This window comes from Sorex fumeus, unplaced genomic scaffold (genome assembly GCF_029834395.1).
Source record: "Sorex fumeus unplaced genomic scaffold, SorFum_2.1 ptg000094l, whole genome shotgun sequence".
Taxonomy (NCBI): Eukaryota; Metazoa; Chordata; class Mammalia; order Eulipotyphla; family Soricidae; genus Sorex; species Sorex fumeus.
Window position 1 is genome coordinate 1,126,755 of NW_026606151.1, and position 142,382 is coordinate 1,269,136.

At 58.3% G+C, this 142,382-nt stretch overlaps 1 protein-coding gene across 3 annotated transcripts; it reads right to left on the bottom strand.

Annotated features, from left to right (window-relative positions):
* Positions 1-6,753: 6,753 nt before the first annotated feature.
* GRM4 (glutamate metabotropic receptor 4) lies at positions 6,754-91,808 on the bottom strand. 3 transcript variants are annotated; one of them, XM_056132115.1, is made up of 11 exons: positions 91,014-91,808; positions 62,763-62,979; positions 39,693-39,828; positions 37,657-37,811; positions 35,563-35,703; positions 21,383-21,583; positions 21,146-21,282; positions 17,519-18,454; positions 12,125-12,157; positions 11,911-12,046; positions 6,754-6,843 (listed from the first exon to the last, which is right to left on the bottom strand). In XM_056132115.1, exons 1-11 carry the CDS (start codon positions 91,530-91,532, stop codon positions 6,794-6,796), a joined length of 2,661 nt encoding a protein of 886 aa, XP_055988090.1. In that variant the 5' UTR covers positions 91,533-91,808; the 3' UTR covers positions 6,754-6,793. The 3 variants fall into 3 exon arrangements, with proteins under 3 accessions (XP_055988090.1, XP_055988091.1, XP_055988089.1); XM_056132116.1 differs by lacking the exon at positions 12,125-12,157; XM_056132114.1 differs by having other exon boundaries at positions 11,911-12,157.
* Between the last annotated feature and the right edge of the window lie 50,574 nt (positions 91,809-142,382).

Here is a 142,382-nt window from a genome sequence, read left to right on the forward strand (position 1 = left end):
ACGTCGACCTCCGAGTCGCAGCTTCGCAGCATCGATCTCGCGCTCGCTCGCGCGCCGCGTTCCTCCCTCGCAGGTTGGCAGACGCGCCTCGGCCCGCGATCCGGGGACCCACACTCCGCCGCTCGCGACGGCAGACGGGCACCACGACGGGCGAGCGGCCGGGGCCCCAGGACCCCCAGCCCGCGTGAGGGAAGCCGGGGCGTGCCACGATGCTCCCACCCAGGCGCAAGGGAGTCTGGGACGCGGGCGGGGTCACCGAGTGGGCCCCGACGCAAAGGCGTCTGGGACGTGGGTGGGGTCACGGCTCTGACCCGGAAGCAAAAGAGGCTGGGTCATGGGGTTGCACCCGGTGCCCCCTCCCCCCCGCCCCCCCGCACGTGAGGAGGCCGGGCCGTGGAGGGGGCATGTGGCAAAGCAGTGGCATCACTCTCAACAGACGAGAAGCCCTGGGAGGGAAGCCAGGCCAGGCCTGGAGCCGCGGGGTGGGGCCTCACAGCTGCGCCCCGGAGGAGGCGAGAGGGCTCAGTCCCGGGCCCCTCCACGCAATGTGCGACGCGTCCACGCAGCGGGAGTCCGGAAGAGTCAGGCCCCGGCAGTGTGAAAACCGTCCTGGAAGCTGTATTATCTCTGTCACAGAGGCACAGATATCCTGGGCGTTGGGTGCCTTAGTCAGACCCAGCAACGATCAGAGCCAGGGTTCGAGGCCAGCCCCCACGCCCAGCAACTGAGAGCAAAGTCCCTCCGTGCAGTGAGGACACCCACGTGGTCTTTCCCTCCTCTGTGCAGTGAGGACACCCACGTGGTCCTTCGAATGAAGATTGGACACCCACGTGGTCCGGCCCACCTCCGTGCGGTGTGATTGGATGCCCACATGGTCCTTCCCACCTCCGCTTGGTGATTGGACGCCCATGTGGTCCTTCCCTCCAGGCTCCGCCCCTGCTGCCCAGCGCAAACATAGAAGAACCTTGTGTGCACTTTTGCCCCGGAGGGGAGCAACACCCCCAAAACCTTTCTAGGTTGATGGGGTGGTGTGAGGAAGGGGCACACGGGTGACTTCCTGGGGTTTATCAAGTCTTTACAAGCCTTTTGATTTTCTGCAGTTCAGTTTTCTCTGCTGCTGGCGGCCTGTTAGACACGGGCTATGGCTGGGCCTTGGGTTCATTCCCAGCTTAGACATCCAGTCTCAGGCTTGCTGGATCAGCAAGGCCCACACATGGCTGTGTGCTCTGCTGGTGGGCTCGCCCTGGAGTGACCCCTGTTCTCCATCTTCTTCCACTGACTCCAACAATGACAGTCTATTCCGATCACAGACAACCGAGGAGGCTGGGAACCAAGGAAGAGGCTGCTTTGCATTCTCAGCCCCTCCCTGACACTGAGAGTATGCAGTTGCCCTAGCAACTGGCCCCCAGACTTTTTTGCAGTCACCTCCCCTTCTGTAATGCTGGAGAGTTGGCTGCTTACCCAACCTCTGAGGGCTCAGAGTTCAGTCCCCCAGTTTGTGGATGAGGAAATGAAGACTCAGAGAAAGCAAGATACTTAGGACACACAGCAAGTTCACCTTACTTAGACTCTAGGTCTTCCTGTTCCAACTCCAAAGTGCTGGGGGCATGTGGAGGGTATTAAAGGTGGGGAGGAGGGGGAGGACCAGTTTCCTACCCAAATTGCATTCCACATCCATGGTCTCCGGGGTCCTTTGTGGAGGACCCTCGAGGAACAATGAAGAAATGACCTATTAGACTTGTGTCAGGGCCTGGTTGTGAGAAGGGTGGGCAAGAGCTAAAAGCACTGGGTACAGCTCTCTCGCAATTCCTCTGTTGGACAAACATTTATTATATGCCTGCTGTGTGCCAGCTACTGGTCTAGGCCCCGGGGATTCCACTGTGATGAATGAGAGAAAGGTCGGCCCTGGTGGGACAATGAAGCTGAAGAGCAAACCAGGGCTGGAGCGATAGCACAGCTGGTAGGGCGCTTGCCTTACATGTGGCCGACCCAGGTTCGATCCCTGGTAGCATCCCTTATGATCCTCCAAGCACTGCCAGGAGTAATTCCTGAGTGCAGAGCCAGGAGTAACCCCTGAGCATCGCTTGGTTTAATCCAAAAAGGAAAAAAAAAAAAAGCAAACCAGCAGGAGCATGCAGGGTCTGCGGCCATGTGAAGAGACTGGGACACAGACCACTTGCTGCCTGCATTAAGAAAGTTCTTTCAAACTCAGACCTTTCCAAACTTACCGTTCCCCCATCCCTGGCCTCAGAGCAGCTGGCATTAGACCCCCTGAATCCAGCAGAGGTGCCAGATTACCAAGGATGTTTTGGGAAGAAACTGCCTAGGGCCAAAAACCTGAGGCTTTAGCTACCAAAGTTGAGATAGCCTAGGTGGCCACTGCGGAGGTGCTCAGGAGCTGGGGGCATCCCTGAATCCACGTGTGCCATAGCCCTGCCCATTCCCAGCATGCTCCGGGCGCCAAGCATCTGATTTTCAGACGGCCAGGAGGGGTCACTCACCACTGGCTAAAACCTTGACTGAATGGCAGTTTCGGGGCACAAAGCCAGTCCTTCATCTCCTAGTTAGAAAGACAACCCGCACCTTGTAGAACAGACAATGGGTGCCACTGGCAAACTTAGACCTGTGGGCATGGAGTTTTATTTAAAATTTTATGATGGTGATTTTCAAACACATGAAGCTGACTATGAGGTGGAATTCCCAGGTGCTCTTTGGCAAGTTCAAGAATTCGTCTCGCCTCCTGGTTACTTAGCCGTTTGCCTCAAAAGACTTCGAAGCTGAAGTGCAGGTGGGATGCCAGTGGTCTAAGTGCAGAAATTGCTCAGGCCCCTCCCGTCCAAGCCTGGGAGAAGCCTTGGAAGTAGGGACCCGGAAGCCAGTGACGGAGGCCTTGGGCAGGAAGTTCGAAGGGTGTACCCTGAAATGAGGTGAGCCCCGGCAGGGGGAAACTGCACCAGAAGGGGGGACCCGGTTCAGTTGGTGGAGGATGAGGAGCTAGGCCCCATTTCCTGCCTCAACTCCACCTCTCTTTGTTTTCCTTCCCTCCTCTTCTCCCCCACCCCAACTCTCAATAAAAACATAATTATGGGCTTTATAAAAAAAAAAAGGCAAATTATGGTGACATGCTTTAATTATCTGCCAAGCAATGGCGGGCTGAATTACAGAGGCAGGGCCTCGGGGGTTACCTAAAAATAAAGCAAGAAGCCTCATTAGATGCTAATTGCCACTTTTGCCAACTGAAGTGAGATTTTGGCATCGTGTGCCATTTGGTGCCCGCTTGTCAGTGGGGAGGCCCAGGCTTCTGGAGGCTGAGTGCCAGGACCAAGCCCTGCAGGGCATCAGGGACCAGGCCGAGCTCCAGGTACCCAGGGGAACGTCTCGTCTCTCCTCTTGGGTGGGGGGAGGCTGGAGATCAGAGCCGGGCCTCCCCTCCTCGGGAGGGCGTCGAGAAGAGGCCCAGGGCCTGGTCTCCGGCCGAAGCAGCTCACAGTCCCCTGGAAGCCCCACCTGTGTCTTGGGCTCCTGAGGGCCCCTCCCCAGGCCTGGGGGCTGAGGCGGTGAGCAGGGTGCACTCGGCGGCCACTCTGTGTTCACTGGCCACTCTACATTCATCAGCCACTTCGCATTCACTGGACTCTCGGCCCTCACCAGTCCCTGTGCACTCACCGGTCATTCTGCATCCACTGGTCATTCTGCCCTCACCGGCCACTTTTGTGCTCATCAGTCACTCTCATTCTCTAGGCCTGTAAAAGTCAAGCTGGGAGGAAAGGGCCCAGGGACATTTAAACTTAGAACCAGCCCATCTAAGCCAAAGGGACCCTGGCTTGCCTAGCGCTGCCGCAAGTGAGGCTCTGGATGGGGCCCGAGCAATCGTACAGCAGGTAAGGCGCTTGCCTTGCACACGCTCAACTAGGATGCGATCCCCAGCATCCCATATGGTCCCCTGAGTACCATCAGGAGTAACTTCTGAGTAAGGCAGGAGTAATCCTTGAGCATCACTAGGCGTGACACACACACACACACACACACACACACACACTCACACACACACAAACCATGAAGCCCCAGGAGCCTCAGAGTCCTGCTAAGGCGTCTGGGAGCTGGCTGAGCTCCCCACAGGGCGGGCAGCTGCCCAGTACCGGCTCTGGGGTCACACAAGTTCTGGAGTCTGCACTAAGTCTTACTTACTGTGTTTTCTTGTGTGTGTGTCACAGCTGGGCTCACTCCTGGCTCTGTGCTCAGAGAGCACTCCTACTTCCAGGCTCAGGGGATACTGCAGTGCCAGGGACCAACCCCTGGTCAGCTGCATGCAAGACAGGTCTATTGCCTCTGTGTCTCTGGCCCTGCATTATACCCCCTTGGCTGGAGGAAGCGCAGGTTCCTGTGTTCCACCCCCTCTCACACTCATCACTGCACCCCTTCGCCCTTCATGGATGCTAACACCTGTTCAGGGTAAGGAGAGCCCTTACTCAGTGAGGGGTCTTTGTTGGTTGTTTCTTTGGTTTTATTTTGTTTTGGTGGTCCACCCAGTGGCACTCAGGTCTTACTTCTGGCTCTACACTCAGGAATCACTCCTGATGGGCTCCGATGGGCTCTAGAGACCATGTGTGGTGCCAGGATGGAAGGCTAGCACCCTCCCACCATGCTCGCTCGCTCGCTCTCTCTCTCTCTCTCTCTCTCTCTCTCTCTCTCTCTCTCTCTCTCCCCTCCCAGAGACTGGGGTTTTGTCCCTCTTCCTGTACTCTGTGGCGCGGACTCCATCCTGCTCTGTCCTGGGCCCTCCTGTCATATCAGCTCCTTTTTGTCAGGGCTTCTCGGACTTGCATCCTGGTGACTGGAAGAGCCTGTGCAAGGGCCAGCAGGCCCCAGCCTGACCAGAGGGGGCCGTGGAATTGAGGTGGACCCATCACCTGCTTTTGTCACAAGTTTCCAGCGATGAGGGCCCCATTTCAGGAATCGCTCCTAGGCCAGGAAGATGGCTCAAAGGGGCAGAGTGCACCCCCCCCCACGTGCTTGAGGCTCCCGGTTCTATCCCCAGCACCACATTCCCCTGTAAGCACCTCTGGGTGACTGATGGCCCCCCAGCACCTTTCTGAGAACCAAACTGTAAGAACCAAACATCTCCAGGCCACGTATGGCTGTACATGGCCCTCAGGACACCTGGGCACTACTAGGGAGAACCCCCCACAAAATGAGAAGGAGGAGAAGGAAGAGGAAGGAGGGAGAAGAAAGGAAGGAGGAGGGGGAGGAGGGAGAGGAAGAGGAGGAGGAGGAGGAGGAATGTGGATTCCAGATGTAGAGCTGGGCTGTACCTCGGGAGGTCTGGGGTCTGCAACCCACATACAGAAGGGACTTCTCACCACTGGGTGTAACCCCCAAATCATAAAAACAAAAAGCAGGGGTCTCTGCCCCTGGCCCACCGCACATAGGGCCCCCGAGTTTGAGTACCCTGGCCTGCCCTGACCTCAGCACACGCAGCCCCTGAAGCAGTCCCAGGAGGAAGGGTGGGCGCCTGAAAGGTCTGGAACTTTCGGTGGAGTGTTGGGTGTCAGCTCCTCTCGCCCAGAAACCAGGCCTGTGTGTCTCGTGGGGGGGGTAGGGGGGCTGGGGGCAGAGAGCACCAAGTCTGGAAGACCCCATCCTCCCTGAGAGAGAGGTCTAGGGGAGCCGGGTTCTCAAGAGGAGTTTCCCAGCTGTGCGGAAGAGAAGGTCAAGTTATGGACCCGGGGTGTGTGGAGGAACCTCAGAGCAGAGGGGAGCCAGATAAGAGGGGCAGCAGAAACGGCACCTCCTTAGGGGGTGATTCTGGAACCCTCCACACCGTGCCAGACCCTCCCTGCCTGAGCCCACTCCACACCAGCATGGGGGTGGGGGAGGGCGGCTTCTGTCACCGCGATTCCTGGGTCTCCATCCCCTGTTTCCCGCTGCCCGCTGACCCCAGGCCCTCCCAGTCGGTCCAGTCCGGGGTCCCGGCAGGGCCCGCAGCGGATGTGGAGCCGGGGTGCAAAACCATTTTTATTAGAAATGTTCTTGGTATAAAAACAATCATGCGCTACACATTGTCATCAAGAACCGTCACCAAACACCCAGGCACTGAACTCCGAGTCGTCGGCAGGAGGGAGGGGCAGGCTGGCAGGCGGGCAGGCAGGCAGGGCTGCGGGCCGCGGGGACACACACAGACCACCGGGAGGACGCGGCACTTCGCAACACACTTAAGATTTGTTTGTTTGAGCTTTTTGTGGGGAGTTTGATTTTTTTTTCTTTTTCTTTTTCTTTTTTCCTCGTTTGCAACATGTGAGGTTCAGTGAATGAGCAGAGACTGGCAGAGAGGGGAGCGCCCAGGCCGGGTGTCCCGGAGGGTGAGAACTGGGCAGAAGACAGGAAAGAAAAATGCACCAGAGGCAGGACCCAGGGGGCCCCAGGAGGAAATGCCCGAGGAACAGAGACAGAAATGATGATCCGAAGAACAAAGACAAAAGCAAGACAAGGATGGAAACAGACTGGCAGGGCAACCAGGGGACAGGCAGGGACAGAGGGACAGTGAGAGGAAGCCAGCCCGGGCCCCAGAGTCAGCCCGTGTGATTTGGGGCCGGAAGGGGCAGGGGTCCAAGACGCAGGCCCTTGGGGAATCTGAAGCAGCCTGGCCCTTCCTCCTCCTGCCTGCCCACAGGGACCGCCTGGGGCTTCGCATTTCAGCACCAAGCCAGTGGCGGGCACCTGGGCAGCAGATCAGCAGCTGGCCTCTGGAGGTGTGCCCCCATCCGATGCACCGTCCAGGCTCCGCCTCTTCTGGCTAGATTGCATGGTTGGTGTAGGTGACGTAGGTCTGTTTGGTGGCCAGCGCTGAAAGAGAGAGCAGGGGACCCGGCTCAGGGGCTGCTGCTGCCCGGGCACTGACACCCCTGGGGCGCGAATCCACACCCCCAAAACAGGCACCATCCATCCAGTTGCCCCCCCACCTGAACCCACCGTCTCCTGTGCATCCTCCCCACGCTCACACCTCCGCTGTGGGGTGAGGGGCTCTGTGCCCAGGCAGCCTCCCTTCCTTATTGCTCTGAAGGGCAGACCCCATCCCCGGGAGGCATCCTGTTCCCTCCAGATCCCACCACGGTTTGTGGTTTTAACTGGGAAGCCCTGGGATACCCTGAATGTGCCCCTAGGGAGTTTTTCTGTGTTCTAGAAGGCACATGTGCGCAGTGGCGTCAGCACATGGGGTGGGTGTGGGGCAGCCAGGGCAGCGAGGGCAGAGGTGGTCGGTGGAAGTCAATTCCAGACTTGCAGACCCAAAGAAGGGCCTGGGAGCGGAGGCAGGAGCCTCTCCAGCCCTCACCAAGGGGCCCAGGATGTTCCACGAAGGCCCAGCTCCCTTCTGGGTGTCCCCACTCCACCCGTACCTCCCGCATCTGTACTCATCATGCTGGTCATCACTCAGCCTCCAATGGGTCCCCCACCCTACTTGATGACAGGATCCGCTCTACCACTGCCCCCCTACCTCTGCCTGCTGGGGTCAGATCTCACAGCCCCCTAACACGGAGGCTGGAAAGTGCGACACCCTCCACCCCCCATGAAGAGTGAGGGGCCGGCCAAGGTGGGAGATTGCAGAGTCTGGTCAGCCTGGGTTCTTCCAAGCGCTGTGCAGGTGACCACCGGTGGCCCCAGGCCACAGCTGGGTGGAGAGCAGAAGTCAAGACCAAGGCTGCTGGGGAGGGCGGTAGGGGCCCCTGTGGTCTGCAGGTGGAGGGAGGGTGTTAGGTGGCAGGTGTCGTGGTGTCCTCTATTATCAAACTTCTCTGCGCCTTGTCAGGGGACAGCAGGCCCCCCAAAGGAGCTGCAGGCACCAGGCTCGGGGTGCCTGCACTGAAGAGAACACCCAGGAATGGGCTTCAGGATTTCCTCCCTAATCCTCTATTTCCCTGGCCTCAAGCCTGCCAGGTAAGGACTACATTTCCCAGGGTCCTTTGCTGCTAAGAGTGGTCCTGTGGGACAATATTCCCCTAAGAATGTGTGCAGGGAAGGGCCTGTGCATTTGGTAAAGCAGATTGTGTCATGTGATGAAAACAGATGGTTGCCCTCCTCTTCCTCTGCCCCTCTACTGGAAGGACAGGCATGGAGGGCGACCAGCTGCAAGGAGTCAGTGCCGCAACAAGTCGGGAGGAACCAGGCAGGCTCCCGGGAGCTGACTGGCACACACCTGGAAGTGTCTGACAGGGGCGGGGAGACCGTGTCCAGCAGTGGGGTCCACAGGGTGGGAGGCAGTGTCCTGGAGGGATGCAGTGAGCACAGAGATGGACAGGGGAGGCAGGGGGTCAGGAATGCCTCTGAGCCACAGAAAACACTCTCCCTTAGCGGGGAGCTGAGCTCTCTGCTGGCAGAAACACCCACAGCGGAACAACAACCCCTGGCTGGGTAATGGTGGGGAAACGCCCTGGACATCCAAGAGGCAGTAACACAGTCAGGCACTGTGTCATGGGTAGAGAATCTTCACCTTCCTTTCCTTTTTTGGGGGTGGGGGTCATTTGGGGTATACTGGGTAGTGCTAAGGGTTAACTCCAGCCTGATGCTTCGGGCAGAGCCTGGGGGATCCTGCGATGCTGGGGCTGAGCGGGGGTCCTTCTGCACGCAAAGTGGAACCCCAGCGGCTGTGTCTCCGGTCCCCCTGGCCCCCTCCCCCTCAGCCACATCTCTCCCAGGAGCTGGGTGACCAGAAGGAAGGAGCAGAAAAGGGGCTTGGGCTTAGCCCACTGGGGAAAGGCGGTGAGTAGAGGGCAGCACCCAGAAACACAGGTGCTGAGGCCAGACCCAAACTACAATGGGGAGGGCGCTTGCCTTACACGCGGCTGACTCAGGTTCGATCTCAGGCATCCCCTAGGGTCCCTGAGCCCCACCAGGAGTGATCCCTGAGCACCACTGGGTGTGGCCCCCCAAAACAAAACAACAAAAACCGGGTGCTGTAAGAGACCCAACAGAGCCACCTCGCTCCTCTGCTCCACGCCTCACCCAAGCCTCAGGGTCCCCATCTGGAACACATGCAGGTGGCCACCTCCCCCTGCAGCCCCTCTCCCCCACTATGAGAAAGTGAACCCTATGCTGCAGCCCCATCGCCTGGGGGGAAACTGATCTGAGTCTCCAAACCTGGAAACCATTGGCAACTCGGCTCAGCGGCCCGCGCTGTGCCTTTCAGCAAGTCCAGCCCACAGGGTGCAGGACCTGGAAGCACACCCACTGCCATTAGGAACCCCAACACTGCCCCTGGAAAGGGGGAGCAATGAGTCTGCGAGCGGGAGGGGGGAGGGGAACCACAGCCTGGGGTCAGCAAGAATCAGCATCGCCCAGCGGCCCCTCCAACAAAGTTCCCCTCAACTCCCTCATCTGCAGAAGGGGGTGACATATGACCATAACCCCCGGCTGACTCCCTCCACGGGGTGGAAGAAAACGCTCTTGAAAGGGGCAGCTGGGCGCACAGCTGCTGCCAGAGTGCTGGGGGCCGCCTCCCCCGGGGCGCGAGGAGACGTGTGGGCAGACGGGCTCTCCACACTGACACCCGGCCCTGAGTTCTCAGTCTCTGCCACCTCTGATCACAATTAGCCCAGCCGTGGCCGGCAGATGACAGTCCCCATTTGTCGCCCCCGTGTCTCAGTGCCCAATCCGCCTGCAATCAGGACCCTGAATTATTCCTCCTGTTGTTTGTTTAAAGATACGTGGCCTGCCGGTGACAGAGTGAAAAATGCCCCTGCTCCGAGGACTGACGCCTCCCCGCACCGTCCACGACACCCCCCCGCGTCTGGCTGGCCCCAGAATTAATCACCTGACTCCCACCCGCAACCCGCGTGGCCTCTGCTGTCACCGAGCTGAGAGACAGCGGGGGACCTGGAGGGACACGGCAGTGGGGGGGGAGCAGCTCCCACCTCTCCCTGGGCAGGCTAGATCTCCCTCCTTATCTGCACCCCTCCTTATCGGGAGGGGAAGGGGGGGGGACAACACAGGGACTGTCAGCAAACACAGAAGCGACAAAGCAATTAGATGTCCATGGAGCTCTCCTGGGCCAGCTCTGGCCAGTCATGGCCACCATGCCAGAGGCCTTTGGTGCCAGGTCCCATGGGTACCTTGTGTGATTAAAGGGGGTTCTGGGGATGGGGTTGCAAGTCTGGGGTGCAGGCGGTGAGCAGGGACCCTTGCTCGGGACAGTGGGGTCAGGTTTTGTGCTGTGACTGAGGCTTCTGACTATTGGGTGAGCACCAAAGGCCCGAGGAAGGGGTGTCCTACAAGATCGGAGGGTGGGGGTCACCCACGCGCCAGAGGTGGCAACCAGGGGCTGGAACAATAACACAGCAGGTAGGGCGTTTGCCTTGCACGTGGCCAACCCGGGTTCAATTCCCAGCATCCCATATGGTCCCCCAAGCACTGCCAGGGGTAATTCCTGAGTGAAGAGCCAGGAGTAACCCCTGTGCATCGCCAGATAACCCAAAAACCAAAAAAAAAAAAAAAAACCAGAGGTGGCAACCAAAGGAGGAGCCCTGTCAGAGCCAGGCCAATGGCTAGCCCCCAGAAGAGGGAGGACACAGCTAGTGAGGATCAGTCAGCGATGGCCTTGCGGTGTGACCTCAGGACAGTTACTCACCCTCTCTTGGCCTCAGCGGGGAGTAAGCCTCCAGTGCTACTCGGCCCTCACTGCACTGCCGTGGGGGTCCCACAACAGGAGGGTGGGGAAGAAGTTCTGTGTGACTGTGGGAAGGGGCTATGCTGGCCCCAGGCGACCTTCCCTAACTCGCCTCCTCACATCCCAGGGGAGGCACCCCGAGTACTCTGGCAGCAGCTGTGCTCCCAGCTGCCCCTTTCAAGAGCATCCTGTGGAGGGAGTCAGCCCGGGGTTATGATCAGATGGTCACACTCTCCTGAAGATGAGGGAGTTGAGATGGACTTTGTGGGGTCACTGGGCGGTGCTGATTCTCGCTGACCCCGCCTCTGGGCTCTGTCATGGACTCCGCCTGACCCTTCCCTAAAATGCTGCAGTGTCCTGGCAGATGGCAAGAGCCCCCATGGGCACCTGCTGGCACCTTCGATACGGTCCCCATATCCCTCCTGCAGCCATTGGAACTGTCCCTCACTATCAGAGGGCAGGAGGGAGCACGGATGGCCGGGGAGCACCCCCTCCCTGCACAGGGAGGTCCCACAAGATTTCCAGAGTGGGGACAGGCAGGAGAAAGCCCTGATATGGGCCTGCTATGGAGTGGGGCTGGCACCACAGACCCTCCAGTCCACCCTCCTGGTGCAGCTGGGAGCGAGCCAAGGCCGTGGGCAGCTCGGCAGAGGGCAGGTCCCGCCCGCCGCCTCCGCTGCGGGCCCTTGGGACACCCCTGCCTGGCCGTGTGAACCCACACACACTGCATTACTCATGCTGCCGTGAGCACGGAGACTCACAGTCAGGGCTCAACAAACTTCACCACGGCCCTGCCCCCAAGGGGTCGGCTGCCAGCACTCTCTCCTCCCAGGGGGCCGCCTTAAGGGGAAGCGGTGAGGTGGGCAGAGCGAGAGCTGCACCCCACCCCACATCCTAGAGGCCCAGGTCCCAAACCCCCATCTCGGGGCCCTGGGTGAGAACCCCTGTGCGGAGATCCTGGGGGAGCAAGGCTCGGGAGTGGGGTGTGACCCAGACTTCCAGGCAGAGGGGTGAGAGGGCGGGACCGGGGGCGGGGCCAGGGCCCACAACACTGAGGGCGGGGTCTGGGCAGATACTGGGCGGGGCCTAAGCGCCAAAAGCTGGCGGGTTGGGACAAGGCGGAACCTGGGCGGGGGAATGGCAGGGATATGGGCGGGGCCTGGGCAGATACTGGGCGGGGCCTGCACTGCCGCAGCTGGTGGGCGGGGCCTGGGCTCCGGGTTGCTAGCTGGGTTGAGGTGGCACACACCTACCTGGTGGCTCAAGATTCTCGCAGAGCTCTGACTTGGCCTCCCCGTTGGGCCGGAAGCTGCCCTTCTGCGTGAACTTGTTGGACATGGTGGCGGCGGTGACGACGGCTTTGAGGCTGCGCTTGCGCTTGGGCACGTTCTGCTCCGGATGGAAGAGGATGATGTAGACCTTGGGCATGTAGAGCATCCCCAGGGACACCGAGGCGCTCAGACTCACCGAGACCGTCAGCGTCGTTGTCTGGATGTACAGCTGGGGGCGGGCCGGGGGCGGCGTCAGGGTGGGCTCCCCAGGCCTTGCAGATCCCCAATCCCCGCTACCAGCCAAACGGGGACAGACCTGGGGACCCCACCCTGTGTCCTAGGGCTTTGGGACTCGTGGCCTGGGACCTCAGTGCGGAAGGCCTGGGCTCGGAGCCCGGCTGCAGCAGAGGGGGCAGAGTCGGGACCAGAGCCCTCTGCACGTCTGGCGGGAAGTGGGCGGGAGAGCAGGGCCCTTGTATGGGGTGGCAGGGTGCATGGTCCCGCGTGGAGAACAGCGTCCACTGGCGTTTTCCACCCTTGTGTGCCAGCTGGGGGAGAACCCCTGCGGTGCCCATGGGTCCCACCACCTGCGCGGTACAGGGCTGGGGGCAGAGGAGCACCCGCGCAGAGCAGGGCGGCCCGGGAGCCGCAGCACAATCTGCGGTGGCAGCACAGTCAGAGCTCATTTCACGCTCACGCGCCAGCACTAACGGTGACAGATGTTTAGCAAAATGAAGGGCCATTAATCTGGGTGCTGGATGATCCGTTCTTCAATAGTGGGGCCTTCCAGGCAGCCTCTGACAAGTCCCACGCCCGCTTGGAATGCCACTTGCCTCTCCCACCAGCATAGAGCCCAGATCTTGGAGAAAGGCAGGGCCTCTGTTTCCTAGATTAGCTTATTAGCTTTTTCATCCAGTTCGCGTGCCACCTCCTCCAGAAAGCCTTCCCTGAATCCCCTCCCAGGACTCCCCCATTCCTACACCCAGTCCAGTGGAGCCGTTTCTGGACAAGCTCTGGACAAGCTTTGGTATAGGGTGGTCCCAAGGTTTGGGTCTTCCATTGTCCCCCAGAAGGCTCTAGGACCAAACCCTGAAGACCCCCCCAGCAGCCCGCCTTGGGCTTGCCTGCTTTTGTGGGAGGGTGTGAGAGCAGAGAGGCTCGTGGTGCTGGAGAAGAAGTTGTAGCGATCTCTGGCCTCAGTTTCCTCATCAGTGCAATGGAATAAATGAGAGGGGAAATCCTAGGCCTCGGAAAAATGCTCTCAGGGAGGCTTCCTGTGCCACCACCACTCAGGAAAATGTCACAGGGTCACCCTGGGCACAGCCTGCCAGTCTGAAGCCTGCAGAGGGTCCTGAGGGCCGGGACAGGTGCCAGGACTGTGCCGGGTCTCCTGGTCACTAGCGTTCCCAGAACCCTGTGCCCTCCTTACACTGGGGCTCCCCGTGCCGGGGGCTTGCTTCACCTCGGGTCAGCGACACTCTTTGAGGGCCCTCTGTCCTGCCTTAGTGCAGTGGGCACAGGGACCAGCGGGGGCCCATGTAGAGTGGGTGTGGCTGAGATGGAGGCCCCTCTCTCTGGACAGAGTGGGCCCTGCTGTGGACACAGCCTGTGTTGGGGGACAGGCCTGGGGTCCAGACACCATCCTGCCCTGACCCATGTGCAAAGCCCCCACATCAGCCTAGTGCACCGGGGTGACCTTCAGTCCTGCTTCCCGACAGAGAATGAGGGACTCCCTGAGCACTTTGCAGAGAACCCTGGAGAGTGGGGCGCCTGCCCTGTGCACAGTGGCAGGGTCACAGCCCTGGGGCCACTCTGTTGGGGTCTGTCTCTTCCTTTCTGCAAAGCACAAGGTCCAATCAGCCAAGTGGCCCTGGGGGCTCCTCCTGCCACCTGCAGACCGGGGGGTGGCCTGCCCTGTGCCCGGCAGAAATGGGGCTTCCCCCCAATCCCCTAAGCCCGTAGGTGGTCACAGGCCCTTCTGGGAGGTCAGAGCAGCTGAGATGCTCAAAGAAGCCACGTTCCTCTAGAACCCCCAGCCCCCAGCTGCAACCCTGCAGGAGGGGGGCCCAGGCACCCTCACAGGCTCCAGGCAGCACTCTGGGGGGCCTTGGGGCTGGGATCTCACCACCTCTCCTGGCCCAGAGGAGTCTGGCCCCCCATCACCCACACTTCCTGCTGGCTAGGCCTTGCCGCCCTCCCGTGCACTGCACCCTGCTGCTCCAGAGCAAAGGAGGTTCTCCTGGGAGAGGGCAGAGGTCATCCTCTGCCCTCTGGCAAAGGGCACTGCTAGGGAATGGATAAGGAACTTCCTGGGGCTGCACCCAAGGAGTGGGGCAGACAGAGAAACGGGTTGGTGCTGCCTCTCTGTGCTTGTGCCTGGCTGGACCAGGCCACCCCGAGCCCCTGCTGCCTGTCCAAAGCTGACAAATGAGCTCCCCGCCTGGGGGCCTCTGTGGCCTCGTGCCCCCAAAGCCTGCTGAGCTGCCACCCCGCACGGGGTGAGGGCGGTCCCCGCGGCTCAGGGTAATGCCACCCACGGCAGTGTTAAGCCCTGGAAATCCGGGCTAACGCCAGGAAATCCATCCCCCTGCTCGCCCAAGCGGCACAGACAGCTCCAGCCCAGGGGACAGGCGCAGCTGGGCACAAGCGTTCGAGGGGCACACAACTGCGCTCAGGCGCACCCGCAACTCCACCGCATAGACCTGGACGCCCCACTGAGCCTGGCACACACCCAGGCAATGCCCAGATGCACCCAACTGCTCACACACCAGCACACACACAGCTCTCACACACACAACACACCCACTCGTACCGGCACGCACACACACACACATACACACAGCTCTCACACACAACACACCACCACCATGCACGCACACACACACCACACACAGAGCTCTCACACAAATACACCCACTCGTACCAGCACACACACCAACCCACCGACCAGCAGCCTCAGCCAACCCCTGCGTACACCACATACCCACATACTCACCCCCTCGGTCTCACATGGGCACGCACAGGCATACACAGGTGTTTGCACGTTGCCCATCGGTCGCTGAATATGCATGTGCACAAAAACACAATCACATACACTGATACACTCACATGTACTCACACACCGGCACACACAGACTCACACAGTGGCACAGATGCTCATACACACACACACACTCGCACACACAGATGAGCATACACATGCTCACACACCTACAGTGAAACACTCTTTACAACTGCATGTACTCTGAGACACAACAGCACACACTCAGACTCACACACACCCTCACAGTGGGATACACGCTCACACCTGCATGCACATGCTCAGACACACACAGTGGGACACATATTCACACCTGACTGTACACATGCACACACAGTGGCACACGCTCATATCTGCACACCCATCACAGTGGCACATACACTCACACCCATACACTCATGCACACACAGTGGCACACGCTTATGCCCACCCCCGTACCCACACACACACAAAGGCACACACTCATACCCACTCACACCCACTCACCCCTGCATATACACAGTGACACACTCTCATACATACTCCCACACTCCCAATAACACTCTTATACCCACTCACACATACACAGTCGCATTCACACAGTGACACTCACACACAGTAACATACCCACTTGTGCGCACACACAGTGACATTCTCTCAAGGAGCCTTCAGCTTCTGACAGTCTGAAGCGGCAGCTCTTCAGGGCTGTGTCCCAGAGCCCCCTCACTCGGCAGCCTGAGGGGGGTCTGGCTGCAGGGGTGAGGTGCTGCTATCACATGCCCCCCAGCAGCTCCTCAGGAGTCTCCCAAGCCCTGAGCACTGACAGGAGTGTCCCCAAAACAACAAAGAGAAGTCAGTGTGGCCTGTCCCGTATGCAGAGTGGGTCCCAGGGTAGCACAGAGCCGTGAGGCCATCTGCGACATGCACCTCGGACCCTGGCAGCATCAGTGTGAGGGGAGCACCCCAAAAGGCAGATCAGAGGCACGTGAGATGGAAGGAGGCAGGAGGGCACCTGCGTGGGGGGCAGGAGGGACAGAGGGGACGTGAGGGGGCCTGAAGAGGGGCTCATCTAGGAAGGGTCCCCTGGGTGCCCTGGGGTCACTCTCAGGCCACCAGCTTTCCAGAGGGAGGACTGCTGGCCCCAGGGAGGTGGGCCCTAGCCAGCACCTGCCCTCAGGGGCCTCCAGCAGGTCTGGGGACACGGATGACCTGGTTCACAGGGCCACCTGACCTGGTGTCTGCTTGGGCCCCATACACAGGTGGTCTGATAGCATGGACCCTACAGGGGGTAGTGCAGGTAGTCTGATAGTGTGAACCCCTGTGCAGATGGTCTGATGACATGGGCCCCATGTGCAGGTGGTCTGATGACATGGGCTCCATGTGCAGGTAGTCTGATGGTGTGGGTCCCTGTACAGGTGGTCTGATGGTGTGGGCCCTATGCACGGCGTGGTCTGGAGGCATGAACCATCTGTGGGGGCTGCAGTACAGCCTCACAAACATTCCTGGAACCCACAGCTGGGCTCACAGATTTCTCAGGATGGTGCTCAGGAGTCTCTCCCTGCAGTACCCCCCGCCAAACTGGGGCCAGCCACAAGCAAAGCAAGCACCTCAACCCCAGCACTAGCCCCTGGGCTCACACTTTAGTGCTGGCCAGCAGCTGAGCCCCATGTCCAGGCTGGTCTGTTAACCCTGGCCTAAGTACCAAGCTTGTACACCCCGAGGACTCCGGGCAACCCCCCCCCCAGCTCCTCCCAGTGCACCCACCAACATCCCCATGGTCCCTGACGCATGTATCAACCCTGCTCACCTTCAACCTAAATCAGCCACAGTGAGTCTCCCCCCTACTGACTAGCACAGCCTTGGTATACCCTTAGTCTTCCAGAGGGGGATGCCCTCACCAGTGGCCAGCCTTCCTGCAGGCCCTGCGTCCCCCATCTTCAGCCATCCGCCACCTGTGACCTCCGCTCCACCAACTCCCAGTGGGAAGCAGCCTTGCCACGTGCCCCAAGGTCATTGACGTCACATACCTACAGGGCAAGGGTGGTGACCCCAGGCTCTGATGCAGAAACTGAGGCCACAAGCCAGCTAGTCCAGCCCAGACCTGACTCTGAGCAGGGTCCTCCATCCCCCAGGGTCCCCCTGGTGGTTGGACATCTGCAGTTTCCAATCCCTCAAGAACGCCCTAAACCCAGGCAGGCCTGGTGGGGAGGGGACCAATCCATCTCCCGCTTCCGGGACCCCTGGGCTCCTGTGAGGGTACAGCTGGACAAAGGAAGGCAGAGCAGCCAGTAGGGAGGGAACATCTTGGCCAGACTGGCTGTCCGAGGAAGAAGAGAGGAAGGAAGGGACCAAGGAAAGGGAAGCAGGAAGGAAGGAGAGGAGGGAGAAAGACAAGGCACAAGAATAGGAAGAAGAGAAGAGAGAGCCAGAACCTGGAGAAAACGCTCCTGGAAGAGAGAGAAGACCCCGGGCAAGGGCTTAGAAGGAGAAGCTTCTGGAACAGGTGCTGGAGCCGCCCTCCCGCCACCCCACCCAACCCAGGCCCTCTGCTGGCCCCCAACCCCCACTCACTTTGTCCGCCGACTGTGAGGTGCCAAAGAAGATGGGGATGAAGGCAAGCCAGACGATGCAGGTGGTGTACATGGTGAAGCCGATGGGCTTGGCCTCGTTGAAGGTCTCGGGCACGCCGCGCGTCTTGATGGCGTACACGGTGCACGTGACCATGAGCAACATGCTGTAGCCCAGCAGGCAGATGAGCGACAGGTCCGAGATGTCGCACTTGAGCACCCCCCGGGCGAAGCGCGGGTCGAGCGTCCGCTGGTCCTGGAAGTCCACCACCGAGTGGGACGGGTCCACCACGAACCACACGCAGATGCCCAGCAGCTGCAGCGAGATGAGGCTGAAGGTGATGGCCAGCTGCGAGGCGGGGCTGATGAAGCGCGGGGCGCTCACCGAGCGCTTGCCCTGCTCGAAGATGCGGTAGATGCGGTTGGTCTTGGTGAGCAGCGCCGCGTAGCTGATGCTCATGCCCAGCCCCAGGAAGATGCGGCGCAGCGAGCAGGTGCCCAGGTCGGGCTCGGCGATCATGAGGAAGGTGGTGGCGTAGCACAAGAAGATGCCGGCCAGCAGCACGTAGCTCAGCTCGCGGCCCGAGGCCTTGACGATGGGCGTGTCGTTGTAGCGCACGAAGGTGACCACCACGAAGAGGGTGGCGGCGATGCCCACCACGGCCAGGAAGAGGGGCAGCACGGCCCAGGGCGAGCCCCACTCCAGCTTGATGATGGGGATGGGCCGGCAGCCCGTGCGGTTCTCGGTGGGCCGCATGTCGTAGGGGCACGTCTTGCAGGTGTAGCGGTCGGCCTGGTACTGGTAGCCGGTGCAGGGCTCGCAGTGCCAGCAGCAGGACATGCCCTTCACGGTCTTCTTCCGCTCGCCCGGCTGGCAGGGCAGGCTGCAGATGGAGCGGGGTAGCTGCTGCCCGCTCCCCGGCCAGCGCATCCGCTCCATCTGGCAAGGACAGCACGCCAGGACGGCCCTCAGGACACGCCCGTGGTCCCCCACGGGTCCACCGGGCAGCTGTCCCCAGGCCCCCCACCATCCCAAACCCAGCCCAAGAACCTGTGGGCTCCAGCAGCGTCACACCCACTCCCCACACAGATCTCAGGGGGTTCCTGATGCAACTTCCTGGGTCCTGTGCGGAGACGGAGCCTACCCACCCCCAACCCAGCAGACGCAGCTGGAGATGCAGGGCAGAGTGCCGGGCCTGACGGCCAGGCCTCGTGGCTCAGGGGCTCCCCCGCGCAACAGCAGAAGTCGCGCCCAGAAAAATGGAAAATGTTGCCAACCCCCTCAACTCAGAATGAACCAGAGCCCCCCAGTCCAGGGAGGGGGCTGCGTGTGGTCCTTCACTGCCTCCTGGGGGGGACACTGGGGCGCTGTTTCTTTGCATTTTGCTCTGAATTTGTGGGAGTCACAGCTTGCGCGGATACACAGTGCTCTGGGCCCAGAGGTGTCGCTCATGCTGCTGATGTGTCAGGTTCTGGGAACTAAGACTCCCCCCTCTCCCCGACTGAAGCTCCAGTGTTCAGGCACAGAACTGACCCCTCGGGAGCCACAGGCAAACACCTGTTCCATGCATTTGGCTCACAGGGGCCCTTTTTCTGTTTTGTTTTGTGGGTGGCTGGACAGGGCAACTCACTGCTCTGTGCTCGGGGGTCGCTCCTCATGGTGCTCAGAGAACTAGGCAGTGCGGGGGCTAAAACTGGGAGAGACCACATGCAAGGCAAGCGCCTTGGCCCCTGTCCTAGGGCTCTGACCCCTCGTAGAGAATCTATTCTTAGACAGTGATGGGCAGGGCCGACCTTGGTCCTTGGTGCTCCCTCCTGGAGGGGGGTTCCAAGCTGAGAGGAGGGTCCCAGAACTGAGTAAAAGTACTTCGGGTTGGGGGAGGAGAGAGCCTAACACATCCATGGGTGCAGGGCAGGAAGAGAACCAGGGAAGGTGAGGCGTGACCCCTGTGTCTCCGGGTGTCACAGGCCATCAGCCCACACCCACGGAATGTTCTGCGGGAATGACACTGCCGTGAGCAGGGAAAGAACAGGGATGGGGCCAAATCTCAGGTCAGAGTTGCTGCGAGCTGGCCGTGTGCCCCGGAGCAAAAGCCTCGACCTGTCGGGGTCTAGTGTCCCCACTTATCTAACGAGCAGACCAGAAGTCGCATGGCCCTTGGGAAGTCAGACCTTGGATGAAGGGGCTTGGTTGCCTCCCAGCACAGGGGCAGCCCACTGTGATCTGGGGGTGCTCAGGAGAAGTAGTGGGGGGCCTCACATGCAGGTCCTGGAGAACAGTGGACAGGCAGGAGGAGGCCTCTGGGTTGTTGTGGTTGTGGTTTTTGTTTTGTTTTGTTTTGTTGCACCAGCTGTGCTCAGGGCTTACTCTGGGCTCTGTGCTCAGGGCTCGGGGGGACCCTCTGGGATGCTGAGGGTTGAAGTCTGGTCAACCATGTGCAAGACAAGTGTCCTCCCTGCTATACTGTTGCTTCAGCCCTAGTAGGGGGTCTCTTTCTTGACGCCCCCACATGCCTTGCCTGCACTGTGCTGCCCACAGCTCAGCCAAAGCCAAGCCACTCAAAGACAAAACCAGGGTCCAGTGGAGTGGGAGTCCCATCCCTTGCCTCCTTTGCCCCCCAACTCCATTCTGAGAGAGTGGACTGAAAAACACCGAGGGAAGCTTCAAAGTTTACTGCCACCCCTGTACCCCCATACCCAGCTTTCTGCTGCCACCGCTGGAGAGTGGGGTGACAGGAGTGACTGCCCCCCGGGATGGTCTCCCGCAGGACAGGGCAGGGTCAGCTGCTGCTGCTACACAGGCCTGTGTCACCGCCCGCCCCCTGGTGCCGCCCCACCCACTAGGGGGCCACCATGCCCAGGGCTCCCCTGCCCCTACGGTCTGTCCAGTGAGCTCTGAGCCCCCAGGCCATGCGACGGTCAGCCTCAGGCTGGGTCTCCCTGGGGTTGGGTGGTACCGGGGCATGCGCTCTGCAGAGCACGGAGACTTATCACAGGAAGAGGATGGTAGTGACATGGGGTTACTCTCGCAGGGCCTGGAGTGGGCTGGCAGAGGACTGGATGGACTGGGTACCTCTGGTCTACCCAGGTGCCCTCTGGGCTGACTGCACCCCAACGCAGGGACCACGTCCCCAGGGATGAAGCATAGGTCCACGATCTCCTCACACACGTCACTGCTGGGGACATCACTGCCTCAGGCCCACCGGTGCTTCTCCAAGTGAGCCCAGGATCTGGGGAGGACCCAGGAGAAGAACCCCTCCACACACTGGGACACTCAGAAAAACGATGGCTACTCAGTGGGGTCTGACAGCCTGGGCAGACCTCTGAGATGCCCAAGCGCTGGGCTACCAAGCCCACACACTGGGAGTGGCCTGAGCCCTGAGCACTGCTGGGGAGTCCAGCCCAGCCCAGAAAGGATGTTTGGGTGCAGCCCTCCAGCTCCCGAATCTCTTGGGTATCCCCAAGCCTGTGCCCCAGCCCGCCCAGTCAGAGGCCTCTGGGCAGAGGGTGGTGGGCAGGAAGGCGAGGAAGAGGACAGGGCCAGGCAGAGGGGACAGCACAGTCTGGAAGGGGCCGGACGGAACCCCAACTCAGCAGGGCCCCTGGGGGCGGGGCGCCAGAGGCTGCTCACCCGGAGGTGCAGCTGGTCTGTCCAGGAGCCGATGACCTTGTACTCAGCAGAGCCGTTGCGCAGCTGGTACTGGTAAATGTCGTAGCGCCCGGGCGCATCTCCGTTCTCATTGAAGGTCACAGGGTTCCCGGCGATGCCTGGGGGCAGGGGTGGGGGGGTCACACACACACACCAGTGACGTGGCCGAGCCTGTCCTGGAAGCCCCGTACCCAGCCCGGAGGCCTGGCCCGTGCCCACCTGAGAAGTTGACGCTGCGGATGTACTTGAGCAGCTGTGTGCCATCCACAGGGTCCATGCGTGGGCACAGCCCCACACGGCCGGGGCACAGGTCACGGTGCATGGCGTGCAGCGCGTGGCCCATGGCGTACACGGCGTCGATCACGAACTGCACCTTCCCCTCCTGCTCGTAGGACGAGTCCTGGCCGATGCGCTCCCGGTCTGCAAGTAAGAGGGGGCGGGGCGTGGGTGGGGCATGCTTGGGTGAGGGGGCTGCACAGATGGAGGGTGGCAGGGTGGGCAGTCCCCAGGCCCATCCTCACATGCCCAGTCTCCTGGCCAGGCTTGACCCGACTCCCCAGGAGAGGGCCTTGTGGAGGCACCTGGGGGCAGCCCCAGGAGCAGAGGATAAGACAATCCCCAACCTCACTCAACGGGTCCCTGGGTCCCAAGATCCCAGAATGGCACGGGAGGTCTCTGGCTACCATCACCCGGGAAGGCAGTGGTCAGTCTCTCCCTGGGACCTGGGACCTGCCTGCCCTGACCCGGGGATGGGGGGCGGCTGCTTCCAGCAGGTAGAGGTGTGGCCCCCGGCACAAGACACTGCCAGGGAAACAAGAGCACATAGGGGTGAGGTTCCGGATTCCTCCAGTGGTCTCTGGAAGCCCAGACCCCCGAAGTGACTGTCACTCACAAACACTCCCCACCAGCCAGGAAGAGCGGCTTTCCCTTCTATTCCCACTTCCAAAAACACGGGTGCTATGAGGACTTGGCCCGGAGGAGCCTAACCCACATGGCAACTGGGCAGAGTGGTTGGAATAGGGGGGGTCTGAGGAGATGCCAGAGGTCCCCGGGCTGGAGGAAGCCTGGAAGGCTTTCTGGAAGAGGTGGTACACCTGGCTGGGAACCATGGGAATGGCATCAGAAAGCTGCTGCTAACTCAGTTACTATGAGCACCCCTGGGAGCCGGGCTCTGACCAAAGCCCCTTAATGGGTCGATTCACTGAACCATCAGAGTAATGCAAGAAAGTGAGTGGCAAGCCCCACGAAGATGAGGAAACTGAGGCACAGGGGAGCTCAGGGAGGCTCTAGGCACTGGCTTTCCCGGCCTAGACAGAAGCTTTGCTGAGGGCTATGAGGGTTGGAGTAGAGGACGGGAGCAGGAGGGTGAGGAGAAGCAGGGTCTGGGGGCGAGGGATGGAGCTGGAGGGGTCTGAGGGGGGTGGGCTGAAAAGGTCTGAGGGGGGATCTGGTGGGGTCTGGGTTGCTGGCAAGGTCTAAGGGGGAAGCTAGTGGGGTCTGAGGGGGTCTGAGGGGGATCTGGAGGGGTCTGGGAGGGGCTGGGAGGGTCTGTGGGGGGAGCTAGTGGGGTCTGAGGGGGGCTGGTGGGGTCTGAAGGGGGTGTCTAAGTGGGGAGCTGGTGGGGTCTGAGGGGGTCTGAGGGGATCTGGAGGGGTCTGGGAGGGGCTGGTAGGGTCTGTGGGGGGAGCTAGTGGGGTCTGAGGGGTCTGGTGGGGTCTGAAGGGGGTGTCTAAGGGGGAGCTGGTGGGGTCTGAGGGGGGCTAGTAGGGTCTGAGGGGGGCTGGTGGGGTCTGAGGGGGGCTGGTGGGGTCTGAGGGAGGCAGGCTGGCAAGGTCCAGAAGGGAGAGGAGGAGCCAAAGAGATAGCACAGCAGGTCGGGTGTTCGCATTGCGCATGACTGACTGAGGTTTGATCCCTGGCATCCCATATGGTCCCCGGAGCACCGCCGGGTGTGATTCCTAAGTGCAGAGCCAGGAGCAGCACCCTGAGCATCACCGAGTGTGACCCAAAAGCAAAAAAACAAAACAAAAGGTAGAAAGAGGAGCTGTAGAGCCCCCTCAGGCCTGGAAGCAGCACCTGCACCCCTCAGGCCAGACAAGCACACAGGGCCTCGTAAGCCCCCTCCACCCTGTATGTTGGGGGCTCCCGGGCACACTGGGCCACCACAGCCCAGATCACCACCTGTTCCCCGGCCCCCTCAAAGGCAGGCAAGTCTAGACCCAGGCCATGCTGCCCTGCTGGCTGTTCCACACTCTAGTCCCCTCACCCCCGGGTGTGGGGTGACCCGGCTGTGGCCTCTGTCATCCCTCAACTGTCCAGGCCATTCAGGTGACCCGGCAGCCCTCACCCCGGGCAGCCCAGGGAAAACTGCTGGGGGCTGGGGCGGGGGCCGTTAATCACAGGTCCACACTGTCAGGGACTGCAGGATCTCACCATATCTGTTGCTTTACAGATGAGAAAACAGGACCAAGAGGTAAGGCCCAGGACACAGGCCAGTGGGTCAGGTCCCATGTGAGAGAATAAGTGCTCCCAGCTCCCTCTGTTACCCCTCTGTCCCCCATGGCATGGACCTCAGAACTCCAAATTCCCCAGTTTACCTACTGGGTTGGGAAGTTCACATCTGGCGGTGCTCAAGGATCCCTCCTGTTGGTGCTCAGGGAATGATACGGGACGCCGGGGATCAAACCCAGGTCGGTCATGTGCAAGGCAAGCACCCAACCCGCTGTACTATTGCTCCAGTCTCCCGGTTTCTGTGTTTTTTAAGTCTATGGATAGGCACTGCCCCCTGTTTCCTTGTGCTGGGGGCACATCCTATACCTGCCTCAGCCTCCAAGACCCTAAGGCAAGGTACCAGTACTAGTTTCCTCCACCTCAGATCATAGGTCAAAGGTCACCGGCCAAAGATCAAAGGGGCAGAGGCTAGTGGGGTCACACCAAGCCCGAGGTGTCTTGGGTATGACTTCCGGGTGGAGACAGGTGAGTTTCTAGGTGCCTAGGTCCGCGGAACCCTGGCTGCCTACTGCCCTGATGCTGATTCGGGGCTGGCACCCAGTTCCCCTGCTCTCTAAGCTGCGACCTTGGGCCCCGTTTCCGCTCGATTGGAGGAAGTAATGACGGTACTTACCGCCTGGCGTCCGGAGAGCTCCCTGTGGGGATAAATGGCTCATGGGCCCAGCAGGGCACAGAGGCCAAGCCAGCGCTAAGTGCCTTGTGAGTGAGATGCCCGTGGGAGCAGCCTTGACTGCCTGCGGTGCCAACGGGCAGCACCACTGCTGGGCACAGCGCCCGCCGGGACAGCAAAGGGACGTGGTTCCCTGGCCTCAGCCCCTCTTGCTCCAACCCTCCGGCCCGGGCCCCACCCCACAGCTGCCCTCTGCCGTCCAGGAATGCAGAAGGGACTCACTGTCCCGCTGCCGCTCCTGTCATGGCGGGGTGGAGGATGGGGGGAGCCGATTATTAGCAGGCACGGGGACAAGGATGCGCCCCAGCTCCTGGATCCTCGTGCAGCCCCTGCTGAGCTGGCCCTCGGCCTCCCTCCTGACCCCAGGGAGTAAACACAGGAGCGCCCTCACCACACAGCACCCCTCGGCCCGGCTCTGGGATCCGTGGGCACTTGGCCAGCCTTGAGAGCTGCCTCCCAAATCTCCTCCCCGAGCAGTCCCGGTGCCAGCCAGGACATCTGGAGGATGCTCAGCAAACGTGTCCTTGATTTGTCTAGTCTGGGCCTGACACAGAAACAGCGTCGGTGAGGGGACCTGAGAAAGGGCTCCACACATTACCACACACCAGACGCACATGCACACCACACATACCATACCACACAAGCCACACACACACATCAAACCACACACCACACACACAGCACACACACCATACCACACACACCACATACACACACCACACATACCATACCACACACCCTGCACATACCGTACCATACACACACTGCACACACACCATACCACACACACATGTACACACACCATACCTCATACACACTGCACTGCATACATACCATATCACACATACTGCACACATACCATACCACACACAATACAACACATACCATGCTACATCACACATGACATAGCACATACACACCACACAACACACATTATTCCATACCACATACATACCATACACACATATGACACCATACACACCACACGCACAACATAGCACATACCACACATATCACATCTTATACATACATGATGCTACAAATAGACATATTACACATAAATAGCACACACCACTCCCTATGCATGACACAGCACATATACCAAACACTGTACCTAACAGCAACATACACATATCACACCATACATATGACATAGCATATACATGACAACACATAACACATGACACAACACAAATGCACACATTACACAGCACAAACACAACACACACAACAGACATATCAAATACAGCACACACACGTCACACAGAATTATGCAAATACCATACACACCAAACACCCATATCATACATACCACATACACTACACCATACACACCACACTACACACACATCACATCATACGCGCATAGCACACACATAGATACCACACACCACTTTCATACACAGCACATACAAATACCACACATACGCCCATACACACATATCACATACATATATAATACACCACACACATCACACATATATCTATCATACCATGCACATATACCACACATAACACATTACACATACATACACAGCACACACCACACACATATACCACTTAACACCATGCATACAGACAGACCACACACAACACATACAAATATACTGCACACACAACACACACGCACCCTCCCCTCAGAGTGCTTATGACGGTAGAGTTCAGATGCACTTAGAACAGGGTCAGCAGGACCCCAGGCCCCCCACAGGACAGGAAGCCGGCTGAGCGGGGAGGGTGCCCTCAAACAGCCCGGCCCAGCAGCACCTGCAGGCACCTGGTCCCAGGCTAGGCAGAGGCGCTGACTGGCCCCCTTCCAGAGCTGGCTGGGTTGCAGCCGTCTCGTGAGACACCCGACTTAGTCTCACCGGACCCTGGTGCCCAGCCGTGTCAGATCCCTGGGGGTGGCCTTACTTGACAGCAACAGGGCTGGGATTCGAACCCACCAGAGCCCAGCCCCTCTCCCCTCCCATCGGGGCCCTTCTCACCTCCAGCTGTGTGGGCCACCTCCCAAGTCTCCTCCCCGAGCAGTCCCAGTGCCAGCAGGGACCCAGAGGGGTCCCAGTGTGCGGGGCCGAGGACGCTGTGTCCTCAGAGCAAAAGGGGGTTGCATGGACCCTCTGGGGGTGGGGCCATCGGCCCAGGCAGGGGCGCTGTGCTGCTGAGAGGTACGGCCGTTTCTGAGCACCCGGGCAGGAGATACATTCCAGGCACATGGCGGCAGTGACAGCAGAGCAGGCCGAGGATGTCCTAATTGTGTCCCGGAGCACAGCGCGCCCGCAGACACACGTGTGGGCTCCGCCAAGGGTGACAGCCAGCCGGGAAGCTGCCAGGGAGAGGACTTTCTCCGCCAAAGCCCTGCACCGTGGTTACTACGGAGACTGCAGTCTTTGTCTGCAGGTTGTAAATTGTAATTGGAATGAGTTTTCAAGGTTGGAATAATCAGAGTTACTCCCCGGTTCCCCCTCCCCCGCACCCCCACTGTCCCCTCTTCCGCCCCAGCCGGCCCAGAAGCGATACACCAAGTGCTAATGCTTGCGTGCGCGCGCGCACACACACACACACACACACACCTTCCACAAGGCACACACTCAGTCACACACACTGCTGCAGCCACACAGCAGAGCAGCCACACACTAGGCTGCACGTGTTACTCACAGCTCCACACAACACAACACCAGAGCACGCGTGTGTGCACACACGGAGCCAGGCCCGCTTCTGAGCATGTGACCGCGTGGCCACAGCCAGGCAGGGAGCATCACGGGAGCTCCTCATAAGGATTGTGGGCCCCGCCTGAGAGATAGCACAGCGGGTAGGGTGTTTGCCTTGCATGCGGCTGACCCGGGTTCAATCCCTGGCATCTCATATGGTCCCCTGAGCGCTGCCAGGAGTGATTCCTGAGTGCAGGGCCAGGAGTAGTCCCTGAGCACCACCAGGTGTGGCCAAAACATCAAGACAAAAACAGAAAAAAAGAAAACCAGGACTGTGGGCAGGTGTTTCCTTTGTGGGGTTGATGCCTGGCCACAGGTAGAGAAACGAGATGGAAAATTCCGGGCAAGGGGCTCAATGCCCTGGGAGCTCCGGGAGGCGACTGAGCCTACACTTTTTCTGGCCCACTGGAGGGGAGAAAGCCCTGCTCTGCTGGGAACGTGGGTTCTGACAGACCAAGGAGAAGGGCAGGATGGGCGACTTATGGGGCCTGCCAATCCAGAATGCCAGGGCCAAGGGGGAGCACTGCCCTGCAGGCATCCTGGAACTGCTTTCTCTCTACTCCTTCTCCCAGAATGTCCCCTTGAGATGAGCCCATTATAAAGATGTTTGTCCCTGTAGACTGAGGCCCTCAGTTGTGTAAATATTTAACTCAGACAGATTAAGTTAGTCATTTCAGATTAAGATATTCATTTGACCAAAGAAAATTGTTCTTCTGATATTTTGAGCAATAAATAGTGTATGTGGAGGACAGTTGGGGCTTTCAGGTTGTGAGACCGAGAATCCCCTGACCCCACACTTTTTCTCTTTTCTCTCTCTCTGTCTCTATCTCTCTCTTTCTCTCAGCCCTTGACCCCACACTTTTTATTCTTTCTCTTCTCTTTCTTCTCCTCTCTCCCTCTCTCTCCCTACCTTCCTCCCTGTCTCTCTCTCCCTGTCTTTCTCTTCCTTTCTCTGTCTCTCTCATCACCCCTGCACCCCTGGAAGTGCTCAGGATTTACTCCTGGCTCTGCTGAGGAGTAACTCAGGTCCCCTGTCGACCCTCGGGGACCATTTGGGATGCTGGGGATAGCACCCATGTCAGCTTTGTGCAAGGCAAACGTCCTCCCAGCTGGACTGTCACTCCGGCCCCACTATGTGTTTTCTTAATCCCTCACCTCCCACTGCTCCAGGTCTGTTTACCCAGGACTGGTCCCCGGCCCTGCTCCTGCCTCACCCACCACTTACTGGCACAGCAGGGTGTGGGTCTTAGGTGCAGGGGAGCCCCCCACCCAGCCCGTGCACGCACCTGCCTCACACACCCGCTCACACAGTGACATGCAAAATGTAAACACACACACACACACACACACACACACACACACACCAGCATTCGTTATTCAGGCAACATTCTAGAAGAGCACCAGGTCCCCCAGGTGATGCAAGTACTGCAGCAGAAGGAGCAAAACACACCAGCCGGCAACCCCAGCTCAGCCCCAGGCTCTGAGCTCTCAGAGCCTCAGTTTCCTCAGATGAAACTCAGGATGAAGGGTTGCCAGGAGGGTGCAGGGGTGCAGCTGGCAGTCACGGGGCATTGTACCCTGTCTGGAATCCTCCTGGGCCCAGGGAGGCAGATGGGATATGCTTCAGTTGGTGCTGACTGATTGAGTTTTGTTTGATTTGGGCAGGGACCACTCCTAGTTCAGTGCTCAAGAAGTTGCTCCCAGTGGTGCTCAAAGGACCATGCAGCGCTGGGGACGAATCCCAGGCCTCCTGCACACAGAATGGGTGCCACAGCCCTGTGAGCATCTCCCTGACCCAAGCCTCAGGTTTTCTCTCCTCCAGCGCTGCCCAAGGCCTGCCCTGTGCTCAGGGTGCAGCCTGACCTGGGCTGGCTCTCCCTCCCCCTAGGAGATTAGCACGAGGTGCTCATCCCATAGACCAGGCTCCAGGCCGCTCCTCACACAGAGGTAGGAGGGAGCAGCCTCCCCGCTCCCTGAGTCCCTCCCCTCTTTCCTGATCTCGACCCCCCTGCTGGAATCACTTTCCCTGTCCCTGCCCTTCCCATCCCTGAGACATCACAGCTTTTTGGAGGTGGCAAGGGTGCCCCAGCACTGTGGCACATCCTCGGGTCCTTGTGCTGAACCGCTGAACAGGTTGGTCAAGAGCCGCCAGTGAGCTTCCTGGACCTCCTGAGCACCCTTCAGGGGTTCTCTCACCCACCCACACCCCAGAAAAGATGGGGACCAAACGATAGCACAGCGGGGAAGGTGCTTGCCTTGCAGGCGCCCGTCCTGGTATTAATTCCCAGCACCCCCTATGCCTCCTCCCCAAGCCCTGCCAGAGGTGGTCCCTAAGCACTGAGCCAGGAGTCAGCCCTGAACACTGCAGCTGAGGCCCAAAAACAACAACAGAATAGTCCTGAACCCTGCGAGCCCACCCTCAGACTCAAATGCTCCCCAGTTTGAGAAATGGAATCAGACGGGAGCAGCAGGAAGGTCCTCCCAGCTTCCACTCCCAGCACTGGGATGCCCCACGGGCCCGCCTGGCTCAGATCCTCGGCCCCACCTGCTTCTCTCCCCCGGCCCGACGCCCAGCTCCAAGCACGGCTGAGAGTCCCCGGGGCGCTTCCTGGGTCTCTCCCCAAACTCTGCTGCAAGTCTGATGAGCCTCACCAGCACACAACCCCCACTGCAGTCCTGGCCTGCGGCCCCTCTCCCGGCCCCAGGCCAACAGAGCGAGTCTGTGGGAACAGAAATGGGGCCGCACGTTCTCTTCCGAGCCCTGAATGCACGCAAGATAGAACTGGGCGGGGAGAGCAGTTGCCTTGCACGCGGCCAACCTGGGTTCGATCCCCGGCATCCCATATGGTCCCCCAAACACCACCGGGAGTAATTCCTGAGTGCAGAGCCAGGAGTACCCCTGAGCATCTCTGGGTGTGACCCAAAAAGGAAAAAAAAAGAGAAAATCGGACCAAGCTGCCCCATGCCCTCCACCCGCCTCTGCCTCCTGCGGCCTGACGCTCTCGGCTTCAACCCCCCAGGGTCCCCACTCCGGATTGCAAGGCGCCTCTGGTGGCCCCCTGTGCCATCTCCACCACCAGGGGTCCTGCAGCAGGTTAAGTCCCCAGCACAGGGCCCTGCAAACAAGCGGAAGCACACTCGGGGTTCCCCACACCCGGACACAGTTCGTTGTGCAAGGCAAGGCTCGTTGTCCTAAGGTTCCCCTTCCTGCTTGTCCCCCAGAAGGAGCCTTCCTCAGACCCCCAAGACAGGTGGAGGATCGAAAGCTCCTTCAAGGCCAGGCAGGAGAGCCCTGGGGCCAGGAGGGCAGCTGCCAGAGGTGGAGCGGAAGTCAGTGATCTCTTTACTTGATTAGCGCTTGCGGTCCTGGGCAAGATCATGCGTCTTTTTCCTCATCTGTAAAATGGGCTGCTGAGACCATTAAACGCAAGCCAGTGGACCAGAGCTTGATGAGAAATAAATGCCGGTCTTAGCTGGCTTCATTATTACTGTTGCTCCTGCTTCCAGCACGGAGTGGGCGCCACCCTCCCCCTCTGCCCCAGCGCGTCCCCAGCAGCCTCCGAAATCTCCCCCCAACCAGGGAGCAGCGGCAGTAAATCCCCCGTCTCCTCATACACCCGCCTTCCTCCACTCAGCCGTCACCTGACTGTGAGTGTGTCAGGAAGACGGATTCCACATCTGCCTTGTTTACGGCTCTCATCCCAGACCTGCTCCGTGCTCCCGCGAGCAGCTGCGGAGATGCCTGCTCGGCGACCCACGCTTCTAGCTGTCACCCCCAGCCCCGCCGTCCTTTCCCGGGGAGATGGGGGCTGGGAGAAGGTGCTCCTGGGGACGGGGCTCTGAGAAGGATGGTCGAGAGCAATTTGATTCCTGTTGTACAGATGGGGAAACTGAGGCCTGAAGTAGCGATGGGGGTGGCAGCGCCAGCACCTACCGCCAGCTGCCCAGCCCTCTCAGAGGAACGTGAAAGACCAGAGGGTCCCAGCTGTCCCCTCGCCACCCCCCCCAGTCCCTGTTCCCTGCTCCCAGGAGCCGACGGCCCCCAGCCTTGGGCTGGAGGTGCTGAGGAGGCCGTGAGACCTGCTCTGCTCCCGGGGGACCTGGGTGAGGCCAGCAGAGGGACAGAGTGGAAGGGGGCATTTCAGAGCACCCAGGGCTGGGAGAAGGTTCCAGCAGGGCAGGGCATAGCAGGACAAGCAGCTGCTCTCGAATCAGGCGGCTACTCTCAACCCCACACAGACGCCCTGAGACGCTCCACAGCTGCCTCAGTGCCCTCACCTGTAAAATGGGGGCAGCGTGTTCCCACCCACATCCCCCTCCCTGGCCCCAGAGGCTGCACATGTGGGCGGCCAAGTTAACCAGCGGCTGAGTAAGGCCCATCCCCCACCCCCTCTCTAGATCATCGTGCAGTTTCTCGGCCCCCCTCACACGCACCAGCCTCTCCGCACACTTGCTCTCAGCCTGACAGCAGCACGCTGAGGTGGGGGCGGGGTGGGGCCTCTTTCCTCGTCTATAGCAAGTCCCGGAAACCTGAAGAGGCTAAATATTTCTCCACCCCGAGGATCAGTACAAGACACCACCACCCCAGCACCACATACTGTTCCCTGACACCGCCTGAGCACAGAACCAGCAGTAACCCCTGAGCACAGAGAAAAGAGTAACCCCGAGGGACTGGAGCAATAGCACAGCGGGTAAGGCATTTGCCTCGCACACGGCCGACCCGGGTTTGATTCCCAGCATCCCATATGGTCCCCTGAGCACCGGCAGAGGTAATTCCTGAGCGCAGAGCCAGGAGTAACCCCTGTGCATTGCCGGGTGTGACCCAAAAAGCAAAAAAAAAAAAAAAAAAGAGTAACCCTGAGAACCACAGGCTGTGACCCAAACCATCCTCCCCCTACAAAATAGGGACTTTTAAGTTCCTGGCGAGAGAGTGTGTCCAGGAGCTGAGGCACCGGCACATGGCTGACCCCACCGCTGTATCTGGCCTCCTGACACCCTCAGGAGTGACCCCTGCGCACAGGACCAGGAGAAAGTCCTGAGCACCACCAGGCGTGTCCCCAAATAAAACTAGAAATGAATAAATCAATGAAAACACAATAATGTCCAGAAGCAAACAGCAGGGAGAAGGGAGAACCCACTCAAACCCGGGGGTCTGCCCTGCCCCTGCTCCCTCCCAGGTGCTCTCTCTGAAGCCAGAACTTGGGGCTCACCCACCACCTCCTGCCTGCCAGATGTTCTCCCAGGAGGCCAACTCAGCTCACAGCTGGGCAAGGCTTCCCGCGGCAAGAGCTCTGGGGTGACCAGCGTGGCCTCAGGGCTCAGCAATGTCCCCAGCAGACGCCCATTCCTTCCCTCCCCCATCAAGGACACGGGGTCACAGGAAGATGCAGTACAGGAAGATGCTGTACAGCCCTGGGGTACTGCCCGTGCACACGGGCGACCTGGCAATCAATCCCCAGCATTGCCTTTGGTCCCCGGAGCCCCACCAGGAGGGATCCCTGAGCGCAGAACCAGGAGGAAGCGTTGAGCACTGCTGGCTGTGGCCCCCAAAACAAAAAGGTGTTTACCAGGCCGGGGAGAGAATCCAAGGGCAGAAGCCCAGCGTGGCAGGCAAGAGACCTGGGCTCAGCCGCCTGAGCACCAAAGAGTGGGCCCTCACTCCACCCCCATCCCCAGCACCACTGGGTGGGCCAAAAATATACAAACACACACACACACACACACACACACACACACACACACACACACTCTCATCTTTGAAGTCTCTGCTGAGGCCCTGCAACCAGTACCAAAAAAACGGTCAGTTGTACCCCACTGTCCTCCGCACACCTCCCTCCACACCCCCTGCTCCCCCAGCCCCCAGCAACTCGGCTGGCACCTCCGCACCTGCCCAGGGTGCCCGCCTTCTCCCTCCCACGGTTGCCCTCCCCCTGGGCCAGCGGCTCCCACACTTGGCCGCACAGCAGAACCACCTGGGGCCTTTGTAAAGACACACCCCCAGCGCCCAGCCTGCACCCAGCGCCAGATCCAAGCCCAGAGTCTGGGGGTGGGCGTCAGGCCTCGGCGGCTTTCAAAGGCCCCCAGCCATTCCTCGGGAACACAGCCCAGGAAGCACTGCTCCCCACCAACCCCAATGCACATAAAACCATCAGGGGAGTTTTAAAAAAATAAATAAAACTAAACTAGAAACAAGCCCTGCTGAAGGCCCTGAGTGGGTGGTTAGTGGGTTGGATGGGCCGCAACCTTCACAAGCTCCCAGAGCAGCTAAAGGCGCAGCCAGGCTAGGGACCCTGGTGGAGGCAGGTGGTGGGGACCGTGCAGAATGCTTTCTGTCTCACGGCTGGACTGGTTCATTGTCATTCCCGCTTCTCAGAGGACGCTGCAAAGACTCAGGGACACAGGGACGGCAGAGCGTCTCAGCAAAGGGGGGGCCCTTCTGAGCCCTGCTGTGTGCTGGCATCCTTCCCCAGTCAGCTCCCCAGAGCTGCCAAGGGTGTCCTGGTCCCAGCCGGGCCCATCGGCCCTGTGGGAGCCATTGCAGATCCTGGCCATGCTCTCTTGCAGGCACCTCCTGGATCACCAGGGAACTCCACAGAGGCCCTGGGGTGCTCCCACACTGGGATTCGGAGGCGCCAGTGGTCCCTCGCCTCATCCAGCTCCATCCCACCCAAGCTCTGGTGTCCTACTGCCAGGGAGACCATACAGCCTTTCATCCCATTGGGGACCTTAAAGAATCAGAGGGATGCTCTTAGTAATCATGCCGGAAAGGGGACATGAACAGGGGCCATGGGTACCCTACCCATCCGGGCTCAGCTTCCCAAACCCAGGCACACTCGCACCCCGCACAGCTCTACTATGATGGCTGCCAAAGGAAGGCGTGTGCTGTGTGAAAGTGACTTGGCCTCTCTGATATTTCCACGTCGTCCTCTATAATACAGGATTGTTAGAGTTCCTAGAATTGTGAGAATGAAATGAGCCAATGTTTATCAAAGTGTCTTGGATTAGGAGCAGAGAGATAGTAGAGTGGGCAGGGCATTTAGGCCTTGCATGCAGCAGACCCACGTTCGATCCTAGCATCCCATATGTTCCTGCAAGCCCCTCAGCAGTGATTCCTGAGTGCAGAGCCAGGAAAAAGCCTTGAGCACCACAGGTGTGGCCAATGAAGTAAAATAAAGCGTTCTGAACAATAAACAGTGAAATGTATTTAGCGCACCCAGAAACTGCCCCACATCCTTCTCTCTTAGATATACAGATGCACCCCACACACAGCCACACACTCCACAGAAGTGCGTGCACTCACAATACAACCACCTATAACCACAAATGAACATACCTCAGTTCTAAGTGACCGTGATTCCCAGGGGGCCCTAGCCACCAGCCCATTGCTCTCCATGAACCCCATTCCCAACCTTAATGGCTCCCCCATGACATAGACCCCCACTTGGCACATCCCTCCCTGGGGCCACTGAAGGAACGCTCTGTGCATCCAGCCCTCTGCCCAGCTTCTCGGGTCAGTCTGAGAGGATACTGACCTCCCTGCAAGGCACCATGCACAGTGAGGGGTACTCAAAGCTCTCTCAGTGTCCCTGAGCTCAGTTCCTGCTGCAGAGAGGGTGCCCAAGAGCACACAACACCTCCCCCCATCTGAATTTATCCAAATGCAGAAGCACTGAGAGTGGCTGCCCTAGGGGGCTGAAGTCCTAGATCTGAGACCTGGACTCAAACTCTATTCTAGCATCTTCCATGTGGGTACTCAGGTCCTTGCCTTCTCTGAGCCTCCTGTCTGTCTGTCTGCAAGGGGAAGCCAGCCCTGTGTCCCCCAGCCCAGGCAGTCCTGGTCCAGAAGGGGCCTTCGCAGAGGCATCCCGATCTCTCTGTGGTTGGCTCCGTACATTTTCCCTCCGGCATAGCCAGGATTCCTGACTTTTCTCTCCTACACCATCTGTCTCCCCGTGAGGACAAAACTCTGAGATTTCTGACTCTTTATCACTTTATCTCCACCTTCATCCCTGCTCTATCCAAGGGTTTAGAACAGGGGAGACAGATCCCAGGAATCAAACCTGGGTTTGTGACGTTTCCAAGGCCTCCCCAGGGATTATAGATAATTCCGTAAGTGCTCATACCCTGAGCACTGGAAATTGACAGGGAGCAGCTACGGTCAATTCAGTTCTGTAGGGGTCACCCTGGATGTCAGGTGAACCTCAGGGTAGCCAAGGGCTCCACCAAAACCCAGGAGCCCCATTCCCTCTCTGCCATCACCCAAAGCCTGTTTGTTGTCTATGAGAACGCGGCAGATGGGGAGGTGGGTCCAGTGACCTTATTCCCTGACACCCCTGTCGTGGCCAGCCCCTTTCAGGCCCCGCCCAGCCTGCCCCCCCACCCGCCCTGGCCCCGCCCCACTCCAGGCCCCGCCCCACTCCAGACTCCGCCCCACCAGGCTCCACCTGACCCAAGCCCCGCCCCGCTCGGGCCCCGCCCCACTCCAGGCCCCGCCCCCGGCGCAGACTCACTGGTGCACTTCTTGAGGTGGCTTCCCTTCTTGAGCGCGTGGCGGCTCAGCTTGCAGTGGAAGTTGTCCTCCCAGAACTCAGCAAACCAGATATTGCGCCGGTTGTTGTCCAGCGTGCGGCTGGAGAAGTAGCGGTCGAAGCCTGGCAGGGAAGCACGATGTCAGGGCCTCAGGCACCGGCTTCCCACGTGTCCTCCTTCAGCCCTACCCCCTCTCCCCTCCTCCCCCAGCCTTAGAGGCGGCCCAGGCAGGGGCGGGCAGGCAGGAAGAGCACATCCTCTGATCCAGGGCCCTGCCAGAGAGATCCAAACGTGGCGCATTTCATTTCACTCAGAATGAAAAGGGCTGCGTGAAGTCCCGGTTGGCGGGGCACGTGTAATCTCCCACAGCTGCCTTTGTAGAAGACAAGAATGCAATGAGGATGTTTCTGCCGCCTTTGAACGCTCCGGAGTGCTAATACAGGGCCTTTTGGAAGAGGAGCCATCGGGGGTCCTGAGCTGAATGCAGAAAGCGGCGAGGGGGTAGGGTGCCCACACTGGGAGGCCTTGAGCTTGCTGCTTCCGATGCTCTGATCAGCAATCTGTCAGGGCTGATCTGGTCACCTCACCAGAGAGGGCAGGAGATGATGGGGTCACAGCAAGAGCAGGACCGGATCTTCAAGTCCAGAACTCGCCACCGCAGACAGGCTCAGCCTGTCCCTCAGACCTCAAGGGAGTCCCCAGTTCTGCTCGAAGCCCAGGGAGCATGGCCCAGAGCGAGCACATAGGTGGGGCTCGCTCTCCTCGAAGTCCCCTTCCTCCCCACAGTTATCTCAGCACTGTAGCAGGCCGGAGTCCTGATGGCTGGGTGGGGTCCAACCAAGTGCTTCCTGGGCCCCTTCCCCCACAGGGCTGCTCCCCAGCACCGTGGACCACAGGCCCAATGGTCATGCTGGGGACGTGGCCTCTACACGTGAACTGTGAGCAGCACGCTTGGCCCGCCCCACCCCACAAGGTGCCAGCAGCATCTCCCCACCCCCAAGGACCTCACAGACCCCAACATGGTCAGATACCAGTGGGAGGCGTCAAAATCGGCCCCCAAGGAGAACCCCTGTTCTATAGGCTTCTCTGAAGCCCCAGAGGGAAGTGGCCCCTGTCCATGAAGCCTGGGTTCACCGCTCAGCTCAGCCTCTGTGTGTCTGTGTGTCACTTCCTACCACCCTGTCACCTTCTCTCTCTGAGCCTCATTCATCTACTAAATGTGGATCAAAGTTCCCGGGGGGATATTAAGGGAACAGAGACACGCAAGGCTGAAGGGGAGGTGGCATTTGCAGCTGGTAATGCCAGCACGGCTGTTATTCTGCATGTACTGACTGGGGTGGGGGAGTTTGTAGGCAGAGGCCTCCGGGGGCACAGAGGACATGGTGAATGACCTCGAGCCAGTCCCTCTGTTGGAGGCAGCGCGGGCAGCTGTCTGCAGACTTTCCAGTTGCATTCTGTACTCTCTAGCTTCTGAGTCATCTGAGAGGTGCTGGGAGCCTGTGTCCCCCAAAGAGGACAGTGATGCCCTGCCAAAGTGGCCCATTAGCAGAACTTCACGCCTCCTGGCCCAAGCTGTCCACCTGCCTGGACCCTGCCGGTCCCTGGTCTCTGCCCCACACATGCATTCTTTTTTATTTTGTTTTTGGTTTTGGACCACAGCTGGCAGTGCTCAGGGCTTACCTCCGACTCTGTGCTCAGGGATCACTCCTGGCGGGTCTCAGGAGACCACACCAGATGCCAGGGAACAATCCCAGGTCAGCGTGTGCAAGGCAAGTGCCCTACCCACTGCACTATCTCTCCAACCCCACACCTTTCTTCCTTGCAGCCTGTTGGCAGCTCCTAGCAGAGGACCTGGTCTGAGAAGGAATGGAAGTACCTGGGGGGGGAGAAGCATTGCTCTGCCCCCAAGTATCTGTAAAGGGAGGAAGGAGGAAGGAAGGTATAAATCCTGCCAGGCTGAGGAGGCTGAAGGTGTGTGGGCCAGGAAGAGGAGCACAGGATGTGCAGGGTTGTGGGCCAGGGCGGAAAGCACAGGGGAGCAGGGACAGGAAGAAGGTGGTAGGGTGGGCACCTACCTCGCACTGACATCCTCTTGGGGAGGATGGTGACAGCGCCCTCGGCCACCTCCTCCAGGTGAAGCACCGGGGCGCTCTTGGAGCCCCAGCTGTCCGAGCCCATCCAGAAGAAGTGTCCTGTCTGGTTGGCCTTGCGAGCCGCCTCCAGCACACGCCTGCAGGGACATGCACCGACCAGCCATGTCTGGGCATGGCCACTCCCACTCCAGATCCCCTCCCATCCCCTACAGCTCAGCCTGTCCCCTGGGCACAGCCTGGGTGACCCCCACCCCGGCTCCCTCAGCTCCCCTCTCATGGCCCCTAGAGCCACACCTGTCTCTGCAGAGCCCACCTATTCTTGCTGGCCCGGGACTAGTCCTGCCCAGGCCCTGTCCTCCCAGGTCTGCGCCACCCCGGCCCCAAGGCTACACACACTTGCCCTGGACGCTGCTCCCATTCTTCCCATCACACGTTCGCACACTCACAAGCACACATCTCACACACACACACATATACGCCTGCACATACATGCACTCATGCACACAAAACACAAACATGCACGCACACACACACAGCTACACACGAACATACATACACACTTGCACGCATACAGACGTGCATGCAGACACACATGCGTGCATGCACACACACGCACACACGTGACACAAACGCACACACATGCACACGTGCACACACACACATGCACAGACACCTCCACACCTTCCCCTCTGCGCCCCGCTCCCCTGCAGCTGAGCCCTCTCCTCTCTCATCCCCTGCTCCAAAGCCCAAGTCCGGCCCCTTCAAAGAGCTGCTCCTGCTCCCACTTCTGCGTGGATGAAGGGTGGGGGGTCAGCGGCTGCTTCCTGCTCCCCCTTCCCACGGGTCCTAACCAAACCAGGGCCAAGCTGCTGGAAGGTCTCAGCAAGCACCTACCAGTGCCTGCATTCAAAGGCATCTCAAGGAGAAGAGAAACGGGGCTGAGCAGATACCCCAGCTGAGCACCTTCCAGTGAGAGACTGGAGCACAGAGAAGGTGAGCAGCCTGCTGGAGGTCACACAGCAGGAAGGAGTGGGAACAGCCCTGGCCAGGTCCTAACTGTTGCCAAGACTGGGGAGCAGATGCCAAGACCTGGGGGTGGCCACTGGGTGAGTGGCCATCCTGGACAGAAGGGCCTGGGGCTGCCCGGAATCAACCCCAGGGCCTCTACTTTCCTCCTCCCTCTTCTCTGCGCCTGGACATTCCCTGGTTCCCCAAGCCCGGATCAGAGCACAAGACTGGCTTGGGGGAGGGTATTTCCCAGAACCCACAGCCACAGTCCTATTATTACCACGGTATCCAGCCAGGAGCGGCTCACAGCTGCCCACAAAGTCACCTGGGGTAATTTTTGCTTGTTTGCTCCTGGAAATGCTCCTGGATTTCCAGCAATGCCTGGCTTCCCACACTTCCTGCCGACCCCCCTCTCCCTGGGGGCCTCCCAACACACCTCCCACCCCCATCCTGCCCCACTGCCCCGCCCCCACAGGCAGTGTTGGGGCGGGTACTGCAGGCCGGGTAAGGCCTGAGAGGCTCGGGGGTCCCAGGGGCCGCAGAGCCGCCCAGTTTCCGGCCTGGGAGCCTTGTGCTCCAGGAGTCGCCTCGCTGCCCAGCCGCAGCTGGTCAGTGCGGGACACTGGACCCTTCACCCCAAGAGGCCCGCAGTTGTCTCCTCGGAAACCTGCTTTGTTTCAGTTCAGGGTCCGGGATTGGCGAGAGGCGGAGGGGGGGGGGGGGGCGGGGATGACTGCAGGACATGGGAAGGGGGCCCAGGTGGAGGCTGCTTAGCAACAGGGAGGACCCCCAGGGAGAGGGGCAGGTGGGCAGACCTGCTCTCGAGAGCGGAAGCCAGGGAGACCCCCAGGCCGTGGAGCGTCCAAGGGCAGGATTGCGGCTGCTCTGTCCCCCTCTCAGCCAGGCCAGCCCCTGCCACATCATGCACGCTCACTGCGCCCGAGCCTGAGGGTCCCCAACCACACCCCGCCCCCGCCCGGAGCCCTCCGTGGCCCGCACCCGCCCCTCACCTGATATCGTCCTCGTTGGCGAAGATGACCACGGCCCTGGCGTTCGAGGTCTCCAGGAGGCGCCGGATGAGCTTGTCGAACTCCCCAGGCTTGGGCTCCCGCGGGATCTTCACGGACTGGGCGATGCACACGCCGCCTGCAGAGGGCGCCCGTGAGCCTGGGTCCCAAGACCCACCTCACTCGAGGTGGGCACGCGCGCACACACGCACACACGTGCACACACACGCACGCACCCCCCACACGCCCACATGCACACACATGCACACACACGCACGTGCATACATGCACACACATATAGGTGCACACGCACGCTTGCACACATGTGCACACATGCACTCACACACAACCTACACGCACACATTCACACATGCACACACACATGCACACACATACACACAATTCACAACCACACACATTCACACATGCAAACACACATGCACACACATACACACAATTCACAACCACACACATTCACACATGCACACGCACACACACACACCTACATGCACACATACATTGTCACATACACACTGTCACACACTCTCACAGACACACTTCCAGACCTGTCATCCCCTGCCCCATGACGCCCCGAGTTGGCCAAGGACAAATTTGGACAGGACTGTGGGACCGTCCTGCATCACCCATCTTTGACAGGTAGAGAAACGGAGGCTCAGGAGAAGTGGCCGGCCCAAGGCCACCGTCCTCTGCCTCCCCTGGGGTCTGCAGCAGGGGGCCTGCCGGCGGAAGGGCGAGGGCTCCTGGTGGCTGAGTCAGGTCTCAGCTGACAGAAAGGATGCCGGAACTTTCTCTGGGAGCCTCACCATCCCCTCCTCAGGCCCACTCAGGAGCCCCAGCCTGGCCACCCTGCGGTCACTAGGGCCCAGACCAGCCCCGGGGGCTGAGGACTGGCGCTACCTGGGGCACTCTGGGCCTCCCAATAGCCTCTGTGGTCAGTACCTCTGGGGGGCCCTGGGCTACAGGGGCCGCCAGTGACTCAGGACAAACGCACGGAGCAGGGAAAGGGCAGGCAGGGGTCAAGGAGCTGCCCAAGGCCTGGTCGCCGAGGATCCGAGGGAGGAGGTCTGCACGGCCAGGTAGGGGGCTTCCGGGAGGAACAAGCTTCACCCACTGGGAGGCGCTCTGTGCCGCTCCACACCCGCCGGGCATCCCTCTCCCCAGCAACCAGGGCCTTGGTTTGCTCTTGGCAACACGCAAGGCAGTGTGGCCCGCTGCCCTGCACCCTGAATAATTCACACACACACCCCCACCGTGGACTTCCTGCTGCTTCCAAGCAGGCCAGCTCTCAGGACTCTCCTAAGACATCACAGAAAGCCCAAGTTCCAGGCAGCCCCGAGCAGGGGGTGGGCAGATGGAGGGAGGGGGGTTCCTGGGCAGGACCATGGCCCCTCCAGCTCTGAGTGTGAGTAAGAGACCCCGGGGGCCCACACGGGGCAGCGGAGACGCTCGCTCACTCGGGCTCAGCCTCCAGATGGTCCCTTCCCAGCTAGAAAGTGGGCCACCGCCACGGCTCTGCCCCCATCTGGGGAGACAGATGGACAGGAGGAGGAGGCGGCTGGAGGGGCTGAGGAAAAGCCACCTGGCTCCAGGGAGGGGCCCGGAGCAGAGGGGCACCGTGCAGAGCTGGGTTAACTGCTCTGCCTCAGGGCGGGCCTCGGGTTAAGCACTCTTTGGGGGGTGCGGCTCCCTCAGAGGCTCCCGGGATGACGCCCGCCCGCAGGAGAATGTGGTGACCGCAGCTGGAATTCGAGTGAGTCACGGCAGCCAGCTCGGGCAATTGAGAGCAGGGCGTGAAGATCCTGCCACTGACTGCAGCGGGTGGGGGCGGGCGAGCAGAATCGGGGCACATGCTGCAGAGTGCACAACTGCAGTGAACTCGGCTGGGGCAGCTCATTCCCAATGTCTGGTCCGCGCATGCGTTTGTTCATCCAGCTCACAGGTGAGGCTCCCGGGGGGTGAATGACCTCCCCGAGGTCCCACGGGGAGGCAGGACAGAGCTGTCTCTGTGCCGGGATGATGGTGGGCGCGTGAGCAGGGCCTCAAGCACAGAGCCGCCCTCGGGGTCCCTGGTCCCAGGAGAGAATCCAGTCCCTGAAGGACCCCTTAGTTTCCCATCCAGTTGCCAGTGAGGCCACCTAAGGCCCCTGAAACTTGTGCCAAAGACTCTCTGGAGTGATACGGCTCTGGCCCTGCGGCCTGTCCCCCGCCCTGTGCTGCTGCCAGAGGTCAAGAGAGAACCACTGAGCACCCGGCAAGCCTGGCCCCGGGTGAACCCCACACCCTGGTGGGAGGCACTGCCCACGGCTGCGTCGGGGAGATGCAGGGACTGAAGCTGGAGGGGCTGAAGTGGACAGAGCCTCACAGTGGCCAGTGGGACCGAGTGCAGAGCTCAGGGCTCGGGGCCTCCCCGGCTACAGGGTTTCTGTTGACTCCCATGTCCTGCAGCCCCTCCCCACACTGAAAATCCCCCAGTCACACGCTGACCCAGCCAGCCCTGCTATGTCCAGACCCCGGGGCCTCGCCTCTGCCAACCCAGCACTGCCTCCCAGACCCCCAGCAGAGAGGTGTATCCCCCCCCCTTAATCAGAGGGTGAAATGAGAATCCAGGGGCCCACATCAAGAGCAAAGGTCTCCACACACCCCGTTCTCAGAGTGGCACAGAAGCTGAAGAAGAAAAGGGGGTCTTCTGGGGGTCCCCATGGTGCCCTCTGATGGAAACCCCTTTTTTCCACCCTGCCCACTGCCAGTGCTACACCTGCCAAGCCAGCATCTCTGCTGCCGGGACCAAGGGCAGTCACCGCCACTGCCAAAACCCCGGGCACAGGGGCTGAGGGCCACGCGAGAGCCTGGCTGGGGAGGACTGGGCAGCAGAGGGGCACAGCCGAGTGGGCACCACATAGGTGCAGGCAGGGCCCAGCATACAGGAGGCCCTGGAGGGGCGCTCAGGTCCAGCCTACCCGGCTCCCCCATGCCTTCCAGCCCAAACAAACCCGTAGTGACAGGGGGCAACCCCACAGCTTTCCAAGTGTCCCATTCCGCTCCTGTCTCCTGATCTCTCACCCTACCCTGCAGTGAGTGCCCAGCCCCACCTACAGGGGGCCCTCCCGCTGACCCTCACACCACACCATCCCTCATCCTCAAAACTGACTGTGCTTCCCAAAAGGAGAGAGAGAGTAAAAGGGAATGTGCCTGCCACAGAGGCGGGGGGGGGGGGGGGGGGGGGATGGGAGGTGGTGGGAGGGATACTGGGAACATCGGTGGTAGAGAATGGGCACTGGTGGTGGGAGGGGTAATCGATCACTGCATGACTGGAACATAATCACGAAAGTTTGTGAGTCTGTAACTGTATACCTCATGGTGATTCATTAAAAAAAATAATTTAAAAAATGACTGTGCTTGAATAGTCTGTGCTTGAATACATCCCCACCTGTATGGGTGGGGATGTGGCGAAAAGGGGATCCATGTCCACTGCTGGTGGGAATGTTGTCTGGTTTGACCCCTCTGGAAAACTCTATGGAGAGACCTCAGTGAACTTAAAACTGAGCTGCCATATGACCAAGCAATTTCACTGTTGGGCATCTATCCCCAGGACAGAAAAAAACATTCATTCTAAAGGACATATGCACACCATTATTCACTGCTGCACTCAGTACCATAGCTGAGATATGTCATCAACCCAGGTGTTGATTTCCAAATGAATGGATTATGAAGATGCAGTCTATATCCACAGTGGAATACTATGCAGCTGCAAGGAACGATGAAATCATGCATTTTGCAGCAACCTGACTGGAACTAGAAGGTATCATGTTGAGCGAAGAAAACCAGAAGAAAAAACACACAGACAGGATGCTCTCACTTATCACTGGTAATTCAAGTCCTGGATGAGGAAATGTATTGTAGTCATGGGGGGGATCCAAAGCAAAAAGGGAGGTTTCCAGAGTCACCCCTGACCCCAGACTGTAGGGAGGAGAAAAACAGAGAAAGAAAGACATCAAGGTGGAAGGACGATGAGAAAGGGAAGTGATGGGGGACAAGGGTTAGGGTCTCGGGTATCCAGTGATGTGGGAGAATCTAGTTACAGATCCAAAGCACAGACTCAATAACACTGAAAACACGAGTTTGAAACTACAACCACGGAACTTTGAAATGTGCCTGTCAAGGTTGGGATGGGGGAGAGAAGACGGGGACACTGGTGGTGGATCGGTGTTGAAATACTGTATGCCTAAAACTCAGCTATCAATAATTTTGTAAATCACAGTTCTTTCGTAATAATTAAAAAAAAACAACTGACCATGCTTGGTCTCATCCCTCAGAGCCTCGCCTCTGCTCCCAGTCCGCAGGACACTGGGGTCTGCAACCTCCTGGGGTGAGGGGAAGAACAGCTAAGCAGCTTGGTACCATTCTTGCCTTGGCACCCCATACCCGGCAGGTCCAGAGCATGCACAGAGAAGCTCCCAACAGACATGCTGCATTGTCCCGACCAGCCGGCCCCGGGCGCTGGAACCCTCTGCCCTGGGCTCCTGCCCCGGCCTGGCTGGGACTTGGTGCCAAGCTGCCACCGTGGAAACATGATCCCTCTTTTCCATTCTATTTTGTGGCCTCTGTGCCCTACCTGTGTGCGGTCTGGCGACCTTTCCTGGAGTTCCCCAGGACGTGCGGAGGTATCCAGACAGCAAACCCAGCCAGCACCAACCTGTGTGCTGGCCTTCCGTCCGCTCAGCAGGAGGCACCTGCCCCTGGGGTCCCGACCCGCTCAGTCCCCAGAAACAATGCCAGGAAGGTTCAGGGTCTAGCTGTAGAAGCAAGATAAGAAAGAGGAGCAGGGCCGGGGGTGGGGGACGGTGCGGCGGAAGGCGCCCACCGTGCATCCCACCACCCCGGGTTTGAGTCCTTAGCATCACATGTGAGTCCCCTGAGCAACACCAGGAGTCAGCCCTGAACACCATCTGGCATGGTCCAAAATCCAAAAAAAAAAAAAGGAAAAATAGAAAAAGAAGCAGCCCCAGGAGAAGGGCAAGCGGGCAGTAGCCCAGGCAGTGGGCAGAGCCTGGGGAGGCAGCACAGGACCCAGGGCCTGTTTCCCCAGAAACTGGCCCCACACACACTCGGCACCCCTGCCCTTCCTAAGCCTCATGCATGTGCCTGGGTCTGCCTACTTGGGCTGCAGCCAGGGTCAGCGTCCTCCTAGATGAAGCAGATGAGGGTGACCATCAATATGGTGATGCACGGGGGGGCGGGCACACATTATGTGACATGGTGGGGACAAGAGGTTCGGGCAGGCAGGGAGGCTCGGTGGTCTGTGCACTGAGCGGCAGCCCCAGCTGACAGCGGGGAGTGGCTGTGTCCCACGCGCAGCCCTGCCCCACGGGAGGAGCCACAGACAAGCGGCCTATATTCTTGTCCCCTGCTGCCAGCCACTGTCGGCACATAGGGTCCAGGAGCTGTGTAAGGGCTGGACACTCTGGGGCGAGCCTGAGGGTCCAGTGTCCTGGCTGGGGAGCCTCCCCCAGTGCACACAGTGGGGCGACGCCTGTCATCGGTCCACTCTAGTCAGCCTCCCCGGAAACTGCCACCGGATGGCCCCTCTGCACAGCCTCAGCAGCGAGACCAGAACCAGGATGGGGCATCCCTGTCCATGATCCTCCAAGCTGTCCATGCCCACCCGCCCAAGCCCACCCCTCTCTACACTCTCACACCCAGGGCCCTGGAACCACGTCAGCAGCCCCTGTGGCTCACACGCCCAGGCAGCTCCCCAGGCCCGACCATAGACCCCGAGCAGAGAAATCCCTGGCGCTTCTCCAGAACCCAGGCTGAAGCAGGGCGCCCGCCTCCCCCAGCCCGCAGAGAGCTGCTCCTCTCCTCCCTTCTCCCCTCCTCCCTCCCCCTCTCTCCTTCTCTTTTCCTCCCTTTTAAATTTAAAAAAAAAAAAAAACAAACAGAAAACAATGGAAAGCCAAACCCTAGGAAATCAAGTGGAAAAATCTATATTACGGCAGAATGTGAAGGTAGCAAACTGCAACACAGATGGAAAAAGGGAGTTACACAACCACAACGGGGGGCGGGGGGGTTTCCCAGGCTCCCCTAGGTCCCAGGCTGAGAGAGGGAGGTGGGGGAGCGCTGGGGGCTACCCCCGGCCTTGTGGCCTCAAACACACGCACACACAGAGCTGTCAGTGACACACACACACAGTCTCTCACACATACCAGACTGTCTCACACATACCCCACACAGTCACACAAACCTCTCTTACACCCTACACACATACACACAGTCTCTCACACCCCACACTCATCTCACACAACACAACGCTGTCTCTCACACACAAGACAGTTTCACACAAACCCAACACAGTCACGCACACACACACCTTCCAGACTCTCACACCCTACACACCATCTCATACACACCACAGTCTTTCCAACACACCCTACAGCGTCTCACACAACACACCCCAGTCTCTCACACACACACACCTCCCAGACTCTCACACCCTACACACCATCTCACACACACTAGTCTTTCATACACATCCCAAACAGTCTCACACAACACATCCCAGTCTCTCACACACATCCCAGTCACACACACACTCCTCCCAGACTCTCACACCCTACACACCATTTCACACCACACACGCCAGGCTTTCATATATACCCCACACAGTCTTATACCCTACACACACACAGTCTCTCACACACAGCCAACACAGCCTCTCTCTCTCACACACACACACAGTCTCCCACACACAGTCTCTCACACACACCCACAGTCTCTCTCTCTCACACACACAGTCTCCCACACACACAGTCTCTCACACACAGCCCACACAGTCTCTCTCACACACACACACACACACAGAGTCTCACACACCCACAGTCTCTCTCTCTCTGTATCACACACTGAGTCTCCCACACACAGTCTCTCACACACACACAGCCCACACAGCTCACACACCTCATACCCACAGGCTCTCACACCTCATGTCCCCACGGACCCTGGGTAGCCATGTGACACGTTACCCACACCTTCCCCAGCTAGCCAGGGGGCCTCCACCTCGGGCTGATAAAGCTCTCCTGGAAGAGTCATCCAGTAAAGCCCCAACCTGGTGGATTCCCTCCACCCTGGACCCAGCGTCCCACCTCAGCCGCCTATCGACTTTACGAGAGACCTTCTTGTCCATCTCCCCACACCTCCACTTCTGCCCCTGTAAAATGGGATGGTGTGATCCCAGGCCCGGACACAGCAGGATCCAGGGCCATTGAGAGAATTAAAGGGAATTTAGGGGACGGCCCTGTCCCTAAAAAACTGCGGGCTGACAGGGAAGAGGGGCAGCTGAGGGACTCCCTGCCTTCGAGCTGAGCACCGCTGACCCCTCCTGGGGAGGCCACTGGGCAGCGGCAGGCCGGCTGCGGGCTGCATGGTTCTGAGATGCATTATTCATGGAGTTGGCTCTGAGCTCTGAGCAGAGGGAAATTTGCTGAGTGATCGACCTAATATCTTAACACGAACCCACTTAGGCAAAACACCTTTGAAGCAAGAAAGGCTGGGGGGGGGGGGGGGGGAGAGAACAAAGAGGACACGAAGGAAAGGAAGTGAAGGTGTTTGAAGGCAGCAGCCGGTGGGGAGGGCAGGGGGCACCCAGCGCCACCCCTAGAGGCTACGCCTAGCAGTGCTGCAGGAACCCCGTGGGGGCAGGTTCTGGAAGCCACATGCAGAGTAAGACCCCTTTCCCATGCGTCCCAGATGCAGTGGGAAAAGGGGACACAGAAGCTCTCAGAAGCCCAGGTCCCCCCCAGCGGGACCACCTTAACCCAGCCCGCTGGACTTCCAATCTGCCCGTCTGCCTTGGCCAGTGCTGGCCCCTGGGTCAGAAAATCTCTTCCTGGGGTTGAAGTGATAGCACAGCGGGTAGGGCGCTTGTTTGCCTTGCACACAGCCGACCGGAGTTCAATCCCCGGCATCCCATATGGTCCCCCAAGCACCGCCAGTAATTCCTGAGTGCAGAGTCAGGAGTAACCCCTGAGCATTGCTGGGTCTGACCCAAAAAGAAAAAAAAAAAAGAAAAGAAAATCTCTTCCTGCATGTCCTACCTAAGCCCACGCATACTGGGGGTCCTGCGCCTCCCCATCTCCCCCCACAGCACTCAAAGGGCCCACGCAGGGCCCTTTACTTCCCCTCTGCTGTCAGATACCGCCCTTCTCTGGGCCCCCGCGCACAGCCCAGTTGCAGCCTTTCTGGCTGAGTTTGCACCTCATCATAAGTGAGGTTGCACCATGAGTCCCCCTGGAAAGGTGCTCAGAGCCACGCCTGGCACTTCAGATTCAACAGGCGTTTGCTCCCGCTAATAATGTCCTGAACGTCACTTGCCCACCACCACCACCCCCCAAAAAAACCCTGCAGTGGGAGACTATCTTCTCTCCTGACTCCCCACTTCCCCACAGAGATCCAGGCCCCTGTGGAAACGGCAGGAGCTGGGGGATGTCGGCGAGCCAAGCTCAACAGCCTGCAAAGCCGGTTGCCTGTCCCTCTCCCTAGAAACCCCAAAAGCACCGCCAGCCCCCAGCTAGCCGCAGACACTGTCTGGGGCAGGAGAGTCAGGAAGGGGGTCTTGGTCCAGATCCAAACCCCCTGCCCCAGCCCCCGTCGGCTCCAAGGAGTTGAGAGGAGCCAGGGCTAGGGGCCAGCAGCCGGACTTGCATCTTGGCCGGAGAGAAATAGGCAGCTACACGCGGGGATAAAATATTTAGGAGCCCACATCTCCAGGAAGGAGAAACTGACAAGCAAAATGAAATGTTGAGATGTAATTACCCAGACAGCCCAGGCCTGCCTCCCGCCAGCGGCCAGCCTGGCACCCCCCCACCCCCACCTCCACAAGCAGGCGCTGGGTAATGAAGTCCTCCCAGGACCCTCCAGTGCCCACCCTTGCGCCCTCCTTCCCCATACTGATCACTTCCTGCCGGACAGCAGGAGGCCCGGCAAGGGGGTCGGAGCGGGGGTGGCAGCAGGTACCAGCTGTCCAGGGCAACCGTCTCTCCCCTTGGGCGAGAGAGAGGGCTGACACAGCAGATGTGACTGTGTCCCCGAAACTGGCCTTGGAGTGGGGGGGGGGGGGTTGGACAACTGTCCGCCGGTGAGGGGCTGAGCAGACACAGGCCTCCCCAGCTGGGCCAGGAGGGACCTTCAGGGAGCCCAGGGCAGCCTGGGGAAGAGGGAGGAGCTGCTGGACCAAGGGGAAGGGCTGATGTCCTGGCTTGAACCCTGAGCTAAAGAAGTGTCCGCTCCACCTCCCAAAACACTGTCCCAGGCTCTGCCCATGTGTCTGGGGGAAGGCGTGTCCACTCCAGCCTCATCTAGAGTGCAGAGAGAGGACAGAGAGGGTCAGTAGCCAACCCCAGGTCTGGGCCCCAGGGGCAGCCTTGAACAGGCTGGGGATCAGAGCCCAGTGACCCCTTCCTGCTCCCCAGAGAGGGGGAAGTTCTGCCAGCCTCCGTTCCTCAGCACCCAAGCCCCTCGTTCCACACCTCCGGGCTCGGTCCTGGCAGTCGCCAATACCACCTCACCAGGCCGAGCACTGCTGGGAGTGGCCCCTTCGGAGAAAAAAAAAAAGAAAAGAAAAAAAAGAGGCCGCCATCTGCTAGCTCCTTGCACAGGCATTTGTAGGGAGCAGCTTCTCATCTGCAGTCCGAAGCCTCCTGCTACAGCTCCAGACAGCCTCGGAGCCAACAAAAACTGCCATGGCTGCCCAGGTCTTAAGGGCATCGGTACCTCCCTGCCCCCGGGAGCTGGGCAGGGCTGCTCAGAGTCGGGAGCTTCTTCCTGACTTGAACCAAGGCCCAGAGAGGTGCCATGATCTGCCCGAAGCCAGCTGGGCCCTTGGCCCTAATCCCTAGGTCCCCCTCAGCCAGCACGTCTGGGGACACAGCCCAGAACCCAGGCCTATGAGCACACCTTAGCAAGCCACGTCGGCCTGCCCAGCTTCCCGGGGCGGCCCTCCGCCCCTCTTCACCAGAGCCCGCCTCCCCCAGGCCCCAAGCCCCTTGCCTGTGGGGGACGAGCGCTTCTCACCTCCCCTCTCAGCCTCATCTCCCCGGGGCTCCCGTCTCCAGCAGCACCCACGCAGCCAACAGGCCAGATGTGCCCCTCCACTCAGTCTGCACCCTTGGCCTCTGCCCCGACTCCCTTTCTCAGACTCCTCTTTCAAGTCAGCAACTGTCCTTGAGGACTCGGCTCTGGGGAGCAGGAAGGATCCCCTCCTCCAGGAAGGTCTCCTCCTCCAGGAAGCCTCCGTGGATGTCCCCAGGCTCCCTGGCTGCCCACAACCATCCCACTTCTCAACTTAGCAGAGCACTTAGCACAGCAAATGGAAATGATTGGACTTGATGCCTCTATGCCCACCAGCCTCTGAGCTCCAGGGAATGGCCTGGCCAGGCCCACTGCCAGAGACAGAGTATTTATTGATTCAGCAACAATTTTCCCAGCGTCCTCCCCCTCTCCCGCCCCACCCTGTCGCCAGATACTGTCTTTGATGCTATGCGAACAGCTGTGAATAGGACAGACACGAGCCCCACCCTCCGTCTGTAAAGAAGACGCTAGATGCTGATGAATGAATGATTGGACAAATGAAAAGATTCATTCATTACAAGCTTCCCTGCTGCCCAAAAGGCCTCTGGGCCCCATCTGCTGGCCTTGCCCCTCTGCCTTCCACTTCCTGTTTCCCCCAACTCACTAACTCACTTGCTAGCTCACCTTCCCTTCTCTCTCTCTCTCTCTCTCTCTCTCTCTCTCTCTCTCTCTCTCACACACACACACACACTCACACACACACACACACACACACACGCACCATTCCCCATTAGTTTACATCCCTCTGTTCAATGACCTCATTTGGGGTGGAGGCCACACCCAGCAGCGCTAAGCACTTATCTCGCTCTGTGCTCAGGGATCACTCCCGGAGGACTTGGGAGACTTACTGGGGTGCAGGGGATCAAACCTGTGTTGGCTACAGTGTTGGCTATTGGCTGGTGCCACTGTAGTCTCCCCAGCCCCTCATGGACTCATTTATTTTTTTTCAAAATTAAACTATAAAATCATTTTTCTTTTTTTTTTTTTATTAGTGAAACACCATGAGGTACAGTTGTAGATTTACAAATTTTTGTGCTTGGATCTCGGTCATACCACGATCAAATACCCATCCCTCCACCAGTGCCCATTTTCCACCACCAGGATAATATCCCTCCCCCCCCATCCTCCCATCCCCCCATCCCCCCCTGCCACTGTGGCAGGGCATTCCCTTTTGTTTTCTCTCTCCTCCTGGGTGTTGTGATCAGCCAAAGAGGCATTGAGTGGCGAACATGTTCAGTCCAGTCTACTTTCAACCTGCATCTCCCCTCCTGGGAGGATCCTCCAAACACCCTCCACTTGGTGTTCCCCTTTCTATCTGAATTGATGGACGCATTCTTGTCCACATTCTCTCACTGGCTCCTCCCTAGAAGCCCCTGCCTTGGGTTTATGACCATTGTACAGAGAAGGAAACTGAGTCCCACAGACCAGAGACCAGACCGGCTGCATACCCTGCCCGATGCCGAGACTGTCTCCCTACTGTAAAACGGGAGGTTGAGAGGGCCTGGAGCTGGGAATAGGGGGCATTGCCCCTGGGGGATGGGGATGGGGTCATGCCCCTGGGGGGTGGGGGTGGGGGACATGCCCCCGGGAGATGGGGATGGGGCCATGCCCCTGGGGGTTAGGGAGCATCTTCCCCGGGGGATGGGAGTGGGGGCATGCCCCTGCCCCCGCAGTCCCTCAGGCTCACGCTCCTCCTTGCCGCCTCTCTCTTCTGTCACTCGGTCCTGCTTCTTCCCCCCTCCAAGGTCTCCCTGGGGCCCAAGATGCCTGCAAGATGGTTGTTAGCTTTCCTTCTGGCTCATTAAAAATGAGAATTTGCATAGAATATCCATATGATCATTCTGTCTCGTGCAAAATGAAGCACGGTTCTAACACACCGAGCGAGTGGGGGCTGGGGAAGAGAGAAGAGGGCCTTCACAAAGGGTGGGGGTGGGGGAGCTGGCAGGAAGAAGCCAAATGCTCGCCCTTGAGGTCTGACACTTCCAACGAGACCCCGGGGCCCCTCTGGCCCTTCCTGTCAGAAATCTGTGCTCTCCTTCTTCCAATAACCAGAAAGGTGGGAGGGGGGCTACAATCACACCCATTTTACAGATGGAGAAACTGAGGGTTAACGGGGAATAGATAGAAGCTCATCCACAGATACCAACAAGTCCATGGCAGGTCGAGGGGGCAGCAGTCGGCCAGGGGCTGACCCACCCGCCTCGTTTCACCTGCTTCTGTCTCAGGAGTGCCCGCCTTCCTCCTAGAACCCCAGGGTACCCGTCAGGAGAGGGGCTCCGCCACTCCTCTAGGCCCTGCCTTCGTCACCCCCCTCCCCCACCCCAGGCCACTCCCTCCTGACAACACTTGGCCAGATGCAGAGATTCCCGGAGACAGCCGCTGCCAAGCCTCTCGTCCCCGCTGTGGAACTGTGTGCAGGCCCACCTCGCCTCGTCCCAAAAAGGATTCACCGCGGTCCCGGAAATGCGCGAATTTGACTGAGACAGAAACTGAGAACTAAGCCGAGGGGGGCAGACCTGCACGTGGTCTACACCCGCCCTCCCCAGGCCAAGGCTGCACGGTCGCCGCTGTCCGTGGTGCTGAGTCTCTCGTACTGGGCTGTGTCCCTGCCTCCGCCCAGTTTGTGTCCCCAGCCCTGTCCTTCCCTGCCACCCCGCCGGGTCCAGCATCGCAGATGTCCCTGCACGCCCACCTGCCTTCCCCACGCCCACCACGGGACCCTGGCCAAGCAGAGCCCGTGCCCAACTCTGCCCCAGCCTCCAAGCCTTTCTCAAGCTGCCCCTCCCAATGGCCCGAAGCCCCCACGTGACGGCTCCCCATGTGCCCCCACTCCCCTGCTCCCGCCTCTGGTCCCCTCCCCCCTGCCAGGCAGCCCCCTGCCTGCTCCTCTGCCTGGGGTTCTCTCCCCAGAGTCCCCAGGCGTCCTCCCATCACTGCAGAATGAGCTTCCCCACCTGTAGGCCACGATGGCTCTCTGAGCCTGCACACAGCAAACTGAGGACGTCTGTCCCCAGGCATCAGCTCTTGGCCCCCGGACCCCACCTCTGTCCAGTCTGCGCCCCCTCGCCAGTGTCCCAGCCCATGTGGTCACACTAAAGGTGCCCAAAGCACGTGAACTCCGCGATACCAGCAGAAGGCGGCCCTGGGCTCACGTCTCTGTCACATCCCTAGGGTTCGGTGCCTCGTCACTCAGAGCCCGGGTCACCTCCTCTGAGACAGGGACGGGCCAGGCAGCATGGCGCAGTGGTGAAGCAGGAGCCTGGCCCTTGTGAGACCTGAGTGCAGTCTCCACAGCCCCTCCCCCTGCTCTCCAACAAAGGAGACATCGGAGGTGTCCCTATACCACGAGCTTGGGAGAGGACGACCTTTCCAGGGAAGGGCCCAGAGCTAACGGGGATGGACAGTGCAGGGGTGATCTGTGAGGAGGGCAGGGGTGAGGGGCAGGGAGCCCCAGCGTGGAACAAATAGGCTCCTGCGAACAGCCACACACTGTGTGCCTGGTCAGGACCAGGAACGGGAGACAGAGAAGTCGTGGGGGCCCTGGAGCCCCACACGGGGAGGACAGACAGCAAAGCCCCGTGTTCTAGGGGATCAGCGCCCCCTGACCCACCCTCAGGCTGGGGACGAAGTGGAGATCAGAGAGGGATTGTCACTGGCCCAGGGTCACACAGCCACCCAGAGGCCAGAGCCCAAGATTGAACTCAACTCTCTTCACAGCTTTACACTTCAGCTGTGAGGGACTGCTCAGGGTCCGAGAGAGAGCCAGTGTCCAGCCCTGACCACTCCTCGCACGGAGTCAGGCAGGATGTAGGGACCGGAAGGCAAAGGGCACCAGGGGCTGTCACAACAAAGGGAGCATGTTTTAAACCCCAAAAGAAATCTTCAGGGCCGGAGCGATGGGGAGAGCGTTTGCCTTGCATGCGGTTGACATGGGCTTGTTCCCTGGCATCCCATATGGTCCCCCAAGCACCGCCAGGGGTAATTCCTGAGAGCAGAGCCAGGAGCAAGCCCAGAACATTGCTGGGGGTGACCCCAAAAAAAAAAACAGAAAGAAAGAAAGAAAGAAAGAAAGAAAGAAAGAAAGGAAGATAGGCTGGAGCGATCGCACAGCGGGTAGGGCATTTACCTTGCACGCGGCCAACCCGGGTTCAATTCCCAGCATCCCATATGGTCCCCTGAGCACCGCCAGGAGTAATTCCTGAATGCAGAGCCAGGATGAACCCCTGAGCATCGCCGGGTGTGACCCAAAAAGCAAAAAAAGAAAAAAAGGGAGCGAGGGAGAGAGGCAGGGATCAGAGGGAGGGAGGGAGGGATTGATCTTCAAACACTGCTACAAAGAGGCCGGCCCAGGAGAACATGGCTGGGGCAGGAATGGCAGCACAGCAGGGAGGGCACAGCCCTGGACCCAGGTTCGAGCCCCAGCACCTCATACGGTCCCCCAGACCCTGCGAGGAATGATCCCTGAACACAGAGCCACAGTGAGTCCTGAGCACAGCTGGGTGTGGCCCCAGATTCTAAGTAAAGAGATAAGAATCTCTGAAAGAAAGCAGAGTGACCATGGCTTCCTGCCCAGAGGACAGACGCCGCTCACATCAGGAGTTGTCGGGCAGGGACGCGGGAGGGACACTGCAGCCCCCACCTGCTCTGGCTGTGAACGAGGCCAACGACACCCAGCCAGGGACACACACCGTCGTGAGGTGTCAGCGCCTGCCCCCAAGCCGGAAAATCGGAGTGGACAGGAGGAGTCCCCCGGGCAGGTCAGCCGGGCAGACAGTCACGGCGGCGACAGTCCGGCCTCTCTCCCGGGGCCACTCCGGGCACCTCACGGGCGCTGCATGGGCCTCTTGGCTCTGCAGGGGGCCCTCATGTCAGGTCCACTTAGCTCCCGTGCCCAGAAGAGTGGCCAGGGATGCGGGAGATGTAACAGTCACTCAGGATCAAGCGGCCTGGCACCGGCCCCAGGGAGGACACCGACAGGGCAGGCCTGCACTGGGACTTTAATGGGGCGGCCCTGGGGTCCCCCTACCCCCAAAGGAAGCTCAAGTCATCCCTCTCTCCTGCCCCAAGCTAAAGGCAGAGCAGAGCCCACCCAGCCCCAGCTGCCCTCCCCCCAGCTACTGGCGCCCATGTGTCCAGGTTAGGGGAACAACGGGGCCCTCCAGACTGTGTCCCCACAAGACTGGCCCACAGAGACTGAGTCCTGAAGTCCCACCTTCAGGCGTCCACCCATAGAGCCCAGAGGGGGCTCCTTTCCCAGTGCTCCACAAAGACACCCCTACACAGAGCATTTGGGGCTGTCTGCGGGCACATGCAGCGTGGCCAGATGGCAGAGACCAACCATGGTGACAGGAAGGGGTCCCAGCGCCAGACCTATGGCCTCAAGCAGGTCAGAGAGACGGGGGCCGGGGGACAAGCCGCGGGGAAGACCAACTCCCCCACTGACAACCCTGCTTGGGGGAGAGCAGGAAGAGGGGTGAGTCCTGGCTGCCCTGATGGACAGAGGGGACCCCCCACTCCCCACAGCCCCAGGGGTGTGAACAGGCTCCCCAGGCCAGCAGGGCCAAACACGTGCAAATACAGGCTTGGCCCCATCCCAGGCCAGGAGACCAGCCAGGACTCCCCCAGGCCCCACCTGCCTCCTCACTCCCCCTCCGGCTCAAACTGTCACCCCACCTGGCAGGCGCTGCCCTCCTCCCTTCAGGCCCAGAGCCTCTGCCAAGCCCTGCTGGACAGGGGCCCTCACAAGACTCAGAGTTCATGGGGAGAGACATGGAAGTGTGGCCCAGTGGTAGAGCACATGCCTTGCATGTGTCAGGCCCTAAGTTCGATCCCCTGGTCCCCCAAAAGAACGACAGCTGCATGCATACACTTGGTTCTCTTTTTTTTGTTTCAGGGTCACACCCAGCGGTGCTCAGGGCTGACTCCTGGCTCTGTCCTCGGAGCTGACTCCTGGCTCTGTCCTCAGAGCTGACTCCTGGCTCTGTGCTCAGGGCTGACTCCTGGCTCTGTCCTCGGAGCTGACTCCTGGCTCTGTGCTCAGGGCTTACTCCTGGCTCTGTGCTCGGGGCTGACTCCTGGCTCTGTGCTCGGGGCTGACTCCTGGCTCTATGCTCGGGGCTGACTCCCGGCTCTATGCTCGGGGCTGACTCCCAGCTCTGTGCTTGGGGCTCTCTCCCGGCTCTGTGCTCAGGGCTGACTCCCGGTTCTGTGCTTGGGGCTGACTCCTGGCTCTGGGCTCGGGGATGACTCCTGTCTCTGTGCTCGGGGCTGACTCCTGGCTCTGTGCTCGGGGCTGACTCCTGGCTCTGTGCTCGGGGCTGACTCCAGGCTCTATGCTCGGGGCTGACTCCCGTCTCTGTGCTCGGGGCTGACTCCTGGCTCTGTGCTCGGGGATGACTCCTGGCGGTGCTGGGGACCCTGTGGGGCAGGGATGAAGCCGGCGTGTGCTGGGTGCAGGCAGTCTCTGGACTCTCAGGCAAAGCCCGACAGTCTGTGCAACAGCTCAGGGCACGTACCAGCCCTCCCACCACCCCCGCTGTGGTCAGGGGCCGAGTGCCCAGCAGAGGCAAAAGAACCCAGAAGCACAGGCCAGCTGGGAGGCTCAGGGGGCCTGGGCAGCTGAGGGGCGCCCCTTCCCACCCTCCAGGGCAGGAGGCACATAAGCTGCTGAGAGAGAAGGCAGAGGAGGCCAAGCCCCATCCACCCCGTGCCGCCTGCCTTCCTCCTCTGAATAGGGTGTCTGTGCTCAGGGAGCCAGGAGGGGCCCAGGGCAGCCTGACTGACGCCCAATACCTGAGCTCTTCTGGCCTCAGTTTACCCCTCAGTGGGGGGGAGGGGGAGCACAGCTCCTCCAAGGGAGAGCTGAGGACAGGAGCGGTGGCTGGGGGCTGGACGCTTTATCATTTTGAGTGACAGCCCCTATGCCCCGATGGTGCCTGCGGGCGGCCTGCGCAGGGAACAGCTCGGCAGAAACTCCGACCTCGGACACTGTGTCCAGTTAAAGTGGCTCTGCCAAGTGCATCCAGAAAACAGAAGCTTGGGGCTGGAGTAATAGCACAGTGGGTAGGGCATTTGCCTTGCACGCGGCCACCCCGGCTTCAATTCTCAGCATCCCATATGGTCCCCCGAGCATCACCAGGGGTAATTCCTGAGTGCAAAGCCAGGAGGTACCCCTGTGCATCGCTGGGTGTGACCCAAAAAGGAAAAAAAAAAAACAGGAGCCCAGAGAGAGAGGGGCGGGGGGCGGTGGGGGAGTGGGACGTGCCTTTATCCTGGGGGCCTGAATTCAACCCCCACTGTCAGGCAGACCCCTGGGGGCCCCAACACCTCTGTGCCTGGCACTGAGCCTTCCGGCCTAGTTGGGTGAGTGTCACCTGGAGTGTCCCCCAGCCCCCAGCACTGCTTGGGGGCCCCCAAAGTGAAAGAAAAGCACTGGGATTCGGAAAGCGAAGGCACAGGGCAAGTGAAGGGCTATTTCAGGGGTGAAGGTCAGATGGGCCCCTCTGAAGAGGAGATCCCAGAGAAGACAGTGTGGGTGAAGACCCTAAGGGGCTGGTGCAGAGGGGAGGAGGGGCGGGGAGAGAAGGGGAGGGGAGGGGGAGGAGGGGAAGGGAGGGGGGTGGAGGGGAGGGAAGAGGGGAAGGAAAAGGGAGGGAGGGAGGGAGGGAGGGAGGGAGGGAGGGAGGGAGGGAGGGAGGTCAGGGAGGGAGGGAGGTCAGGGAGGGGCTGAGGGTTTCTGGCTCCTGGGATGGGGCAGGGCCCTGGGCAAACCTCTCCTCTCTGGCCCTCCTGGGCACAGCTCCTCCCACTGGCCCACCTCGCCCACATCCCAGAGACCCCAGGAAGTGGGTGCTCCCCCTCCTCGCACCTGAGCTCTCACCTCTCCAGCAGGCAGGTAAGGACACCCCCAGCCCCAGACCCAGCCACACAGCCCCAACCCAAGCCCCCAGACCCACACCCCTTGGCCCCAGTACCAATCCCCTGCCCCAGCCGCCCTGCTGGCCGCTGGCATCTGAATGCAGGGCTGCGCCAGCACTGGGAGCCGAGTGGAGGTCAGACCAGGAGCAGCCTGACTCCCCCACGTCTCCGGAATATCAATGGGGGACGCTGGCACACAGCACGGACATGAGGCTTCAGGACTCCACGCCTGGGCCAGGACGTCCTCCAAGGAGCCAGCCTGAGCCCACACCCCTTCTGCGCTCTGGCATGGCCCAGGTGTGGTCCCGGATTCTGGACTCAGTCCCCAGAGGTCCAGAGCCAAACTGGCAGCAGCCCAGGAAAAGGCCTCTGCCCCCTCCTGCAGGCCAATGCCTGTCCTCCCAGCCCCAGGTCTCAGGGGCAAGGAGACCCCTACCGGCTGCGTGGCCCCAGGGGAGTCACCTGGCCTCCCTGTCCCCGTGTCCTGGGAATGAAGGAGTTCCCTTCAGTGCCCAACGGGTTAACATGAGGAGCTCCATGAGTGTCCCCTTCTAATGTCACCCATGCAGGACTCCTGAGCTCACACTCTGGGCACTTCCTGTGGGCTGAGGCGGGAAACAGGGCCCCGTGCCAGTAACCAAGTCTCCGTGGGCCCCTGCGGCTGGCAAGGCTGCCGGGAGGGCAAAACTCCAGCCCCAGCCCAGTCTCAGGACTCGGTGGCAGGCGCTGAGGACAGCAAGTGCCTCGTCTGCGCCACCCCCTCGCTTGTCTCGCCCTCCGGTGACTCACCGGCAAGAGGCAAGATCCGGGCGCCCAGGCGGGGCCTGCTCTGCATCCTAATGCGCGTCCACGTGCCCGCCTGCCCGCAGCCTCCAGCAGGGAGGAGGGCGCCCTGGAGCAGCCAGGACGCACGGGCCCCACGCACACATATGCACACATATGCACACACACAGCATGCACTCCCATGCACGCATTCACACACGCTCACACACAAACATATATACACACATGCTCTCACACACATGTGCACACACATGCACATAAACATGGGCATGCGTACACATGCACACAGTGCACTCACATGCACACACGCTTGCAGTCATGCATGTGCACACATACACACATGCGCACACGCATGCACACACAACATGCACGCTCATGCATATACACATGCTCAGACATTCACACACATCCACATACACGCAAACACTCACATGCACACGTGCACATGAATATGTACACATATCCACACATGCTCACATACACGCACGGGCACACACAATGTGCACTGCCATGCATGCACTCACACACGTGCACACATGCTTGCACACACAAACATGTACACACATATGTCTATGTACATGCATGCATGCACACAAACGTGTATACATACAATGTGGGTACAAACATGTACACACATGCATACATGCTCACACATGCACACATCCGCCAATAGGCACGCATACAATGTGCACTCTCAGGCACATGCTCATATATATACACACGTGCTCACACACAACGTACACACATGCACACAATCATACACATACATGGACACATGCACACACTCTCATACACACATGCACATACACACATGCACACACAAAATGTGCACTCACAATTACACAAAACACATGCACACATACACTTACATGTCCGCTAATGCATGCACACATATCACACGGGCATGTGCACACACGTGTGCATATGTGCTTGCACACACAGGCACACACTCATGCACCAATGAGGAGATACTCCAGGTACCTGCACAGAACTTCAGGACGGCCCAGAGACTCACCCGTGCCCCCTTCCCAACCCAGACCCCGTCTGCGAGCTCCACTCCACCTCTCACCCTGGGAGCCGGGGCACCCTGCCTCCTTGATTAGGGATGAGCAGCCCCTTGGGTTCCCCCCAGTTAAGACACAGGGAGGGCTCCGGGCCCACTCAGCCAGACCCATCACACTTCATTGGGGTCTCCTGAGCACCCCCTCCTCAGCCAGCACACTGCCCGAACTGACACCACTAGTCACCCCCTTTACAGATGAGGAAACTGAGCCCCAGGAGGCTGCCGGACTGTTCCAGGTTCACTCAGCCCTGGGCTGCACTGCTGGAAGAGGAGGTTGGCCCGGTGCCGGGTGAGCCTGGGCACCCCGGACTGCCTGCCCTCCCTTCTCTCACTTGTCAAGTGGGACCCAGACACGAGCCGGCAGAGCTCACGGGTGACCACGCAGGAGGGGCCTGTATGGAGCAGCACTCTCAAGGGTCCCTGGACTGTCCAGGGAGCATCGTGCTGGCAGGGGCTAGAGACGCTGCCCAGGGCTCCCCACCCAGCGGGCAAAACGGGGCTGCGGCTCGCGCACAGTGTGCCTGCCTTTCTGTGCCAGCCCCTGGGTGTGGACCCTGGCACCACACACACACACACACACACACACATGAACACACACACACACGCAATCATGCACACAATCACGCACGCCTACCCCCCTGTGCCAGGCCCAGCTCTTCCGCATCCCTGCTAGTCACCCTTGGGAAAAGGAGCCTCGATTTCTCCAGCTGCAAAATGGGCCTCACCACGCCCCCTGCAGGTCTGAGCTGGGCACAGAGCCAGCTGCCAAACTCTTCCTCCACAGCCCTGCCCACTGCCCTTGCCCCCGCCCCCTCCTCCCCCCACCCCGTGCTTCCGGGGCTCCTCTGAGTGACTCGCGGTGATTTATACTTCAGAGGACAAATCAATACAATATACGGCCAAAGACATCTTTAATCTTTTGCAGGGATTAGGCTACAAGGCACAGTGGCCGCTTACTGCTGGCGCTCAATTCTGATTTCAATTTGGCCGGCTGGAGCGCGGCTTTCTCTCTGCTTTTCTTTCACCTGCCCAAAGATGGGGCATCCAAACCTCCTGAATCCGGTGGGCGTCGGGGACAGGCCCGGCCAGGCCCAGAGCACCAGCAGGACAGGCTGGGGACGGGGAGGTGTGGCCGTAGGGGCCAGAGGCACTGGGAGAGGCCCCTCTGCCCGGCTGCAGGACCCCAAGAGGAGGCCTGGCAAAGTAGTTCTCTTCCTCGAGAACTCCTCTGAAACCATCTCGAGTCAGAACTGATAGAACATTCCAGCAACAGTCTCAGGCTCTGTGAAAGCAAAGCCCACATCACCCCTCCCCATGTCCGAGGGTGTCAGCACATGGCTGCTGGCCTCTGAGTGTGTGTGTGGGGGGGGGGGGGGGACTGAGTGTAAGTACTTGAGTGTGTATGACTGTACATGTATGAGAGTGAGGATGTGAGGAGGTATATGTGAGTGTGTGTGCGTGTGTGAGTGCACGTGTGAGTGGGTATGTGTGAATGTGAGTGTGAATATGTGAGTGTGGGCATGTGTGTGTGAGAGTGCGTGAATGTGTGCCTGTGAGTGAGTGTGTGTGTGTGTGTGTGTGTGTGTAAAAGAGAGAGAGACTTGTACACAGCTGGCCCACGTAGTACCTGGTTCATGGGTGGAGAATGGGCAATGGAATAGACAAAAATGCAAAAGCACGTAAGACCTCTAGTGCTGGAGCTGGGAGATAGAGCAGTGGTTAGGGACCTCCCTGACATGCCCCCCAATCCAGCTTGACCCCCAGCACGGCTCAGTCCCCTGAGCATCACCAGGTGTCGCCCTGGAGGTCCCCGGCCCCCAGCCCCTATGACCTGAGCAGCTCTACCTCCTCAGCCCTCGCATGGAACCTGCCCTTGGTGGGCCGAGACTCGGTAGGACCCCCAGTGCTCCTGAGCACTCTGTGAGGGCTCTCCCTGAGCACTACCCCAAGAAGGACCCAGACTGGGGGGCTCCACTCCGCCACCTCTCACCTGCTGGCCGAGCCTCCCGCCACCTGCTACTGGGCTCCTCGTGCCTCAGCCTCCCTCAGCCCATCACACAGGACAACGGGATCGAAGCACAGCTGGCCCAGACACAGGTGGGGCGCTGGGAGGCCAGGAGACAGCTGCCCTCACCCAGAGGCGCGGGCTGGGGTGAGCCGAGAAGGGCCCCGGCAGAGGAGGGAGGCCCCGTGGGCTCAGCGAGGCCCGTCCTGCGGGCGGGAGAGGAGAGGGGCGCCCCCTGCCCTCCGCAGCCATCCGTCAGCCTGGCCCACTTCCGCGCCCTCTCCACCCCCGCAGGCGGCGGGCAGCTCCGCTCTACAATTAAGGGGCTTATCTGAGATTTATAGCAGGATTATGCCCGCAGGGTGTTACCAATGCCAGCCTCTGGACACTTTGTGGTCCTTTGGAAAACCAATTAAAGCCCTGGGTTCTACAGGTATAAATAGAGACGCCAAGCCCCAAGGTCGCCGGGCCACTGTCCGCTCCGCACAGCCGGGAGAGGGGATGGGCGCTCTCTGCTGGGAGACGGGTGAACCTGGAGGGGGAGACCCGAGTGCACCCCACCCCTGCCCTGCACACAGCAGCCTAGGGGGCGTTCCCGTTTCCCTGCCGCCACCCACGACACAGCCCCTCATACTCCTAGGCTGCCCTGTGCCCCCTACGCCCGGGTGCTACCCCAGGAGTGGCCTCACCAGGCACTGACACCCACAGCCTTCTCCGGGCACTTTCTGAGGATGGCAAGTAGGAGATGCCAGGAGGTTGATGGGGGAGGGGCATTGTGGAGCTGGGGGGGCCGCGGAGACCAAGCCGCTTCCTCAAACCCCACCCACAGGGCACCACTGAGGCCAGAACAGCCCCAGCACCCCAAGTCCCCAACCCTCCCCCCGCTGCAAGGCTCAATTTCAGGGACTCCCAACTTCCGGCCTCAGACACCCCTTGCTGGCTGACCGTCCGTCTCTTGGGGACCCCTGGGAACAGGCCAGCACCCCCACAGTCCTCCCCCGCCCTGCACAGGATGGACACCCCTCGTCGGGAGGGCCCTGTCTCTCTGGCAGCCGGGCTGTATCTGCCCACGTCCACCGCCCAGGTCCCAGGGAGAAGTTGGGACAGGCAGAGCCAGGTCAGGCCCCCGACTCCCGCTGAGCCACCACCAGCCCCGACTCACCATCCTCGCGAGACTTCTGGATGAAGGCCTCCACGCCGCTCTCGCCGTAGCTGCCCTCCGAGGCCAGCGTGGACACGTAGTTCCACTTGAGGGCACGGACGATGTCCACCATGGCCTGGGCCTGGTACGTGTCCGAGGGCACCACGCGGGAGAAGAAGTCGTAGCGGCTGTTGTCACTCAGGTCGGGGGCTGTGGAGGCGTAGCTGATCTGCGGGATCTGGGGGCGAGAGGGGCCACTGAGGGGGCGGCTGCCACCCACTCCGCTGTCCCTCCCGTCGTCCCAGCCCTCCCCAGCACGGGCTATTCCCAGCTGATGACACCTGGAGGCCAGGGCTGGACAAGTCCTGGTCCACCAGACAGCAGGGCACGGAGGTCCAGAGAGAATCAGCTGTGGCCACCACTCCAGCCCAGGGCTGTCCCCTCCCTGCCAGGACCCTCCCAGCTCTTCCACTCCCAGGGAGCGACAGGGCTGGTGTCTCACCCCAGAGCCTCCCAGGGCCCCCCGCTGGTCGTTCAGGGGTCCCAGGGCTGGGGGCCCCAACAACACAGTACCAGACACTCACACACACGCATACATGTGGACATGTGCACCCAGCAAACAATGTAGGTACACACACCAGCACCCACATCATTATCTGTGTGCACAAAGTACACCCATGCACATGTGCACATGTATGCACACACATGTACACACAGGAACCTCTGAGAATGTGGATCTCTATAAGAAGTACTTCTATTCCCAACCTGAGAAGGTCCCCAAGGGGCTGGCATGGGGCAGCCTGGGAGGAACCGGGGCCAGGGAGGTGAGCCCCCAGGAGACCCCACAGCCTCACCCCAACAACCCCAGGTGAAGGAAAGGCTCATCTCCGAGCCCCTTAGAGGGGTCAGACTGATGTTCCGGCACCCCTGTCTCCCCCATACCCACTCTCACCACGGGGCTGTGGGCTCCCTGGCCCCTTCTGTCACCAAAACATGCCTTCCTGCGAACCCCCCACTCAGCCCCTGGCAGCCAGTGTGGGGGGTGAGGGGCAGGCGGGTGATGCCAGCTCCAGGAATCACATAACCTTCCTGCTTGGCCAACAAGCTCCCGCCAGAACAGCATTCTGGAAAATGTTTCAGGGCACCAGGATCAGGGGCACTCCCTGGGCAAGCTGGTGCCCATCTGGTCTCTGTCGAGAGCAGAGGCGCCAAACTTACTTGGCCAAACACCCCCTTTTCAGAAAAAAAGAAAATGTATCATGCAGCACTGACAGCGCATCCCGGTTCTTTAAAGCAAACAAGCAGAGACTGGAGAGATGCTGCAGCAGGGAGGGCTCTCGCCTCGCATGTGGTCAGCCCACATTCAGTCCCCAATACCCCACACAGTGCTCCCAGCCTGCCAGGAGTAAGCCCTGGAAACTGCCAGATGTGACACCCCCCCCAAAAAAAGGGAGCCTAAAGAGACAGTACAGTGGGTAGAGCACTTGCCTTGCGCGAGACCAACCTAAGTTTGATCCCCAGCACCCCAAGAACACCAAACCCCACCAGGAGTGATTCCTGAACACAGAGCCAGGAGTAAATCCTGAGCACCCCCAGGTGTGGCACCAAATTCAAACACAAAAATAGACAAGCAAAATCTCATTTGAGGGACAGAGTGATAGTGCAGCGGGTAGGGCGTTTGCCTTGCACACGGCCGACACGGGTTCAATCCCCAGCATCCCATATGGTCCCCCAAATATCGCAAGGAGTAACTCCTGAGTGCAGAGCCAGGAATAACTCCTGGGCATCGCTGGGTGTGATCCAAAAAGCAAAAAATAAATAAATAAATAAATAAATAAATCTCATTTGAGGCTGGGGTGGTAGGGGCATGTATCACTGCTCCAGGGAGCACTGTGGGTATGTATCACTACTTTGGGGAGCTCTGGTCAAGCCCTGAGAAAACCCTTGCCCAGCTCAGCCCCTGAGCGAACTCTCTGACAGGAAAGGCCGCAGGGCCTGCGGCTGGGAGGGCCAGGACATGACTGATTTTAGGGAACTGATGAGCAGCCCAGGCTGAACCGTCCAGCACAGTCCTGAGGTCTGTGCAGTCTCCAGACGATACACTGAGTGTCCAGGACATAGACATGATGGGAACAGTCCCAGCGTCTCAGCCTGGCGTGCAGTACCACTGACTTCCTTGCACAGGGCAGACCCAGCTTTGATCCCCAGCACTGCAGAGGGCCCCTGGGCACTGCCAGGACTGATCCCTTAGCACAGAGCCAGAAATAAGCCCTGAGCTCTACTGGGGGTGGCCCAAAACCCCAGAAACATTTTTAGAAAGATAAATATCACCTCCTCCAGGAAGCCCTCATCCTGCAGAGAACCTGCTTAGCCCTCCCCCATCCCCAACACCAAGGTGGGGTGCTCTGGGGACAGCAGGCAGGTTCCCCAGGTGCTGGGATACCTTGTCAACTAGCCAACTCAACAGCTCCTCCTCCTAGCCAAGGACACAGATAACACGAAGAACAGGGGCCTGGGGAGGAAAAGGGGGTCCTCAGAGGGAGCCCCTCTGGCTGAGGGGGGAGACTGATGGGGCAGGGCTGAGGAGAGGTGGCTGGCAGCACCCCTGCAGGCGAAGGTGCAGACGGTGAAGAGAAGCGGGATGATGCCAAAAGGGGCGAGCGTCAAGGGAAGGACCCCAGGAGGGACGGCCGGGCTCAGGGGACACAGGGGCTGCGGGGGGAGCCTGCACGCGGAGCGCACTGACCAGTCGCCCCATCAGCGGCCGGGAGCTGGGCTGGCTTCTGGGGGCTGGGGAGCACGAGGGGGGCACAGAGAGAGTCTGCCCACTTGCTGGGCCTTTACCTGGCCATCTTGGCTGCTGGTTCTGGGGGCCTAGGGGGTGTTGGGGTTGGGGCATCTCACACAGCTGCCCCCAAGGCCACTGAACAGGTCAAAGTCAGCCCTAGGCACGGGACTCGGAGGGGCCTGGCCAGGCCATCGGTCACTAGGGGCATCGGGGAGGTCTGGCCCTGGACACGGGTCACCAGGAAGCCTGCCCGGGCCTCCCGTCATGCCCAGCCCCCTGGCGGCCCCGACTGCCTTTTGCTCCAGGGTCCTGCTGAGTCGGGGTGCTCAGCCTGTGGCCCTACGCCCAGCTGTCCTCGCCCGCCACCTGTCCCCATGCCCCCAGCAGCCCTCCTCTTCCATCTCAGCTGAGGAGCGGCCACCCGGCCAGGCTCTCCCTGACCTCTCCCTTCCTGCCCAGGATAAAAGCCACTGGGGTGTCACATGACAGGTTCTGGCCAATGAGCTGGGAGCAGGGACCCTGCGGTTGGGGGCCAGAGCACTGCCTGCAGCCCCGGGCCTCGGGAAGGTGCTCCCTCAGCCACTGGCCTGCAGGCACCAGACCCCCAGGGGACAGGGCAGGACTCCTGGGCTCCTGGGCACCTGGGAGGAGGAGGCCCGAGCTGCAGTCAGTGTGTACACTTATGCCACGGGGCTGGGGCGTGTCTGTTCCTGCAGCCTCTGAGCACGGGGCTGAGAGCACAGGAGGCGCCTCCAACTATCAGGGAGGCCAGAACAGGCCTTTTTTTTTCCACCTCAGGAGAAAGGTGTGCTGGGTTGGGTTCACACGCATCAGAGACCACTGGGGTAGAACCGACCTCAGTGCCCATAAGCACACAGGCACGCACACGCAGACACACACATGCGCTCACACACCTGCACACATACACAGTCACACATGCTCACACACACTCACACACATGCATACACGCACATACACACATGCATATGCATGCATTCACACACTCACATACAGATACATGCACACATGCACACATACACATGCTGGCACTCACACATGCACACACAGGCACGCATGCACGCACACTCACACACATGTACACACACATGCACACACTCACACTCACACACATGCATTCATAATGTCTGCAAGCACACTTTTATACACTTGCACACACATTTATACACAACATACACATGCACAAGCATGCACATAAACACTCACACCCACACAGGCATGCACATACACACGCACTCACACGCATGAACATTCATGCACAGGCACACTCACACATGCACACTCACACACATACACGCACTCACAAATGCACATTCATGTATGCACATGCACACGCACTCATGAATTCACATTCATGCACTCACACATATTCATGCATATCCATGCACACACTCACACACATGCATCACTCACACATGCACACTCAGGCATATACACACACACTCACACATGCACACACTTGCACATACACATGCACAGGCATACCGGCACTCACACATAGGCTCAGTGATCAGGAGGGCGCCCCTCTCTCCCGCAGGGCAGGTCCCCAGGGCTGTGGCAGGGACAGCCAGCCTGCTCCCTCCCCTCGGGCTGTCACTGGATGGGCTGAAGTGGCCCATCTGTCTCCCATACTGAGGACAGGGCAGGGGTGGAGGCAGGGCCCCAGAGGGCTGTGTAAATGGCTCTGCTTTGAGCAACAGCTAATTTCTAAACATAATTATTAATTTCATGCTTATCACATGCAAACCTCTGTCTCCCAGATGAGATGAAATTGATTTAATTAGAAATTCCATCACCAAGGCTTTGGATCCAAGCCTTTAATTAGGATCACCACCCTACCCCCCGCTGCCAGAGGGGGCCCTCACTTCTCTCCCCGAGGCCTTGGCATCGCTGGGATGTTTGGACACCTCCTGGTCACTGGTGCTCCCTGGCCATGTCAGGGTACCTTGCCCAGTCTGCATCCCATGGGCATCAGAGAGGCAAATGACCTGGGATATCTTGGTGCTGTCCTGCAGCCAGAGGCTAGGACCCTTTGGGGGGCAGGAGAAGAGCGACCTGATCTCCCCTCTTCCTGCAAAAACCACACCTGTTCCCTCGGGGCTTCAGCTGACTGCTTACAAAATGCCCTTTACAGCTCAGCCCGGGGCAGTCCATCAAAATTATCAACACTGCCTGGCATTTTAACAAAACATTTTCTTTATGCTTTCCATTTTTTCTTTTGAATCCCACGGTGCTGGACACTGAACCCAGGTCTCAGACATGTGAAGCAGGCATTCTGTGCTCCCACCCCTCTGGCCCCTCATCCCACACTGAATCTGTGACCCCGGCACCCACCGCCCCCCTGAGTAAACCCGTCCGGCATGAGCACCTCGCCCCTCATGGACCACCCTCAGGACTGTCCAACACCCCTGCTCCGGGCGGCGACCCTGCCATCCCTTTCGGTGCCAATGCCTTTCCCTCCTCTGCACCCCGTCCTCACTTCCCTGCTCTGATGCTGCCCCTCAATCATGACTTGGTCATACAAACATTCTCACACATATACACATTCACACAAACACACACATTCACACAAACACACACATTCACACACAACCTACATTCACACACACTCAGACATACACACTGACATACTAACAGATACACAAATTCACACACACTCACCTAAGCACACACAGTCACATACACACTCACTGGGACACACACACACACACACACAAGCAGCTCCTGGACTCAGGGACCTTCTCTTCCTTCCCCACCATATCCTCGGGTGGCCGGCAGAGCCCTTGGCACAGGTCAGGTACCCTCTGAACGAAAGGCCACCTCCCTCCACACAGAGGCGGCTGCAGACATGTCCAGGAGCGCTGAGATGCTTGAGGGCCTCCGCCTGGCCAAGGTCATGACCGAACACTGGGAGGCTGAGTCCTGCCTCGCAGGGCTGATGCTTCCTGGACCCACTGGGCCTTGCTCTGCCGTGAGGGCTCAGCACCTCCTCCTCCCCAGCGGAGCCCTCCCTCGCCTCCCTCTCAATTCCACGGTGTCACCCAAGGTGACAGTCTTGGAGGGGCTGCTGTGTCCACTTCTGCCCCCACCCCCTTCCTGCCTGGGCCCCGCCCGGACTCTCGTCCTCGTGGAGAGGACCAGCAGGCGCTGGGATTAATCTCCAGACCTCTTCTGAATCGCGTTTTCTGGGACAGACCCAGCCAGGTGCAGGCAACAGGCCTTTGAACAAACATTTCCCCAGAAAGCGCTTTATGCAGTCCCTTGTCTCACCCTTTTAAACATTATATGTTTTCTCGGGCACCCGGGAAAAGAAGGGGGCAGATAAGACGCGGAGGCAGGAGAAGAATAGAGGGCGCGAGTGGAGAGCCGGGCCGGCTGACAAAGGAGGCGCGTGAGGCAGGCCCCAAGGAGCTGCGGCAGATAAGAGCGCCCCGGAGAGCAGGCGGGGCGCGGGCGGCCGTGAGGGCGAGAGCAAACAAGATCCTCAAATCAGCACTTGTCCTATTTCAGGAGCCAAATGTAGATCAATAAATTACACTCACTTTTGGAGGTTTTACATGCTGACTCGGTAACCTTGTCAAGAGTGATCCATGGGGGGGAGGAGGGAGGAGGGGGTGAAAGGTCCACACCCTTGGGGCGGGGGAGGGGGCACCACAGCCCGGGACCAAACTCCCAGAAGGACTCCCAGCCCTGGTTCAGGAGAGAAGGAAGCTGCCACACCTCGAGAGGCTGTGTGGACGTGGGCCAGTTCCCGGCCTTAGAGTGTCCTCACTATGCAGTGGACGCAGGGCTGAGAACAGACACGTCTGTGTCACCCAGAGCAGAGGCTGGGGCTGAGAACAGGGAAGCAATGGTCCCAGCATCCTAAGTCTTTGGGGTGCCTCTTTTGTGCTGAAAAGTGCACACCTCTCCTTATCACTTTGCAGAAAGCCTCAGCTGCAATCAGGGAGGACAGCTCAGAGGCAGTGAGGCAGGAAGGGAGCCCCAGGCAGGGCCCAGAATAAGCCCAGACCCCAGGGAAGGAAAGGTCGGCTTCTGCACCTCAGCACAGCCTGTTACCAGAGCTCTGGCAGTCTGGGAACGGTCCAAGGGACAGCAGGAGCGAGGGACCAGCCCCAGGCGGCTGCAGGAGGCCAGGCCAGGTTAAGGCTGTGGCTGGGCAAAGACTGAAGAGGGCCAGGGCCAAGCAGCTCAGGGTCACCACAGCAGGGCTGTAGCCACGCAAGGACGTGTCTGGCTGTGGCCTCGCTCCAGGTCGGCTCTGTGTTTAGCTCCTGTGATCCACACACAAATACCTGCAGGTATTTATAGCCTGCGATTTGCTGGTGGTGGGGGGAATGGGGGGAGGGAGGTTACTTCTGGCTCTGCACTCGGGGATCACCCCTGGTGGGCTCAGGGGACCATATGGGATGCTGGGAATTCAACCCAGGTGGTTGGCCAAGTGCAAGGCAAACACCCAACCCGCTGGACTATAGCTCCAGCCCCTATTTCCTGCGATTTGAAGGGTTTTTGTGACCTCCCCATCCGAGTGCTCACTCAGCCCTGTCCCTGCCGGGCTCGGACCCCAGCATCTGCTCTCTGCCCTGCATCCAGAAGCCAGAAAGAGGAGAGAGGAAAGCACTCCACCTCCTTCCCTGAACCTCAGTTTCCAATTCTGCTCAGAGAAGGCTTCAAGGCCCCTGCCCGCCCCCTCCAGACAGATGGGCAAGAGGGAGGGGACCACGAGAAGTCTCCTCCATCAAACCCACCCGCACCCCCAGCTGCCCTGCAGGGCTGGGGCCGGTCCGCAGCTGTGATTGGTCCCCGAGCCAGAGACGGGGCGTGGCCAGCGGGAGGAAATTAACCAGGATGCCTGGCGGGGCTCTCCCGAGTTAATGTGCGGCGCGGTGTGTAATATATGGCTCTGGATTAATATAATATGATATAATGGGATGTATTAACATTATTGAACACATGAGCCGATAAAAGTCACATCACCATCACTCCGTGTAATTTATATCCCAGTCCTGGCCAGAGCCGGGGCGGCGGTGGGAGGTCCCCGCGGGGCCGGGGGTGGGCGAAGGGGGGGGTCTCCTGCGGCGGAGGGAGCCCCAGGCAGTTGGGAGGCGGGTGCAGCCGAGCGGGGCCTGCGGGCAGCACCAGGGCCTAGCTAGCGCCTTCTCCACCGTCTCCGAGCAGACTCTTGCCATTCCCACCTGACACCTGACCGTCTCAACCGCTGTGACCAGAGCACTGTGTGTGGAGCACTCACTGAGCCAGGCCCTGCTCTTAGCACGGCCTGGGAGTGATCGATCGGCTAGTCCTCGAAGAGATCCTTGTGGGACACAGGGCTGGAGGTTAGCCCATTTCACAGGTGTGGGAAATGAGACCCAGGAATGACACAGCTTCTGGTGGCCCTGCACACAGATAAGGGCGGGACAGCTCAACCCCTGAGCCCCAGCTCGGCGGGGGCAGGGGTCTGTGAGAAGCTCTGAAGGCAGCCCGCAGGCCCCGGCTTCTCCCCGAGGGTGCCAGGCACGATCTGGGGTGATCTCTGCAGAATCTAGAAAGATCCAACGTTCGATTCGGCTCACAACCAGTCTAGCTCGACCAGAGCTGCAGTTCCCACAGGGATGGGCAACAGTCACCTAGAAGTAACCTGCCACCCTGGCCCCTTATAGCTCCTGTTCTTTGGTTCCCCACCGGTGTCTCCCCCCAGGAAAGCTGCCTGCACCCCCATCTCCAGGACGCTCAGATGGGGGGTGGGAAAGACCAGGCTGTTTGCCCCAAACAAAGTCCTTCAAGACAGGTATTAACATCAATACAGGCCGGGACTTGACGGCCAGTCTGCATCCCAAACCCCATTGTGAAGCCAGGAACACAAGCCAATCTCAGGGTCCAGGGTCTCCCGGAGTCCTACACACACTCCTGGGTGTGCACCCACCCCCTAACCTCCTCCTGGCTGGTGCGTACGCACGTAGCCCTGGCACAGCCAGGACTGGCACGAACTGGCACCGGCAGCATTCACAGGACAGGGAAACACAAAAGAGTGTCCCCACACACCACCCCCCCAAACCTCACCTCCCTACCCAGCTGCCCATCAAGCCTCTGGAACTCTTAAGTGCCCGCAGCGAGCAGAAAGCACCGCCTGCCAGCCCCGTTCATGGCCCCCAGGGGCAGCTTTTCTGCTCGACTGGAAACAGCAGTGGAGGCTCAGCCTGGCGTGGTTTTTTTTTTTTTGAGGTGGGGGGGTGGGGACCATGCAGGCCAGGAAGTGGTTCAGACAGCATGGTGCTGGGGTGGAGGACTAGGGGGGTCCAGTAGCATATACCTCCCACCCTGCTCCCAGTTCAAGGGAGGGAGGTTGCAGTCGGCATAGACTGTCCAGGCAATGGGCCATGCTGGGTGGGAGGGCGTGCCCCCCGCCCCTCCTCACACCCCCTACTTCCTGTTGTCCAGATCTTCCAGGGACAGGGACCCCAGGACCGCCAACAAGTAGTGCCAGCCTTGGGGCTGGAGCAATAGCACAGCGGGTAGGGCGTTTGCCTTGCACATGGCAGACCCAGGTTCGATTCCCAGCATTCCATATGGTCCCCTGAGCACCGCCAGGAGTGATTCCTAAGTGTATGAACCAGGAGTAACTCCTGAGCACTACTGGGTGTGACCCAAAAAAGTCAAAAAAAAAAAAAGAAGTGCCAGCCTTGCCCAGGAACCCCAAGATGGGAAAGCCTTCTCCCCCCCACCCCAATTCCCCCACTGCAGGTAAAAATAACTGAGCGCAAGTGCGGAGGGTGGGCCCGATGATTCCCCGCGAGTCCAGCCCTGCCCCAGTCACAGGAGGAGCGCGTCTGTGTAATTCATTTTAATAATCCTGCTGAACTGGGAGAAAATTAACAAACGAGAAACCAGCTCAAAATTAATCAAACGTCTCCCTGTCCATCCCCCCACCTTCCATCTTAATGAAGGTTATTTATCCAATGAGCGATAAAACACAGAATTAAATTAAACAGGCCCTTTCTCTGCATCCTCTCCCAGCCAAGGCTTACAGCTCTATACGCGCAGAGGGGTTTCCCCACTAGGCACCCGAGGGGGGGGCCCTCCGGGGTTGGCCGTTAGCCCTGCCAGAACCGTGACGGGCAACTCACCCAACCACCCCTGGGACAGAGGGCAGCTCCGGCGGGCGGGCCTTAGCGGAAGGAGGTGGGACTCACGGGGTGGGATGGGGGGGAAGAGCAACCTGCCCCGCCCAGAGCCCAGGTGCTCTCGGAGGACCCAGGGACAGGGTCACTGGGAAAGGTCGTGAGAACCAGCCTCAGTTTCCCCCATTCAGCTTCCCATGGCAGATTTCTGGCCTCTGTCCACCGCATCCTCCCAGGAGCTCTCCCCTGCGGCTTTGGAACCATTTCTCTTCCAGGCAGTGCTCTCTTGGGGGCCAGAGGCGCGCCCCTGAGACACTCCGGGTCCGCCCCAGCCCTCCCGGCGGCACCCCCGCGGGTCTGAGAGCGGTAACAGGCACTTGCGTTTCCAGCAGGCGGCTTCTGTGCCCAGCGGGCTGGCCCATCCGGGGTCGTGCGGTGAGCAGGATGCTCCCACACACAACAGACGTTTGCACAACGCCCTTCCCAGCACGCATCCTTGCCAGGTGGCGCCTGAGTGACGCCAGCCCCTCCCGTCCCCACCCTCCTCTCACGGGAACCTCAATCGGCACCAGGAGGCTCACCAGGAAGCTCCTCCGAGTGGGGTGGGGAAGGCAGGCTCGGAGGAGGTCCTGGGCAGGCCTGCCCGGGAGCTGCCGGGGGTCCCAGTTCTGGGCTCCTGGGGCAGCAGGCAGAGAAGAACGGGGCTTTCCAGAACTGTCAGGGCAGAAGCCCCTCAGGGAGGAGGGTGGTGTTGAGACAGCCCCTGGGAGTAGAGAAGGGGGAGGAGGGGTGGGGTAGGGAGGGAGGAGCAGGAAGGGGCCCTCCCTGTCCCCACACTATGAGCCTCCACTCCACACCATCTACACTAATCCAGGCGCTGGGTCGATGGCTCAGCCTGCATGCAGAAGGCCCAGGTTACATCCCCGACACCCTCCGTCTCTAAGAATCAGGAGTGGCAGCTGGGTCTTCTAGGTACCACCCTAAGGACCACCGACTATGGCCCAAAAGGGGAAAAAAACTGTCAGCTAGTCACCTCTGTTAAACCCACCAAGGTGCCCCATGGCCCCTGGGTGAGAGGCTACCCTCTGCCCATGTTCCACGATTCCCACTGCCCATCTGGGCCCCTCACCCTCCTCCCCAAACAGCCTCCACCGCGCCTCCCTGGGCCCAGAATATCCACGCTGTCCTGGCTCCAGGCCGCGCTGGCCGAGCCCCCAACCCAACACCGCCCGGCCACCTGCCCCCTCTCTCCATGCATAATCCAGGCTCAACGCACCGTCTCTCCTTCACTCTCAGAACAGAGCGAGCTTGTGCGACTTCCCCGCGCCCCCACCACCAGTGCTGAGCCCGGAAGGTATCCTGCTGGCAGCTCCCTCCCTGCTGGAAGGCTGGGTCCATGGAGACAAGGACAACGGGTGAGTCTGTTCACAGCGGCTCCATAACCTCATCCAAGATCCAACTCACCAGGGAGCTAAATGAATGGATGAATAAATGAATGAACGAATGAATGAATGAGTGAATGAATGAGAGTGAATGAACAGATGAATGAATGAAAAAATGAGTGAATGAATGAATGAATGAATGTCACCAGGCTTAAGGCAATTGCTCTGGTCACAATCTATTCCAGTCTGAATGTCTCCCTCAGTCCCCTGGGCACTCCCAGCCTCAGGCCTTGGCCTGCAGTCACCCCTCCATTCCTCACCCAAGGGACAATTTCTAAACCCCGAATCCAACTGTGGGATCAAGTACCGTCTGGATCAAGCCCTAGCCACCTCTTTGCTGACCTTCCACCCACCCTGCCATGCCACCAGACCTGTGACATCCTGCCCAGACCCACGTGACCCACTCGCAGCTGTTCCCATCCTTTAAACGGGATGGGTTCAGTGAGGGTCCTGCCCCTAACCTGTCCCTATTGGAACTGGTGTCTCCCTCCGCTGCGCCCCGACGGCCCCTCGCCTGCATCTCCACCGCAGCCCTCCCACACCCCGTCTGGGGCTGTGACCAATCACACACACACACACACACACACACACACACACACACACACACGTCACACCGCCCCGTCCAGGAGGAACCCAGATTTACGCACTCTGGAAATTTCTCCCCTCCCCACCACCTGCTCAGGAATCTTGCAACAAACTTAGAACGCCATAAATATTTGCTGAGTCAAATGGATCCACGTCAAACACAGCCCAGGGAGCGGGCCATTAAGAGGGGCCTGTGCTCCAGGTTGCCGGCATTCCGGGCCGGTCAGAGGACAAACGGACCTCTAAGTGCCACTTAACTGCCGTGCTCAGGAGCAGCTGGTCCCATGCTCTACAAACCTCTCCTCAGGGGGCCTCCTGGGAGGAAGCCAATTCTTCAGGTCTGGGGTTGGGGGGGGTCCTGTTAAAATGGCCATGCGCACCCCTGGTTCCACCCCTAGCCCCGAGAGCAGCTCCCGGCCTGCCCATAAGCTTGCGTGTCTGAGCACGTGTGTGGCCGCCCCCGTGGGTGAGGACAGCAGGCACAAACACAGCCACCGCTGAATTATTTATTCCGTACATTGTTAGCGCAATGGAGAGCAACCGTGTCTCCAGGCTTCAATTAAAACATCAAGGCGCCCGCACCGTCTGCCCGGCCACATGCCCAGCTCCGACTCACACTGGCAGGACAGCACCTCCAGGGAAATCCTGCCCCCCACCCCCACCCCAAAGCCAACACTCCCGTACCACCCAGTCCTGTTCCACCACCCTGGACAGCAGACTCCCCGGCAGGGCGCCTCTAGGGCTCTGCTGCGAACTTCCACCCGAGTCCACCCCTGAGACACCAGACAAACCTTTCAGGCCTCTCCAAGACCATTTAGCAAATCGATGGCCTGAAAGAGCCTTTCCAGGTTCCCAAAGGGGCCCTGGGGCCAGCCCTGCTGGGTGGAGTCAGGTCCGGTCCTCCCCCGCCCCAGCCCCGCCTAAGACGACCCAGGCCTGAAGAAGTCTGGGCTGTCACCCAGCATGCCTCTGCCTCCAGTCCCGCTTGCTCCCAGGACTCCTTTCTCCCTGGCTGCAAACACTCAAAGCATTGAGGGCGGGACTGTGGCCACCCAGCTGGCTCACCAGGATAAGGCCTAAGAAAAGGTGAAACGAGGAACAGATGTTGACCCATGCTGGAGTCCGTTTCCAGGAAGCTTCCCACCCCTATCCCAACCCAGAAACCCCCAGTTCTGGGGCATGCAATCGGGAGGAAGAAGCAAGCCGGCTGGGTTACAAGCTAACTAGGTCATCCATGAGACTTAATGCAACAGCCCCCGGACTAGAATAGGAGGCCAAGTGGAATCGCCAAGTGGGCGAGCTGGAAAAGAGCAAGGAACTCCAAACACATGCCGCCGAGAGCTGCGAACGAACGCAGGCCGGGGACAGCGCCGTGGTCTAGCCGCTCTCGGGCAGGCCCGCACGTCTTTGCCGCCTGCCTGGGTGGTGAATCTCATCCCACAGGCCATGAATCTCCTGCCGGAAGCCAGGTACTCAGATGCAGTGCTGGGCTTAACCAACACTGTGTTCCAGGCCCAGGAACATGAGTGCAGAGACACAGCCTTGCCGTAGAGCACAGACCCCCGAGAACCGTATCATTCCCCTGGATGAGGATGGAAGACGTTAGAGATGGCCCTTGACGTTCGGGGGGGAATTTCCAAAGCAAAAACAAACAAAAAAAATGAAACAGTGGCAAGAAGGTACAATTCCTTTGGGGAAATGTTTGGCAGCACCTCCCAAGGCAACCAAGCGATCATGCCAGCAATAAACTGGTGAGCCTATATTTGAGTAGAAATGAACACTTTCATCCACTGAAAGACAGGCGCAAATATTCACAGGGGCTTTACGGCACATAACCAAACACTGGGTTTGGCCCAAATCCTGGGAAAGAGATCATGCATTCCACACACCACCAACCCGTGGAATAGTACAGAGCAAAGAAAAGCCACATGCCCCCTCCCCACATTCCCGCCCACAAGCCCCCAGCCCCCTAATGCCACCAGGCAGAGCAGGGCTACCACCCTGTGGCAGCCCTCCAGGTGCCCACATGCAAGGAAACTGCCCGATGACACATTCCTCATGCACATCCTTATGAGGAAGCCCCCCCTGAGCATCCCTGGGGAGGGGGTGTTCTCACAGGCAGCAGGAGGGAAATGAACCACTCCAGAAAGACGTCTGTACCAGCTGCCCAGGTGGGGCTCGAAACCAGGCCAGCATCATCTGCTGTTAGCCGTCAGGCTACTCATTAGCCGAGGGAAGGGGGGTATTGACTAAGAGGGGCTCAAGGGAACCTTCTAGAGCCCTGAAATGTTCTGAAGCCGATGTGGAAACAGGCACGTGCATTTCAAAAAGCCCATCAAGCAGAGCACCTGGAATGCGTGTCCATGGCTGCAGATCGGCGCATTCCAAGTGTTTTTTGTGTAAAGGGCAGAAAAGGCAGACGAGGCATCCTCCAGGGTTTGCAGGAACAGCCCGGGCAGAGGCCAGCACATCAGGCATTCCTGGGCACGGCCCGGGAGTGGAGGTGGGCGGGGCAAGGCCTGAGGGAGGGCGTGGAGTGGGAGGGGTCCCCAGCTCGTTAATAACACACCTCCCCCCCCCAACCCCGCCACACACAGAACTGAACCCTGGCATCACTGCCAAGGCCCCGGGGTTTGCATCCCGTGCAGAAAGCAAGAGGGAGCCGGGACCCCCAGCTCCACACCCCCACGCCCCGCCTCCCCCATACACACACACGGAGAAGCCACATGACAGAGGACACCTGCTTCCGCCTCCCACGCGCCACCTGCCAGGTCCACCTTCCGCCCACCTTCCCCGAGCTCACCTGAGCACCTGTCTCTCCCAGGAGAGCTGCCAATGACGTAGAGCCAATGACGTGGGGCCCGCCCACCGCCGGCCCTCCAGGGGAGAGTGGCCACTGGGCGTGCAGGGGGCGTGGCCGGAGACAAGGGCTCGATCCTCACAGCCTAGAGCCGCCAGAGACTCCCCCTCCCGCCCCAAGCGTGATTCCATAGCCATCCGACACCCTGTTTCAGAGACTATTTGCAGGAACGTGGTGGGCAAGAGTGGGGCTACAGAGCCACAGAGATGTCCCAAGTGACGCCTCTGCAGGCTGGACGGAAGACGCAAAGGCCACGCAGCCTCCCCCCAGGGCGGGCTGAGTCGGCAGCTTCCCTTTGCTTCCTTCTGGGCTTCTGTTTCCCTCCAGTGAGCATGTGCGTGTGGCTTTCACAACAGAACTCACCGGAAGGGTTTGCAGACACCAGATCATATTTCTACCTCCACTGACTCGCCTCCTGCACCCTGGGGGCCTGAGCTGATGGTTCCCAGCTCCCAGGCCACAAGGAGGGCCAGGGTGACCTGCAGACCCCCAGCCACGCAGCCCCTCCCCCCCACGCGATGCTGGGGATGGCATCTGGGGCTCGAACCCCAGGCAGGAGCCCTGGCAGCACCTGGGTGTGGCCCACAGAGGGAGAGAGCAGTGGTGGGTCTCGTTCCAGGGGAGTCTGGTGAACTGTGAGGCCGACACAGCCAGCGTCAGCGGGCTCAGGTGTCTGGTCTTGTGCCGAGAGGACTCCTGTTTTCTTAACATCAGGCCCAAAAAGGTGGTACAAGGGGAAGGCATTTGCCTGGCACACAGCCAACCCTGGTTTGATCCTTGGCACCATGAATGGTGCCCGGAGCACCACCAAGAGTGATTCCTGAGCACAGTGTTGGAGCAATCCCTAAGCACCACAGGGTCTGGCCCCAAAACTGAAATAAATAAAAAATCACATTTACAGGGAACATAAGATACAAACACACACACACACACACACACACACACACACACACACGAACTGAGGCCCTGTGGAAGTGGAGAGAAAGCTCAGGGGGAAACCAGGCCTGGCTGAAGAGTAAGATGGGCGACTGCAGGGATTGTGCCAAGCTTAGACGCAAGATGAGGAGTGGGGCTGGAGCAATAGCACAGTGGGGAGAGCATTTGCCTTGCACGCAGCCGACCCGGGTTCGATTCTCAGCATCCCATATGGTCCCCCGAGCACCACCAGGACTAATTCTTGAATAATTCCTCCGAGCCAGCAGTAACCCCTGTGCATTGCCGGGTGTGACCCAAAAAGCAGACAAGGAGGAGAAGAAGGATGATCCCATCTGCCCCCCCTCCCCCCGCCACACACACACACACACACGGACACGCTTGAGTGAAGGCTCGGAGAGAAGGATGCGTGGGCGCTGCAGACCCGACTCCAGTCTGGGAGTCCTGTCTGTGTGTCCTGGTGGTAGAACACAGGCATGCCAGGCTGTGAGGCTGTCGCAGGAGCAGGCTGGGGGTTAGACGGCTGCCACGGCCTCCCCGCCAGCTCGAGGACCACCTGTCCCTGACAGAGAGACCCCCGGCCCTCCCGCAGCTCCCAAGGATCTGCCGCCACCCCCTCAGGTCAGCCCCCACCCCACAGTGACAGATCCACCGGCCCTTCCTCCCAGGCTCCCTGCTGGAAGAACGTCACCCACGGGACACATGCCCCCATCAAAGCCCCCACAGGGTCCCTCCAGAGGAGACGGGCAGTGGGGTTACTGCGCATGGTCAAGCATGGCCTCTGACAGGTGACAGTGATGGGGTGGGCAGCAGGACATGCATTCCTGGGCACCCTGGGCGACATGGCACCTGTCCAGCCTGTGCTCTACAAGGGGCACAGCGACCTTTGGGGAAGTTCTGCTGGAACAGGTCCACAGGACCTGGGTACAGGGGCCACCCTCAGGGAGAAGCCTTTGCAAGGAAGGCACCACTTCCGCCCCCTGCCCCCACACCCCTGCAGTGTCCCCCAGGCCAGGCTCAGAGGACTGTATGCAGAGCCAGGGATTGAGTTGGGGCTGGCTATTCTCAAGGCCAGCGTCAAATCCTGCCCTACCTCTGCTCCCTCCAGCCAATCATCTCTTCCTCCTCCCCTTCCTCCTCCTCCTCTTCCTCTCTATTCTTTTCCTCTTCCTCCTCTTCCTCCTCCTTCTCCTCTTCCTCTTCCTCCTCCTCTTCCTCCTCCTTCTCTTCCTCTTCCTCCTCTTTCTGCTCCTCCTTCCCCTCCTCCCCTTCTTCTCCCTCCTCTCCCTCCCCTCCCCCCTCCTGCCAAATGGCCCAGGTAAGCAGTACCCTATAACTAAGTAGCAATCAGGCCCAGATTGGTCACACACAAAGCAAGCACCTTCCCACTGTACAATCTCTCTGGCTCTTTTTCTTTGTTTTCCAATTTTTGTTTTTGGTTTGGGGCCACACCTAGCAGTGCTCAAGAACAGCTCATGTCTCAGTTGTCAGAGGCCTCTCCGGGCAGTGCTGGGATGAGACTTGGCCTCCTGTGGACGCAGCACACTCCAGGGGCCACCCGCCGGCCCGGCCCCTTCGCAGTGCACTCCCTCCCCAGCCCGCCAGGGTGGTCACTTCTGAGTGCTGGGATGACAGCTCTGATGGGGTAGATGGGGGGTGAGATGCCTGGGAGGGCACACAAGGGACCCCTGAGGCAGCCTGGGGCAGGGTGTCAGGGAGGCTCCTGGTGGGGACAGCTGCCCTGGACTCAGGTCTGGGTGGGCATCGCAGGGAGGGAAATATGCAGGTGCCTGGTGTGTGTGTGTGTGTGTGTGTGTGTGTGTGTGTGTGTGTGTGGTTGGCAGGGGATCGCAAGGAGAGAAGTGTGTGGATGCCTGGTGTGTTGTGTGTGTATGTGGTTGGCAGGGGGCATCACAGGGAAGGAAGTATACGGGTGCCTGGGATGTGTGTGTTTGTGTGTGTATGTGTGTGTGTGGTTGGCAGGGGGCATCGCAAGGAGGGAAGTATGTGGATGCCTGGTGTGTGTGTATGTGTATGTGTATGTGGTTGGCAGGGGACATCGCAGAGACAGAAGTGTATGGGTGCCTAGGATGTGTGTGTATGTGGTTGGGAGGGGACATCGCTGGGAGGGAAGTGTGTGGGTGTCTGGGATGTGTGTGTGTGTGTGTGTGTGTGTGTGTGTGTGTGTGTGGTTGGCAGGGGACATTGCAAGGAGAGAAGTTTGTGGATGCCTGCGTGCATGCGTGTGTGTGTTCATGTGTATGCGTGGTTGGCAGGGGGCATCGCAGGGAGGGAAGTGTGTGGGTGCCTGGGATGTGTGTGTGTGTGGTGTGTGGGTGTGGTAGGCAGGGGGCAGGAGGGGGCTCCAGCTGACCGAGGGTCTGCCTTCACGAGGTGCTCACTGGGGTCTGGGGTGCCGGATGTGAGCGGAGATGTTAATTACGGTGTAAGTACTTTGATTATTTGAAATTGCTTAAGTGATTTTCTAAGATGGTCCTGAGTGTTCCAGTGACACAGACATGATATCAAGCAGGAAAGTACTAGAGACCCCAGGAGTCACTCCTGAGCACAGAACCAGGGATAGCCCCTGAGTACCACTGAGTGTGGTCCTGACCCCCTATAGCCCTTACCAAAAGGTGTCAGCCTTGCAGGCGGGCACCACAGGGATGCAGCGGCCCCCATCCTTGGGCCATCACTTTGAACCATAGGCCCAGGGGGCTAAAAATCATTGCTTGGGAACCCCCACAATGCCCCAGAAGGAAAAGGAGGGAAGGAGGGAGGGAGGAGGAAGGGAGGGAGGGAGGGAAGGAGGGATGGAGGGAGGGAGGGTACGTGGCCAGTGGACTCCTGAGCACAGGGCCGGGCCCACCCTGCTCTAAAGCATGTTCATGACATCTGCTCAGACCAGGGGCCTGGATGGAGCAAGCGACGGAGCAGAGGTGTGACCACCTGGCGGCAGCATCCCCCCACTGTGGCCGTCCAAGCCTCAAATCACGTGGCTGGGGTGTGGAAGAACCTGGACCCCACATCCCAATGTGGGTCTCAGAGCCCGAGAGCAGCACCTGCTGGGGACCCCGTGCTCTGCTCAGTTGGAAGCCAGTGTCCCTCCCTGCATGAATGGGGCGGCCACTGTGGAAGTCCAGGGGGCTCTCCTCAACAAGTCTGCAGCTCTGCTCTGCGAGTGACCCTCCACAAAGAACAAGGGGCCATGGGGAGACAGCCAGGAAGACCACCAGCAAAGCCCTCAGTGCCCCCCAGCAGTGAGGAGGCCCCGCTTGGCCCCGGCCGAGGCTGCAGGATGCGGAGGCTGGCTGGCCTCTCTTGCCAAGCTGAAGACACGCAGAACGAACAGCGCGTTATTTACGGAGACACGGCTCTGTGCGCGCACGGGAATGAAGGGAATTAAAACATCTCATCCAGGACAGGAGGCCTCTGATTGTATCTGCCATGTTTTCTTTCTTAAGATGAAATTACATCTTGATGCTTTAGGGGGAAAAATAAAATCCATCTCTGGCTGGGCCAGGTGGCGGTGCGTTTACCACATTAGTCTCTATAATTTTCCATATGTGTGAAGTGGTTAGTTATTAAGTGTAGGACGGCTGATGAAAGGGAGCAGCCGTCCTTGCCAGCCCCCCCGGAGATGTCACCCATTTAATAAAAGAAGGAGCTCGTTTGAGAGAGCGGAGCGCGGACCGTTCCCTCAGCTCCTGCTCTCGGCAGAGAGGGACCTTGGAAACCCCCCTGCCTGCCCGCCCCCCCCGTCCCGGTCCTCACCCTCCATCACTCCCGGAGGAGATTTCCCCCACCTGCCGTCCAGGCCTGAGAGCTCTCAACGTGGCCCTTTGTCAGCTAACATGCAGCCAGGACCATGCTGGACTCCCTGGAAGCTTCTGGAACCTGAGCATGGACAGAGGATGAGCCACTGAGGTGGGGGCCCTGATGCCCCCCTCTACAACACAGATGGAGGGTAGCACTGCTGGGAGAAGGAGGTGCCAGGAGCCTCCGGGTACCCAGCTCAAACAGCCCCTTGCTGCATCCAGAGGCAATACCCACCTCTGCTCCCAACTCCTGACACCTCTGGGGGTGCCTCTTGCAGACCCGGGGTGCAGGTGAGGCCCGGGCAGAGCTCAGGCTCCAAGCGGCCTCCACACTGACCTGGGTCATTCGACCCAGCCCACTTTCAGCTCTGGGGTGGGCTCCGAAAGGCTCATGCCCGACCCAAGGCGGCAGAGATGGCAGGTGGCTGGACCAAGACTGTCCCCCTGAGCAGTTTCAGCCCTAGGCAGGGCCGGCCTTCCACTGCCCAGAAGTGGACAGCACCTGCCCGGTGCCCCCAGCCAGGAGGCCCCAACCAGGGCAGTCCCTACACCTGCCCACGCCAGGCCTCTCTGACAGGGGGGAAGGGCGCTCCAGAGGCCCAGGGACTGTCCAAGCAGAGGGTAGCTCAGCGCTGGTGACCGCCCAGGGCTGCCCCAGGGACTGTATGGCACTGAGGACGGACCAGGCTGTCGCCTGCCTGAACAGCCTCTCTGACCCTCACTTCCTGGGGCCCCACCGGGCCCCGCAGGCCGCTGGAGGCTGGGGTCAGTGGTCTCCCAGACGCTCATTCAGTGAGCATAGGGGAGTGAGTGGGGCACCCACCCACTCCTTTAGGGGGCGCAGGGGAAAGAGGGGGACATCCTCGGCCCTGAGCTCACTCCTGCACCAGGCGTCTTAGCAGCTCACAGAGGAGCTCTGAGAGGGGAAGATGGGGTGAGGCCGAGGCGCAGGGCCTGTCCTGGGACCCAGGTATCAGTGGGGCTCAGGGGGAGGGTCCTGAGGCTCCCTGTGAACAGGGGACAGGCAGACACCCTGCTGCCCACTCAGGGACGCCTAAGTGGCCCCTCACTCAAGGGTCCCTCAGCAGGTGCTGCTGAATCTGCATGAACTGGGAGGGAGGAGCAGGGCCTGCTGCTGGGGACAGTCTGCCGAGACCCCGCACTGCCCCTCCTGCACTGCCCGTGTCCTGCACTGCCCGTGTCCTGCACTGCCCGTGTCCTGCACTGTCCCTGTCCCGCACTGCCCCCATCCAGCACTGCCCATACTCCTGCGCTACCCCTTCTCCCTGGTGGCTGCCCGCCCGGGCTCGCTGCCCACGGTGGCTCCCGGCCATTTCCTGCGGCGCTCCGGCCAGCCCGGGGCCCTGACCAACTGCGCGTCCTGATTTTCCAAACTGGCTCCCAGGCCTCTGCCAGGCTGTGCCCTCCTGCGGGCGTGTGCCCTGCTTCTTAGCAGGTGTTAGTTGTGTTGGGGGGATGGGTCGGCCACACCCAGTGCTGCTCAGTTTGCTCTGGGTAAGGGTCACTCCTGGCACTGGCACTGGTGTTGACACAGTCAAGAACTTTGTAGATTACTTTGTTTCCCCCTCAGGGGACCATCTGGGATGTCAGGGACAGAACCTGGGTGGGCTGCATGCAAGGCCAGAGCCTTACCTGCTGTACTGCCTCTCTAGTCCATTCATCATTTTCATTTGGGCAGGGGTGCTCCGCAGTAATCTTCTGAAGCCCGAAGTTCACTCCCCACAATGCTTGGTTAGGCAAGAGCTGAAGACTTGGACCCGGGCCTGAGGGGTCCACCTGGCAGCCGTGGTGGGACCCAGGGGACCCTGCAGTGCCAGAGACTGAACATGGAGTCCCCTCGGTGTCCTGTAAGCCCTCCCTGGTGCCCACGTGCCCTGCTGATGCCAGACGAGCAGAGTCAGGCTCCCTGAACTTGAAACCCAACTCCCCTGATCCCAAGGGTGTCCCTGAGTACCCCACACCTGCCCCAGCCTGGGGGCCTGGAGCCACAGACGCCTTAGGCCATTCCCCACCCCTCCACGCATCCATTCAGCCAAGATTTTTCTGAGAGTGACCTGGGGGGCTGGCATCCACGGGAGGAGGGGTCTTCCAGGGACAGCAGAGAGTCTAGCTAGCGTGAGTCTCCCACCTACTCGTGCCGGGGACAAGTCACAGGCGTGGCTGCGTTCCCCTAATACCTAGGAACGCTCAGAATCCCTCACGCTTCCCTGTTGTGACTGATTATCATCCGACATTTTTTCCTTTTCTTTCTGTCTTTTATTTTTTCTCTTCTTTTCAGTTTTGACGTCATACCTGCCAGCGCTCAGGGGACCACAGGGCACCAGGACTGAACGCAGGGTTCTGACATAGGCACCTGCTCGTCCATGGGACTACGCCCAGCCCTCTCCTGGCCTTTCTCAACCCTTCAGAGCACCAAGCTCAGGCTAGAGAGAGAGTACAGCAGGGAGGGCACGTGCCTTGCTGGCCAACCCGGGTTCTATCCCCAGCATCCCATATGGTTACCGCCAGGAGTGATCCCTGAACTCAGAACTGGAGTAACCCCTGAGCATCGCCGGGTGTGACCCCCAGGAAAAAATCAATAAAACACCAAGATCTTGGGGCTGGAGTGATAGTACAGTGGGTAGGGCATCTTCTTTGCATGCAGCTGACCTGGGTTCGGTCCCCAGCATTCCATATAGCCCCCAGGAGTAATTCCTGAATGCAGAGCCAGAAGTAACCCCTGAGCATCACCAGGTGTGACCAAAAACAAAACAAAAAAACATCAAGATCATTCTCAGCCCGCGGGGCCATAGGCAAAAACAGGCAATGAGCTGGATCTGGTTCCTGGACACTGAGCTAAGCCCTGGTCCAGCCGGGAAGCCACCATGCAAGGAACAAAGAAACTAACGCAGCATGGCAGAGGGTGCTCTGAAGAGAAGAAACTAGACCCAACAGCCTGGTGGGGACTGCTCAAACCACAGTCCCGACACCGCTTCCCGAGTGGAGACGCCTCTGGGACTGGGCAGCGGGCACCAAGACCTGGGGGCAGGGGCACCGCATCTCTAGAGACTGGTGGACCGAGGGGGGACGGGGCAGGGGCGTGATAGGGGCATGTCCAGCCAGCTCCAGGCCTCCTGCTAGGACAGACAGGGCATGCGCATTTTATTTATTTTTTTCATTAAAGAACTGTGATATACAAAGTCATTGGTGGTTGTTTTAGGCATATAAGATCTCAACCCCAGTCCCACCGTCAGGGTCAACGTCCCTCCACTGGGTTTCCAGATTCCCGTCCCACCCCTTCCCCACCCGTCAGCCGGACTGGCACATTGTGGTTGCAACTTAAATCTCATGTTTTCAGCACTCAGTCTGTATTTTGGATACGTGGCTATACCACTCGCCCGCATCTCCAGTATAAGGAAGCCCTGATACCTGGTCGCCCATTCCTTCCCGTTCTCTCCTCAGGATTCCTTTCCTTTTTTATCCTTCTCCTCTCTAAACAGTGGCGTCAAGTGTGATCTAGGCCTCCCCCTTTACGATGACAAACGTGCATTTTAATCCAAGAACCAACACACTGCAAGCACGGGGTGGGGCGGGGGCAGGAGCAGATTCGGTTGGGCTTCTAGGAAGATGACTCTGGAGAGAGAGCACAGCTGGGAGAGCACTTGCCTTGCCCGTGGCTGACCCCAGTTCCATCCCTGGTCTCCACATACAGTCCCCAGAGCCCTCCAGGACTGATCCCTGAGTGCCGAGTCAGGAGTAAGCCCGGAACACTGCCAGGTGTGGCCCGAAATACAAACACAAACAGAAAGATGAGTCTGGGACGGGAATGCGGTAGAGCAGTTCCGGTGCTGGCTGGTATGTGAGAGCCCCGGGCTCGAGTCCAGCACCACCAGGTAAGAGCGAGGAAGTAGCTTGGCTGCCGGATGCGACCAGAGAGGAGAGGCCAGGGCCCCAGAGCAGGGAGTGGAGACGGGGCGTCTCAGGGTGCTTCCACAAAGTCTAAAGTACCCCCATGTGGGGCTGGAGTGATAGCACAGCGGGTAGGGCGTTTGCCTTGCACGCGGCCAACCCGGGTTCGATTCCCAGCATCTCATATGGCCCCCTGAGCACTGCCAAGGGTAATTCCTGAGTGCAGACCCAGGAGTAACTGCTGAGCGTCGCCGGGTGTGACCCAAAAAGAAAATAAATAAATAAATAAATAAGATAGTAAAGTACCCCCACGTGCTTTGACCTGGATGCTGGGAGAACAAGCAATCTCCAGGGGGAAGAGAGGGTGGACCGTCCCTAAGGGTCCCTTGAGAGACCTCAGGATGTGTGGCATCAACTGGACCACAAAGATCACCCCTCCCATACCCCCATCTGGGCAAGGGGGTGCAGAGAAGGGCCCCTGCACACTGGGGTCCCCTGTACCCTCTCCCCTGCCCTGCCCCCCACCGCACCCTCTTCCCAGGCCCATCAGATGGAGGCCTCAGGCTGGCTTGCTCTCCCCATCACCCTGTGGGGAGGCGCAGGGCCCGGCAGATGGCGGGACCTCCGCAAAGGTCACCGTCTGTCACTGCCCCCCGCGCCAGCAGCGTCCGCGTGAACGCCTTCCGCGTGACGGGAAGTCCACGCAAGCTGTGCCATGGCATTTCCTGCAGGCTGACTGTGTGCCAGACGCCAGCAGGCCCTCTGCCGGACACGACCTCAGTCCCAGCACCACTATCCCCTGCCGCGCCGATGAGGAAACGGAGGCACGGCCAGGCTAAGCCACCTTGCCAAGGTGTCAAGGGGGCTGTCCAGCCCCGGCGTCTAAGTGCATCCCTTCTGCTCTCCTCCCACTGCATAGGGAATGCAGGACGCAAGGAAACGGGTTCTGGAAACTTCTGCACCCTGCCAGGTCCAGGACTGGAAAGAAGCTTCCTGCCAAGGCCCTTGCTAGCAGCTTCCTGCTGCCAGGAGGCCTCTGGGCCCACTCCCCCCCCCCCCCCTGCGCCGCGCCCTCCGCAGAGCTGGTCAGCTCATTCACACTACGGTGTGAGTGACTGACACAGATGTGACTGACACAGATGTGACGTGTGACAGTGTGATGGTGTGACAAGGTGGGTGGGGGCAGACAGAGAATCAAGCCCACAGCTGACCTGGGACCTGGACCACCCTCTCCCATCCCTCTGCATTGGCCACGCCTTCCAGGCCTCAGGTCCCCTCCACACGACACTGTGTGCCTATCCAGCAGCCCCTCCTTCGGGGTCTCCCCCTGCAGTGCTCGGGCCTTACTCGATTTGTTGTTGTTTGGGGGCTCCCCCAGCTCTGCCCGCAGGGGTCACCCCTGGTGCTCAGGGGACCATGTATACGGGATGCCGGGGATCGAACTCGAGTGCGCCACACGTGAGGCAAACGCCCTCCCCACTGGGCTCTTCCCTGACCCCCCACTCCTCAGTTCTCACAGAGCGGGCTGTGATGGGTCCGCAGGAAGGTGGAGCAACAAGCTTCCGGGCCCGCAGCTTCCCAGGGGGGCTTCTGATCGCCACATACACTGGGGCCTGGGCCCCACTCAGAACCCCATTTATGGGGGCACCATCTGGAAGGGGAAGGGGGCCTGACTTCCAGCACCTTCCCCCTACCCCCCGCACCTGTCACTTAACCAGGGCCATTTCCACACCCGTCGGGCCACCACCTGGCCGCCCCCCCGGCCACCACCCTGTGCCCCGTTCGCCTGTTCCAGGAAGGGGCTGGCCCTAGGGCACCCCCCGAGCTGCTCTCTCAGCTGTGAGCAGGAACCACCCTGGAGAAGGAGGGCAGTGACCACAGCTGCGGAGCGGGGTCCGGCAGACCCTGCTAATGGCCTTGGGTAAGGGAGCAGAGTGGACAGGCGGCCACGCCGCCCTGGGCGATGGACACTGACAGGGCCGCTCCCTGCCCCGCGCTGGCTGCCTGCTCGGCTCCCGCGCCTCACCTTCCCTCCCCAAAGTTCAGGCTTCTTGCCTCGGTAAATGGCTTTTCCGCCTCTCACCCAGCCTCTCATTTCTCCAGTTTAATTATTGAGGAGCCCTCTTGTCTCAGCCGGCAACATCAGCCCTGCCAGAGGGATGCGGAGGGCCCCTGGACCTCAGCAGCGGCCTGTTCCCCGCCCTCCTCCCCAGACTCCCCTCCCCTGCTCTGCCCAGGCCCCATCCCTGTCCCCACACCGTGCCCGGATGCTGGGGGGGCGGGGTCTCAGCACCCCATCCTGATCCACAGGTCTCTGTGATCCTCTGGAGGCCACGGTCCTGTGTGAGCAAGTGAACAGAGTGACAGGACGCCCTGAGAGGCTGCGAGGCTCCTGGACACCCCCACGCCCTCCCCCCGCCCCACCCCCATCTCCACGCTACTGAGAAGTCCCCGCACAGGAGAAGTTGGAACCCAGGCTGGGAGGGGTCATGGGTTCTCATCCCGGAGTCGCTGCTTCTGAGAGCAGGCTTCTTGTTCTGTGTTTCAGTCTTTGGATCACACCCAGCGAGGCTTAGGGGTGACTCCAGGCTCTGCACTCAGGGATCACTCTTAGCGGTGCCCGGGGGATCATATCCTTGGAATTCTGAGGATAGAACTCAGATCTGAGGCATGCAAGGCAAGCTCCCTTCTCCCCTCCCCCCCACCATCGCCCCCATCCCCAAGAACAGTTGAAGGCCCTCCAGGGACAATTTGGACTCTTCTGCCCCCAAATGACACCTCTCAGCTCCTGTGATGGGCCCCACCTCCCGATAATGGGGCTCTCACTACCCTCCAGGAGTTGGCAGGGGCCGGACCCTCAGTGAGGCCCAAGCAGTAGGGGCCCAAGGCTTCCCCCATAGAAGCTGCCTCACCCCTGCTCAGATCTGATTCTGCAGCACCCACCCACCCCCTTCCCAGGGGTGGAGATCTGTGTCCCACCCAGAGGTGGACAAGGAGTCAGACTTGTCCCCTGTCCCCTCTGCAGATAGATGGCCCTGTCACCTAGAGCAGACAGGTGGGAGACCTCCAGCTCACCTGAGCCACCACCCCATCCCCTCTGGGTCTCCACTGCTCACTGCCAAGTTGGGCAGGTGCAAGGCCGTCCTCTCCTGTCTACCCCAGAATGTCCCTGGGCCCAGGGCTGATCACCCCCCAGGGTGTTGGCAGACGGCTTTCCACTTCCTGACCATGTTCCTCTGGGGTCTCTAAACATCTGTTTCAACAGTGAGTGAGGGCACTTCTGAGTGGGCAAGAATCCCACAAAATCTGCTAGTAGACACTGCCACAGACCTCAGGAACTTCCAGTTGCCCCAGCCTCCCACTGAGCCAGGACATCTCCAGTATGCTTTCCCTGTGGGACTGGGGGGCTCGGGACCACTCCCAGCCAGCCCTGGTCCCATGACACAGACCCAAGGGTCCGAGGTTCAGGGCTTAGGCCTGGTGACCTGGGGGTCCAACTCGGGGCCTCGCGCATGCCAGGCATGTGCTCCCTCCCTCTGCATCATCTCTCTGACCCTTCCAGTGCCCCCAAGCCAGAGACCTACAAGTCAGGCACAAGTCGGCCAGCCCCAGTACCACCCGCCCAGGAACTGAGCCTCCCAGGACAGAGCAAACGGTCACGAAAAGGAACCAGGTGAGCTTCCCACGCTGCCTGGCGTGTCCGAGGCTGGGGGTAAGGAGAGAGGGGCCTCTGCCAGGAGTGGGGGGGGACCCAGGGACTTCCTGAGCCTCTTTCTCCCTCTTCCTCCCATAGTCTCGCTGCACCCCTACACTCGCTCTCCCTCTGCCTCTCCCTCACACACACCCGCACACACACACATGAGCGCTCACACAAACACACAGAGCAAATAAGGCAGACTCTCCGGGAGAGGAACGGGCACATAATTATTGGTAAAATGCTTGTAATGTTTTTCTCTCCACCCAGTAGCTTTCGGTTGTTTTAGCAGCTTAGCGAAGCACTTGGCTCCAATTGAATTGCAAATCAGCAGCTCTTGCCCCGGGTAGAGAGGAAGGGAGGCGGCTCGGAGGGGGGCAGGGAGGAATTCCAGAAGGGAAGGGAGAAAGGTGTGCCAGGAGAGCGACCAGGGAGGAAGGGGTGAGTGAGAGTCCTGTCCAGGGCGTGGAGGGCGAGGCAGCAGAGACAGAGACCACCCGCCCCCATGCAGCCCCTCCCGCCCTCCTTCCTCTGCATGCTCAGGGCTCTGCTGTCCGACACCCAGCCACAGAAAACCAGGACACAGTCTCTAATCATAATCTTGGGGTTGAGGCGGGAGGGCTGCACCGGGCTTTCGAGCTACCCAGAAGAAAAACAGATCTTTCTGGGGAATTGCAATTATGTGAAAACAACGTCAAAACAAAAGTCTGGCTTTAGCTCCCCGGCCCTGTCCGGTATTTTCTCTCCTTCATCCCGCTTTCTATCTCCTTTCCTCCCTAGCCTTCTGCCGGTGCCTTTAGATGTCTATCTGCACATCTTCCCCCCTTCCCGTCGCCCGAACCCGCTTCGTTTCCTTCCTCGCGGCCGCGCCCGCTGAGAGCTGGACAGGTCCCATCTCGGCCGGCGATTCAGCACCACGGCCAGCGCTATGAGCCCGAAGGTTCAGCACCACGGCCAGCTCCATGGGTCCGGCGTTTCAGCACCACGGCCAGCGCCACGGGTCCGGCCCCCTGGGCGCCCAGGCGGACCCCCAAACCTCTGACCCGGTCGGCTGAGGCCACTTCCTCCCCCACATCCCCTGAGGCCGGGAGCTCCGCGGCCACTCACCTTGAAGAGGCGGAGGATGTTGGCCACCATGATGGAGACGGAGCTCCCGGAGGCCCCGATGACGCCCACCACGCGCTCGGGCTTTGTGATGATGGGGGGCCCGCCGCTGCCGCAGCGCACCTCGGTGCCATCCTTCTCAATGAGCGCCTGCACGAAGGTCAGCGACTGCTCCAGGGCATGGGTGTCGCGGGAGCAGGTGTCCAGGATGCGGGCGCCCAGCGTGATGTTGGGCAGCAGGTCGGGGTCGTTGTTGATGCGGTCCAGCGCAAAGAGCATGGCCTCCAGCCGGTGGATGCCCTTCTCCTTCTTAAGCTCCCCGCAGGCCTTGCCCTCGGCGCCCCGGCCGTGCACGGGGAACAGGCCGCCCAGCGTGATGTCCCCGTCGATGCGGATGGAATTCATGTGCGGGTGGCCCTTGGGCTTGCCCAGGGACGATGGCACCCAGAGGCCATACAGGCTGAGGACCAGGCAGAGGGGCAGCGGGGCCCACCGCCAGCCCCCGCCTCTCTTCCCGGGCATCGTGGAGGCCCCTAGAGACCCATGAAGTGGGGGGTCCCCTCCTAGCCTCGGCAGGCGCCGGGCCCCCCGGCCCGGGTGCGCATGGGCGCGGGCCCCCCGCAAGTCTCTCCAGGGCGGCCTCAGCAGCAGCCGAGCTGAGAAGAGCCAGCAGGGTGCCTCATGCTGGGGCAAACGCTCGGACCAGGCCCCCGGGTGGCGGGCAGTGGCGGGGTGCAGGACAGCGCTGTCCTGGGGCCCTGGACGCCCCGCAGGTCTCTTCCTGGTGGGCGGCGTGGAGGCGGGTGCAGGCTCCTGGGGCGGTTGGCTGGGCGTCAAGGAAGAAGCACTTCCGCTCTCTCCTGCCAGCCTTCCCTGGGGGGTGGAGGGGAGAGAGAGCGAGGATCAGAGGACATGGGCTAGTCTGATCTCTCAGCCGCGAGGAGGCCGTGCTGGAGAGACACCCCAAAGCTCCCGGACTTGGTTTCCATCCTGCCTGCAGCTCCACTTCACCTCAAGTGGGAGAGACTCGGGCAGAAATTAGGTCAGGCCGCAAGGATCGCTCAGGGCCTGCACCCAGGGCCATGCTCAGGGCCGGCCGGAATCTGCCTGGCACTGGCGAGAGAGGAGGAGGCCTTGGCCCCCACTCCCACCAGCAGGAAAGAGCAAGCATCCTGGGGCCCTGGGCCCATTCCAGAGATGAACAAACTGAGGCCGGAGCATGAGACCATCATGCCTGAGCCGCACGGTCCAGTAGCCCAACCCCGCAGTCCTACGATGGGCAGCCCATGCGGGCCCGGGAGAAGCTGGGCCGCCAGGGTCCGGGTGCTCCCGCAAGATCAGAGTCCCCCAGCTGTGACCGCCCCAGGCAGAAGCTGAGCCCAGGGCTCCTGGACGTGCCTCCCTCCCCGTCTTCCTCCCCAGCTCCTTCTCTCCTTCCCTCCTCCTCAGAGAGCGAGCGGGGCTCAGGTTACTGCACATTATTGTCATCATCGTCATTATTATTGTTGTGGTGATTAAATATTTATCTGCAAGGGTGGAGGAGAGAACAGCAGCTCTTCCTCATTCGCACTGCTAATTTGGGCTAATTTCCCCTGGGGTTCCTTCCCTCGACCCGGCCCAGCTCCGCGCCAGCACCCTCCACCCCTCCACTCAGGAGGCCTGGGAACAAAGGCTGGAAGCCGACTCAGGGCCAGGCCGGGGGCACGACCCGCGTCTCTTCCCTGGGATGGAGCCACAAACACCACTACTTGCCCGCCCTGTGCCTCAGTTTCCCTACTGTTGGGAGAGGGGTCTGTGTTTGAATTGAGGTATCGCTGGAGACTGGTCCCTCCATCAAGGCCAAGTGGTGGTCATTGAGACACCCCCCCATACACACAGAGACACACACGCATGCATACACACACACACACACACACACACACGCACGCACGCACATGCACACACACAGGCTCTGGGGGATGGAGGGGGAGGAGAGGGTGTGGTGCCCCAGAGCCCGCCCAAGAGCCCCCTGGAGCCCCCTGGCCCCTCCCACACAGCACGCCCCTCACCAGAAAGCCCCTCACACAGCAGGGAGGACGCATGCCTTGCACACAGTGGACTCGGGTTCGACCCCCAGCATCCCCCATGGTCCCCTGAGTACCACCACCAGGCATGGCTCCTGAGCACAGAGCCAAGACTAAGCCCTGAGCACCTCCAGGTGTGACCCTAAAACACAATCAAAGAAAAGTCCCCTCTTGTGAGTTCACTAGGAACTTCTTCAGTCCCTGCTGCAGGGCCCTGGCAGCCCAGAGATGTCACCCACTTCTCCCAAAGCCACACAGCAAGGCCAGCTCCATGGGAGTACAGTCAGCACCACTCAGATAGCGCCCCACAGCGCCGGCACCACCTCTTCCAGCCAGTGGCTGGCGGCCAGTCGGTGCTCCCGGGAAGCCTAGAGATGTTGGGGTGCAGGGGAGGTGGCTGCCCCTGTGTGGAACTGTGAGGCCCTCTGCCCCCTGTCGTGGGGAGTGGGAGAGAGTGCGATGGCCGAGGCCAGCGAGTCAGAAAGAAGAGTCCCCCGGAGAGAAGCACAGCTGCCCGCTGGGGCGAGCTCGGAGACAGGCAGGGGGCTGGGACCCGACGGTCACTGTCACAGGGTGGGAGCCTGCCTCCAGGCGGGGAGCCGCGAGGGGGCAGGCAACCTTGCCAAGGGCACATTGTCCCCTTGTCATTTCCCTGGGAAGAAATGACAGCTCAGAACAGCACACTGCTGGGACTGGCCACCAGCGTCACCTCCCGTGCTCAGGCGAAGTGCTCCTCTGGCAGCGGAGCAGCCCAACCCCCCACCACCCGGGCTGGGAGCTGGGACGCTGCACAGCACAGCCACAGACAGGCACAGCCATGGACACGGACATGGACACCGACACAGACAAAGATACAGACATGGACATGAACACAGACACGGACACAGTCATGAACACGAGCACAGACACGGACACGGACACGACACGGACACAACATGGACAGTCATGAACACGAACAGACACACACATGGACACAGACAGACATGGCCACAAGCAGCCACAGTCACAGCCACAGCCACGGACACAGACACAGTCAGGCCCTGAGCCCCCACTCGCTGGCCAGAGGAACCTTAGGCCCTGCTGACTCGGAAATCTGGGGACCCCCCAGGGAGGACCCAGGGGACCGTGCACTGGGCAGGGCAGCGTCTGGCCGGGGGGTCAGGGCACAGGAGCCCCCGTCCCGCCCTGCTTGGGCATCTGGATGCTTCCAGGGGGCTCAGTGTGGCTTCTCCTGTCCAACCAATGCGCTCACTGTGTGCACACACATCACACACACATGCGCACACATCACACCAAGCACATACCACACCACACACACACACACACACACACACCACTGACAATCACCACACACACCATACCCTCCACATGGAGACACCACAGATACTCCACACACCACACACGGCAGACACAACACACACCACATACTCACGCCACATGTGCCATCTACACACACCACACACACCACATACTATATATACAGACACCACAGACCACACATACACCACAACACATACCACATATACACACAGCACACGCACATACCACACAGCACCACACACTCATCCCACACATGCCATATGCTACACACACATACTTACCATACACACACACCATACTTCAACTACCATACACACATGCACACCACGCACACGTCACATATTACAGATGAACACAGCACACCCGACCTACACATTACATGAAACACACCACACGAACACACGAACGGCATACACGCAGACCCCCTCATGCCTTACACACCACACACACAGCAGCGGGCACCTGACAGGAGGCGCAGAAGAACCCGCAGAATCGAGTCCAGGCCTCCCCGGGCCTCCACCATCGCTGCCCCCAGCCCGGCCCAGCCCCCGTCTGGGCCCCCCCAGCTGCCTTTCCCGAGCCCCGAGCAGGCGAGCCCCGCCTCACTCAGCCTTTGATCGTGTTCCGGGAACAAGGGGAAGCAAAAATACCCGGAATGAAAGGAGCCACCCAGAGCAGAGGCTGGCGTGGGGGAGCCGCAGCGGCGCCCCCGGGAGCTGCCCCTCCCGCGGGGAAAGGGGGGCGGGGGGAGGCCTGGGCTCTTCGGGCCAGCCCCAGACCCCACACGGGACAGGGGCTCCCTTCCCAGTGCTGCGAACCCCAGACCACACAGGCCCCACCATACAACTACAACTACCATACACACATACACACCACATGCACACCACGCATGTGGAACCCCAGGGGGACGGCCCCCCTCCCACCCAAGAGCTCATGTCCCCCGGACGATGGCTTAGGAGGACAGAGCTTAGCTGCAGCCTGTGCCACACACAGCAGGGTCATGGCCTTTTCCAGAACATTCTTCTGCATGAGCTGAGCTGTGAGTGGGGCAGGGAATAGGTGCAGTCTAGCCTGGGGTGGGGGGCATAGGCACACCCCAGTCTCAGGGCCCACCGCACCCTCTCAGGGAAGGGACAAAACCTGCCCACGGCCAGGGTCGCCACAACCCCTGCTCTGGTCTAGGCCGGTCTGAGGGGGCTCGGGCCAGGCCTCGGGGTGCAGCCAGACAGGGCAGGACTCCCGCCCCCCTCAATCCCCATCCTCCCCTCCGATGGGGTGCCCCACCCCCTGCGGCCAGCTCAGCCAGGGCCCTCGGAAAGGCCGGGACTGCACTGGCTGAAGAGTCCAGAACCTCCGGCCTCATCAGAGACCTCACCTCACGTCCACCCGAAGGGCAGCCCCACTCCCGGGGGAGAGTGAGTCACAGGGCACCCCAGCTCCAACCCCCACTCAAGTGCGGACTCTGGACACTGCAGCTGCCCACATGCCTCTGGCCCCCAACAGGCTGGCCAGACAGCCTGGACAAGGCAAACTCCAAGGGCAAACGCCAGTTGCTCCCCGCAACCAGGCCCCGGGAGACCCTGTCACCCCGACAATTCTGCATCCCCCGGGGGGTGGGGGGTCTCTGCATGAGCAAATCCAGGGCTCTGGTTCCTTCTCTCCAGGTGACCACCTCCAGGGTCACACACCCTGCTCCCAGCATCCCCCCAGCCTGGGCCCTCCAAGGAGGAGGGGGTGTCTGTTCCCACAGTCCCCATTTTCTTCCACTGTCCCTGAGCTGCTCCAGCTCACCAGCCCGCACCAAGAACCAGAATTCAGAAATCCCAGACCTTGAAATCAGAGCAATGCGCGGTGGGTGAAGTGCTTGTCTTGCACACAGCCAACCGGCTTTGATCCCAGCGTCCCATATGATCCCCATGTGGTCACTATATATGGGCCCCTCAACTACACTGCCAAGAGTAATTCCTGAGTGCGGAGCCAGGTGAAAACCCTGAGCATAGAAAGGAAGGAAGGAAGGAAGGAAGGAAGGAAGGAAGGAAGGAAGGAAGGAAGGAGAGTAGGAAGGAGAGTAAGAAGGAGAGTAAGAAGGAGAGAGAAAGAAAGAAAGAAAGAAAGAAAGAAAGAAAGAAAGAAAGAAAGAAAGAGGAAGGGAGGAAAGAGAGGAAGGAAGGAAGGAAGGAAGGAAGGAAGGAAGGAAGGAAGGAGAGTAGGAAGGAGAGTAAGAAGGAGAGTAAGAAGGAGAGAGAAAGAAAGAAAGAAAGAAAGAAAGAAAGAAAGAAAGAAAGAAAGAGGAAGGGAGGAAAGAGAGGAAGGAAGGAAGGAAGGAAGGAAGGAAGGAAGGAAGGAAGGAAGGAAGGAATCCCACCTTGCAAGAAATCACTTGCAAACCATCCCACCTTTTCCATGGAAACAAGGGCCTGAGTCTAGAGTGGCATGGGGGGCCCTGGAGGAGAGAGCCAGGGAGAGTCCCTCAGCTCAGCTTCCACACGCTGATTCTCCCTGGTCTCCTCCCTGTGAGGCTCAAGTAGCCCCTGAGTTTTCTCCTCCTGCAGGAAGCCTGCCCTGATGACGCCTGCTTCACCTCCTTCCTCTACAGCTAGCCCCAGGAGGAAGCCGCCCCTCCTCCCTCTAACTTCCTGGCACCTAGGATCGGGGTGCAGAGAGGACCCCATGCACTGCTCTGTCCTCACGTCTCCATAGCCCCCTGCCCGGAGACCCAGGGCAGGCCTGGGCCACGTTCCGGCCTAGAGCTCTCAGCCTCTGCAGGGAGCAGGAGCTACTCTGCCAGCTGCCAGCTGCCCCCAGTGCTGAGAGGGGGTGAGCCGCTGTGCCCAAGGAAGGCAGCGACCTGGGCAGGGGGTAGCAGCCTAGACACACACACACACACACACACACACACACACACACACACACTGCCACTGGGCATTCCAGGGTCACACAGGGGAAAAAGGAAAAGGGGCAGGTTGAGGAAAAGAGCACCAGGAAAGGCTTCTCTGAGCAAATGGGTCTGAGCAGAGATTTGAGCCAGTCCAGGCGAGAGCTGCGTGGATGGGGGAGAGTGATGTGGTGGAGAGAGCAGCAGGTGCCAAGGCCCTGGGGCAGGTGGGCTGTTCCGGGAACAGCTGGGGGAGGGGGGCTGGTGCACTGAGACTAGTGAGAAGGGAAGAGACCAGAGGGTGCCGAGCCCCACTTGTGGAACACAGGTTAGAGGAGGGTCCCTGGGAGGAAACAGGGGAAAGAGATGAGACAAGATAAAACTGGGGAGCCAGAAGTGGTAGGACAGCAGGGAGGGTGTTTCCTTGCACATGTCCGACCCGGGTTCAATCCCTGGTACCCCAGAGGTTCCCCTGAGCATCGCCAGGAGTATTTCTTGAGCACAGAGCCAGGAGTGACCCCGTGCACTGCTGGGGTCATTCCTGGCTCTGAGCATCACAGGGTGTGACCCAGAAAGCAAAAAAAAAAAAAAAAAAAAAAAAAACACCCGAGGCCAGGACAGGCGGGGCTAAGGCTAAGGTCCTGGCACCTTCCAGCTCCCCGTCACCCAGAGCCAGGACCCACCCACATGTCATCTGACCCCAGAGTCCCAGCTCTCTGCAGACCCCCAGAGCTTCTCTCCTTCCTGTGCCGCCCAGACACACACACACACACACACACACACGCACACGCACACGCACGCACACACCCTTTCCGCTCGCCCCACTCAGCAGTCAAGTGGGCAAGGGCTCTGCTCGCAGCTGCTGCTGTGATGGGCTTCGCCGCCCCCAGCCTTTCATCCTCCATCCCTCCCCTCCTCTCGCTGCTCCCCACACCCTGCTCTGCTCCGGGAAGCCCCCCACCCCCGCCGGCAGAGTGGAGGTGCGAGGTGGGCCAAACACCCCGGAAAGGAGCAGGGGGTCTCTGAAAGGCCGCTGCCCGCCAGGAAGTAACCAATCCAGGTCAAGTCCCCAATCTTTATTTCTATATTCAAATCTGAAAATAACCCGCAGCCGTGTCGGCGCTTCTGCAGGAGGTCATGGCCCCAATCAGAAAGCAGGTCCGGGGGCTACTTTCTGTCACCCGCAGGAGCGGAAGCGGGGGCTCAAGTGTGGGGGACCCCCTCCTGGTCCAGGTACGGAGGCCTGGCAGGGACAGCGGGGGCCCTGAAACCCCCTCCCCCTCTTCTTCACTGCCCGGAGCGTGGTTCCCTTTTCCGAGGGAAGGGGAGGCTGAGCCAGACCCCTTGTGCCTGCCCCTTGCCCTGTGCCGTGAGTGGCAGCCACCTCACAGGGCCCAGGTCACACCCCCAGGCAGCGTGATCCCCAATTTATTTAACGGGCATGCGTACACGTATATTTCTGCCTCGCTGCTGCCGCGAGAGGCATCTAAACGGTGAAGTTAATCATAAAACACTTCGACGGGAGTCTCCGGCTTTAATTTAAGGGGTGATTTTCACCATCCTGGTGGAGCGCCTTTTTCCAAGGCGCCATAAGACTCTCCAGAAAAGCCTCCTTCAGGCTGCAGGCAGGGCCGTGGGCAAGACGGAGGGTGGTTGGGGTGGAGGGCGGGAGGGGGTGGGGGCCGGAGGGAGTGAGGCTGGGAGGGGGGGCGAGGGGAAGCCAGGGCTGTGGGCAGGCAGGAGAGAGGACAGGACCTGGCAGGGCTCTGGGCCCAGGGCAGGCCACAGTCTCAGCGAGGGCGCGGGCAGGGCCATGGGCAGGCAGGCTTGGAGAGGCGGTGCGTGCGCAGAGGTCTCGTCTTTTCCAAGCGGGTTCCCTTCATCTCTCCCGTTGGGAAGCAGACTCGGGCAGGATAAGATGGGGGTCTGAGGGGTACGCAGGTAGGGCTGGCAGGGAGCAGGAGGAAGGAGGCAGGCAGCAGGGAGGCTGACCTCAGAGGGCGCGGCCAGAGCAAGGCCGGAGGATGGACACTGCCAGACAGAAAGAAATGCAGCTCCGGGGGCCTGGGCAATAGCACAGTGGGAAGGGCATTTGCCTTGCAAGCGGCCGACCCGGGTTCGATTCCCAGCATCCCATATGGTCCCCTGAGCACCGCCAGGAGTAATCCTTGAGTGTATGAGCCAGGAGTAACCCCTGTGCATCATCAAGTGTGACCCAAAAAGAAAAAAAAAAAGAAAGGCAGCTCCCAGGAGCCTGCAGAAAGGGAGGGCAGGGGGACCCTGGACCCTGTGGGACAGCCCCTGCTCCCTGGGCAGAGGACGGGAACCAGGCCCCCCCCCCCCTGCTCTGCAGGAGCTCATACAGGGCTCATACAGCTCATACAGCTGCAGAGAGGAGAGTGTTTGCTCCCCAGCAGGCAGCTCCCCGCGGACCCTCAGGGGCCAGCCCCCCCCCCATACTGCAGGGGAGAGCGGCCCCCATCCGCAGCCAGCCCCAGTCCCAGCTGTCCAGTCTGCCCCCGAGGTCTGCCCACTGGAAAGGTAGGTGCCAGGCCATGCAGAGGACAGCGGGGAGGCAGATGTCTGGGTGGGTGGTAATTAGGGGCTGCGGCTCCACATTCGTCTGGGGGAGAGGACAGGTCTCGCGTCTGTAATTATAACGCTCAGAAGCCGTGGGTCCCGCTCCCAGCTGCTCCTGCCAACGTGTCCCGCAGCGGGGAGAAGACAGGTGCGGCCGAGCCCCCAGGGTGCTGGGGTTGGGTGGGGTCTGCGGGGTCCTGTCCCGGCCCCCACACCACACCCAGCTGCCAGCCCAGTGCCCCTGCTCTCTGGCTGCCTGGAGCTGCCGCCAGCCTCCTGGAAAGCATTCCCGGGGACCTCACACAGCGAGGCAGGGCAGTGGCCACGGCAGGCCACTGAGGCCAGGAAGCAGCTCAGCTCCTGAGCCCTCACTCAGGTCCTGGGCTGGCCGCACCCCCAACCCGCCCGCCAGAGCCCCCGTCTCGCCCTCAGGGTCTCTCTTCAACCCAAAGGCCTCTTTGGTAGGGGGTGGGGCACAAGGTGGCGAAGACGGCAGAGAGGGTAACTTTGGGGTGTCTGGGCCCTGAGGTGATGGGGTGATAAAGTGCATAACTGAAAGGACCCGCCTGGGATCATCTCATTCACAAGCGGGCATGAGGTTCAGAGCAGGGCCCCGCAGGAACGCCAGCATCCAAGAAGAGAACTGGGAGCCGGGGTTGGGGAGGCCACGGAGAAGCAATACTCTGGGGGGCCAGGACCAGGGACAAGTTCCTGATCACATTCACCAGAGCCAGACCAGCCCCCAGGTCCCTTGTCACCGTCCCCCACAGCCCCAGTGCCCAGCCGGCCCTCTGCAGGTGGCCTCCTGGCCACCTCAAAACAGACTGTCAGGCCCTCATCTCTGGCACCTGGGCACCTCGCCCAGAGGCCTCTGAGTACCGGGGGACCCCAGGCCCAGCAGCCATGAGGGCAGCTCAGTGGGGCCTTCCTTGGGGAGCTCGGGTCACTTCTCCGGGGCGCTGGCCAGGAGCTGAAACTGGAAGCAGCAGACTGGTGGATGGGACGCAACCGGAAGACCCTTGGAGAGAGCCCCGACTCTCACACCCCTCCCCCACCACCTAGGGTTCCCACTGACTCGGCAAGGGGCACCCCACCCGGCGAACCCTGCCAGCTCCAGCGCCCTGGCCAGGGGCAGCGCTGGGGACGCCGCGGGGAGAGGAGCGCGGGAGGGAAAGGCGGGTGCGGGGGGCGCCGGTCTGTCCGACCCAGGACTCCCCGCCGCGGGCGCCCCATTTCAACACAAACAGCCTCAGACCACCCCGAGCGGGGGCGCAGCGCGGCGGGGGCCCCACACCTCCCGGCCCCGCCCCCGCGTGGGGAGGGGGCGCTCCTGCTCCCCGGCGCGGGGAAAGCCCGACCCGGAGGGGACCCCCCGACACGCGCGCGCGCGCACACGCGCACTCACACACGCGCGCTCACCCGCACCCGCACACACACACTCACAGCCACGCAGGGGCGCCGGCCGGCCAGGAGCCCAGAGACGGTCAAGTCCCGAGTGTCCGCGGAGCGCCGGACCCCGAAGTCGCGAGGCTCCGCCGAGACGACCCCCACCACCCCCACCACCCCACCCAGACCCGGGGGCGCCACCCAACCCTCCGCGCCCGCGGGCGCCCGGCTCGGGCCGGTGGCTCAGGGCGGCGCTGGGGTGGGGGGCGCGGGACGCGGTGGCCACGGGAGGCGCCGAGCGCGCGAGGCTGGCGCTGCCCTCCCGCCGCGAGCCGCGGGCCAGGGGGGCAGCGCCCGCGCGATCGCCCCGCGCCCCCGCCGCCCGGCCTCGCCGCAGAGGGGCGCGCTCCTGCCTCTGCCCCCGGCCGAGCGCCGGCCCGGCTCACCGGCACCCGGCACCCCCTGGCAGCACCCCCAGGACGCGGACACTGACCGGGGCCCACACACGCCCAGCGCCGCTTCCCTCCCTCGGGGGCTTGGGGAAAACCACCCCCGGCCCCGAGGGGCGCCCCTCCGGCTGCCAGGGCTCCCGTCCGCTGACCCCGCTCCGCGCCGTCCGGAGCGCGGGAGCCACCCGCGCCCGCCCCCCACCCCGGGGCTCCGGGGACCCCGCCGCAGCGCGCGCCCCTACGGCCGGAGGACGCCGTCCCCCGCGCCCGCGCCCCGCGGGCCACAACTCACCGCGCGCCGGCCAGGTCTGCGCCGCGGCGAGGGGTCGGGGGCGCCCGGCGGCCCCGGGCCGACGCTGCGGACCCGCCGCCCGGGGGTCCCGCGCGCCGCGGGGCTGCGCCGGGGCCGCCCCGGCCGGAGCCGCTGCCGAGCGCGCGGCGGGCGGACGGCGATGCTCGGGCGGGAGCGAGCCGGGCTCGAGCCGGAGGAGCGGGCGAGGCGGCTCCGGGCGGCGGGTCCGGCCGGGCGCGGGGCGGGCGGCGAGCGGCGGCGCAGCCCCGCCGAGCTGCGGGCCACGGCGGCAGCGGCGGCGGCGGCGGCGGCTGGAGAATGAGAGCGAGCGGGAGAGCGCGCTGGAGAGCGAGCGAGCGAGCGAGCAGCGAGCGGGGCGCGGGAGACGGGGCGAGCGAGGCTGCGGGAGGGGGCGGGAGCGGCCGGGAGCACGAGGGGGCGAGGGGCGCCGCCGCGCAGCCCCGCGCCGCCGCCGCCGCCGCCGCCGCCGCCGCTGCCGCACTTGCCCGGAGCCAAGCCGGCCCCGCAAGTTTGCGCCGCGAATGCGGAGCGCGCGCGCCGCGCCTCCGCCGGCCTTTTAAAGAGAGAGCGTCGGGGCGACCCCGCACCTGCAGGGCCCGGCCACCCCGCCACCCGCAGCTGCCTCTCCCCTCGACCGCACCCCGCCCTGGCCCTCCCCCGGAAAGTCCCCTCGGTCCCGCGCCCCGCCCCGTGCGGGGGAACGGGGGCAGGGGGCCCTTTCCCTCGCCCTTCGCGCGGAGCCGGACCCCCACAAGTCGAGGGGGGTCCGGGAGCCTCCGCCACACACCCTGGAAAGTCCAGCTACAGCACCGCCAGGAGAAAGGGCTGCGCTCCTCCCCACCCCCTTGCGTCACCAGAAACCCCCACTCCCGGGCAGCTTCTCCCACATCCGCCTGCACGTGGCGTGTGCCCCCCAGTGGCATATCCATCACACACCCCGCACTGCTCCCGGTTGGAGCACTGGAGCGGGAGAGTCCCCCCCCATCGGCCGACCTCACCACCTATCAGCGGGGTCCTTTCTCCACTCCATCGCCCCAGCGCTGGGGAAACCACAGCCCATGGCCGGCGGCCCAGCAGCTCTCTGATGCCCGATGCCCACCTTGGCAAAGTGTAACAGGTGGCCCGGCGGGCTGTCTCCGGGGGCCTACGGCAGGGTCCCTGGGTCGGAGCAGCCCCAGCAGTGCCCTCCCCCGGGGACGCTGGGAGAAGGCCCGAGAGGAGCCGGGGAGCCCCGTTAGGATTGCCGGAGCATCTTGCCCCAGACTGCAGGAGCGGCTTCAATTAGAGCTGTGACGTGTGACTGTCCTTGTTCCTGGGAGGGTGCCGGGAAGGGGGAGGCTGGCCAGCAGCCGCCCGGCCAGGCTCTCAGTCCTCCAGCTGACCGCCCAAGTTTGGGGACTCGACCCCCTCAGGTCCACCGCCAGCCCTTCTCTAGGACTGGCCAAGCCAAACCGGCCCCATGGGCTGCCCCTTCTCTGGGAGAGCCCCTGCCCTTCAGAACACCCCCTCCCTCTGCAAGACTCTGGCCAGGCCCGGCAGCGCCTTCTGTGCGCCTGGGCTGAGCCCTGGGTGAGTGCGGTGACTGTTTGGTGAGTGAGTAAATGTTGGCAGAGCATGCGCTCTCTGCTACCACCCCAGAGGCCCAAACCTCCCGCCTCTCGGCACGGGGAAGACTCTGGCGCAAGGCCCCGGCCTTATTTCATGCCTTTCCTATGCAACCAGCACCGATGGGGCTGCTGTTCCCCTCCCAGCTCTCCCCACCCTCTTAAAAAATGCCCTCCAGGGTCATCTCCCCCCCAAGCTGGATGCAGCTGATGGGCATGAGCGAAGGCCACGAAAGGCCCCCCAGCCCATGCTGCTCCGGGCAGAGGCCTTGAGTGCCCTGGGAACAGCCTGTCTGCGGGGACCCTGTGGGCACTGGCTGGGGGCCTCTGCCCAGACTCCTCCGTTTCCTCTAGGTCCTGACCCTGATGGGGACCTCAGAGCCAGGCTGCCCCGAGGGCATGTGAGAAGCCACTCAGTGGTCGGTCCCTGCAGCTCCTGTTCTGCCTGCCTGGGGTTTGGCAAGTGACACAGCCTGTCCGGAGGCTGCACTGGCCCCAAGGCTGAGGCTCAAAGATGAGGTTCCTGCAAAAGGACCGTTAGGGGCAGAACCACAGGCAAGGGAGTTGCGGGAAGGAAATGACATGTTGCATGCATTGGGCCCGGCCCTGCAGGTGGGGCAGCACGTCCGGCCCTACAGGTGGATGCAACGGACCCAACTGAATATAGCACTCTGGGCCCTGTGTGTGAAGACAGTGGGCTGGCTCAGCGTGTGGATGTTGCTGCAATTTTTTTCCTGGCTTTCGGGCCATCCGCAGCAGTGCCCAGGGGCTCGTCCCAGCTCAGGGCTTGGGAATCACTCCTGGCAGTGCTCCGGGGAGCATAGAAGGATAGAGCCCGAGGCTCCACTGTGCAAAACCTGCACAATGCACAAAGAATGGGGATCACTTGGCCCTTGTAGTCATCTCTCTGGCCCAGCGGCTGTAATTTGGGGGCGAGGGCAAGGTTGGGTCATTCCTGGCTCTGTACTCAGGAGTGGCCCATAGGACCAAGGTCAGCTGCATGGGAGGCAAGCACCGGACCCCCTACACTATCTGTCCAGCCCTGCCACAGCAAGTTTTAATGCAAAACATAGTAGTCAGTACCATTTGATTGAATAACACAGAGGAGGGAGAGCGGGAGGGAGGGAGGGAGGGAGGGAGGGAGAGAGAGGAGGGCAGATGAATGAATGAATGAATGAATGAAACGATGGGTGGGTGGATAGAGGATGCAAGGAGGGAGGAAAGATGAATGAATGAATTGTTGATGGATGGAGAAAGGGAAGGACAGGGACGGAGAATGAATGGATGGACAGACGGATAAGTGATAATGTGTGGGGAGAGAAGATGAATGAATGAATGAACGGGTGAAGAGGTAAGAGAGAGAGGGAGGAAAAGAGGGAGGGTGGGGGAGGATGGGTGGGTGGATGGACGATGGATGGAGAATGAATGGTGAAGGATGGGGAGGGGAGGAAGGAAGAGAGAGGGAGGCTGGAAGGAGGGCAGGGCAGGATGAATGGATGGATGGATGGGTGAATGGATTAAACTGAAAATAACACAGGCCACGGTTAATTGAGGGGCAGGACTGGCCCTACCGCTCTCCCCACCCCTGCCCCCCAGAGCTGCTTTCCCTCCGGCCATAATTATCCCGCCCCCCAGCAGCTGTGTCACACAACGCTGGGCAGGCTATATTTTTCAGGCGTTAAAAAAAGAAACTGTCGGCTGGCAGATGGCTGAGCCTGTGGACTCGGCCACTGCGAAGATCCCCGGCCTGAGGCCCTTCCCTCAGAGCAGCCGGGCCTCCCGTCCACCACGCTGAGCCCAGCTCGGCCCCACTGGGAGACCCCCCCCCACTCCTCCTGTTCATCCAGCTTCTGGGGGAGGAACCGAGATGCAGACAGACACACAGACGCTGCCGAAGACACGTGGAGATAGCCACACAGCTGCGTGCGTGCGCGCGTGCACACACACACACACACTTCTCCAGGAAGTCCAGCTGGGGTTCCCCGCCTTGAAGCAGCAGGTGGTCAGAAGTGACCTCAGAAGCACCCAGCTCTGAGCACCTGGTGACCACACAGACCCCATAGCAGCACCGTCAGCAGGCTGAGCTCTGCACAGACCCGAGGATGGCTGGGAGACATCGAGTACCTGGACACTGCCTGGGAGCTGCCCAGCCTCCCCTGCCCGCCAAAAAGAGAAACGGATCATTGAGCCAGGCTTCACGGAGGCTGGCGACTTAAGTTCTGGAACATTCTTCTGAGCATGCCGGCAGCCCGTACTGCCCGCTGGGAGCAGGAGGCCGGGGCCTGGCTGCTAGGGCTGGGCGTGTCCCCTGGCGTCCCCATCCGAGAGACGAGGCACTGGGTGGGGGTCTTGCTAAGGACGCTGGGATAGGGGTGCGTATCAGGCAACCCCTCGGGGTGACACTGAAGGGTGAACAGCTGCTGGTGGGGAACACAGAGCAGCAAGGAGGCAGGAGGTCATCGGGAAAATACTGATGCATCCCTGTGGCCCGGAAGTGGTTCCTGAGGCCAGTCCTGCCTTCCTGCTTACCCCTGACCTCCCCAGTAAGGGGGCGCATGGTACCCACCCCTTCTGCCCTCTCCATAGCCGACTCACACCCCCACACTGCTCTCCAAGAGGGTTTGAAGGTTCAGGGACAGAGAAGGGGAGCAGGGGTGTCAACAGACCCAGACCACCTGAGACATGTCTCCAGGAGGGGAGCCGGCCCCCCTCAGTCTCCCTGTAAGAGGGGCTTCACGGTAGTCTCCCCTGAAGCAGCCCTGCCAGCCTGGAGGAGTTTCTTCAGACAGTAACTATCCCCCAGACACACACACAGGACTCTACCAAGACGAACGACCTGTCCCCTGCGGCCAGTCCTTGGGCTGAGGTCAGAGGTCAGTGTCCCTGCTTCCCCTCCGGGGGTCACCCCAGCCCTTCGTCCCCCACCTGGAGATAGTGCCCCAGAAGGCATGAGATTCTCCCAGCCCGAGACAGGGTAGAGAGGGACCCCCCTGTCTCCCCTACACACAGGTAAGCCATGAGGGAGACACCTGTTCCCCCTAGGTCCCACCCCGAGGAACCCTTACAGCCCCCCAAACTTTCTCAATGCTTTGGCTCAGGGCACTGCGTTGGCTAGAGCTGCAGTCCCTTTGTTCACAGTCCCCACATCCAAAATGCTCTGAAAACCCGCCCGCCTGTCCCTAAGTTCTGGGCAGACTCATTTGGCAGCAGAAGCGATGGGAGAGCGAGCCGCTCTCGCTCCCTTGACGGGAGATGCTCTTGTTTCACTGCAGGAATGCGAGCGAGTTCATTTGTTTGGGGGATCACAGCCCCAGGCCTCCCTGCGCTGCTGTTGCATAATACAATATCCACCCGCACTCTCTCCGGGGCTCCGAGCAGAGCCGGCCCCAAGCGCCCCTCGCGCCGGTGCTCCTGTCCTCAACCCCCCTCACCCCCTCACAGGGCACGTTTGTGCTGCGACAGCAGAGACTCAACTGAACCCAAAGTGCTGACCCAGAACTCAGCTCTGAACCCCCTTCTCGGGAGCAGATACACAAGCCCAGTCAGGCAGATGAGCGGTTGTGGGGGTGCTGGAGGGACACCCCACGAGAGTGAGGGTGTTGGAGAGACAGGACAGTGGGGAGGGCGCTTGTCTTGCAGGCTGCTAACCCGGGTTCCATCCGCAGCATCCCACGTGCTCCCTGAGCCCACCAGGAGTGATCCCCGTGCGCAGAGACAGGAGTCAGCCCTGAGTTCCGCCGGGTGTGGCTCCCCAAACACCAAACTATTAAGAACGGGAGGACGGGGGCTAGCTTGAGTTTACGGGGGTCTCAAAGGGAAGGAGTGGGGTTCACCAGGCGGGGGGGGCAAGGAGAGGCTGGGGGAAGTTGGGGTGCCCTGCTCCGAGGACTGCGTTAGCGTCTTCAGCCCTGGCTCGGGGGTTCTTGGGCCTGAGAGATGATCCCCCCCTTTCCTCCCTCTTCAGCAGTTTCCCAGCTCTAGGTTGAGTCCATCAGATTCAGGGGGCGGGGGGCCCTGGAGAGAGGGGCTGCAGGAGCGGAAGTGGCCCTGGAAGGGAAGTCAGCTGGGAGGGGAGAGGAGGTGAGGGGGCGAGGAGGGGTCCCAGGTGCCCGGAGCTGTCCATTTGATCTGTGCCACCCCTGCCTCCCCAATTCCCTCTGGCTCTCCCCCAACCCCCCTCCCCACCCCTCTTTTTTTTTTCACGACTCAGGATTTTCCAGCCTCTTTGCCACGCTGCAGTTTCAAACTATTTATCATTCCTCCGGCTCCCCATGTCCGGGGGGGCTGTCAGCTTCCAGCCAAATGTCGTTAGGATGGATGTCGGGAGGCGGGATGTCAAAATACAATTAACATTTAAAAGCCCCTCCTGCCCCGGTGCCTGGTGGCAGCCGCTCCTGCACTGAGCGGCAGGACTCTGCGCGCCACTGGGCAGCAGCCGGACAGGGGCGAGGGAGGGAGACACGCCAGCTGGCCGCTGCGGGCACCTGTGAGGCACTGCAGCCAGGACGGGACACTCCTTCTCCAGTGCTCTCCGTGTCCTTCCCAGAATGCTGCTCTCCCCCGCATATCCACACGCACACACACATGCCCCTCTCACACACACCAGCACACACACGTGCCCACACTGCACACACACCAGCCACACACACATGCCCACACACACATACACACACACGCACACCAGCATACACACATGTCCACACACACACATATGCCCACACACACACATGCCCCCTCTCACACAAACCAGCACACACACATGCCCATACTGCACACACACCAGCACACACATGTGCTCACACACATGCCCACACACACATGCCCACAGACACACATACCAGCACACACACGCTCACACACACATGCCCACACACATGCACACCAGCACACACACATGTTCACACACATGCCCACACTGCACACATGCCAGCACACATCTGCACAATTGTCAGCACATGACCACACACATGACCACATGCACACAGCAGCACATGTACACACAAAACGCATGCACACACTCCTGTGCACACACATGTACACTCACATACATGCATACATGTGTGCACATGCATATCCATGCACATGCACTCATTCACACCCACACATACACCGGCCCATACACACACGCACACACACCCACACATACCCACACATGCACACACTTGCACACCTGCACATGCACACACGTGTGCACCCATACACACACAAGCAAGCATGCACCCACCACACCCTGACCTCTGTCCCAAAGGCACAACCGCCCAGTTACAGACCCAGACCACAGCACCCATGGGGGGGGGGCCAGGACGGCCCTAACTTTGAACACCGCCCACAGGTGTCAAACAGGCCACATGTCAACTGCGCTGGTCCGGTTTGAAGGGAGGGGAGGAGTGAGAAGGGCGCCTGGGGTCTCGACCCGGTGTGGGCTCTCCCCAGCCTCTGCCGGGGGCAGAGCCCCTCCAGGCTGAGTGATTGACAGCTGGCTTAGGAATCCGGGTGTGCGTGTGTGCACCCCCAGCCCTGCCTTAGAACCTCCTTCCGGAAGGAAACCCATACAGCTGAGGGACGGAGGCTGGACAGGACCGCAGCACCGCAGCCCCAGCAAGCCCCAAGGGGCCTCGGCTGCTCCCAGGGCCCCTGCAGGGGGAGGGGCTGCCCGGCGTGGGATGGGCACGGTCAGGGTCCGAGTGAGAGCCTTGAGACCCATCCCCCAGTCTGCCCGAACCCCCTGGCGCTCCTTCCTCACCTCAGCGACCCCTTCCTTACAAAGACCCCCACAGAGGTCAGCGCAGGGGGGAGACCGGCTCGCGCCCTTCCCCCTCCCTCGTGGCTGCATTTTAATGGCATTTGATTGGATCGGATGCGCTTTTAATCCCCTCCTGGGACGCACAAGGAGGGTAGAAGAGAATCTTTAATTCATCAAACTGAAATATTAATAGAACGCCATCCAGCTGGAGGGGTGGGAGGCCCCCACACTGGGGGTGGGGCTGGCATGAGCGGGGGGAGGGGCGGGGGCGAAGGAGGGGTCCTGCGCAGCCGCGCCCCGGCGATCCCGGTCCCAGGCATCCTCCCGCTGGGCGCTGCAGGGCGTGTCTGAGGATGCAGATGATGCCACGGACGGGCCACCGCAGGCCCACCCGGACTCGGGCCTCTACTCCGGACCCCTGCCCAGAGACCCTGTGCTCAGGGTCCGTGGAGCCGGGTGTGGACCCCGAGGCGCGGACGGGCAGGGCTGAATGAGACAGGCCCACCCCCACACCGAGATTCTGCCTGCACACCCTCCAGGGAGCAGGTGGGCGGAGCACGGGGCAGCGCGGGCTCGGGAGAAGCCCCCGGCCGCGGGCAGTGCGGGAGGGACAGTCCAGTGGTCACGCATAGTGCAGGAGGGACTGTCCAGGCACCAGAAGTTCGGGACTGAGCAGCACGTGGGAGAAGGCGCGCCCGTGGCACGGGGGGACCCCGGGGAGCAGAACTGCAGCTGCGGAAGGATGCGCGCTGCGGGGTGGCGCGCCCGAGCACCCCAGGGCGCCCCGCGCGCAGACGGACCGGGCCGTGCCGGACCGAGACAGGCGCGGGGAGCCGGACCCGGACGCTCCGAGACGGGCCGGGCCGAGACGGGCGCGCAGGGCGCCCCACGCAGGCCTGCAGCGCCGCCCCGTGGCCGAGCGCCCTCCCTGCAGACGCGGGCCCTGCAGATCGCGACCCCGGCGAGTGCGGGCGGGGGTCCCGGCCCGCTGCGGGTCGCCTCCCGGCTCCGGTTCCGAGAGAAGCGCGCGACAGGGTTGTTTTCCACCTGAGCGGATCCGGGAGGAGGCCGCGGGGGCGGCGGGGGGTTTATTTCAGGGCTGCTTCCCAGCTGCTGCCGCCCCCTCGGATTCGTGAGCGCCCGGCTCACCTGCTCCGTGTGGGGGAGGAAAAGGCCCCTCCGACGCCCCCCACGGCTAGTGGGACCCCGGCCAGCCGGGGCGGAGACACACTGAAGGGCGTGTCGCGGGCTCGGGATCAGGAGGCGTGCGGGTGTGGGTGATATGTCGCGTATAAAGAGGGGGTGCCCACGGCAGGAAGCTGCACCCTCAAACTTCCTAACCCCCTCTTGCCTCTCTCTGCCAGGCACGTGGTCGACACCCTTCCTGCTGGGAACAACATGGGGGCTGCCGTGCACCCCCAAGCCACGGCCCAGTGGGAGGGCAGAGTACAGCCGACAGGCCCCCTTTGGGGCACCCCGGACAGGCTCTGTGGAGAAGGGGCACCCCTGCCCTCCTCCGTGGGGCTCTGAGGGTACACAGGACACCCCACACAGGACGTCCGGCTTCCCAGAGGCTCAGAAGCTAGCCCAGGCACCTCGTGCCCCCTCCAGCTGCCAGAGCTGATGATACACAGGCATCATGCATGCCTATGAGAGTCCCTTCGGAGGGCATGTCCCGGTGGGTCTTGCATAGACAGAGAGCACTGGGGGGATGGGGGATGGGGGAGCCAGTGACTGCTCAGTGGGATGAGGAGAGTGTGGGAACTTGATGGGCAGCGTCTGTCCCATGTGGGAAGGCAGGAAGGCCCTCCTCTGGCATTTGGAGGGTGTGACCAGCCCTCCCCTCCCAGGGCTAGATGACAGGGTCTACAGGGACTGCAGTCCCGGAAAAGAGCTATTACCAGGGTGGGGGCAGAGTGATAGTACGTACAGTGGGGAGGATACTTGCCTTGCACACAGCCAACCTGGATTCAATTCCCAGCACCCCATATGGTTCCCGAGTGCAGAGCCAGGAGGACGCACTGAGCAATGTGGAGGGTGACCCAAAAAGCACACACCAAAAAAGCTATTACAGGGCCTAGGATTTGGCCCAAATCGCAGAGTCCTGGGCCAGAGCAATAGCAAGGCGGGTAGGGCGTTTGCTTTGCACGCAGCCGATCAGGGTTCAATCCCCACAATTCCATATGGTCCCCCTGAACTCTGCCCAGGGGTGATTCCTGAGCACAGAGCAAGGAGTAATTCCTGAGCGCTGTTGGGTGTGGCCCCAAAACAAAAACAAAAAGGCAGAGCGAGGCTTCTCCCTGCTGGGCCCCCAGCACACCATTTCTGAAGAAAGAGTTTTAGATACTGTGTGCATGCTTGGAAGCACAAACAAGGTGTGTGGGGCAACACAGCTCCAGAGCACAGAAGACATCCCGGCCTCAGCTCTACTCCACCCCATCACTGCAGACACAGTGACTACGCCAGGGGCTGAGGCCCTGTCATTCCCTGGCCGAAGTGGTCGGCCCCAGGGCACCAGATGAATAATGTCCTGGTCAGCCCCACTTCCCGGAAGAGCCTCACTAAGCGACCTTCAGTCATGACCCCTGACTGCCCGGTGCTGGTCCACAGTTATGGACGGCTTGGAAACCGCTGGACTCCCACCGTGGTTCTGCCATCCGTCCACGGCTATGCAGGCCAGATGCCGGTCCACAGGCACGAGAAAGTTGAAGTGGGGGGGCGGGCAGAGCAATAGGACAGCGGGCAGGGCACTGGCCTCGCGTGTGGCTGACCTGGGGTTCCGCCCCCTGGCACCACACATGGTCCCCTGAGCCCCGCCAAGAGTGATCCCTGGGAGTAAGCCCTGAGCACCGCTGGGTGTGACCCTATTGGAGACCGCTGGTCTAACTCCATCTAAGAGTGTGGGCGACACTCACGACAGAGCAAGGGCAGCGGCAGAGTGGATATACCCCAGGAACATGCCGAGTGGGGGGTTTATTTCATTAGCAGGAAAAATGATGAAACCACTGGGGGCTGGCAGCGAGCAGATGAGGAGGAGAAGGACAGATGACATGAGGGCAGCATATTCCTGCCCAAACCTTTTTTTGTGGGGGGAGTCACTCTGCGATGCACAGGGGTTACTCCTGGCTCTGCACTCAGGAATTACTCCTGGCGGTGCTCAGGGGGCCATTTGGGATGCTGGGAATCATGCCCTCCCCGCTGTGCTATCGCTCCAGCCCCTGCCCAAACCTTCTTGTCCGTGGGATTGGTAGTGGCGAGGTGCTGGCCTTATTCAGAGACCAAGCAGGTGTGGCCAAAAAGCAAAACCAGGAATAAATCCTCAACAAGGGCAGCCTAGATGCGGGAAGCCCCGGGCTCAGTCCCTGACACCCTCACGGTCCCCGGAGCACTGCCAGGAATGATTCCTGAGTACGGAGCTTGGTAAGCCCTGAGCACTGATGGGCGTAGCCCCTACTTGCCCCCCTCCCACCAAAAAAAAACCCTCTCACTCATGTAGAGTAGAGAGAAGGAAGCAGGACCGGAGAAAGACTTGATGGGCCCCAGCACTGCACCCCCAGGAGCAGCCCCTGAGCCTGCCAACAGAAGGAGTAAGGGAGCAAACAGTGCTCAAAGGAAATAAAGTCTTGGATGCCACCAACGTGGCTGAGAACCGGGGAGACGATGCTGGGGGATGAGAGGGGGGACAGTGCCCCCTGGCTGTGGTGGGCGGCAGTGCAACTGCAGAGAACGCAGTGATAGGGTGGGAGACTGCACAAAGGGCTGAGTTCATGCTTACACCGCACAGTCCCCCATACCACTGGAAAGGATCCCTGAGCCCTGACCTGAGAGTAGCTCCCAAGCTCTGTTGGGTGAGCCCCCCAAAACATAATATTAGTACTATTATAATCCAGGTTACCTCAATAAAGGAAATTTTGTTTTCAAAAGGAAAGGGTGGGGCTGGAGCAATAGCACGGTGGTTAGGGCATTTGCCTCGCACGCAGCTGACCCGGGTTCGATTCCCAGCATCCCATATGGTCCCCTGAGCACCGCCAGGAGTGATTCCTGAGTGCAGAGCCAGGAGTAACTCCTGTGTGTCGCCAGGTGTGACCCAAAAAGAAAAAAAAAAAAGGAAAGGGTTTGCGGGGGTATGGTGCATCCAACAGGTCAATCTGTACCTGTGAGGCGAGTGCATCAGCAGCCTGATGGCGCCTTCAGACTTCCAGATACTCCAAAATTGCTGCTGCACCTTTGGCCAGACCCCAAAAACTTGGGGCAAAGTTCACCAAGAAAGTCACTTGATCACTTGACATCCCATTACTCATCAATTTGCTTGAGCAGGTGCCAGTAACATCTCCATTCGACCCTGTCACTTGCTAGTGTCGCCCAATAGCATCTGCTCGTTCTAGGAACACGAACAGCCTCAAACCGATCGTTCAGGGTCTTGAAGAAGTCTGACCATTTCGTAGGTGGGCGGCCACACGATCTTTTGATGCCCCGCTGGGATCCAGATGGTAACGGCTCTAGTCTCCAAATCTCATTATATGTCCAGCCCATCTGATTTTCGACACCTTGGCAAACGAGACAGCATCCCTGATTCTTGATCGTCGATGGAGGTCGGAACTCTGGATTTTTTTTTTCACTTGAGTGAAGCGTGATACTCCAAGCATCGCTCTTTTGATTCCTCTTTGGGAGACCCGAATAGCGTTCTCATCCTGTTTGCGTAGGGCCCAGGTCTCTGAGACGTATGTTTTTTTTTTTCTTTTTGGGTCACACCTGGCGATGCACAGGGGTTACTCCTGCCTCTGCACTCAGGAGTTACTCCTGGCGGTGCTCGGGGGACCATATGGGATGCTGGGAATCGAACCTGGGTCGGCCACGTGCAAGGCAAATGCCCTACCCGCTGTGCTATCTCTCCAGCCCCTGAGGCGTACGTTAATGCAGGAAGAACAGTAGAATCAAAGAGATGTGCCCGGAGCCAGAGGTTTTTCATCCTCTTAGCTATTTCTTTGATGCTCTTGAAGGCATTCCAAGCTCCTCTTTTTCTCCTGCACAACTCAGGTGCCAGGTCATTCATTCATCATGTTGACTTCTCGACCTAGGTACACATAACTGTTGCATTCGGAGATGTTTGTTCCGTTGAGAATGGAATGTCAGGAACGAGACCATTTCTCATAAACATTGTCTTCATGAGATTCAGCTGTAGTCTGACCTTTCCACACTCACGGTCGAAGTCGGCCAGCATTTGTGCCACTTGGTTAATGTTTGGTGTTATTAGAACAATGTCTTCAGTGAAGCGGAGGTGGTGTAGTTGCCGATCGTCTATCTTCACTCCCATTCCTTCCCATTCCAGTAATTGCATGACATTCTAGAGGGTGGCACTGAAGAGTTTCGGTGAAATGGTATCACGCTGCTGAACCCCTCTCTTGACATGGATGATCACTTCCTTGAAGAATGGTGAGATCCTGGTAGTGAATCCATAATACAGCTCACTGAGGATCCTGATTGTATTGAGTCTGAACGCCCTGTTTGGCTAGGGCTTCGATTGCCACTTCAGTCTCAATAGAATCAAAGGCCTTCTTTAAATCAATGAACGTTAAACAGAGCGGCATCTTGAACTCCCGAGAAGCCTCAATGAGCTTGGTTATCATGTGGATATGGTAGATCATGCTGAATCCTTTTCAGAATCCGGCTTGCTCACGTGGTTGTCCTTCTTCTAGTGTTCTGCCAATCCTATTCAGGATGACTCGAGTGAACAGCTTGTAGACTACAGACAACAGGCAGATCGGGTGATAGTTGCCAATGTCGTGGATGTCTCCCTTCTTGTACAGTAATACAGTCCTGATAGTTTTCCATTGGGACGGAACCTTGCATTCAGACAGGTAGCGTGTAAATTGCAGAGCCAATGTATTGATGAGTACTGATGGCAGGTTCTTCAGGTGTTCAGGTCTGTGTGCTGGGTGCTGTTCATTACTGACGAAATGGGGTGTCGGATTTCAAAAAGGAGAACGTTGGGAATGACATATCCATCCTGTGGAATTTGGTATGTGGTCAGGTGAACATGGCTATCGAAGAGATCTGAGTAGAAGTCATGGATAATCTTCTCCATTGCCCTTCTGGAAGATGTGATAGATCCATCAGGACATCAGAGGGCAGTCATCTTGGTCTTGTAGTTGGTGAAGGACAGGCGGGCGTTATGAATGCTTTTCCCGGCTTCTGCCGCATCTTCCAGCACTGCTGCTCTTCTCTCTTTGAGGTTCTTTCTTGATTGTTTCTCTGTACTGCTTTGCAAGCTTGGATGTTCGCTTACAGTTGCCTGAGGCCTGCGCCAAGCCACGTTGGCAAATGAGCTCGAGAGTTTTCGAAGACAGGTGTCTTTTTGTGGCTATCTCTTGGCGTTCCTCACACAATCATTGAGGTGCTGAACCAGTCGATTGTATGTCAATGTTGTCAACGATGACATCTTCCCATGTTGCCGCAATAGTGCCAAAGAGCTCCCAGAAAGTAAACATCCAAAAGTTAGGTATGTGGGAGACACACCCATGAACCAACTCCGGCTCAGTTATATAATTGGAAGTGAGACCTCTCTGGTTCCTAATTGAACTGCTTAATGGCCATGATCCCAGAGACTCAGAAACAAATCTCGAAACCCAGAGGCTTTTGGCAGAGATGCATCCGGTCCCCGCAATGGGTTACTGGCTGGACCACCCCAGGGGGGAAAGGGTGTTGTTCCTCCACCTGCTCCCCCTTGGTGGCTTGGTGGCCTCCATCTTTCAGAGGCCATTGGACAGTCAGGTTTGGGCCCGCAGTGACAAGACACGTGAGGCTTCACAGAATGGGGGTGGAGCTGGCCCTTTCCTCCCTGCCCCAATGAGACCCCGAGTCACCACCCATGAACAGCCTCTCTGGCTCCTGTTCAAGCTGCTTAACGGCCATGATCCCAGAGACTCAGAAACAAATTTCAAAACCCAGTGGCTTTTGGCAGAAATGAGTCCAGACCCTGCAGTAGGTTACCATCACCAGGCCACCCCAGGGGGGAAAGAGTGCTGTCCCTCCTCCTGCTCCCCCTTGGAGGCTCGGTAGCCACCATCCTCCAGAGGCCATTGGACAGTCAGGTTTGGGCCCACAGTGACAAGACACACGGGGCCTCACGGGATGGGGTTGGAGCTGGCCCTTTCCTCCCTGCCCCAAAGAGACCCCAAGTTGCTGCCCATGAATGGCTCTCTGGCTCCTGATCAAGCTGCTTAACGGCCATGATCCCAGAGACTCAGGAACGAATCTCGGAACCCAGCAGGTTTTGGCAGAAATCCCTCCAGATTTAATCGTTAAAATTTCAGAATCCCAAAATCGTGTGGCCACTACTGTGGTCATGCGACATCATATGTTATTCATAACCAGCAATAGAAAACAAATTGTTTACTGTTGCCTTTTCAGCAGATCTGAGTGTTGGGGTAAAATCCCAAATAATAATGGTGGGTCTGGTGTCAAAATATTGAATGTGACCAAAGTAAAGAGAGAGTAATGTAGAAATCATCTGCCCCACAGGTAGGGGGAGGGTGTGGGATGGGGATATACTGGGGTTGTTGGTGGTGGAGAATGGGCACTGGTGAAGGGACGGTTTGATTGTATGACTGACACTTAAACCCAAAATCTTTGTAACTGCTTTCACAGTGATTCAATAAACAAAATTATAAAAAAAGGGGGGAAAAAGTAAGGTGGAGTTCATGCTCAATTCAATCAGCCTAATCAATGGCTGAATAAATAACAATACTCCTACATAAAAAAAAAAAAAAAGAAGGGAAAGGGTTTGCATCTGGAGCGATAGTACAGCAGGTAGAGTGTTTGCCTTGCATTCAAAATTTCGGAATTCCTGGAGTGACAACTCATACTCTACACCACTGATACACCAGGAGTAGCACCCCACATTGGATGGGATATAAAGTAGAAGACAACCTGTCTCGATTAAGAAAATATTAACACACAAGGCTTAACCTGTAACAACGTGCTAGTAATCTCTTATACAAGGGCTCAATGGTTCCAGGGCTAGATACAGCAAGCTTCAACACTTTCTTCTAGGGAAATCTTTTTTGATCATTTTTAACAAATTAATCCTAACAAGCAGTACAAAATAAATAATTTAGGGTCTGCTATTGGAAGAGGCTTGGGTGGTGGTTGGGAAAATAGAAAATAATGGTGGTGGGAAGGCATAATGGTGTTGGATTGGTGTTGGAATATTGAATGTAATAAATCATTGTGAAAAGCTTCATAAAAATAAAATTAAGTTTTAAAAGAAAGAGAAAGAGAGAGAGATAGGGTTGCTGAGGTACTGGGGCAGGAGCAATGATACAGTGGGGCGGGCATTTGCCTTGCACACAGCTGACCCTGGTTTGGTCCCTGGCATCCCATATGGTCCTCCAAGTACCGCCAGGAGTAACCCCTGAGCATCTCCAGGTGTGACCCAAGAAGCAGAGACAGTGAGGGAGAGAGGGGGGAGAGGGTTGGAAAGATAGCACAAAGGTTAAGGTGCTTACTGAGCTTGCAGCTGTGAACCAACCCTGTTTCTAACCCTGGTACAGATGGCCCTCCTGGCACTGCCAGGCATACTCCCTGAGCACCAGTGGGTGCAGCCCCAAAACTAATAAACTTTTTTAAAAATTAAAAAAGGGGGTATGGTGCCGCCAGCAAGTCAATCTTTACCTGTGAGGCGAGTGTATTAGCAGCCTGATGGAGCTTCAGACCTCCAGATACCCCAAAATTGCTGCTGTGCCTTTGGCCAGACCTCAAAAATTGAAGAAAAGTTTACCAGAAAAGTAAATGGCCAAAAGTTAGGTATGTGGGAGACACACCCACAAACCACCTCCGGCTCAGCTATATAATTGGAGGCATGGCCTCTCTGGTTCCTGATGGAACTGCTTAATGGCCATGATCCCAAAGACTCAGAAACAAATCTCGAAACCCAATGGCTTTTGGCAGAAATGCGTCCAGTCCATGCACCAGGTTACCGGCGCCGGGCCACCACAGGTGGGAATAGGTTTCAGTCTTGGCCTGATCCCCCTGGCAGCCTGTTGGCCATCATCCTCCAGAGGCCATTGAACAGTCAGGTCTGGCCCCACAGTGACGAGACACACAGTGCCTCACAGGATGGGGGTGGAGCCGGCCCTTTCCTCCCTGTTCCAACAAGACCCCAAGTCACTGCTCATGAATGGCCTCTCTGGCTCCTGATCAAGCTGCCATGATCCCAGAGACTCAGTAACAAATCTCAGAATCTAGCAGGCTTTGGCAGAAATCCCTCCAGATTTAATTGTTAAAATTTTGGAATTTCAAAATCACACAGCCACTACTGCATCCACGTGATATCATGTGTTATTTGTAACCAGCAATAGAAAACAAATTGTCTACTGTTGCCTTTTCAGCAGATCTGAGTGTTGGGGTAAAATCCCAAATAATAATGGTGGATCTAGTGTCAAAATGTTGAATGTAATCAAAGTAGAAAAAGAGTAATGTGGAAATCATCTGTCCCACAGGTAGGGGGAGGGTGTGGATGGGGGAATACTGGGGTTTTTGGTGGTGGAGAATGGGCACTGGTGAAGGTACAGATGTTTCATTGTATGACCGAGACTTAAACCCAAAAGCTTTGTGCTCTCACAGTGATTCAATAAATAAAATTATATAAAAAAAAAAAGAAAAAGTAAGGTGGAGTTTATGCCCAATTCAATCAACCTAATCAGTGGCTGAATAAATAGCAGTACTCCTACATAAAAAAAAATTAAAAATTTTTTAAAAAATGGGGACTGGAGCGACAGCACAGAGGGTAAGGCATTTGCCTTGCACGCGACCGACCCAAGTTCGATTCCCAGCATCCCATATGGTTCCCCAAGCACTGCCAGTAGTAATTCCTGAGTGCAGAGCCAGGAAGCCAGGAGTAACCCCTGAGCATCGCCGGGTGTGAGCCAAAAAGCAATATATATACATATATATATACATACATACATACATATATCTGGCTGGAGCGACAGCACAGCAGTAGGGCGTTTGCCTTGCACGCAGCCAACATGGCCGACCCAAGTTCGATTCCTCCGCCCCTCTCGGAGAGCCCAGCAAGCTACCGAGAGAGTATCTCGCCCTCACTGCAGAGCCTGGCAAGCTACCCGTGATGTATTCGATATGCCAAACACAGTAACAACAAAGTCTCCAATGGAGACATTACTGGGCTCGCTCGAGCAAATCGATGAACAACAGGAGGACAGTTACAGTTATATATATAATATATGTATATACATATATATATATGCAGGGCCATAGAGATAGTACAGCAAGCACTTGCCTTGCATGCAGATGGCCCAGGTTCAATCCCTGGTATATTATATAGTACTGCCAGGTGTGGCCCAAGAGAGACAGAGATAGAGACAGAGACAGAGAATGTGTCTGTCTTTGGCCTGGAAGCTGGCCCAGGGCAAGCAGCAGCCCCTCACCAGAGCCGACTACAGGTCCTGCGTCCCACTCCCCTTTGCTCCTCCAGGAACTGCTCCTGAGAAGTTTGTGTTGTTAAAACCCTCTGGATGGTGGCAACTAAGCTCAGTTAATACCAGCATATAAACTTTCAGGGCTTGGGCCACAACAGGCCCGGAGCAACAGGACAGCAAATAGTGCACCTGACTTGCATGCCATGACCTGGGTTTGATATCTGGGACCCCAATTGGTCCCCTGAGCCCTGCCAGGAGTGATCCCTGAGCCCAGAGCCAGAAATGAGCCCACAAGCACCACCAGGATGTCCCCCAAACAAACAAAACATATTTAGGGGACAAGGATGGAAAGAAATCTGCCTTGCATCAGACAAAGCGTCATGTCTGGCTCCCCGAGTGACTGAATCTGCCACCTACCATAAGCGACGCTGTACCATGGAGATTGTTGTCTGGGTGTTCGGGATCAAATCCAGGCCTTCTGCCTGCAGAGCGTTCGCTCAGCCCATTGGCCTGTTTTGGCTCCCTCCTTCTCTTCCCTTTTGCTACTGCTGTCAGGACTGAGGGTCACACGCCCCCTTGGCTGTGGCGCTCACAGGGGCTGCTGTGGCAGGAGGACTGGCCCGGATACTCTGGAGACACAAACCCAGAGCGACCAGGACCGTGGCCCAGGACATGTGGGCCTCGGCCAGCTTTTTCCTGGGGTCTCTTCCTGCCCACTATGTCCAGGGGCCCATTTCAGATTCAACCTGGGCTGTCACCTAAGATCAGCTGAACCTACTTGACGCACAAAACTACCGTAGAAAATAAAATAGTCGTTGCTCTGTGTGTGTGTGTGTGTGTGTGTGTGTGTGTGAGAGAGAGAGAGAGAGAGAGAGAGAGAGAGAGAGAGTGTGTGTGTGTGTGTGTGTGGTGTGTGCGTTCCTGGTAGATGACTGGATTCTGTGCCTGGTGTTGGGATCTGGGGAGGCCTGTCTTTTTCAAGAAGAATTTGCTAAGGGAGGAGGGGTCTGGAGTGACAACACAGCGGGTAGGGCATTTGCCTTGCATGTGGCCAACCCTAGTTTGATTCCCAGCATCCTATATGGTCCCCCGAGCACCGCCAGGAGTAATTCCTGAGTGCAAAGCCAGGAGGAACCCCTGTACATCGTCGGGTGTGACCCCCCCCCAAAAAAAAACAAAAAAAAAAGAAAAAAGAATTTGCTAACGGATTTAGAAATAAGTGGTCACATGAAATGATCCGGGGACTGGGGAGAGAGATCAAAGAGACAGAGCACGTGCCTGGCAGGTGGAGGCCCTGGGCTCAATGGATGGTCCCCCAAACACCACTGGGGGCAGCTCTGCTAGGCCAGAGCAATACCCAACCAGGTACCAGAGTGGCTTAGCCCATGAATACCCGGGCACTGCTTGGAAGAAAATTCATAACAATTTTTTTAAAACTGTGTTTGTATGTGTGAGCGGATGTGACAAATATGGTCAATCCACATGAAGGGCACGGGGAACAGAGGTAAGACGAACAGGTAAGGCGCTTGCCTGGGCCCCACCCACTCCATCACCGGCACCCAGAATGGCCCCGAGTCCCAGTAGGAGTGATCCCTAGCACTGAGCCAGGAGTCAACCCTGCGCACGGCCCTGAGCGCCCTCCTTCCAGTCACTGCTCCCCTGGGCACCCCTAAAGGCGTCTCTGTTCCCTGCAGCCCGGGTCCTCACTCTTCCAGAGTCTGGGCCAACCTTGGGCAGGTCACTCAGCCGCGCTCTGGACCTGGCCAAGGATGGGGTGGAGGGTGAGGGCACGGCCGGGAGGGCGGGGGGTTGGCCGGGGCCTCCGCACTCCCTTCCTCCCGCCACCCCGCAGCCCCTGCAGGCGGCCCCGGACACCCATCAGGTGAGGACCAGGTTTGGGGGCTGGTGTCCACCTACCCACGGCTGCTTCCGGGAGCGGCAGCTCTTCCCTCCTCTCATAAGGGTACAGAACAGGAGACAGGTTAGCCCTGTCCAGGGGTCCACCCTGGGACCAGTGCTCAGGTTGAGGTCCTCTTCCAGTCCTGGCCTCCGCTGGCCGGCAGGGGGCGCTCCCACACGCCTTTTGGCCCTGTCTCTTTTTCTTTTTGGGTCACACCTGGAGATGCTCAGGGGTAACTCCTAGTTCTGCACTCAGGAATTACTCCTGGCGGTGCTCGGGGGACCAAATGGGATGCCGGGGATCGAACCGGGGTCGGCCGCCCTACCTGCTGTACTATAGCTCCGGCCCTGGCCCTGTCTCCTTAGCGGGTCCTATTTCCGTGGCAAGGCGCTGGGACCCAGCGCAGGAGAAGTCACTTATCATTCTGCCAGGGAGACAGTACCGCGCGTGCGGCACTTGTCCTGACTCGTGCAGCCGATTGGGTCTGATCTCCTGGCGTCCCTGGGCACAGTCGGGTGTGGCCAAGCAGCCAAAAAGCAAAACGAACAAATAAAAAACCCAACTGCTGCTCATTGAGTACCTCGCCAGGACCCTCCCAGAATTGCAGCGGATCCTGTCTGCCCTGCCCTTTTGGAGCTGCAAACTCAAGCCCCACAGCCGGGCCTCCTGGGCAGGGGCTCCGCCACCCGGTTTCCAAGGCCAGAGGCCGGAGCTGGAGAGAGCCCAGTGGACAAGGCACTGGCTCCGAACGTGGCTTGGTGCCCCCTCCACAAGGGTTCAGTCCCCGGTGCCCCATATGATCCCCTGAGCACTGCCTGGTGAGACCCCAAAACAAACAAAAGATACTACCAAGGCCAGGGACTCAGCTCCCCCTGCCAGCTAGTCCCCAGCTACACCACCTTTTTTTTCTCTTTTTGGGTCACACCTGGCGATGCACAGGGGTTACTCCTGGCTCTATACTCAGGAATTACCCCTGGCGGTGCTCAGGGGACCATATGGGATGCTGGGAATCGAACCGAGGTCGGCCACGTGCAAGGCAAATGGAGGGGGTGGGTGAGGCCCCATTTCACTTCAAAGGACCCAGCCCCGGCAGCCGAAAACTTCCAGAACTCAACCACCACCATGCTCACGGCCACTCTCCACATGCTCAGGCTGAGCCTCACTGGTGAGTGAACCAATCCCTGGACTGCAGTTGCAAATCTCATACCTCACGCCACTAATATTCCAAGAGTAGCACACCACTTTTGATGGGGTTTAAAGCAGAAGGCAACCAATCTTAGAGGGAAACATATTTTTACAGATATATAGATATAGATATATCATGTACGCACAAGGACCTTTAACAACATGTTAGTAATCTCTTAAAGAAAGGCTTAATGGGTCCAAGTTGAAATACAACAATCTTCACACACTTTCCTTTAAGAAACCTTTTTTGGATCATTTTCAGCGGATTATTCATAACAATACAAAGTAAATTAATTTGGTTCTGCTTTGGGGCAGAGATTGGGGTTCAGGATGGAAACAACTGAAATACAGTGGTGGAAAGGTGTAATGCTGGTGGGATTGGTATTAGAATATTAAATGCAATCAAATATTGTGAACTACTTTATAAAAATAAAATAAAATTTGAAAAAAAAACACCTGTTGCATGACCGGTGATGCTCAATGGTAAAGCTCACGTCTGGCTTGTGTGAGACCCTGGGCTCGATCCCAGAATAATATTTATCATTCTGACAGTCTGTTGCATTCCTATATGCAAATAATGAACAACAAGAAAACGTTGAGAAAGCAATGCCATTGCCATCACATTCAAACTAAACCACAACACGTCTCTTCTCTCTCACCTTCCGTCTCTCTCCGGGTTGGCCTCACTCCCGCTAGCTTTCTCCCATGTGGGTGGAGCACGACCACAGCCTCCCCAAGCTCAAGACCTTGTGACATCGCCCGTGGAGGAAGCGTCTCCAATTCAGAAATTCCCAGAGAAGTGTTCTGCAATGCTGTAATGCTGCAAGCACACATCCTTTTGTTTATTTGTATTTTGTTTTAGGATCACATCTGGCACTGCTCAGGGCTTACTCCTGATTCTTCTGTTCCCATGTTCTCAGGGATCACTCTCTCTCTCTCTCTCTCTCTCTCTCTCTCTCTCTCTCTCTGCCTCTGTCTGTCTCTGTCTCTGTCTCTCTTCTCACTCACTCACTCACTAACTCACTCACTCACTCACTCACTTTTTTAGTCACACCCAGCGATGCCCAGGGGTTACTCTGGCTCTGCACTCAGGAATTACTCCTGGCGGTGCTCCGCGGACCATATGGGATGCCTGGGATGGAACAGGTAGGACGCCTGCAAGGCAAACTCCCTCCCCGCTGTACTATCACTCCGGCCCCAAGCCCAGATCTTTGAGCGCTCAAACAAGATGGTAACCAATTCTCAAGACAGTACTCGGAGGCCCGGCAGATGGAGACGTGGATTTAGTGTTATGTACTTACAGGGAAACAGCAAGCAAGAGTGGCTGGCAAGAGGAGAACCAGCCGAGCAAGCCAACCCAGCTGAGCCAGCGGAACCAGCAGCAGGGCATGGTATCAGTAACCAAATTCGCGCCAAGTCTCTGTCAGGAGGAGATGACACACCTCACGGGCCAAGGCAGAACGAAGAACAACCTGAGCACAGCCAGGAGAAAGATCTCAGGCTGGGGATCCAGACACAGTGCAGCAGGGAGGGCGTTTGCCTTGTACACGGCCAACCTGGGTTCGATCCCCAGCATCCCATACTGTCCCCCAAGCACCAACAGAAGTAATTCCTGAGTGCAGAGCCAGGAGTAACCCCTGAGCATCACTGAGTGTGACCACAAAGAAGGGGAAAAAAACAGTGACCACTGCCACCCTTCATTTGGTGTGGGAAAGTCACTGGTCCAGGCATTTTTTGGAAAATAATACAGACACTTCTCAAAAAACTAGGAGTTGGGACAGAGCAATGGAGCAATGGGTAGAGCACTTGCCTTGCATGCAGCCAAGCCTGGTTCTATCTCCAGCACCCCACATGGTCCCCTGAGCCCCACAAGGAGTGACTCCTGAGCACAGAGCCACAAGTAAACCCCTTAGCATCACAGGGTGTGGCTCAAAAAACAAGAGAGAGGGAGAGTTAAGGGATGGCACAGCACAGTGGTTTAGGCAACTGAGGTCCCCAGGACTGCAGGGAACCCAGAATCAACCCCAGAGCAGCGTCTGCCAGGCACTAAGACTTACATCTGAGAACTGAAGACAGGAGTTTTCTTTTTTTTTAGAGACAAAATATAATCAATACATTTCTGGGTGGGATTTTTTGGGGGAGGAGGTCATATCCAGTGTGCTCAGGGGTTACTCCTGGCTCTGCACCCAGGAATTACTTCTTGGCAGTCCCCTCAGGGGACCATATGGGGTGCCAAGGATTGAACCCAGGTTGGTCACATGCAAGGCAAGTGCCTTACCCACTGTACTACCACTCCGGCCTCTAATCAATACATTTCTGAAATATTTTCAGAAATAAAAGATGCAGCCACAAAGAAACCGGTCAACAGAAGACAGCTAGGATAGAACTATTGGGATTTGAAATGAAACTTCAACAAATGAAAGTATGTGATGGTTGAAATGTATTGAAGGTGTATCCAACACAACGAAGATCATTTGTGAGATACAAAATATCCCAAAAAATGGCATGGGGGACAAGGCTGAAAGACAATGACACCTTCTGGGCACAGGACGTCCCTGGTTCCATCCAGGGAACTGCACAGGGTCCCAGTGCACCTCCAGGACTGATCCCTGAGTGCGAGCCAGGAGTAAGCCCTGAGCACCGCCAGATGAGAAAGGGTGCAACAATAGCCAAAACCTGGAAACCACCCAAGTGCCTGGGAACAGACGACTGGTTAAAAAAACTTTGGTACATCTACACTATGGAATACTATGCAGCTATAAGGAGAGATGAAGTCATGAAATTTGCTAATAAGTGGATAGACATGGAGAGTATCATGCTAAGTGAAATGAGTCAGAAAGAAAGGGACAGACATAGAAAGACTGCACAAATGGATTAAAGGCCTCAACATCAGACCAGAAACCATAAGGTACATTGAAGACAAAGTTAGCAAAACCCTCCATGACATTGAGGCTAATGGTATTTTCAAAGATGCCACGCCACTGGCTGAACAAGTGAAAACAGAGATAGATAAATGGGACTATCTTAAACTAAGAAGCTTCTGCACCTCCAAAGAAACAGTGACCAAAATACAAAGACAGTCTACAGAATGGGAAATGATATTCGCCGAATACACATCTGACAAGGGGTTGATATCAAGGATATACAAAGTACTGGTTGAACTCCACAAGAAGAAAACATCCAACCCCATCAAAAAATGGGGCAATGAAATGAACAGAAACTTTCTCAAAGAAGAAATTCGAATGGCAAAAAAACACATGAGAAAATGCTCTACATCATTAATCATCAGGAAGATGCAGATCAAAACCACAATGAGATACCATCTCACACCTCAGAGACTGGCCCACATTCAAAAGAACAAAAGCAACCGATACTGGTGTGGATGTGGCGAGAAAGGGACACTCCTTCACTGTTGGTGGGAATGCCGACTGGCTCAGCCCTTTTGGAAAACAGTATGGACGTTCCTCAAAAAATTAGAAATTGAGCTCCCATTTGACCCAGCGATACCACTCCTGGGAATATATCCCAGAGAGGCAAAAATGTGTAGCCGAAGTGACATCTGCACTTGTTTGTTCATTGCAGCACTCTTTACAGTAGCCAGAAACTGGAAGAAACCTGAGTGCCCAAGAACAGATGACTGGTTAAAGAAACTTTGGTACATCTACACAATGGAGTACTATGTAGCTCTTAGAAATGATGAAGTCATGAAATTTACATACAAGTGGTACAATATGGAAAGTATCATGCTAAGCGAAATGAGTCAGAAAGAGAGGGATAGACATAGAAAGATTGCATTCATCTGGGGGATATAAAGTAACAAAATATGAGATTAATACCCAAGAATAGCTGAGATCAACACCAGGAGGATTACTCCATAGCTTAGAGGTCAGCCAGGTATTCTAGGGGAAAGGGCAGTTCAGATAGAGAAGGGAGCACCAAATAAAGGGTGTTTGGAGGATCCTCCCAGGAGGGGAGATGCATGTCGAAAGTAGACTATGGACTGAACATATTTGCCACTCAATGCCTCTTTTGCAGACCACAACACCCAAAGGGAGAGAGAGAACAAAAGGGAATGCCCTGCCACAGAGGCAGGGTGGGATGGGGGGATGGGGGTGGGAGGGATATTATCCATGGTGGTGGAAAATGGGCACTGGTGGAGGGATGGGTATTTGATCATTGTATAACCGAAACCCAAGCACAAAAATTTTGTAAATCTACAACTGTACCTCATGGTGTTTCACTAATAAAAAAAAGAAAAAAAAAAAGAAAGACTGCGCTCATTTGTGGAATATAAAATAACATAACACGAGACTGACACCCGAGGACAGTAGATACAAGGGCCAGGAAGATTGTTCCATAGCTGGAAGCCTGCCTCATGAGCTGGAGGAAAAGGCAGCTGGAATAGAGAAGGAATCACTAAGAAAATGATGATTGGGGGAACCAGTCGTGATGGGAGAAGTGTGCTGAACGTAGATAAAGGAGCAAGCATGATAACCTCTCAGTATCTGCATTGCAAACCATAATGCCCAAAAGTAGAAAGAGAGTATGGGGAATATTGTCTGCCTTGCAGGCAGGGGGAGGGCGAGAAAGGGGGGTATACTGGGGATATTGATGGTGGGGAATGTGCACTGGTGGAGGGATCAGTGTTTGATCATTGTGTGATTGTAATCCAAACATGAAAGCTTGTAACTAACTATATCTCACGGTTATTCAATAAAAAAATTTTAAAATTAAAAAAGTTTTTTAAAAAGAGAGAGGGAGGGAGGGGAAGTAAGGAAGGGAGATTTAGAGAAATGTTGCAATGAATAAAATTATCTCACATAGGTTTATCAGCAGTCAAGAGAGAATAGCCACAAAGAAGAAAACTTATTTAAAAAGATAGTTAACGAATGCTACAGAAAAGACGAGCAACAAGAACCCACAGAGAAAATGTGGGTTCCACGACCCAGGAAGCCACACCAAGACTCCCCTGTAGTAAAACCACAAAATACCAAAGAAAACAACTGGACGGCAGGGGAGGCGGGGTCCAGAGGCCCCTGGAGCCAGAGGTGGCCGTGGGAGGCTGGGATCCCAGAGGCTGTGGGCGGCAGACGCTACGCAGTAATACTGTGAGCCTCCTGCAACATCCCCACACATCCTGATCTCAGAAAACCTCGCTACCTTGGCGCAGTGGAAAAAGGAAGCGCTACGCAAACGTTACAAGAGCACTGTAGAGGGGCTGGAGTGATAGCACAGCGGGTAGGGCCTTTGCCATGCACCCGGCCCAACCGGGGTTCAATTCCCGGTATCCCATATGGTCCCCCGAGCACGGCCAGGAGTAATTTCTGAGTGTATGAACCAGGAGTAACCCCTGTGCATCGCTGTGTGTGACCCAAAAAAGCTAAATAAATAAATAAAAATAAACAAGAGCACTGTAGAATCCCTACAATGCCAAGGACACATCACCAGCTCCCCCACCTGCCCCAGCCACCGGCTTCTGCTGCCCTCCCCAGAATTCGCCAGGACCGTTTCCTGGCCCAGAGAACTAGCTCAGCCACCCACTGCCCAAATGTCCAAAGGGTGTTTGCCTTGCATGCATTTGCCTCTGTGCTTGGCTGGTTTGGGGGCCACACCTGGTAGGGCTCAGGGCTTACTCCTCCTGGCTCTGTGCTCAGGGAGTACTCCCAGGGGTGCTCAGGGGGTCCTGGCTGGGTAGCTGTGTGCAAGCCAGCACCTCACCTGCTGGATGATCCCTCTAGGTCTCTGGGGGCTCGTTTGCACAAGAGGCTCAGGTTCGATCCCTAGTGCCCCGTTGACCCTGAGCACAGTGTCAGGAACAGCTCCCAGGAACCACTAGGGGTGGCCTTCATCCAAAAGAATTAAGTCTGTGTCTTCCTTGCTTTTACTCTAGTGTTTGGTAATTTCTTTTCTTTCTATTTATTTTTGTTGCAGGGGGGCACATCTAGTGATGCTCAGGGTTAAGTCCAGGCTCTGCACTCAGGAATTACTCCTGCCCAGGCTGGGATACCATATGGGATGCTGGGAATCGAACCCAGGACAGCTGCGTGGAAGGCAAGTGCCCTTCCCACTGTACTATCTCTCCAGCCCCCTTTTCATTTTTCCTTTGGGTTTTTGGACCACAACTAGGCGGTGTTCTGGCTGACTCCTGGCTCTGCACTCAGATCTCACTCCTAGCAGGGGTTGGGAGACCGTATGGGGCGACAGGAAGGAACTTGGGTGGGCCGCATGCAAGGCAAGAGCCCTCCTGGCTGTATTATCTTTCTGGCTTCTGGTAAATTCTTTTACTCTCTTGAAACCAAGCTGACCCACTGCCCACTATAACGTAAAGAGAAAATAAACGCCAGATGAAAATGATAACGTCATTTATATGTAAACAACATCAGAGCTCTACAACCTGAGAGACTAGATCCAGATGACATGGGAAGAATGCGGTCTCCTCTCCTCTCTTGTACCCCGTATTTTTGGGTGTTTGGTTTTGGGTTGCTTTTTTGATGCTGTTGTTGTTATTTTCTTTGTTCACTTTTTTTAAAAAATTCTACTTTTATTTTTTTTCCTTAAATTTTTATTAGTGAAACACCATGAGGTACAGTTGTAGACTTACAAATTTTTGTGCTTGGGTTTCAGTTATACAAAGATCAAGTACCCATCCCTCCACCAGTGCCCATTCCCCACCACCACTGATCCCAGTATCCCTCCCACCCTCCAGCCCCCATCTCACCCTGCCTCTGTGGCAGGACATTCCCTTTTGTTATCTCTCTCCTTTTGAGTGCTGTGGTTTGCAAAAGAGACTGTTCATTTTTGCTTTTGTTTTGGGAACTACACTCCACAGTGCTCAGGGCTTTCTCCAGGCTCAGTGCTCAGGGGTCACTCCTGGCAGCAGTTGGGAACAATATGGCGCACCGGAAGTCAAAGGTGAAGGGGTTCCCGGGGAGATTTGCCTCCAGCTGACATCACTGGACCCATCTCCAGCTTAGTCCCTCGGCATCTTCTGGGCTGGGGGGTAGCTGCAGAGACTCACCCCCAGCACAGCAGGAGCACTAAGAAATCACCTGGGGCGACACAGAAGCCCACCAAGCTCAGTGAGCGAAAACACTGTCACCGGAGACATAAGCACCCCAGAACCCCAGACTGTGCCACTGGTGAGTGACACTGTGATGAGGATGTTCAATGAGCTCCCAGGACCAGTGGCACAGGGTGTCTGTGAAGCCCAGGATGAAGGAGAGTCGAGAGGGAAAAGCTGCTACAGTCAGGGATGACGGACTTGAAGAACACGGCAAGCGATACAAAAAATCGACATTCTCTGAGAGGCAGAATGATGGAAGCTGAGCTAAAGTTCAAGGAGCTCCGAGATGAGAAGAAAGAAACTGCTAGAAACAGCAGAAGGTGGATAGTAGTCTGAAAAGAAATGAAGGGCATGCCAGAGAACTATGGGAGAAATTCAGGAGGAACAACAGGCGAATCACCAGTTCCTGAAGAAGAGGAAGGCGGGGCCCGAGCAATAGTGCAGGGGGGAGGGCGCTTGCCTTGCATGCGGACAACCCGGGTTCAATCCCCAGAATCCCATATATCCCCCAAGCACCACCAGGAATAACCCCTGAGCATTGCAGGGAATGACCCAAAAAAGAACAGGAAGGCAAAGAGAAGGAACAAGAGTTAAAGAAATCATCGACAAGAACTTCCCAGAGTTGAGGGTCACAGGCGCCAGAATACAACTGGCCCGAAGGGTTCCAGTGAAAATAGACCCACCTAGGAAAACTCCAAGACACATTATACTCAAAATGACAACGTCTAAAGGTATAGAGACAGAATGCTGAAAGCAGCAAGATCAGAAAAGAAAAACTTATAAAACAGGGGAAAGCCCATACGATGTACAGCTTATCAGATGAGACTCTACTAGTCAGAAAAAAATGGAAAAATACAGTACTCAGTGAAATGAACACCTCCCCAAGAATACTCTGTCTAGCTAGATCATCATTCGTATTTGAAGGAACTATATAGAGCTTCAGCAACAGGCAACATTTTAGGAATTCAGAGCCTTGAAATCGGTTTTGCAAGAAGCTTTAAAAGAACTTGAAGAGGGGCTGGAGCAATAGCACAGTGGGTAGGGGGTTTGCCTTGCACGCGGCCAACCTGGGTTCAATTCCCAGCATCCCATATGGTCCCCTGAGTACCGTCAGGAGTGATTCCTGAGTGCAGAGCCAGGAGTAACCTCTGAGCATCGCTGGGTATAACTCAAAAAGAAATTAAAAAAAAAAAAAAGAGCTTGACGAGAAATCTGGACCCTGCACCAGGCTGTCTTCACCAGGCAACTCGGTGGGAGGCGGGTTGAGTTTCCCTCCCTGCCCCAGCAGCCCCCCACCCCCGGCAGCTGAAAACCTCCAGAACTCCACCGCAGCTGTGCTCACAACCGCTCTCCACAGGCTTGGATGAGCCTCACCCACGAGGGAACCAGCAAAAAACGCAGGTATGAGGGATCCATAATCGAGATCTCCAAGCTTACTCGGAGTGGGACTGGGCCTCCTCACCCCCAGCTCCCCAGTTTTCCAGTAACTTGGCAGTCACACCCACAAACTGCACCCCCTACACACACACACACACACACACACACACACACACACACACACACACCAGGAGCCATGTAATATCAGCAGCCAAGATGCAGAGACTCTGAAATAAAGCCCCCGGGAGAGAGCAACACACACCTTACCCATGAGTGAATTTACTCTACAGTCATATTCTAAATTTCAGAATTCCTGGAGCGACATCTCACACTACTCCACTGATGCACCAAGAGTAGCACACATTTGTTCGGGGTTAACATACATGCCTGAAATCATTTATACAAGGGCTTAAATGACTCCAGGATGAAACACAACAATCTTCACACACTTGGCTCTTATGGTGGTAGGAAGGTACACGGTGGTGAGATTGGTGTTTGAATATTAAATGCAATAAATTATTGTGAAAAATTTTATAGAAATAAGATAAAAAATATTTTTTGATTTTTAAAAAAATAAAACGGGCTGGAGTGATAGTACAGCGGGTAGGACATTTGCTTTGCACACAGCCGACCTGGGTTCGTGCCTTGGCCTGTTCCCTCTGGCGGCCCAATTGCTGCCATCCTCCAGAGGCCACTGGCCAGTCAGGTTTGGGCCTGCAGTGACGAGACACGTAGGGCCTCACAGGATGGGGGATGGAGCCGGTCCTGTCCTCCCCACCCCAATGAGACCCCAAATCATCGCCCACAAATGGCGTCTCTGGCTCCTGATCAAGCTGCTTAACGGCCATGATCCCTGTGTAAACTCAAAAAAGGGGCACAGCTGCGGCGGCAGCGGTTCTGTCTCTCCCGCCGCCCGCGTTTGGTAGTCTCACCCTTCTTCCCCCACCCCGGGGAGGTCGATGGTGATGGGCAGGTGAAGGAAGGAAACGAGGGCCAGGCTGGTTGGTCTTAGTTGCAGTTTATTCCAATCCTCTCTCCATCCACTCCTGCCTCTCTCCTCTGCCTCCTCTGCTTCTTCCTCCCCCATGCTACTTCATTCTCCTTCTTAATCCCCCTTCATCCTCCTTCTCTGGAGTCTGGATTCTGATCTCATCACCCAGCCCACTCTTACAGTCTAGTTAAATCCCAAAGCATGAGGGGTAGGGGTAATAATTACACATAGGTGTGGTCATAATCAATAGGGGTAGAATTCTTTCCCTCAGGGACATCTGCTCCTAGGACAGATCTTCATTATCAGATCAATCCACCCTAGAGCAGATTCCCCTGGGTGTGTTTCTCCTCTCCTTGTCTAACAAACATATAAGCATATATAATATAAATAATTTTGTATGAATACAGTAAGAAATACCTTAAACTTATAGAATTGCCCTCCTACGGCCATCTCGATCTCAGACTACAGTGCTCAGGCTAGGTAGTCTTTCCTACCCCTAGCAGGATCCTAGTCTCGTCGTTATTTTTGGATCATGACAGCATTTGTCTATGATCAAGCTCTTAACTTATAGTTAAGAATCGTGGCACTTTGGCCTGGCCCATTTCAATGCCAGGGTAGCTCACCGCTTGCCCTGGGTCCATTCAATCCCTCGTCGGGACCCTGCTTTTGGGATGTTAGGAACTAAGGGCAACTGAGGCTGAAGTCGAGAAAGCAGATACCCGGGAGTGAATAATATTCAAAGCCAATTAAATCCTAAGTTACAAAGCATAATGTTAACGGTCTTCCTGTATCTATACAAAAAGGGCATTGCTTTAAAGTAAGCTGTTCATAAGGCATAAGGAGAGAAGAAAGGTAATATTACACTCGTACATATAAAATCATAGATTTCTGAGGAATCTAACCTTACAAGTTAACAGAGTCTGATTAGGGGGAAAGCTGATTAACTGGTTGGGGAGGAGAGCATAGGGAAGAATTTACAGATAAACACAATGGGATGGAAGTGCCTCAGGAGCACTGTGATAAACCTGAGTTCCTCATGGAAAAAGGGAGAAAGGACAAAGCAATGTCATCCTACAATCCCAGAGACTCAGAAACAAATCTTGAAACCCAGTGGCTTTTGGCAGAAATGTGTCTGGACCCCGCAGTAGGTTACTGTTGCTGGGCCACCCCAGGGGGTAAAGGGTGTTGTCCCTCCACCCACTTCCCCCTGGTGGTTCGGTGGTAGTCATCTTCCAGAGGCCACTGGACAGTCAGGTTTGGGTCCACAGTGCCGAGACATTTGGGCCTCACGGGGTAGGGGTGGAGACAGTCCTGTCCTCCCCACCCCAACGAGACCCCAAGTCATCGCCTACAAACGGCCTCTCTGGCTCCTGATCAAGCTGCTTAACGGCCATGATCCCAGAGACTCAGAAACAAATCTTGGAACTCAGCAGGTTTTGGCAGAAATCCCTCCAGATTTAAGTGTTAAAATTTCGGAATTTCAAAATCCCGTGGCCACTAATGCAGCCACGTGACATCATATGTTATTCATAACCAGCAAGAGAAAACAAATTGTCTACTGTTGCCTTTCAGCAGATCTGAGTGTTGGGGTAAAATCTCAAATAATAATGGTGGGTCTGGTGTCAAAATATTGAATGTGATCAAAGTAGAGAGAGAGTAATGTGGAAATCATCTGCCCCACAGGTAGGGGGAGGGTGTGGGATGGGGGTATACTGGGGGTTTTGGTGGTGGAGAATGGGCACTGGTGAAGGTACGGGTGTTTCATTGTATGACCGAGACTTAAACCGGAAAGCTTTGTAACTGCTCTCACGGTGATTCAATAAATAAAATTATAAAAAATGAAAAAAAAAGTAAGGTGGAGTTCATGCATAATTCAGTCAGCTAATCAGTGGCTAAATAAATAGCAGTATTCCTACATAAAATAAATAAGTAAATAAAAGAGCTTGAAAGGTCCAAGAAGCTTCTGGTCACGTGGCACTGAGTGTGTGCCCACCAGTGGTGTGTATGACTGTCCTCTACTAGATTAAGGTTGAAAATATCCAGCAATTCATCATCACAAATCGACTTTCATTGATTTATTTCCTAATAATTCCATTTGATAATTCTATTTAAGTTTTATTGGATCGAGTAATATGAAATAAATGTAATTCATATAGCCAACAGGGTGGGGGTGTGGAGATATTGGTGGAGGAAAGGGGACATTGGTGGTACGATTTGGTGTTGCAACGTTGTAGGGCCTGAAACAACACTATTATGAGCAACTTTGCAAAGGACAGTGTCTCAATACACATTCCTGGAAATATTAAAAATAGATATGAATAAATAGGCAAAATTTATCATTTATACCAGATGTATGAATGACTGGCCTACCCTCACCCTTGGGGGACAGGCCAACCCTCACCCTCAGGGGGGATGGGGCTACCCTCATCCTCAGGCGGATGGGATCTACCCCTCATCCTCGGGGAACAGGACACTATTTTCCCCATCAATTCCTGTGATAAAAAGTCCAGCCCCCCCAATTCCTGGAGCCACGGGGAAAGCATGGGTCTGAGTGACTCGCCTCACTGAGGCTGATAAACTCCCTGAGATGCGCTCACACAGCAATGCTCCATTGTTTCCATTTCTGTCTGATGGACTACGGACATTCATCTCGTATTTTATAATTGTTTCTAAGGTCCCCTGGGTAGGAGCGATAGCACAGAGGTAGGGCGTTTGCCTTGCACGCAGCCAACATGGCCAACCCGAGTTCAATTCCTCCACCTCTCTCGGAGAGCCCGGCAAGCTACCGAGAGTATCTCGCATGCAGGGTAGAGCCTGGCAAGCTCCCCGTGACGTATTCGATATGCCAAACACAGTAACAACAAGTCTCATGATGGAGACGTTACTGGGCCCGCTCGAGCAAATCGATGAACAATGGGAGGACTGTGATCCCTCCCGATCCTTCTAAGTTCCCCTGACCAGGGAGAGTTCGGAGGTTGAGTTCCAGCCCCCAGGTCAGTGATCTAGGTGTGTCCCCCAGTCCCGATCCACTTGTCTTGGGGGACCCCACAACAAAGCGTGTGACCCCCCCCCCAGGATCCTCTGCCAAGCACAAGTGAGAGACACAAGGAAAGCGGTAACCCCAGGACACCCCAGCGATGACAAAGGGAAGGGAAGGGTACAATCTTATTAATATTTATTTATTTATTTATTGCTTTTTGGGTCATACCCGGCAATGCACGGGGTTACTCCTGGCTCTGCACACAGGAGTTACTCCTGGCGGTGCTCAGGGGACCATATGGGATGCTGGAAATCGAACCCTGGTCGGCTGCATGCAAGGCAAACGCCCTATCTGCTGTACCATCATCTCTCCAGCCCCATTGTTAATTTTCAAAGAAACTTTTCCCTTTTTTGAAGGGTGGGGTGGTGTTGGGCCACACCCGACGATGCTCAGGGCTCACTCCTGGCGGGCTCAGGGCTCCAGTGGGATGATGAGGATCAAACCCCGGGTGGGCTGTGTGCAAGGCAAACTCCCTAACGCTGTACTATGGCTCTGGTCCTTGAGGAAACTCTTTTTAAGCTCTATCAGGCCTGCACTGCAGGGTGATCCTTCAGGAGGAAGAAAGGGATCAGAATGCCGGACTAAAGTTCCGTCAGGAATCAAGCCAATGTGACCGTGAGCAAGAGACTAACACTCGATACAAAATAGCAACAGTGTCATAGAAGAGCCTTCCCAAAGGACTGGAGAGAGGGCGAAGGGGGCAGCAGGCAAGAGTGACCTTGAGGCCTGTCAGGTGCTCCCCAGAGAGGCATCTCCATTTCTGCTGTCCTCACAGGGGCTGGGGGACAGGACTATCCTCCCCCTCAGGGGACAGGCCTACCCTCACCCTCAGGGGGCTAGGGGCCATCTGATCTTTGGGGGAACAGGGTCTACCCCTCATCCTTGGGGAACAGGATACTATTTTCCTCATCAATTCCTGTGATAAAAAAAAATCCAGCCCTAGGGGCTGGAACAATAGCACAGCAGGTAGGGCGTTTGCCTTGCACGTGGCCAACCCAGGTTCGATTCCTAGTCATCCCATATGGTCCCCTGAGCACCGCCAGGGGTCATTCCTGAGCGCAGAGCCAGGAGTAATCCCTGTGCATCGCCAGGTGTGCCCCCTCCCAAAAAAAGAAAAAAAAAAAGCAGGAACATGCACACAAGCAGGAAGGATCCTTCACTGCATACCCAAGCGTCCGTGTGCCTGAGCAGAGCGGGGGAAGCGAGAAGTTTGCTCACAGAAGTGTACACCAGTACAACCGATCTGGGGACAAATTTGATGTCGTTGGTGGACCCCACGGGTGGCTCACACGAGTCGGGAGGAGAGAGACAGTCCCCTTCTCCCGATCCGCCTCTCCCACCCAGGACACAGGGTTACTGGGTTCTTGTCTCCTTCACAGAAAAGAATTTCAGGAGTAAACAAGTAGTGAAGTAAACAGATTTTATTTGGAGGGTTTTTTGAAGGGAAAGAGGGAGAGAAAGTGGGAGAGAGTGGAGAGTAAGAGAGACACAGAAACGCGCTCAAGAGAGAACTCGGGCTTCTCCAAGGGTGGAGAGAGCCCCTACACGCATCCCAGCGTTAGACAGGAAAGTATGAAAGCACACATCTCAAGAGGGGAGATGCAGGCACCACATGTGCTCAGGCACTGCATGTGCTCGGCCACGCAGGCGCAAGCAGCACACGGGCTCGGGCAGCATCTGCACGACCTTCCTTTGTTCAAGGTGTCTTTTATAGGCTCTTTTCGGGAAGTTCTGGAGACTTCTCGGGGCTGGATCACATTTTAATCAGATTAAGGGAGAGGTCTGAGGGTTTGAGGAACTTCATGGGGAGGGGTCCAATCTCATCAGGGTCAGGTGAAGGTCTTAACAGGTCTGTTTTCTATATCCACAGGGTGGATCAGTCTTAGGGTTTTCCTCCCAGAAGTTCTGTTGAACAGGCAAGGTGTTTGCTGCGGCCAACCCGAGTTCGACTCCCAGCATCCCATATGGCCCCCAGAGCACCACCAGGAGTAATTCTTGAGTGTATGAGCCAGGAGTAGCCCCTGTGTACCAGGTGTGACCCAAAAAGAAAAAAAAAAAAAACAGGGGCTGGAGCGATAGCACAGCGGGTAGGGCGTTTACCTTGCATGTGGACAACCCAGGTTTGATTCCCAGCATCCCAGATGGTCCCCTGAGCACCACCAGGAGTGATTTCTGAGTGCAGAGCCAGGAGTAACCCCTGTGAATTTCCGGGTGTGACTCAAAAAGCAAAAAAAAAAAAGAAAGAAAGAAAGAAAGAAAGAAAGAAAGAAAGAAAGAACAGAAGTTCTATTAATCTAAGTTTTATTTATTTATTTATTTTTATTTTGCTTTTGGGGTCACATCCGGCAATGCACAGGGGTTACTCCTGGCTCCTGCACTCAGGAATTACTCCTGACAGTGCTCGGGGGACAACAGGGGATGCTGAAAATCGAACCCGGGCCAGCCGCCTACAAGGCAAACGCCCTACCAGCTGTTATTGCTCCAGGCCCTGACCTAAGTTTTATTGCCGAGGGCGTTTCCCTGTCTACCTGCCTACATCAAGTTGACAGCCTGGGTCGAGTGTCGACGCCATCCAAAGTGTTCTCTAGAGTAGGACCCTCTTCCGGAACTGGGGAAACACTTCTAGCTGAGACTGGCGAGGTGTGGTCTAGCAACCAAAGGCTCAGCAGAGATACGTTAAGTGGATTCAAGTCACACAGACCCACAGTGACAGATTTCGAAAAAGCATCCTGTTGAGATTCAAAAGCGATTTGCAAAATGGTCTGCGCTATTGTATCACTTAGGGAGCGCTGCGGAGCGCAAGGCAACACTCCAGACTCTGGATATATACTTCTCGGTAAACACTGCAGAAACTTTGGGGGAATTAAAAAAAAAAAACTCTTTCAGGCTCTCACTTCAGCCCTGTTCTCCCCTGAACACGTGAACACGCATCCCATTTCGTCTCCACTTGCCGTTTCCACTCATGAGAAGCCTGTGTCCTTTCTTGAACACATACTTCTCTCTTCTCTCCCCACAGATGTTTCTAAATTAGTTTCTATAAAACCTGTCTTGCTTCTGGGGCGTTTACCTTGTATGCAGTCGACCTGGGTTTGATACCCAGAGTCCCATATGGTCCCCTGTGCTGGGCCAGGAATGATTCCTGAGCGCAGAGCCAGGAGTGACCCCTGAGCATTGCTGGGTGTGTGGGTATAACACCCCCCCCCCAAAAAAAATCTTGCCTCTGGGGCTGCAGAGATACTCTGGCGGGTAGGGCACTTGCCTTGCACATGGCCAACCCCAGGTTCGATCCCCAGCATCCCATATGTCCCCCAGTGCACTGCCAGGAGTAATTCCGAGTGCAGAGCCAGGAAAAACCCCTGAGCATTGCTGGGTAGGACCCAAAACCAAAAACAAACAAAAAACTGTCTTGCTTCATACACAAACACACAAAAAACTATTTCAGGGACTAGGGAGAGTCGAGGGGTGACTGCTCTTGCCCACACACGCTACCCCAGTGAGATTCCCAGCACCACAGGATTTCCTGAGCACTGCCAGGAGTCACTGCTGAGAAAATCCAGGAATGGTCCCTCACCACTGCTGGATGTAGCTTAAGCCTTCCTCCCCAAATAATAACTGTTTTAATAATAATGTGCTACTAGGCTCGAGAAACAGGACAACAGATAAGGTACTTGTCCAACATGAGGCAGACCCTGGTTTGATCCCCTGTGGTTCCCTGCACCCCATCAATCGTCACCTTGAGCACAGAGCCAGGAGTAAGCCCTGAGCACTGCCAGATGTGGGAAGAAATAAGGAAGGAAGAGAGGAAGGGAGGGGGACTGGGGTAATAGCACAGCAGGGAGGGCTTTTGCCTTGCACGCAGCTGACCAGGGTTTGATCCCATATAGTCCCCTGAGCACCACCAGGAGTAATTCTTGAGTGCAGAGCTAGGAATAACCCCAGGAGTAACAACAGGAGGTGTGACTCCAAAACAGACAAAACAAAAAAAAAAGAGAGAGGGAGGAAAGAAAGGCAGGAGAAAAGGAAAGAGAGAAAGAGGAAGGAAGGAAGGAAGGAAGGAAGGAAGGAAGGAAGGAAGGAAGGGAGGGAGGGAGGGAGGGAGGGAGGGAATATAGGAAGGGAGAAAGGAAGAAAGGAGGGAGGGAGGGAGGAAGGGAAGGAGTTAGCGTCAAGGGCTCAGCACACGCTTTGCAGGAAGGGGACAGGAGTCTCTCTCTGGGTCCCCAAACATCGAAGGAGCGACCCCCAAGAACTGAGCTGAGATGGGTGTGACCAAATATCTACATGTCATGTATCTAAAATGAAGGGCATAGGGGCCGGAGTGATACACTGGGTGAGGGGCTTGCCTTACCCACAGCACCCCGGGTTTGATCCCAGGAATCCCATACGGTCCCCCAGGATCATATGAGCACCGTCAGGAATAATTCCCGAATGCAGAGTCAGGAGTAAACCCTAAGCATCACCAGATATAACCCCTCTCTCCCCCCAAAAATTAAAATAAGATAAATGAAGGGCATAAGTTTCCAGACTCAATGGCCTGTCAGGTGCTAATACAGTTGGGAAACTAGCCCTTCGCCAGAGCCCACTGTGAAGTTTCTCCACAAGGCCCCGAGGATGGAAAACCAGGTTTCCCCAAAAGGAGAGAGGGAGTGAAAGGGAATGTGCCTTCACAGAGGCGGGGTGGGGGTGGGGGCAGGAGGGGGAAGGGGAGAGGGATACTGGGAACATTGGTGGTGGAGAATGGGCACTGGTGGAGGGAGGGGTGTTCGACCATTGTATGACTGAAATGTAATCACGAAAATGTGTAAGTCTGTGATTGTATCTCATGGTGTCTCAGTAAAAAAATTTTAAAAAGGGCTGGAGCAGGGCTGGAGTGATAGCACAGCGGGTAGGGCATTTTCCTTGCATGCGGCCAACCCAGGTTGTTCGATCCCCAGCATCCCATATGGTCCCCTGAACACCACCAGGAGTAATTCCTGAGTGCAGAGCCAGGAGTATTCCTGTGCATCGCCAGGTGTGACCCAAAAAGAAAAAAAAAAGGGGCTGGAGTAATAGTGCAATGGGTAGAATGTTTACCTTGCACGCGGTCAACCCGGGTTCGATTCCCAGCATCCCATATGGTCCCCTGAGCACCACCAGGAGTAATTCCTGAGTGCAGAACCAGGAGTAACCCCTATGCATTGCCAAGTGTGACCCAAAAAGAAAAAAAAAAGGCATGCACAGAAATTCTGGTAAATTCTAAACAAAGAAGGTGAAGGCAAGAAGGGCTAAGCCAGGCCTGTGGGTCTCTAGGGCAGCCTGAGGGTCAGCACTGGGCTGGGGCCAGTCACCACTGCCCTCCTGAGGGCCAGCCCTGGGGAACTGTCGGTGAAGGACCTGAAGCATCCTGGGTGGTCCTTGGGGGGTCCAGGGCCCCTCATGTTGTTCCACACTGCCCTAGACCCCTGGCCTGGAGGGGCAGGACAATGCACAGACCCCTAAGACGGAGGCCCCAGGAACTCCCCGGGATCAGTTGCCTCCATACTGTCCGGGGTTGCTGGTCCTGGACAGGAGTCAGGGCCAGTGTCGTGGGCCCAGCTCCTCCTCTTGTTCTCAGTGACCAGGAAGACATGGAAGTTTCAAGCCCCTGGACAGCCCAGGGGTCTGCTGGCAACTGCACCCCAAGGACGAGCTTCACACGCCCCTCACCGTCTCATCCCCCACCTAAGGCTCAGCAGAGGCCTCCGAAGGACTTGGTTTTTCCGTGAAAATCAGAACCGAGGCCCTCTGCAAACAATTTCAGGAAGCCAAATTGGGCCAATCCCGGCGCGGGCGCTGCAACTCCGGCCGTGGCCACGCGGTGGCGCCCGTAGCCGCCCGCGCCGCCCGGCCCCGCGCGAGCCGGGTCACGTTTCCCGCGCGTCTCCCGCCGCCGCAGGCCCCGCCGCGCCCCCGACCCCGCGCACCGCGCAATGCGGGCAGGACCGCCGGGCCCACGGGGTTGGGCGGGGGCGGCCGCGCGGGGTCCCGGCCCTGCGGCCTCGAACGGGGGACGCGAGCTCCCACCTGCATACCCCACGCGGCGCGCACCGCGGAGCCGCGCAGGCCACCGCAGCCCGCAGAGTGGACACGCGCCTGGCGCCGCTCCTGCAGGCTGGGCCACGGGGCGCCAATAAATATATAATAGAAGCAGCGAGCACACAGAAAAAATGAAATTAAAAGAACGAAAAGATGGAATTGAAATAAAACACTTAACAATTGCTTGGGCTACTGTTGATGGTTTATAATGTGCACATACGTTTCAAATGAGAGCTTTTAGATTTTTTGTGGGGTTTTTTTGGGGGGGATTGGGTCACACCCGGGGATGCTCAGGGGTTACTCCTGGCTTTGCGCTCAGGAATCACTCCTGGCGGTGCTCAGGGACCATATGGGATGCTGGGAATTGAACCCGGATCAGCTGCGTGCAAGGCAAATGACCTAACCTCTGTGCTATCGATCCAGTCCCAGAGTTTTTAGATTTTTAAAAACACTTATTTGTTCTGTTTTGGAGCCACGTTCTGGGAGGCTCAGGGCTCTGCACTCAGGAGTCCCTCCTGGCGGGGCTCCAGGGACCGTATAGGTTGCCAGGGATCAAACCCCGCTGGCCATGTGCAAGGCAAGCGCTCTACCCACTGGACTATCTCTCCGGCCCCCTAATTTGCTTTTTAAAAAAGTATTATTACTTATTCTTTCAAGAGCATTGGGATTGTACCTGGAAGTTAATGGGGACGATTTGATTTGCAGCTGCCCTCCCGCCCCCATCCTGTGGTCACATGGCTCGAGTGAGGTCACACTTGGTTCCAGGGAGACTGCAGGTGCAGTCCCGGCTCTCACGTGGGTCTGGAGCAAGGAAGTTCTGTTTTGTTTTGTTTTTTAATTGAATCACCCTGAGATACCGAGTTACAAAGCTGTTCACGGTCAGGTTTCAGTTGTAGGGTGTTCCAACACCATCCTTCCGTTATCAAAGTTCTGTGCAACCATTTTGTGGTTGTTATTTGTTTAAACTTTTTCACCTGGGAAGATATTTAA

Excerpts from the sequence above, each read along its gene's own strand:
- GRM4 (XM_056132114.1), bottom strand. The coding sequence starts at position 91,532 with ATGCCCGGGAAGAGAGGCGGGGGCTGGCGGTGGGCCCCGCTGCCCCTC. Across the intron at positions 62,980-91,013 it reads ACATCCTCCGCCTCTTCAAG|ATCCCGCAGATCAGCTACGC; the intron begins GTGAGTGGCCGC and ends TCTCGCCCCCAG. Across the intron at positions 18,455-21,145 it reads CAGACCAGCTGCACCTCCGG|ATGGAGCGGATGCGCTGGCC; the intron begins GTGAGCAGCCTC and ends TGTCCTTGCCAG.